Source organism: Aquarana catesbeiana, linkage group LG07 (assembly GCF_042186555.1).
Source record: "Aquarana catesbeiana isolate 2022-GZ linkage group LG07, ASM4218655v1, whole genome shotgun sequence".
NCBI classification, from domain to species: Eukaryota; Metazoa; Chordata; class Amphibia; order Anura; family Ranidae; genus Aquarana; species Aquarana catesbeiana.
Window position 1 is genome coordinate 260322944 of NC_133330.1, and position 137662 is coordinate 260460605.

Consider the following 137662-nt stretch of genomic DNA (forward strand, 5'->3'; position numbering starts at 1 on the left):
AAGTAACAGAATGCACTGAAGAACAGCAAGGCCTGTGAAGAGCGACCTGAAAAACAGTAACGAACGAACAAGAATACAATGACTATAAGTCACGCAGAACTTGCTTGCACGCACTGAAGAGCAGATACAAACCCACAAGCACAAACTGAACGGCAGAAAACGATCTGAAAACCACAAGTCTGAAAAAGCGCGAATCGTCTCTCACCAAACTTTTACTAACACGAGATTAGCAAAAGGAGCCCAAAGGGTGCCGCACTTGGTTCTGAACTGGCCTTTTCTAGTCTCGTCGTACGTGCTTGACGTCACCACGTTCTTGGCGATCGGAAATTCCGACAACTTTGTGCGACCGTGTGTACGCAAAACAAGTTTGAGCCAACATCTGTCGGAAAAAATCCTAGGATTTTGTTGTCGGAACAAAGTCCGACCGTGTGTACGGGGCATTATACCTAGAGCTTAAAAAAGTGGAATGAAAAACTGACCATTTAATTAAAATAGTTTCCCTTTGAAGCCCAACTCTATGTATAACAAAAGGTTCCAGACTGCTACCCTGCTAGCCAGTACCATATTGTTCGCTCCTTTTATATACGAATAAATAGTGTTCTCTGTTCTTATACTTCACCCACTCTACATCCATATACCCAGATCCAAACTGCTAGCACTGAGCAGAGTGACGGTTTTCCCCAATCATCAAGTCATTAGTTATAGTATACTGATGCAGAGAGGGAAAACTTCAGCCTTTATGATGCCTGTATGTTAGTGTCATAAACCTGGCCATAGACAAATCGAAATTCACCCAGTTCAGCAAAGACCAGACAAATTTTGATCAGTGTGTGTCCCTTCCTTCTTGACACAAGTCAATTAGTGGACTTCTGTTAAACAAACAAGTTGGAAAACTTTTCTTGATCAGTGGCTACAGTCAATAGGCTGCGAGAGCTGATCAATTTTTTTTTCTGACAGTAGCAGGAGCAGCTATCAAAAAATAATATCTTGGTGGGGGGGGATTTCTCCATCCATCTTGTTTGTGTGGATAGAGGAATCTGTCCTTTTAAGCTTTAAGCTGGCCTGTCAACTAAGTTTTAAAGGAGGGAGGCAGTTGGTCAAGGGGGACTACTGAAATCCAGCTCCAGGAATCACTCTGCAATTGAGCATATTTCTTCTTTTTATTAACAACAGAAAGCAAGTTTCAAAAAAAGAGATAAAAAAGCTTTAGGAGGTAATAATACAAAAAAATGTCTAACCTGTCCTGAATGGAGTTTATGTAAAGGTTGACAAACTAGTTGAGGGCATACATGGGGTCAATGTTAGCAAGGTCAGCAATACTGAAGAAAAGGACAGATGAGTACTTTGAGATGGGCATGTAGCCTTCTCGTGACTCTGCTATCTTCAATTCAGTTTTCTCTGCAATCTATAGAAATATGAAACAGAAAATAACAGAATATAAGCTAAAAAGAATTACATGGCTCTACAATACAGCAAATAGATATGTAGGGAAATACAGTCGTGAGAGATACACACATAGAATCCCACTTTTGGCCTGCTTCTGTAAAATACTAATTGCCTGGTTATCTATGGCTTCAAAACTTTCAGCTTCATTGACCTGAAACAAACATGTAAAGTCAACACGGCTCATCTACTCATGTCTTTCTGAAAACAGAAGGTTAGAATGACAACCAGTCAACTCTCATTTCCAGGGGGACAGCTCAATAATGGCAGCATCCATTTTCTTACCACTACAGGTTTCCATTAATTAATTCTAACCTGTTGCTTTTTGGCAATCTCATTGGACATGATCTTGGCAGAGTCTAAGATCCGGATGGCACTCTCATCTTCCAAGATGTTTCCCTCTGAGGACTGTAAGGTCTCCAGTATTTTGTCTTCAATTTCCTTTAGCTGCTTTTTATTAGCAGCCGATTGTAAGATCAGTCCATTCCTCTCTTCTTCAAGCTCTGGTCTATAATGAAGGAACAATATTTAAACCACTGTACTGCAATGTCAGGCTCGTAAAACCATTGTTAAGGTCTGAGTTATTGGGCTTTTGTTCATGTCAGCATTTCCTATCTCTTTGTACAAGTCAATGGGAACATGGCAGCTTAGAAGCAGGTCAACTGGTGGTCAGAAGGAGGTAAAATGCACCCAACATTGAAGTGTCTCAAACATATGTCAAATGCAAGTAAAATGCACAAGAAAACAAGATGCACTTTTCCCTGTCATTCTGGTGCTAGGTCAGCCCCCTTCTCCTATAAAGAGCTGAGTTATCCCAGTGGAGTACACTGGATTTATGCTTGGCATATCATGCTGGATATATTAAGCTGGGAGATATTTTTGGGGTTCATCCCAATACTGCTTCAGCTCTGTAAAACAGTGTTGAGATTTTTATTTCTTGCTACTTAATCAATGTTTTTGTAACTAGACAAAAATGCTCCCTTACTTCAACAAGGAACACGGTTAATCTATATCCATATATATATCCTTTTTACTAGTACCAACCTTTCTTTCACCACAACGATCCCAAGTAACTGGTCTTCCAGACCCTCAGGGGTGATCATGAAGTTTAACAGAGAGACTTTAGTTGCCAATTCAGGCAGATAATGTGGATTTCTGAGTTTAGTTGTCATGTAGAACCTAAAATCGCTTGAATATTCAATAGTTGTTTCCCCAAGTCGGATGCAGTCCATACTCCCTGAAAATGACACAATGTAGCTATAAATTATAATATACATCATTCAGCAAACTTAGAGATAGTAGAACAGATAGTGAACTAGACACCAAAAAAGCAGGACCATGTCTTTATTACACTCACTTATCTAAATCTGCTTCAGATCTAGACATGGCAGGACACACAGAAGTATACACCACAAAGAAGTAGTCAACTTTTCTTTAAAATCTGGCTTATACCATAATGCCATGTGCCCCACAGTAAATTATACATGGTTAGAATTTCTTTAAAAAAAATTGTTTGTTCAATTTTCTAATAGTTAATGGATTCAAATCAACCAACATTTTTGATGAAAATTTTTCTCAAACAAAAACTTCTAACAGTGAATGTGTTTTTCATTTGTGAATTCCATTCATTCTAAAGTCGACTGCTAAAAGAAAACTAAATTTTAAAGTACATTTGAATGACATTCATCAAGTCTCTGATGGCATTATTAAATGCACTGATGAGATTTTTCAAACTTATTTGTATGAAATGCTACCACTGTATGACCAGCTTAAAGTGGAGGTCCACTGAAAAAAAAATATTAAAAGCCAGCAGCTACAAATACTGCAGCTGCTGACTTTTATTATATGGACACTTACCTGTCCAGGGAGCCCGCGATGTCGGCAGCCGAAGCCGATCCGTCCTTCGGCTCTCGGCTGCTGCCGCTACCATCCTCGGTAAGGGAATAAGGAAGTGAAGCCGTGCGGCTTCACTTCCTGGTTTCCTACTGCACATGCACGAGTCACGCTGCGTGTCATCCTAGGTCCCTGCTGTGTTCTGTGTCTCACAGAATACAGCAGGGGAGGACGGGATAGGCGCCGGAAGTGGCATAGGTCACCGCAAGCGCCGCGGTGAGCTATGCCAGGAAGTGGGAGCAAATACCTGTATTAGACAGGTATCTGCTCTCTCCTCCCCCCTGAAAGGTGTCAAATGTGACACCGGAGGGGGGGAGGAATCCAAAAAGTGGAAGATCCATTTTTGGGTGGAACTCCACTTTAAAGTAACAGAAGATGCACTTGATCCCCCGAAACAAATTAAAATAGGCAACAATTTAAAAGGCTTTTACAAATGTGGAAAATGTTTACCGTGTAGGGAAACCAAAAAAACAAACAAAAAAATTATGAAGTTCAAATCCACAACAAATAGCAAAGAGTATACAATTAGGGACCTAATAACGTGTAACAATACACACGTTACGTATGTGCTAGAATGCCCGTGCCGTAAACAGTATGTGGGACGCACTACCAGAAAACTGCACATTAGAATTAGAGAACACGTCACAAACATAAAGAACGGTTTTAAAAAACATAGTGTATCCAGACATTTTAGAGATCATCACAATAGGGACCCCAGTGGTATGCTTTTTTATGGAATTGACAAAATTAAGGGACACTGGAGGGGTGACAACAAGAAAACAAAGGTGTCACAAAATGAAACCAGATGGATCTTCCAGCTGGATACACTTCAACCGTCTGGAATGAACATAGATGTGGATCTCAATTGCTTTCTTACCAATTACTGAGCGCCTTTTATAAAAAACCTCTCTTTTCTGATGGTAAACACTTCTTCTCTCTTTTTTAATGATAATGCTCCTCTCTCTGATGATAATGCTCCCCCTATTGGCTAACAAGCTATTCAAAATACTTTCAGTATTCTAATATACACCTACTATCTGCCTTATATAACTGGCACATGATTTTCTTGCCTCGCTTTTTTACATATTTTTAAACATATTTTTTATTTTTATTTTTACATATATCTTCATAATAAGATATTTTTAACATTTTTAGCATTTTTTTAGCATTTTAAATATAGCAATTTACCTGTTTTAAAATATAACAATTTACCTGTTTGTATATCGTATTGCTAGGATATATGTCATTTCATACATTTTTAAAGAACCACAATTTTAATATTTTTAATATGGTTTAGTATATTCTGTTGTCTATATCACTATTGTCTAGGTTTCCTAAGTAAGGGCCAACCATTTATTACATACCATATATTCTGTGCGGTAGAATTGTGCAAAATAACGTAATAGCTACTAATGTGACACACATGCAATGGACCCATATATTAGTAAGGTGTCACCAGGAAATCAGCGCTGTATCAGGCCGTTCCACGGGGATTTAATCACTTTATTGGGGCTGAAGGCTTCGGTCTGCATTGTACCAGGGAAAATGGCCGCCGACACACAAAAACATGGCCGCTGTCATGGGGTTGCGGGCTTCGGTCTGCATTGTCCCAGGGAAAATGGCTGCCGACACACAAAAACATGGCCGCAGGAACACAAACACACCAAACATGACCGCTGGAATGCAGATTAGAGTTGCCACCTCATCCCTTTAAATCCGAACACATATTAATTACACAGGTTCTGTGGCTGATTAAGGTAGTAATTAAACTCACTTGTTGCCTTATCTGCATTTAATTAGCCTCATAACCTGTGTAATTCATATGTGTTCGGGTTTAAAGGGATGAGGTGGCAACTCTAACGCAGATGCACTACGGACCACACAGCATATAAGGATAGGGGAGACGATACAGGGACCACGCTCCCGTAGAAGTCCGTGTGACGAAACGTACGTAGGGCGTGGCCTTTGACTGAACGCCTTGCTGACATCTCCCTGCAAAGCTGATGCTTAGGAACATCTTTGTAAGCATTGTACACCGCTCATTTTTTCCACTACAATGTGAGTACCCTTTTTATCTGACCTAATAAATAGTGTTTTTAAACGGTTTCACACTATGGAATCCTTTCTTCTTATGTCCTTATGATATCATCCTGGTCCTGGTCTTGCCAAGTACTGCTGCACAGTGGCACATACTGTGACTACTCGTTACCCCTGCAGGGGATATACAGCTGGTGAGTCTCTGCACAATCACAACGCAAGACACCAGCACTGGATTAACACCTGTTGTGTGCTTTGAGGAATCCTACAACGGACGCCTTTTTTTCACTTATAGTGCACCGGGCACATACCCTATGAACTGTTTATTATCATAGAATCATTTGCATGACACGTGTGTTTAGTATTTTTCAGAGTGACCTTTTTATAGGACACTTGTCACTTTGTTATTTGCAACGTTTGTAGAGCAATATTTTAATATTTATATATTTAGCACCAGACACTTTAGAATTTTTTTGCATGTCACGTGTGATGTATTTATTGCAACTTTGTGTTTTCTAGTGTTTAGACACAGACCACTTCATGCTCTTGGCAGTGGTTAATACTGTTTTTTTTTTTTTTTCTCTTGAGGGAATACAGCACTAGAAACCTTGGATGCGATTTATTGCACTCATTATGCTTTTTATGTTTAAATCACTAGTCACTTTAACCCACAGGAGTGGTAATAATTGCCATACATATTTCACTTAAAGGAATACACACATGACACTTTGGATATAATTGTATATATGCAGACATTTCTTTTACAACTCTGGGACAGCGCCACACTCACACACTTTCCTTTTTCCACTTTAAAGTGCTGTTTCTTCATGGGACCAAATCAAATTTTACAGGTTTAGTGAATTTAGACCAATGAAAGCTGATATATGGTTGGCCGCAAGAAGGTAGTGCACATGATAGCAATAACATATTTGGCTTCCAGTGGTTTACTCATGCATTAGTTCACCACAATTAGTAGGCTGCTTATACAGTGCCTCGAAAAAGTACTCATACCCCTTGAAATTTTCCACATTTTGTCATGTTACAACCAAAAACGTAAATGTATTTTATTGGGATTTTATGTGATAGACCAACGCAAAGTGACACTTAATTGTGAAGTGGAAGGAAAATGATAAATGGTTTTCACATCTGAAAGTTTATTTGGGTATGTCTCTACCAGCTTTGCACATCTAGAGACCGACATTTTTGCCCATTCTTCTTTGCAAAATAGCTCAAAATCTGTCAGATTGGATGGAGAGCGTCTGTGAACAGCAAATTTCAAGTCTTGCCACAGATTCTCAATTGGATTCAGTTCTGGACTTTGGCTGGGCCATTCTAACACATGAATATGCTTTGATCTAAACCATTCCATTGTAGCTCTGGCTGTATTTTTAGGGTCGTTGTCCTGCTGGAAGGTGAACTTCCTCCCCAGTCTCAAGTCTTTTGCAGACTAACAGGTTTCCTTCTAAGATTGCTCTGTATTTGGCTCCATCCATCTTCCCATCAACTCTGACCAGCTTTCTTGTCCCTGCTGAAGAAAAGCATCCCCACAACATGATGCTGCCACCACCATGTTGGTCTCATCTGACCAGAGCGCCTTCTTCCACATGTTTGCTGTGTCCTCCACATGGCTTCTCGCAAACTACAAACCATACTTCTTATGGATTTCTTTCAACAATGGCTTTCTTTTTTCCACACTTGCATAAAGGCCAGATTTGTGGAGTGCATGACTAAAAATTGTCCTGTGGACAGATTTCCCCAGATTCTGTGGATCTCTGCAGCTCCCTCAGAGTTACCATGGGCCTCTTGGCTGCTTCTCTGATTAATGCTCTCATTGTCCAGCCTGTCAGTTTAGGTGGACAGACATGTCTTGGTAGGTTTGCAGTTGTGCCATGCTCTTTCCATTTTTGGATGATGGATTGAACAGTAATCCGTGAGATGTTCAAAGCTTGGGATATTATTATATAACCTAACCCTGGTTTAAACTTCTCAACAACTTTATCCCTGACCTGTCTGGTGTGTTCCTTGGCCTTCTGTTTGTTCATTAAGGTTATCTAACAAACCTCTGAGGGTTTCACAGAACAGCTGTATTTATACTCAAATTAAATTAGACACAGGTGGGCTCTATTTACTAATTAGGTGACTTTTGAAGGCAATTGGTTCCACTTGATTTTAGTTAGGGGTATCAGAGTAATAGGGGCTGAATACAAATGTACGCCACACTTTTCACATATTTATTTGTAAAAAAATGTGAAAACCATTTATCATTTTCCTTCCACTTCACAATTATGTGCCACTTTGTGTTGGTCTATCACATAAAATCCCAATAAAATACATTTACATTTTTGGTTGTAACATGACAAAATGTGGAAAATATAAAGGGGTATGAATACTTTTTCAAGACACTGTATATCAACTTACCGAGTTGCCCGAATTTTTTTGGCATTTAGATTAGCAACAGATTTGGCCTACATGTGTCATGACCAAATCTGTGAAATATGAGCAGTCCACTAGGTGCTCGACTGCTCATATTGTGCTGGAGCCAAAAAGCAACATGCAAAAACCAATGAGGCCCTAATACAATAGCATCTCCTGTTTAACTAACAGTAGTTAGTCACATTTAACTAGACTTATTCTGTAATATTGAAGACATGTGAACACCGATCTGTAAAGATTTTTAGCTGACAGCCGCTTCTCTCTCTCTCCTTCCTGCGGCTGTCAGCTAAAAATCTATAAAGCCACTTTTGACGTAAAGGGACACTTTTTGGTTGCTATGGACACTCTCCAGTTTCCAGGCAGAATGAACAATATATATAATATAAAACGGCATGCAGGGCATAGGACAAAGCACTGGGGACAAAAGGGATGTGAAATGATTTCAAACAGTGCTGTAATCTGTAAGATTACAGTACTGTATGTGTTATGATTTTTACAATTTTTTGAATTTGCCGCCAGGCTCCACCCCCGTGCGTCACGAGGCTCGCAGGGAACGGAGCCTGGCACAGAGAGGCTTCGGAGGAGACAGAGCCCGCGGACACTGCGGGGGACATCGCAGGATCCTGGGGACAAGGTAAGTAAGGCCGCACCAGGATTCTGCAATGCGATCCCGAGTGTGGATCGGGTTTACCGCTAATGGGACTGAATTTTAACCCCGAGCCACACTCAGGAATACTGCCAGGGAGGCTACCACCTTTAGGTCCGTAATATGATGATGTTGCAAACCTGCTTGATTCCTGAAAATAATTCCTCTTTTGTTTGCCACCTGTGTTATGAAAAAAAGTTTACAAGCCAGATTAAATTTGTACACCATGTTATGCAGGACATCTTGAAGGCAGTCATCTATTCTGATATATTTTGTTATTTTGAAAGGTATTTATTAATTTACATGGAGTTTTGTGCAAGGACAGTGCAACGTGAACATGCCTGAAAACCTAAACTAAAAGAATTTGGCAGTTACTTGCTTGTCGAACAGAAAGGAACATTTACAAAAGAGTAATCAACATCACCTGTTAGAGAGCTAGGAACATTCTAATTCTAATGCCAGATATGATTAAACTGGAAGCACTGTGTTATTCCACTGGAATGCCATCAGTTATTGTATATAGTCTATGTTTAAAAAAACTTTAATGTTGAGAAGAATCCTAAACTGAGCCTCTTTTGGATTTTAAGACACGGTAAGTTGAAGGTTGGTGCACTCACTGGTCACTGGTCACTGGTTCAGGAGATTCACAGTCTTGTATTGTGAGAAGAAGCTGTAACACAGAACAATTGTGTAGCACTGCAAAGTAGAAATCAGAACCTACACATTTTAAAGGATATATGGCTTTCCAAATGAACATAGATAATTATGTTATTTAAAAGAAATGAGCACATACATATGATTGTTATCAAGATTTTACCTGTTGAAAGTTTATATAACCTAAACTATAGTTGATAACTATTGTGCAACTTCTTCCTTTGTTGCTACTGTATTACTGTATTCTTCTGCAGTGTGGACAGGGTTAAACTGAATATTCATTAATACAGAAGTGCAGTGGCCATCTTTAAGTAGACCACTTGGCAACGCTCGTTAATGGAGTGTCTCCAGTGTGGGGGACAGCCATCTTGGCTGGAGGAATGTGGTTGGCTGATGCAACAAAGCAAGGGGAAGTGTGTCTGCAAGCTACTTGGGGGAAAAGGGAGGACAGTCTTAAAACTAGCAGGGTGTGAGAAAAAAACTGGGCTGCTAGATGAACAGAACCCTTCAATAGGGCGAGACCTCAGACAAGTAAAAAGACTGTTTATTGCACAAGATCAGTGTTCTCCAAACTGCAGCCCTGAGGTCGAATGTGGCCTTTTGCTCACCTTTATCCAGCCCTTGAGGCATTATTCCTGCCCCTAACACCAACAATGGGGCATAATTCCTTCCACTGACAACAAAAATGGGGCACTATTCCTCCCACTGACTCCAACAATTTATTCCCTTAGTTCCAAAGATTGAGCATTGTTTACTCCCACTGGGCACAGTTCAGCCCCCTAAAAGCTGAAGGACAGTAAACTGGCCCTTTCTTTAGACAGTTTGGAGACCCCTGCACATGACCTTGCCCAGAGACCAGGAGCCTTCTCCCTGGGAAAAGGATATGTGTGAGTTGGATGCCTGGCGAGATCAGACTGTACTAGAGAGCACTCCTATCTCTTGTAAGAAAGAAAAAGAGGGACTGTCTCAGCAGGATTAAAAGAGAGACATCACAGCAACATCTATCCCTATCTGAGGGCTCAAACTGAATCAGAGACCCAGAAAACTCATTCATTTCACAGTTGTTATAGTTTTATATGTTCCATTACACTTTGCATGCGAGTAACAAACTCGTCTGTCTGTTGCCTCCGCTCACGCCATAGACAAAATGGGGTAGACACAGACAAAATGGCGATGGCAAACAATACATTGGTCTAGTAGAAAATGGCCGCCACCCTTTTCAATTACATTACGCTATATAAGGACAACAGCTACGTCTGTCGCTATTCCCTGAAGAAGTCACGTGTGCGTGACATTCCGCGTAGGGCATGAGTGGAGGCATACTGGTAGTGATGTCAACAGACGTACGAGTTCGCTACTGGTGGATAATATACACTGTACACTATTTTAAATGTGAGTAACACTGCTTTCAGCCTTTAATAAACCTTTTATCAAACGTTACCACCCTATGGGAAATCTCTTTTATAGAGCTATACAACCTGAGTTGAACCTGTAAGCGAAGACCAAGGATTACAATAGAGGAGGCCCCCTACACCAGCTGTGGACCTGGGTCAGCACTGACTGGTCTGCAGATACGCAAACCCATACACAACAAACTGAGATTCACCATTCAGACACATTTCTATCGGAACCAGCATTAAAGTGGTAGTAAACCGCTGCTTTTTTTTTTTTTTAAACCTGCATGGCAAAGCCATAATGGGCTAGTATGCATTGCACATTATTTGAAACTTACCTTAGACTGATGCCCTTCAGCGGCACGCTGTCCCCACTGAAGGTGCTTCCATCTTCACCCGGTCTTCCTTCCGGGTTTGCGGACTCCAGCTGTGTGAGTGGCTGGAGCCATGATGACGTCACTCCCGTGCCTGCGGGCGGGAGCCGCAGTTCATGGCACAGGACTCTGAAGGAACAGTACAGTATACTGTTCCACATAGAGCCAGTGATATCACCGACTGCATCAAAAGTAAATATCTCCTAAACAGTGCATGTAAGGTAAGCCTTTTTATAGGTTTACCGATAGGTAAAAGTCATGCATGGGAGTTTACTCCCACTTTAAGGCTCCATTCACATCTAGGCATCCCAGATCATGGGCCGAATCTCCATGATCCCGAAATACGTCAAATCGCAGGACGCCCTTGCGATCCCTGTCACTTACATTTGCACCCTGATTGCGATGCAATTTTGCCACGATTGTCGCCCGACGAATCACGGTAAAATTGTGCAAACAGAATCGCAGTAAGCCTGTTGCCCAAAAGAAGTTGTCGCCTGACCAATCGCAGCAAAATCGTGACGCGATCGGAGTGCCATTGGAAGGCAAGGGCGTCCTGCGATTTTCTGCTTTTTGGGATCGCGTGCAGAATCGTGGCAATTCCGCCCGTGATCAGGGACGTCTAGAAGAAGTGAAAAGGACCTTACTTTTTCAGCAATTTGAGCTACAGTAGCTCTTCTATGGGATCAGACTACATGGACCAGCCTTCGCTCTGCACGTGCATCAATAAGCCTTGGCCGCCCATAACCCTGTCACCAGTTTTCCTTCTGTAGACCACTTTTGCTAGGTCCTGACCATTGCAGACCAGGAACATCCCACAATTTTTTAGTAAAATATAAAAGATATAAATAGATACCAAAGATGTCATGCTTTAAAATTGCGCATGTTCGTCCAACAGTGACAAACTACGTAAATGTTACTATCTATAGACGACAATACAATGAAGTATACAATTATCACAAATATCAGTCAATTTACATTGCATTCTATTAAGCATATCTTTTCTCACTTGGTATCTACCTTTCAGCATCTTGTGTAAGGAAAACATAAGTAATTAGATACAATGAGAGAATACCACATATAGTAATCATTCCAGTTTGGGTAGGAGGGGGAAGAAGGGAGGGGTGGGGGGAGGGGGGGTGAGGGGGAGAAGGAAGCAGAAAGGAGATAGAGGGGAAGAATCAGTCCATCACCAGATTCTTCACACATGCATAATTGCTATAGCCTCTGCACTAAGTAGTCCAGGGCATCCAGACCTTATCAAACTTCCAGGGGCAACCCCGGCTAATGTACATCAATTTATACAGAGGCAGGGCAGCATTAATTTTATTTTCCCAAGATGAGAGAGTGGGGGGGTTAGGGGATGACCACTTACAGAGGATTTATTTTTTTGCATAAAAAAGAAGGAATGAGATTAGAAGTTTACTGTGTTGCGGTCTTTGCTCATCTTAATGTATTCCTAAGAGGGCCAGCTTCGGTGTCCTGGGGATGGACAACTCCAGTCGGACATTTAATTGTTCAAATTCCCCTGACCAAAAGGTTGATAGTGCGGGGCAGTTCCAGAACATGTGTAGATAGGTGCCCATCTGCGTCCGGCATCGGGGGCAGTGTGGGTCCCTATCAGGGTATATCCTGGACAGCCTCACCAGGGTAAAGTAAACTCTATGTAGGAACTTTATTTGTATCAATTTATCCCTCGCCAAGACTACTAGCTTGGGACCATGCTCCAAACAGTCCTCCCAATCTTCTTTTTCCAGGGTAAGGATATCTAACTTCCACACATCCCACAGCCTATCCATTTTGGGAGAGTCCTTGAGTAGTAGGGTACTATATAGAGCAGAGAGAGGCTTCTCCAAGTCACTACAGGAAAATAGGTCCTCCACCGGGTCCAACTGAAGGAGCGGGGACACAGGGAATTGTGCCCTGACCGTGTGGCGTAACTGGGCATAACGGAAATACATCCAGCCCGGAAGCTCATATGTCCTGGACAGATGAGCAAATGACATTAATGAACCAGTTGGCATAATGTCTCAGTGTTTTAATGCCAAATCTTGCCCACACCTGGGGGTCTGGAATTGTCTGGAAATGAGGCAGATTAGGGTTTCCCCAGAGAGGCTGGACAGGTGACCATCGCTCCGCTAGAGAAAACCTGCGTCGTGCTGTCCAAACTTGAATCGTTGCCCTTGTTGGTGCCGGTAGCTCCTCATAGGCCTTTATCCCTCTGTACGTTAAATTTTGTAATGCCTGCATAGACCCCAACAGAGCCGCCTCCACACACACCGTGGCATTAGAACGTCTCCCCTCAAACCACCAGTAGGCCGTCACTAGCATCGCAGCCCAGTAGTGGACCCACAAGTTTGGGAGGGCCAGCCCTCCCAACTGTGTAGGCAAATACAGTGTGGATTTTGCTAGTTGTGGAATACAGCCATTCCAGATAAAGGAAGTAATGCAGCTGTTCACCTCCCGGAAGAAGGTTGTCAGAATCCAAATCGGACTATTCCGGAATAGATAGTTGAACTTGGGCAGTATCATCATCTTTAAGATGTTAACACGACCCAACAAGTTTAGTGGAAGTCCAGACCAGGACTGACATCTCTCCCTGAGGACACGGAGCAGAGGAAGTATGTTGAGATATAGTACTGGACAGCATCCCTGGCCACCCTGTTTCCAAGGTACTTGAACTCCGAGACCCATGTCAGAGGTGTAGGGTTAGCCATATTAGGGGCCCAATCATCCAGGGGAAAGAGGACCGATTTTGACCAATTTAAGCGGATCCCGACAGGGTTCCAAATTTGTCAAAAAGCTCTAGGGCGGCCACCAGGGATGGCCCTGCATCGTTCAAGTAGAGCAGGGCATCGTCTGCATATAAGGATATTCTTTCTTCAAGTCTGCCTATCTGTAACCAACCTCTAAAGAATCCCTAACCAGTATCGCCAGAGGTTCTAACGCTAGGGCAAATAAACTAAGGGACAATGGACACCCCTTACGAGTGCCACTGTGGAGTGGTAAGGGATCAGAGATCCTATCATTTGTGCGTACCCTGGCCCTTAGCACCCGATAAAGCAGCTGGATCCAGCTGAGAAAGCCAGGGCCAAAACCAAAGTGTTGCAGCACCCCCAAAGATATTCCCACTCCACAGAGTCAAACGCCTTTTCAGCGTCAAGAGAGGCCCCTGGATCCGTTATTGTCATGGGTTATGGATAATTTAAGGAAAAGGCGTCTGATATTGATGCCCGTGCCCTTGCCCAGCATGAAACCAGTCTGGTCTACATGGATCTATGTGGATATAACCGATGATAGGCGTGTGGCAAGGATTTTGGCCAGAATTTTGACATCCACATTGAGCAATGAGATGGGCCTATACGATGCACATTCCTGGGGATCTTTACCAGGTTTGGGAATAAGAACAATGACGCCTCTTCCATAGACTAGGGCAGAGCATCCTCGTCCGCAAGTCCAGAGAAGAGGGATGTGAGACCCCCAATTGAGGCTTGGACCTCCTCAAGGGAGATGTCCTTATCAAGCAGTGTCCTATGGGCATCAGATAAAGTAGGGAAGGGAATATTACCCAGATAGTCCTGCAATGCAGAAGGAGTAAAGCTAGTCCTGGAGGTGTATACCTCCTGAAAGAAGTTACAGAATCTAGTGCTGATATCCTCCGGAGAGGACAATAAATCTCCATGGGCATCACAAATGCTTGCAATGTGTGTGGAGGCTGTCTGACCCCGTGCAGGCCATGCCAATAGCCTCCCGTTTTTATTACCGTATTCAAATATCCTCTGTGTGGAGTGCAGCATGGATTTTTTGGTTTGTTCAACATTATATAAGGAAAGTTCCCTTAGGGCCCTCTGCCAAATTAAATGATTAGAGATACTTGGAGACTCTATGTATGCCGCCTCATACCTCCCAGCCTCCCCCTCTAATGTTTCCAGGGACTGAGAAGCCTCTCTCTGCAGGGAGGATATGCGAGATATATTCCCCCCTAATCCAGGCTTTGAATGTATCCCATAAAATTGAGATATTAGCAGATTCCCCATTTCGTATCCAATAATTACAAATAGCTTCCGACATTGCTTCTTGTATCCTGTCATCTATTTCCCAAAACCTTGACAGACGCCACAACCTCGGGCCTGGGAATCTAACCAGGGAAATGGTAAGATTAAGAGGAGCATGGTCCGAGATTCCCCTGGGCAAATGCTTAACCTCCCTCATCCAACATAGTGTACCCGATGACACATACACCAGATCTATTCGGGAAAGGGCTCTATAGGAGGCAGAGTGAAATGTGTATTTCTGTTTATGAGGGTGAAAATGTCTCCACGCATCAGTCAGTGCAAACGTGGTCGCCCAGTTTTGCAAATCTGAGGAGGCGTGGGCCCCTGGGTGTAGTCTGTCCATGTCCTGTGAGGGCACCAAATTAAAATTCCCACATAGAAATACCTCCTGAGTATGGTATCCCATAACTATTTGAATGATATCATAGAGAAGTTGTACATTAGCCGAGGGTGGAAGATAAAGGCCCACCAACACCAACTGTTTAGCATAAACTGTCATGTGAATAATCAGGTATCTACCCCCAGGGTCCGTTCGTACATCAAGAACCTGAAATGGGAGGGACCTGCGGATGAATATACTCACACCCCTGGCATAGTTAGAGTAAGTGGAGTGGTAATGCGTGTAGAATAATTATATTAATTTGGCTTTAAAATCAAGATCTGTAAGTATGCAGTCTGAGTTCCCTTTTATACTTTGACATTGAAAAAGCTCACTCAGCTCAGCATAAGACGAATCTTGAAATAGCTAGGTTGTGTGCATGTCATTTTTGTACCAGTTGTTCTCCATGTACAGAGTTAATGACTAAAGGTCAGTAGGTCAGTGGTTTCACAGATACGAATATACTCAGAGTATCTGTCATAGACTTTATTGTAAAGATCTTTTTAAAAGTAAAAACATATATTATCTATAATATAGTTAGTTATTTGATATAGTTATTTAATTAGTTAGCTAGATTGAGTTTGTGTGAAGTAATATATATATTTATATGTATCCAATTATAGTTTAATATGCATTTGTAAGGTTTGGTACAGAATTGCATTTCTGTAATTTAAAGTATATCCATTACAAGAATTCGGCCAATTGGTAAGGTCATTCACCTTGAGTTTTTTATAAGAATTTGTTTTGTGTTACTGACAATCAAAGAAGATTAAGAGACGTGTCAGCTGTTGGCAAAGAGAATATTTAGAATAATCACGAATATGATCATTTCATATTTAGTTCTAGCCGTATATGGTTATGGCTATAGCTTGCTGACTAGTAGATTTGAGATAGTATAAAAACAGAGTGACTCTTCACTTCAACACACAACACATGTCCTTCACTCACACACAGAAGGACTTCACTACTTTTTCACACACACAAGGAAGGACACACGCATTCTTACTCTACAGAAGACATTTTGTTTACATTAGGCCTATACACAGCCTATCTCACAAACAGCTGCTAGAGCAGACATCTCTCTGACATAGAGAAGCACAAACGGAGCTGAAACATCTCTTGAACTTTCTTGCTACAAGTTTTTGTTCCTATTATCTTTTGTTTTACTACATCAAGCTGTAAGAAGAATTTAACTTTGTATATATTTTCAAGTTGTTGCCAAGTGTGACCAAATAAACTCACACTTTGTTTAAAGACAGCCTGGCTACTGAAGTTTTGAACAAAACGCCTAAGACACTGTTGACATAACACGTGTCTGTGAGAAGAGAAGGTTTTTTACACTTTCCCTGCATTTTTACATTGGCGAGCCAGCCAGGAGACTCACACATTTTCATGATTGATCAAGTCTCGGGAAAAAACGATCAAAGAACCTAGAAAGAGGCGTTTGTGTTCCATCAGACGAGGACGAAAGGTCCAAGGAACTGAGCCAGTTGAAGACGTGAAATTCTTCTAAATACGGTGAGTAAAAGTTATGGATTTTATTGATGAGTTAATTAGAGACAGTAAGCTAGAATTTAAAGATGTGTCTTGTTATCCAAATGACAGTCATCTTTGGGCATATATGTACAAGGAATGTCTACAGGCCAATGTCCAGATAGACTCAGCTAGATTTACTATAAATAAGCAGCGTAAAAAAATATCTAACATTTTAAAGCTGGTAAGTATATTTAACAAAATTATTCTTAATGTTGATTTACCTGCTAAAAATGTGTGTGCATTACAGAAGACAGAATGTAACACTGTACAGAACACAGGAAAACATGAAAATGTGTCTCAAGATTCTCCTGACTGTCCAAATTGTGAGATTTTTTGTAATTATATAGAGAATCTTGAGGAACAAATTGATTCTAAAACAAATCTTTTGGAAAAATTACAGAATGACAGTAGATTGACACAGATTGCTGTACTAACAAGAGAGGACAAAAAGAAGGCCTCTACATCAAAAAACAAAAGCTCCGTCTTCTTATATTCCCGATAATTCGGAAATAAATGAAGACACCGCTGAAGACCAAACAGAGGTTAGAAGAAAAAAATTACTTGACCGTGCAGCAAAATTAAAGTTACAAATACATGACCAATTAATGAAAGTTTTAAAAGACATGCCAGCATATGATTTAAAGGCGGATGCTTTTTATAACGCAGACATATTTGAGTCCTACACTGATCGGTACAACCTTAAAGACGAACAGCGTAATCATATATTTTATCTTTGGTTACCTGCACATTATGCTAGACGACTAACAAAGTCACCTATTATTGCTGACGATGGAGAGGAGATACATAGTGACGATTCAGACAGATTGCGACAATTGTTATTATGTACAACGGGTGAAGACGTTCCATCAATTGAAACACTTGACTCTTTACAGACTTCAGTTAATGAAGACCCATTTGCCTTCAAAATTAAATTCTCAAAAGCGTATAAAATGATTTTTGGGGGTAGATGATGAAAGCGATTCAGGGATTATTAAAGCATTTGTAAAGAAATTTAAATATCTTAATCCAGCTTCATTAGCTATCGCACAAGAGAAAGATTCTTTATCAGAAGCGTCAAGTTTCATTGATAAAGTTAGAAGACAAATGAAACATGGCAATCTTAAGTCTAGGATAGCTCTGGTTCAAAATGACACTTTTAAACGGAATAGTCAGCCAAAAGACAAGACAGGATGGACAGCTAGTGGTAACTATGACAGGTACAAGCAAGTGAAACAGAGAGAGCCCATCACTTGTTATTATTGCCAGAGACCAGGTCATTTACGTTATCAATGTAAAAAATTCTTAAGGGATGTGCAGATAAAAGATTCAAGAAATATAGGTAAAGAAAATGGACTTATACCTCTTGAACCATCTGCTCCTCCTCGTCCTAATGTAACTCAATCTTCTTCTCCTTATGCTCCTCTGATAAAACAAATCAGAGAATTGTCTATCAGCACTGGCATGAATGAAAAGCACTTGCAATCAGCCAATGGTGATTCAAATGCATTATTGCCTACCCCATGACTACAAAATGATACAAGGGAAATAAAGTCTCATTATCTAGAATATGTTACACCAATAAGTCTAGATAAATGTGGACGCCCTTATATTAAAGCAAAATTAAATGGACAAAAGCTAAGTTTCCTAATAGACACAGGTGCTGAAATATCAATTACAGGTAAAAAAATTACCTCTTTTGACAAATGCAGCAATTTGCACAGTTGTTGGATTTAACGGATCAGGTAATTCAAAAGCTTCAAAGTGTAAAAATGTTTCATTTGAAATTCCTGATTATTTGGATACTGAGATCGATATTTGGTATTCTCCCGGTGCAGAGAATATAACAGATATTATTCAAATAGAGGTTGGATAATTGATCTAGGTAATGGCGTTATCTGGAAAGGTTCCATTAATCGTAAGCCTGTGGTAATTGACCCAGCAGATTATTGTGAAGTCGGCAGCATCTGTTTAGCAGAAGTGGTTACTGAAGATCATAGATGGCCAGATATTGGTAACAATCAAGATCTGGAACAATTGGTCAAATCTTACAAAAATCTATGGAGCCAAGGGAAAAATGAGGCAGGTTTATTCAAAGACATTGAGGTAGGGCAGGATCCACCAGCTCAGAAGCAATACAACTTGCCACCAGAGTCTATTGAACCAGTATCTATTGTCATTAAAGAACTTTTGCAACAGGGTATTATTAGGAAAACAAATTCAGTGACAAACAATCCGTTATGGGTAGTACCTAAACGGGATGACCCCAATTCTTTCAGGCTTCTGGCTTCAGGCTTCTGGTAGATCTCAGAATGCTGAATAAATATACCCCAAATTGTGCCCCGATAGTTGCAGAAACACCTGACATAATGTCTCGAATTGATGCTAAAGCCAAAGTTTTCTCTGTGCTTGACGTGGCAAACGGATTTTTTTCGATTCCTTTGACGAGATCCTGCCAATATAAGTTCGCATTTTCATTTGTGAATGAACAATATACTTTTAATCGTCTTCCTCAAGGCCTGCATCTAAGTCCTAGCGTATTTCATCAAGCCTTAGCGAAAGTCTTATCAAAATTTTCTAGGCCAGACTGTATTTTGCAGTATGTGGATGATATCTTGTTGTTATCGGAAAGTGAGGAAGAGCATTTGATCCTTTTAGCAGAATTGTTTGATCTGCTGCAAGATGCAGGTCTTAAGCTAAATACTCGTAAAGTACAGCTCATGAAACGCGAGGTCAAGTTTCTCGGTATTCAAATCAGTCCGGGCAAACGTCAACCTCTGCAAGAAAGGATTAATGCTATTGCTGCACTTCCTGTACCAACTACATTTAAAGCACTGAGACAATTCCTAGGATTAGTGAATTTTTCCAGAGAGTACATTGAGTCATTTGCTGAGAAGGCAAAAAGTTTGTACGATCTTCTAAAGACCAATGAGGAAAATGGTTTTGGTCCTTGGACAGAAGTACATCAAAAGGCTTTTGAATCTTTGAAAAAAGATTTGCAAATAGCAGCAGCCCTAGCTACAGTAGAAAGGCAAGCACCATTTGCTTTGCAGTTGTATACATCTGAAAATGCTATTTCTTCTGTGTTGCTTCAATTGCAAGGAGGAAATTGGAGAATTTTGGGATACTTCTCTAGGATTTTGACCCCAGTTGAGAGAGGTTTTGACACATGTGTAAAACAATTGGTAGGAGTCCACTATGCAGTAAAGGCAACTGAGCACATAGTAGGATTTAACCAAATTACTTTACAAACACCGCATTCCACCCTGAAATTTCTCCTTGAGAAAAATATTCAAGGTGTTTCAAATCAAAGATTTTCACAATGGTTGTTGACTTTATCACCTAAACAGATCCAGGTTGACCATAATGCCAGATATGTACTCCCTCAATTGATGGAATATAATGGATTAGAACATGAGTGTTCATGTGAAGTCCAGGATGCCTATTCTCCTCTGTTTCGCAGAGAAGCAGAGAAGACTGATGAACCAGTGTTTGTGGATGGTTCACGTTACTGTATTTCAGGGGAGTATTTTTCAGGCTATGCAATCTGGTTTCCTAAAAGAGGATATGCCATACAACACAGACTTCCAGGACATTTTTCAGCGCAAAAAGCAGAACTTTTAGCTGTGGAAACAGTGTTGACAGTAGACAAGGAAGAGAACCAAGGTCCACTAGTAATTTATAGTGACAGTTCATATGTTGTGCGTTCTCTTTCTGACTATTTGCCAATTTGGAAAAGAAGAGGTTTTGTTGATGCTTCAAACAAAGTTTTGGCACATAGAGAAATTCTAGAATCAATTTTTACACTTGCAGAGAAAAGGCCTTGTGCCAATGCAATTGTGAAGGTACCAGCTCATAAGAAAGAGAATGATGAAGTAAGCATTGGTAACAGAGCAGCTGACACATTAGCAAAAGAAGCAGCTGTTAATGAGCAGTCAGAGATTCCATCCGAGCCAGTTTCAGTGAGTGTAGTCAGAAAGACAGATACACAGGTCCCTTCCTTTGCAGATGAGCAGAAAAAGGATCATTCCTTATCTGCTTCCCTGATTGATTCAAATTCTCCCTTTGTTTATGAAAACGGGATATTGTGTCATGATTCAAATGGCTTTCTACGTCCTGTAATACCAAAACATTTACAAGGAGAGTTCACAAAATATAATCATGAAAGCTTAGGCCATGTAGGTAAGCAAAGATTGCTAGAGATTCTCAGAGAAAAGTTTTACTGGGAAAAAATGGAAGAAACTGTGGACAATGTAATTCAATCTTGTCTTATTTGTGCTCAAGTGAATCCCAGGCCTAAGGGACAAAAACCTCCCTTACAAAGAATTCCTCCAGCTAATGGTCCATGGTCTACATTACAAATTGATTATATAGGACCATTGCCTACAGGAAAAAATGGATTCAGGTTTGCACTTATTTTAGTAGACGTCTTTTCAAAGTGGGTTGAAATCTTACCTACACGCACAGATGATGCACTAACAACTGCAAGAATGTTGGTTAATCATGTTTTTCCAACTTGGGGGATCCCAATGGACCTCAGTTCGGATCGAGGAACGCATTTTACAGGTAAAGTAATGCAAGCAATGTGCAAAATTCTGGGTATCCAACAAAGATTTCATGTTCCATACCATCCACAATCTGCAGGTATTGTGGAGAGAATGAACAGAACCATCAAATCTAGGATTGCAAAAATGTTACTAGACAGAGGAAGTACATGGGTAGATGCTGTACCGTTTGTTCTGATGAGCATACGAAGTACAACATCCTCATCTACTCTATATAGCCCATTTGAACTAATGACAGGTAGAAAAATGCCGCTTGTGTTTCCACATGAACCTTTTTTGTCTACTCCGCAAAAAGAAGCAATTGAGAAAACAAAATGGTTACAGATGTTGCAAGACAATTTGAAAATGATTTTGCCACATGCAGCTTCTCATATGCAGAAAATGATTCCTCCACACATCTCAAAATTTGAGAAAGGTGGACAGGTCATGATCAAAACTTTTCGAAAAACTGGACCATGGCAAAGTAATTGGGAAGGTCCTTATGAGATTTTGGATACACTAGGTGTAATGTTACAAGTCCAAAGGCCTCTCAATTCTGTGAAAAATGCACAGAGGCAACACAAAATATGGGTTCATACTGATCAATGCAAACTGTTTATGCCAAGATAATGATACTGCTTTTCTTTTGCAGATATGGTATCTTGTAATCAAACATGGAGGAACAACAAGCTCCAAGAAGAAATTAAGAAAACATCGGAAAATCGGAAAGAAAGAAAATACATAAAAGGGGGAAAATTCATCATCTCAGGACTCCTTTTTCTGTTAATGACATTTTTCTTAATAAAAACTTGTTTGTCTTTTTCCAGCCCAGCAGAAGAAAACAAGACTGAGATTCTGCATAAAAGAGACTTGCAGCTATCCAGAAATAAGAGACACTTTCCCAGATACAGTGACTTTGACACAAGTAATGACATATATGGATACGCTTGTATAGGATATGGGGTTACTTGTTGCATGAATTTTTATTTTTTCCATAGTAACAATTTTGAAATTTATGCTAGAATAGAATTCAAGACAAAATTTGTAAAAATGCAAGGATCATATGTAAATAATAATAAGACTGGTACATATGAGTGTAATTTAACAGATATGGGATTCTGGGTTATAGTTTTAAAAGGAAATGAATCTACAACTTGGACTGGTGATGTAACTAATGGTAAGATACATTCTTCTTCTGTAGGAGGATTCAAAACTGATATTTGGTTTCTAACACAATATTATTTACAGTTTGTGGATCCTGAACATTTACAAATTACAGGAGATGAAAAAGGAGATGTAACTAGAACATGGGATTTTCAAATAGTAAGGGGTTTAGCTCAAGTTAAAGTGATGGTGATGATTACTGTTGTGGATTTGATTATTCCAGACATAAAAGTATCACCGCGGTCTCTTACAGTTACAGAAGGAAAGGATAATTTTAATGTGTACTATGCAAATAGATTTACCTCAGAATTCACTATTAACTTGGAAGAGAAATGGTGAGTTGTTGGGTAGTCTTTTTCATAGGTCAGCTGATATTATTCATAAGGGTAATTTTGGTTATTTGGATTGGACAAATAATAGCTTGATTTATCATCATGCTAGTCCAAATCTAAATGACTTGGGTATATATGAGTGTTGCCTATCATTGGAAAATTATCCTATGAAATGTGATAATGCAAATGTTGTAGTTTTATCCCCTGCTAAAACTAAGTGTACTAACGGAAAATTTATTTCCGCCAGTCCTTTTCAAATTAATCATTTCCAATCCAGACATCTATTAAGAGAAGGATGTTTTGTGATCATACTTTGGAAATTTAACATTTCTGAATGGAAAATTTCACAAGGTATCCTCAATGTCAAGAGTATTTAGTTAATATGGAATTGGGTATCGATAAATGGTTTGGAACAGATAGTAAAAATAATAACAGGAATAAACGAGGTATTGTAGAAGGGATTCTTGGAGGAGTGGGAACAATTGGTAGCATTACCAACAGTATGGATATTAATATGTTAAAATCTGATCTAGAAACAACAGGCTTAATGGGTAGTAAAAGTATTAAAGTTGAGAGAAATTTAAACCAAATATTAGAAAATATGATAATAAAGACAGCAACGGTTATAGGCCCATCTGTAGTCCATTTACAAAATATTACTTTAGATTTAATGAACAGCGAACAACATTCCCATGTAGCCAGAACATGTTTAGAGATACAGACAGAGTATTCTACCAATTTTAAAATAACAGCTCAAGCATTCCAAAGTGGAATAACTCCTTTAGGTATTTTACAAAGTTTACCTAATGAATATGTATTTGCAAAAAATCATACAGATTTATGGGTAAATAAATGGGTAGGATGTAATCAGCAGGAATGTTTTAGTACCTCAATGATTCCTATTGCAGGAAGGGAACAAATATTGGTTCCAATTACAGTCTTAGGATCACCTGTAAGTGATATTCAATTGTTATATTATCAATTGCAGTTTACAGATTTTGCTCTGGATAATAATTATTCAGAACCAGAACAACTTGATCTATCTTCCTGTTTACATTTTCAATCTAAAATACTCTGTTTGCCTAAGCAGGATAAAGGAATTTTTCATTCTTGTTTGCATAATCATTCATTATGTACGGCAAGAATTGAAAAAGTAAAAACTTCCTTTGACTTAGAAACTTCAGTAGGAAAAAGGAAGGTTTGCTTTCAAGTTATGACTAGCACTGAAACAGTTAAAGCTTTTTTCCTATCCTGCACACAAACAGAAATCCTGAGTCGAGGTTTGTATTGTATAGAAGGAGACCTTACAGGAATCAGTATTAATGGAGTTAGAGTAAATTTAACCAACATGCTTATGTGAAATGTGGGTGTTCTTCCTATACAATATAATATATCTCAAGTAGATGAATTCCCATGGAAGGAATGGGCAGATATCATACAAAAGGATAAGGGTTTATTAATTGCTTTATCTGAAGAACTTCAAAAAGCAGAGATAATATTTAAACATGAACAGGGTAATCTGAAAGTGATAGAACATGAATGGTCTGAAATGTCAGCTAATTCATGGTGGTCAAATTTAAAAAAAACTGTATCAGTTTGGGGAAATACCTCAGTGACAACTGCTGCCGGAGATATATTATTGCATCCTATAGTTATTATATTTATTATCATGATATTATGTATTTTATTTCAAATCTGTATTATGGTTAGAATGAAATGATTTTATAAATTGATTAAGGAAGAAATGAAAAAAGGTGAAAAAATTATGACAGGTATTTTTAGTCGGAAAATTACTTCTGGCTTATCTGATCCTGTGATTGGCTGTGGTACATCTGGAGCAACTGATTCAAAATGTGTATGAAAGGGCCATAAATGGAGTGTGTGTGATTTAGTTAATATAATAAATTATATTCAGGGGGAATTGTAGAATAATTATATTAATTTGGCTTTATAATCAAGATCTGTAAGTATGCAGTCTGAGTTCCCTTTTATGCTTTGACATTGAAAAAGCTCACTCAGCTCAGCATAAGACGAATCTTGAAATAGCTAGGTTGTGTGCATGTCATTTTTGTACCAGTTGTTCTCCATGTACAGAGTTAATGACTAAAGGTCAGTAGGTCAGTGGTTTCACAGATAAGAATATACTCAGAGTATCTGTCATAGACTTTATTGTAAAGATCTTTTTAAAAGTAAAAACATATATTATCTATAATATAGTTAGTTATTTGATATAGTTATTTAATTAGTTAGCTAGATTGAGTTTGTGTGAAGTAATATATATATATTTATATGTATCCAATTATAGTTTAATATGTATTTGTAAGGTTTGGTACAGAATTGCATTTCTGTAATTTAAAGTATAACCATTACAAGAATTCGGCCATTTGGTAAGGTCATTCACCTTGAGTTTTTTTATAAGAATCTGTTTTGTGTTACTGACAATCAAAGAAGCTTAAGAGACATGTCAGCTGTTGGCAAAGAGAATATTTAGAATAATCACGAATATGATCATTTCATATTTAGTTCTAGCCGTATATGGTTATGGCTGTAGCTTGCTGACTAGTAGATTTGAGATAGTATAAAAACAGAGTGACTCTTCACTTCAACACACAACACATGTCCTTCACTCACACACAGAAGGACTTCACTACTTTTTCACACACACAAGGAAGGAAACACGCATTCTTACTCTACAGAAGACATTTTGTTTACATTAGGCCTATACACAGCCTATCTCACAAACAGCTGCTAGAGCAGACATCTCTCTGACATAGAGAAGCACAAACGGAGCTGAAACATCTCTTGAACTTTCTTGCTACAAGTTTTTGTTCCTATTATCTTTTGTTTTACTACATCAAGCTGTAAGAAGAATTTAACTTTGTATATATTTTCAAGTTGTTGCCAAGTGTGACCAAATAAACTCACACTTTGCTTAAAGACAGCCTGGCTACTGAAGTTTTGAACAAAACGCCTAAGACACTGTTGACATAACACGTGTCTGTGAGAAGAGAAGGTTTTTTACACTTTCCCTACATTTTTACAATGCGCTCCGACCCAAGCCCTCCTGAGACCAAGGATCTTAGAGCTGATCAGGTGTGTCTCTTGTATGAGGCATATATGTGGGATGGATTTCTGTAAGAATTTAAAAACAAGAGACCTTTTGGTAGCTGAATTTAACCCTTTAACATTCCATGATGTAATAGAAATATTAGCCATAGGGCAGTAACAAGAGATAAATCATCCTGAACCGCAAGTCCCCATCATCAGCAGTTGAGGTCCCAGTAGCAGGTGTCCAATCCGGTACATTCCCTCTACTCCATCCACCACCCGGACATTTCTTATGGGTATCACCAAGTGAAGAAATACAGCCCTAAGAGAAAATTGTATACGTAAGAGGCAACAGGCCCCCATCATTAGTAAAGCAACTCCAGAATCAAACAAAAAAGGTACATTTCCCCAATATCTGCAATGGCAGAAAACATTCCCCCCCATCCCACATCCCCGACAGAACTGGTGATGCATGTGATCCCTAACCCCAACTGTTACAACTTGGTAGGGGGCACGAACTTACAGGAAGAGGTGTTGTCTACCAGGACAACAGAGGTGCTGGTTTAGTGGCATAGTTGAAAAAATTCTCCTGAGCGATCCCAGGGGCACATAACTTGGTTACTAATAAACAATCAACCTTTCTCCCCGAGAGACTTGTAGCTCGAGTGCATGAGCCTGTTAGAGAGTACAGTACTGGTCAATGATCGAGAAGCAAATTCAGTCCCGCTCTGGGCCCTTAGTAATTGTATTCAATTGTCAGAATTACCGTATGTGGCGGGATTCCAGCAGCTTGCTGAAACAGCAGTTATATGGAGGAGGACAGTTTAAGGGTAATATTACGTCCAGCCTCACAATGCCCAAATTTCCTGAGGCGCATGGCACCCTCTCTAAGTAAGGCTGTTTAGAAGTATATACATGGCACTGTCTGTTATAGATGTATTACCTGGAGCAGTATCACCCAGCCATGCAAGTAAAAGTGGGCACCGAGTATACAGCAACAAACCGCGTACCCAGGAACTCTATGTAACTGTAAACATTCACAATTTGAACCACGCCATAAGTAGTCTGCTGCATCTCTCAGAGCGAGGTGTCAGCGAGTACCTGCGCCATGACCATTACCCTGCAGATTACATCCACATGGCGTGTAGTGCTGAGGACAGGGTTTGCAGGGACCTCATGGCAAACGGTAGTAGTCAGCAGATGTGGTAAACAGTAGAAGAAATAAGCCAGGTGCAAAGTGCCACACATATGAACAAACTCAGAGACAGCCATATCTTCAGTCTAAGTGCAATTAATACCTGTCAAGACTGTCCTCTGGGACATTACAGTGCAGAGACCGGTAGGCTGTAGTCAATAAGGAGTACCTCAGTGAACAGGGATATATCACCCAGGCAGCCAGGGGAAACAGACTCAGGCGATTTCGCATATCAATGGTGTGGCCAGCTAGCGGTGAGGTAGTAAGGCTTCCAGCCAGGCGGCAGCATCCCGAGGGGAGGTGAAGAACCTCACTGTCTCGCCGTCCTGGACCCTCAGCCTGGCAGGGAATAGAATGCTATATTTGATATTCCGTGCCCAAAGTGACACCTTAACTTGGTCAAAAGACCTGCGGAGCTTTTGAGTCTCAATGGAATAGTCAGGGAAAAACAGTAGGCTTGCATTCTGGAACTTCAACTAACCAGACCTGTGCACAGCCCGGAGGGCCTCATCCCGATCCCTGAAATTGAGCATCCAGAAGATCAGGGTGGGGGGGGTTGGAGACGGTGGCCCGGGAACAGGAGGGATTCGGTGGGCACGCTCCACAGTGAAAAACGGGTAGAACTGGGCAGCCGGTAGCAGTGATCTCAGCAATTCCTCCACAAAGACTGTTGGATTCTTTTCCTCGGCCCCCTCTGGCATGACCGCGATCCGGAGGTTGTTCCTTTGGTTTCTGTTTTCCGCGTCGTCCACCTTGTGCTCCAAGGCCCGGAGCTTTGTTTGCAACGTGCGGATTCAGGCGGTGTGGTCCATGAAGGTATCCTCTGTGTGCCCCATGCACTGCTCCACCTCCGACACCCGCGAACTGAGCTTGTCCCTGTATTGTTGGATCAAGCCCACGTCTAGCCGCACTGCCTCAATCTTGTTTTTCAGTGCTGCCTGACAGGAGGCAATTGCAGCCATCACCTCCGGGAACCCAAGCTGTGGCAACTCCACCGAGTCCTCAGCCTCTGTCTGCGACGCCATGTTTAAGAGTGGCCGGGGGGGACTCCACCACGTGCATTTCCGCGAGCAGGGCTGTATCCTCCAGGAGATCCAGGAAATGCTCCAGGAGATGCGGAAAACAATGTTTTTTCGCTTTCCGCTGTGTCTTGTATGGCATCCGGATCAGTTTGGTTGTTGGCCAAGTGAGAAAGCAGCCAGGATTCAGGATAAATACACCCTAACGACACTTTAAAAGCCTTTACAGGTTACCACTTTAGATTTACAGAGAAGGTCTAGTGCTAGATTTACTGCCCATGATCTGGCGTTCGCGGCAATGACTCACATGTGTGGGATGATCGCTGTTTGCGTGTGTATAGGACTGACGCACATGTTCTCCTTTGAGGAGGGGACACTTTAAATGTTTTTTTTGATTAATCATTTTGATTATTTTTTTAACGCTGTTACTTTTTTTTTCTTTTAATCACTTGTATTGCTGTCATAAGGAATGAAAACATCCTTGTAACAACAATAAGCATGTGAGAGGTACCCTTTATGGATATATCTGGGGTCTATAAGACCCCAAATCCCTCCTCTGCCCATTAAAAGCACTCAAAATACCAAGATCTGTGTTTTAAAATGCCTTTAATTTTTTTTAAATTGCGCTGTTGACATCCGGGTAAACCAGAAGTGATATCAGGTCATCACTTCCTGGTTACCATAGTCGAGAGCCGATGAAAGCCAACCTGGGCTTTGTTTGGCTCTCCAACCAGCCAGCAGATGCTCCGGCTGGTCGCCCGGGTCTCCCAGTGGGACGGGAGAATCTGGGAAAGCCATGGAAGGCGTCGGGAGGGGGAAAAGTTCCCTCCAACTGCTTTTAAAAGCAATCCAGCGACTAGTTAGCTGCTAGGATTGCTTTTACAGGAGAGCCGACCGCCGACTCTATAAAACGATACCGGGATTATGCCTGAAGCTGCAGGCATCACCCTGGTATAACCACCGAAAATCCAGCGTCATTGGCTCCCTGCATATGAATGAATGAGCTTACTACAGCAAAAAATACATCATTAAAAATTACATAAACGGGTGACCCCGCCCCCTTCTGACACCACGGGGAAAGCCATAGGGAATTCCCCGTGCGTCAGAGGGGGCAGGGGCACCGGGTGGCCCCGCCCTCAGTTATATAAGAACTGTCACCAGAACAGAAGCGTCACACAGCGGGAAACTCCCATTGAGGCAGATCGTCCTCATGACAAAGCGGGGAAGAAGAAGCCACGGAGGAAGATGCCGGACAAGAACACTGGAGGAAAAAGCAGAGAACCGCAGGAAGAAGCAGAGGATAAAACAGAGGAAGAAGTGAGGGAAGAACAAGATGGAGGAAGAAGAAGAAAACCGAAGGAAGACCAGAAGAAGGTGGAAGAAGAAGCGGGGAAAGAAGAAGACATTAATAAAGGAATTGTCAAAAACTGTTGTCTTTTTTAACTTTTTTGACACTTTTTTTGTGAAATGGTAGGGGCGCATTTGTACCCCATTACCAATTCACATGGGGGGACGGGATCTGGTGGTCCCCTTGTTAAAGGGGGCTTCCAGATTCCGATAAGCCCCCCGCCCGCAGACCCCCACAATCACCAGGCAAGGGTTGTGGGGATGAGGCCCTTGTCCCCATCAACATGGGGACATCCTCCCCATGTTGAGGGCATGTGGCCTCACGGTTCAGGAGGGGGGGCCCGGTATGGAAGGGCCTGGTATGGAATTTGGGGGGACCCCCAAGCATTTTTTTTTTTAATTTTGGTTCGGGGTTTCCCTTAATATTCATACCAGACCCAAAGTGCCTGGTAATGCACTGTGGGGGAATCCCAGGCCGTTTTTTTCAATGACTTTTATGTGTATTGCAGAGACCCGACAATTCATTAATAGCCGCGAGTACTTTTAAATGATTTTTTTTCCTGTAGAAATGTCATTTTGCTCTCGGACTGTTGTAAACACGGGAAACATGCGCCACTTTACAGGCATACTATAGACACCCCCCAGGTACGAAATTTAAAGGAATATTTCACTTTTATTGTTTCACTTTAAGCATTATTAAAATCACTGCTCCCGAAAAAACGTCAGTTTTTAAAACTTTTTTTTGCATTGATACATGTCCCCTGGGGCAGGACCCGGGTTCCCAAACACTTTTTATGACAATAGCTTGCATATTAGCCTTTAAAATTAGCACTTTTGATTTCTCCCATAGACTTTTAAAGGGTGTTCCGCGGCTTTCAAATTTGCTGCGAACACCCCAAATTGTTCACTATTCGGTGAACAGCCAATGTTCGAGTCAAACTCATGTTCGACCCCAACAGACAGCCCATCCCTACACAGAACATGGAAATGCCATTATTTTAGTAAATATAAACGGCTAAATACCTTTTCTCATCAGCAGTATATAGCAGTCTTGTGACTTCTATCAGTGTCTGGCCGAGCACTGATTAAAGCTTGTAGGAGGAATTTTCATTCTCCTCTGATTGTCCTATGAGGCTGTATGACCCCTGACCCTCTATCTGCCCTTTGCTGATCACATGCACCCTCCCAAAAAAAAAAAACTCTTTAGCAATACACACCAAACTGAGCATGTGCAGAGTTCCTCCAAGGCTGTGTACTGTCAGTAGATGGATTGGGCATAGTTAAGGAAGGGAAGGATCAGAGAAGACAGGATCACACAGCCTTTTTACACAATGAATTAACCCCTTAGGTATAACAAGCACGCTTTACTGCATATACAGACTAATTTTAGACCCCTTTCACACTGAGGCGCTTTACAGGTGCTATAGCGCAAAAAATAGTGCCTATAAACCGCCCCGCTAGCAGCCGAAAACCCCCGCAAAAACAACAGTAAAGCGCTGCTAAAAATAGTGGCGCTTTACCGCCGACAGCCCCGAAGCCCCAGTGTGAAAGGGGTCTTACTGTTTAGTAACATTTTAACAGGTGAATGTATGTAAAAACTATACCAAAAACATTTTTTTTAAATAATTTTCTTTATGATATTCTCATAGGTATATCATCAAAACATAATATATATAAAACTACAAAAATGTATACAGTTTGATGTAGTGAAAGTTAGAAAAAATTACATTTTCAGTCACAAAAATTTTTGTGCAAATTATTAAAATACTGCTGATCAGCTACTGATAACCTTACATTTAGTAAACAGGCTGAATTAAAATTTTGATATAATTACAAAATATGAATACAAAACAGTCAAGAGTTAATGTATGGTACGTAGGCTGTCAATGAACAAAATCTATGATGACAGTATTGAACATTAAAACGCTGATTTACTATAGCCCAAAACAGGCATTTTTTTTTTACTGTTCCAATGAATTCTAAAGTAAAGTTCTGTTATTGGATTCCAATGCAGTAGAACGATGAGTGATCACAGCCTTAACATTTGTTCAGTGTGTAAAGCAACGACAGTCATAATAACAATATCTGTCCCTTGCCACCATGTTGTAGATCAGGACTGCAGCAGCCTCAGTAGAACACAAGGGAGGTAGGAGAAATAGGCCGCCAAAGAGGAGAGTATATTCTTTCTTCTACTGCAGGGAATGGACAGTTTAAAATCATTGGAGACCTAACTCTCTTTAAAGTGGTTGTAAACCCTATAATAAGGCTTACCTGTAGCTACCCCGGATATCTCCTAAACCTGCATGGTTTAGGAGATATCCCCTGTATCTGCATGTGCCGATGTCATGGGCACATGCGCACGGAAGCAAGCGGCGCGTAAGTGCTCCGGTGAGTGCGCCATTACCGGTGGCTCCCACGAGCATGCGCGGGAGTGATGTCATCGCGGCTACGGCCAATCACAGCGCCAGAGTCGGGATACCCGGAAGTAACTCCGAGGAGAAATGTGGCCGGCTGTGTACGGGCACCGCAGCGGGGGCTTCGATCTCAGATGAGTATTACATAAAAGTATTACATAATGAGCTAGTATGCTATGCTATGCTATGCTATGCCTTTGTCTTGCAGGTCTTTTTTTTTCTTTTTCATGTGGGTTTACAACCACTTTAAGTGCCGTTCAATGTACTACTGCTATTTATAAAAATACAGACAGGTGCAGCATAAAGATACCTTGTACATTTGTAAACTTGCTCCTGTGAAGGCAGAGATATTGAAACTGCTATTTATGTACACTTTACTGCATTGCAATACATTTTCATGTATTTGCATGCATTCCTGGGCATTTGCAGTGCAGAGAAATGCAGTTTTCAGTTTTTTTTACTGCACTGAAATAGTGTGAACTGTGCCAATAGGATAACTGAGATTTTGGACTGTCTATGCAGTTGAAGTGCAGTTAAAAATGCATCCCACTGCACCTGGTGTGAATGGGCCCTAAAAAAGAATAGGGGACAGAAGTCCACTTGCTGCATGCTTGTTTCAGGTATTTGACTTAAAGTGGAGGGCCACCCTAAAATAAAAAATAGCATGAAAAATAAAAAAAAAAATAAAAAAAAAAAACATTTGAAAAAAAGAGTGAAAGTAAACAGAAAACCCCAATTTTTGGGTTGTCCCCAGAAAGGTAATAGATGGGAAATCTTCCAATGGGGACACTAGTTCTGGTGAACTGGGGTTCCCCAAAAAATTCCTTTAATTTTCAGAGATATCCTATCACTTCATGTTTGGCTATGGGACAGTAAGTGAAGGGAAATCTCCCCCAATGGGTCAGAGATGGCGAAAAAAATCTGACAGGGGTTATAACCCTCCCTTAAGCTATCCAAAATGAAAAAAAAAGTTTTGCCCATAGTTCTACTTTAAGTCTAGAACTCATGCCTTTTAAAAATTAAGTCAGAAATGGCAGCTAAAAAATTAAAGTGGTTTTAGCAATAGGGTAAAAAAACCTTCTTGGTGCATCTCTCCCATCAGGGAGACACACATGTGCCGTCAACTTCTTTGTTCGACCATGGTGAGGCCTATTCTGAGTGGAACCTGTCCGGGTTAAACCTCTGTATGGTCTCAGCCACCGTGCTGCAGCTCAGTTTCAGGGTATTGGCAATCTTCTTATAGCCTAGGCCATTTTTATGTAGAGCAACAATTCTTTTTTTCAGATCCTCAGAGAGTTTTTTGCCATGAGGTGCCATGTTGAACTTCCAGTGACCAGTATGAGAGGGTGCGAGCGATAACACCAAATTTAACACACCTGCTCCTCATTCACACCTCAGACCTTGTTACACTAACGAGTCAAAAGGCCACCGGGAGGAAAAATAGCTAATTGAGCCCAATTTGGACGTTTTCACTAATGGGTGTACTCACTTTTGTTGCCAGCGGTTTAGACATTAACCTGTTGCCGACCGGGCCATACCCGAAAAATGGCTGCAGCGCATTCTGATAACTCTGGGGGGGGGGCATACTATGATTTCCTCCCAGAATCTTTCTCCCGCGCGTTTCTTGGGACATGCACCCGGGAATATCTGTGATCACCAGGTCCCCCATCACACGGTAAAGGGCCGGTGACAGCAAATGATGAAGCGATCAGTAGTAAATAAGCCAGCGCAGGACAGGTACAGCTCTTCCCTTTCTGTACCGATTGGTACAGTGAGAGGGGAGAGGGGGAGAGATCAGGTGCAGCAGCGCTCTGGGCTGGATCTGCAGTGCCCACATCGCTGCTCTGTGCCCATTCCTGCAGTCATCCATCCATCCATACTCAGCCATGCCATCCATACTCAGAAATGCCATCCATATTCAGCCATCCCATCCATGCTCAGCCATCCCATCCATGCTCAGCCATGCCATCCATACTCAGCCATGCCATCCATCCATACTCAGCCATGCCATCCATACTCAGCCATCCTTATTCATACTCAGCCATCCCCATCCATACTCAGCCATCCCCATCCATACTCAGCCATGCCATCCATACTCAGCCATGCCATCCATACTCAGTCATCCCCATCCATACTCAGCCATCCCCATCCATGCTCAGTCATCCCCAACCACGGTTCATCAATCCCCATCCACCGCTCAGCCATCCACATTCGTGGCTCAGCCATCCCCATCCACGGCTTAGCCATCCCCATCCACGGCTCATGTATCCCCATCCATGGCTCATTTATGCCTCATTCATTCTTCATCCATGCCACATCAGTTCTCATCCGGGCCACATCCATGCCACTACAGTGCCCTACAGTGCCCATCAGTGCCACTACAGTGCCTCACAAAAGTGTAATACGTAGTCAAATTAGATTTGACATTCATGCCCCTAGAACACCTGATGGTGCTCCCTGCGAGTTGGGCCTCTGTATATGGCCTGGCTGTGTAAAAGTATCACACATGTGGTATTGTTATACTCGGGAGGAGTAACAGAATATATTTTGGGGTGTAATTTTTGCTATTTACATGCTATGTGTTAGAAATATTGTATAAATATGTAAAAAAAAATGTGTTTTCATTTTCTTTCCACATTTTCAAAAACTTGTGGAAAAAATTGACATGTTCAAAAGACTTATTGTGCCTCCTAGAATATACGTTGGGGTGTTTGCTTTCCAAAATTGGGTAATGTTTTGGGCATTTCCATTGTTCTGGTGCTCTAGGTCCTTTAAAAGTGCAAGAGGTAGTCAAGAAATGAAATGTGTAATTTATGCTCCTACAACGCCTGATGGTGCACCCTGCATGTTGGGCCTCTCTATGTGGCCAGGCTGTGTAAAATTCTCACACATGTGGTATTGCCATACTCAGGAGGAGTAGTAGAATGTGTTTTGGGGTGTAATTTGGAGTATGCATATGCTGTGTGTGAGAAATTGTAATTTTGCAAAGAATTGTGGGAAAAAATTACGACTTTAACCAATTCAGCCCCGGAAGAATTTACCCCCTTCCTGACCAGAGCACTTTTTGCGATTCGGCACTGCGTCGCTTCAACTGACAATTGCGTGATCGTGCGAAGTGGCTCCCAAACAAAATTGACGTCCTTTTTTTCCCACAAATAGAGCTTTCTTTTGGTGGTATTTGATCACCCCTGTGCTTTTTATTTTTTGCGCTATAAACAAAAAAAGAGCGACAATTTTGAAAAAAACGCATTATTTTTTACTTTTTGCTATAATAAATATCCCCCAAAAATATATATAAAAAAAAAATTTTTTTCCTCAGTTTAGGCCGATACGTATTCTTCTACATATTTTTGGTAAAAAAAAGTTATAGCGTTTACAAAATAGGGGATAGTTTTATGGCATTTTTATTAATATATATATTTTTTTTAAATGGCGGCGATCAGAGATTTTTATTGTGACTGCGACATTATGGCGGACACATCGGACATTTTTGACACATTTTTGGGACCACTGTCATTTATACAGTGACACTGTCACTAGACAGAACGGGGAGATGCTTGTTTACATTAGCATCTCCCCGTTCTTCCTCCCCGTAAGGCGATCGCGGGTATCCCGCAGCAACCCGACTCACAGAGCTTGCCGCGGGCACCTCTTAAAGGGGAACGTACAGGTACGTGATTCTGCCTGTACGTGCCCTTCTGCCGCAGTATATCTGCGTGAGGCGGTCGGCAAGCGGTTAAAAATGACATTCCTCAGTGCTTTGTCATACATAGAATGGACCGTTATGCTCTGCATTGTACTCTGTCCAGCTCTGATGATGTATACAGTACCCTAGAACGCCAGTGGTTGCTTTTTAAATCCATTTCCGTATTGCAGCATATATATATAGCAACTCTTGTATACATTGCCACGCCCCTGGTGACGTCTGGTTATGACAAAACTCAGTGTGAGGAGTTGGGTTACGTGATGTTGCCAAGCTCGACAGCCGCTCATCACACTGGATGGAAACATTGATCGTTTTTATTGGATTGAAATGCGCTTTTTACTGCGTTGTTTGTGAGTATTCTGGCCTTTGCTGTACTCTTAATAAATGTACTTGTCAATAACATTTTTTTTACCTATTTACATGATGTCCTGATGTGATGAGAGTCTGTCTAAGGAAGATCCTATTGGTGTTCATGCAATCTATCTCCCCATGTGTATGGCGAAATCTAAGTGGAGGATTTTCAAGCGTGTTTGACTGCATTTTGATTAAGTAGTCCACTCATTGGAGTAAGTCAGGGTGAACCTTTCCTTCTTGGTGACGGATTCTTCACAGCACTTTCCTTTGCGTGGACCTACACCTATTGGACTGTTTTTATTGAGATGTAATATTTTCTCAACATTGGGACTTTTAAATTCTTAGAGCTGCACTTTGTGGTTTATGTTATTTTGTCTTTTTGCCAGGAGATTTGTGTCAGCAGCCGTGTTGCTATTATTAATGTTATCATTCATTAGCGTGGATATTTTTGGTTTTTATTACAGTATACTAATATGAGTTGATAGACTGATTTAAAAAAAAAAAAATGACTCCTGAGGTAGGAAAGCACCAATCAACTATCCAATGGCATTTAGCAATATTATGAAACAAAGTATTCTAGGACAGGTAGAGCTGAGGGTCCATTGTGTTCATTGCTTATATTGTATCTAACCTTGGATTCATTTCAACTAAAGTCATTACTTTCATTTCCTTAGGTTGACAAACTCAACTTAATTATGTTTGATTTTCATAGTTCATATGCAAATCTTTCAAAAGTTTACACAGTATCTCTTACTCTTTACTGTTGGACAATTGCCCCACTAAAATGTAATTATTTGAGGGTCTGGAATGTAATAAGTAATATTTTTTTAAGAGTAAAAAAATATAGCAGCAAAAACCACCAATATTCCCAGAAGAAACACTTGTATAGGAGAAATGCCTGAGCTTGGCTCTACATAGCGAGTTCTTGTTGGCTTCAGTGTTCGATCCCATTGACTTAGGATGGTTTTTCTGGCTTTGTCCCACTTTCCAGGTCCAGTTATTCGATACTGATAAGGTGTACAGGGTCCAAAATAGACTTGCCAGGCAAGTTTGGGGTCAGTTTGAAAGAGTTTCCACAAATCGGGCTTCACACCCAGTAATTCTGCTAATTCATCCATGTACTCTATGTAGTCCACCTGTATGGTATGACGCTGACTGAACACATAGCTGAAAATGGAAGAAATGGAATAAAAATTAGGAATATTTATTAATAATATATTTCTTTATTGTGTCTGCTTTGCTTGACAGTTTGAAATGTAAGAAATCTGAATACCATATATAGGAATATAACAGGATTCAGATAATGAATGTAAAACCCTTTAAACTCACCCTACCTAAGCTTTACACCTGATGGTATTATACACTGACCAAATGACACAAGTTCTACCTTTCGGTTCCAGAAACCTGTTTTAGAGGAGCTGTAAGGCAATCACACCTTTATGACTGTGGGTGTTTACTAGAGTCGCTCAAAGGTTTGCAACTGACTCTGACATTCCAGATGTGCCTATTTTCTGCCGAGTTGCCAGAGGTGACCCCTCCTTGCCAAAGATTGGCCAGGGGACCAGGTACTGAGGTGTATGGAGGCAATACAACTTATAGAATGTATTCATCATTCCATTATGGACACTATGCCTATCTTTAACAGAAAATGGGAATCTTGGTTCGCCTATGGATATGTTGGCATGCCATTTCTTGGATAGCACCATACACATTAGACTAAGTTATTGCATTATTTTATTTACCCTTTCCCCAATTTTTTTTTTGTCTTTTACACCATTTATTTTTCTTTTATGAAGCACTGTATTGTATATGCCCGTCTATATGGCCTAATAGTTAGGAATATGACTATGATTGCTATTCTTCCTTAGGGTTAGTGGCCATTATTATTGTATTCCTTCTTTTGTTTTTAGTTCTGATTGTACCTGACTGATATCTGTTTTCTAAAGATGGCTAATTGTGCAATCTTTGTATATGTTCAACTTTTTCTTTTACCACAATAAGGCCTCATGCACACTGGACGTTAAAATAACACTATAAAAATGCTAGTAGCTTTGCAGTGAGTTTTTCAACGTTTCTGGAACAGCGTTTTTTAGCGTTTATTAGCATTTTTCCATTTTAGCGGCATTTTTTAGAATTTCTTTTTCTTTTTTCAATGGATCCAAAACATTAATAAACGATGGTGAGCCATGTTTTTGAAGGTTTATTTGCGTTTATCAGCGTTTTTTGACGTTAGAGCGTTTTTACAGCTGAAAACAGCTGAAAAACTCCTCTCAGAACCCACTAGTTTTGGGGGTTTTTTTACAGCCAAAAACAGTTGATAACAGCCTATGTGTGCAGGGACACATAGGATAACATGATGGGGAGTTTATTTTCTGTGGAAAAAACGTCTGAAGCCAAAAACAGCAGCTGTAAAAACATCCAAAAACCTGCAGTGTGCATGAGGCCTAAAAATCATTGGTAAACAAAATAAACTCACCCTACATTTTATTTAAATTGAACTTCAGACAACACTTGGGGATTTTGGATAGAATGAGGAGGATTAGCTCTTAGTGATATTCTAAAGCAGCTTCTTCTTGATCCGAAAAAACAATTGCTTAGGAGATTAGCACAGACTTCTAACATGTTTCGTGCACACAGGGTTAAATCATAGAATCTAAGTTCATGTGTACATGAAACATGTTAAAAGTCCCTGCTCATCAACTGTGCAATTGATATTATGGATCAAGAAAAAAAGCGACTTTGGAATAAGTCAGTGTGCCGCTTTCCATTTTTCCTGTAACAGTGACTGCCGGTGATGAGCTGTGTGAGCATCTGACTGTGGCGGGCAAGCGTGGACTGATTTGGAGTGACATCATAATTTATTGATATATTTTTATGTTATTTGCATAATACTCTTTATTTTTTCTGTGTCAGTTTTAAGATGTCTTAATTTTTAGGTCCAGTCACCAGTCTGGGAGGTCTGTTTCCAAAAAGTTTTTGCTACTCACTTGGGAGATATTTCCAGACTTTGACTGTAAATCTGTCTTTCACAAACAAACAATAAATTATCATACTTTTCTGTATACTGGCAAAGTTATACTGTATCTCTATTTTAAAAAAAGATACTACTAAGAGGTAATAATCTAAAATTATCCCAAATGTATTTTTATAAATAATGGTAATCTTATTCTAGTAGAATTTTCAAACTTACCGTTTTGCCATTTCTTCTTTCTTTGTCCTGATATCCTCCTTCATGGCACTAGCTGAGGGCAGACGTTTTTCTCCTTCAGATTAAAAGGGCAAAAAAAATAAATTAAGTTTTTTTTTCCCCCCAAAATGTACAATAGAACAATACTTTTAATGTTCCTGTTTTTTTTTTTTTTTTGTTTTTTTTTGTAGTTTTGGATATAGTGGGAAACAGTTAGCAACATTGTCAAGGCATTATTGCTGTGTTTGGTCCCACTGGGAAGAGTCAGCCTTTCTATATGTCCTAGTAATTATTATCACAGGTACTTAAAATGGTGGTAAATTCAAATTGTTATGCTGTCAAATGAACAGTGAAAGAGACAGTTGTCTAAAAGGGGATTTCTCTGGCACCAAATAGAAAACTGGTTACAGGGGTATGTCCAAAGAGTGGTGATAAGTAGCATGTACTAAGAATGGTCTGAAGTGGTAAGTGGGGTACCCCAAGGCTCCCTCCTGGGACCAATTATACTTAGATTTTTTATAAATGATATAGAGATTGGTATAAATAGCTCAGTGTTTTCTTGAGGATACAAAGTTAAGGAGGGCAAAAACTTTACAGCAGGATACATAAACTTTACAGGAAGACCTCAATAAAATAAAGGCAACTACATGGCAAATGAGGTTTAATGTTGAAAAATGTAAAAATAATGGAGGCTAAAAATATGAACAGAAGTTACTCGCTGGTGGGGGGGGACCTTTGGGGAAATCCAGGATGCAAAAAGATCTGGGGGTCCTAGTAGATCACAGTCGTGGCAAATTGCATGCAATGCCAAGCTGCAGCAAGCAAAGCTAGCAGAATATTAGCATGCATTAAAAAGGGTATCTAATAAAAAGATAGGACTGTAGTTCTACCACTTTAAAAAAAATCTGGTCTGGTCACATCTTGAATATGCCATCCAGTTCTGGTCACCAGTCCTCAGGAAAGATATGCTGGAACTGAAGAGCATCCACAGAAGGGCAACAAAGTTAATAAGGGGGCTGGAGGACCTCAGTTACGAGGAACAACTACAAGCATTAAACCTATTCTCCCTTAAGATGAGATATGATCACTATATACAAATATCTCAATGGTGATTCTAGCTTAGGGAGAAAACTATTCAGTCTCAGGGAGCTTAATAAGACATGCGGCCAGTCAATGAAGTTGGAGGAGAAGCGTTTAACTTTAACCACTTGCCGACCGCCTAACTGTAATTATACGTCATTACTTTGACGTTTAATACTGGAGTTATGGCAGCAGCTAGCTGCCATAACCCCGGTATCTTTTTTCAGTTAGGCGGCTGGCTTTCAGATAACAGTGGCCCCAGCAGCAGATCATTTTTATAGGCTGCGGGAAAGGTGCATATGTAAGTTCAAACCACACATGTGAGTTATCGCCACGATCGTTGGGCAAGAGCAATAATTCTAGTACTAGTCCTCCTCTGTAACTCTAAACAGATAACCTGTAAAAATGTATAAAGCGTTGCCTATGGAGATTTTTAAGTACCATAGTTTGTCACCATTCCACAAGTGTGCTCAATTTTAAAGCATGACATGTTAGGTATCTATTTACTTGGCATAACATCATCCTTCACATTATGCAAAAAAGATTGTTTGAAAGATCACTGCGCAAATACAGTGTGATATAAAATATTGTAATGACCGCCATTTTATTCTCTAGGGTCTCCGTTTAAAAAAAAAAAAAAATATATATATATATATATATATATATATATATATATATAATGTTTGGGGGTTCTAAGTGATTTTCTATAAAAAAAAAATACAGATTTTTACTTGTAAACAACAAATGTCAGAAAAAGCCAGGGTCAGCAAGTGGTTAAGCTGCATAATGGGTTCTTTACTGTCAGAGCGGTAAGAATGTTGAATTCCCTTCCATAATTGGTGATGTTAGCGGGAAGTGTTGATAATTTAAAAAAAAAAAACTCTTAGATGAGAATCTTAATGAAAGCAGGGATATGGAGAATAATTTTGACAAACACACCCACACCCAAGTTGAACTGGTGTCTTTATTCAACCTTACCAACTACGAAACTATGTAACTATGCAAAAATTGCTCTCACTTCCTGTTGTGTCTACACTAGAGGAAGTGAAGGTAAATCGCTGCAATGGAACATAGACAGTGGCACTCAGATGGCAAAATAAAAGCTCACACCACTGTTAAGAGGTCCAGATACAACTTTATTCCAATAAAAGTCAGGGGGACAATCCAAAGAGTAGACAAAACGTTTTGGGGGTCCAAAAATTCCCCCTTCATTGGGGCTTGATTGAACACAATGTGAATGAATAAAGTGAGCTGGACCTTTAATGTTATTTCTTCCAGTGTGATTACAAGCACAGGTCTTATGAGCAGCTAGTTTAGCTTCTAATATTGGTAAGCTCCATTATATTACATTTTTGTTTTTGTATTTAATACCAATTTAACCTGCCTCCAAAGGATAGATAGGGGTAGAATCCAACCACTGTAAAGAGCTTTCCGATGGTTCAATACACATCATCTGAATGTGTATTTCTATGCCTATGAAAGGGGAGAGGAAACACTATAATCGCCCCCCCCCCACCCCCCATATTTTCCATGGGATCATATTTCATAGGGAAAAACAATAACTAATGACCAGGAAAATCTAAACCAACCTCTTGATATTTCTTGCAAGTAGGCTTAAGGCTTATATACACGGGCCGAATATCAGCTGTATCGGTGAGTTCAGAAGAAACCGGGGAGTACAGCAGCCTGTCTGACAGAAGCTGGTCTAAAGATCGGCTCTTATCGTATAGGCATACTGGAAACCCAGGATCCGATCAGCGCTTACAGCCAATTGCTGCAAGCGCTGATCACTGTGTTCTGGCGCCCTGTCAGAACACATTAGCTCAGCGGAGGACATCGCTGTTCTATTATCGCTTGTGTTAGTACAGCGATCTGTCATTTTTTTTTGTTTGTTCTGTCCACTGGGTTGAACGAAAAGAAACTCTCAGTGTGTACTTGGCATTACTTGGCATTATACATGGGATGCTTAGTAAGATTATACAGTGCTTGTTGACATACATTCATTAAAGAATTAAAGAATCCCCCTCAAAAATTAAAAGTCAGCTTCTACAAATACTGTAGCTTCTGACTTTTAATATAAGGACACTTACCTGTCCAGGGATCCAGCCATGTCTTCACCTGAGCCGATTCTTCAATCGGCATGCTCTGGCATCTCAATTAAGGGGAACAGGAAGTAAAAACTTGCGACTTCACAGCTGGTTTCCTACTGTGCATGCGTCAGCCACGCTATGCCTTGTAAATGGCCCCATAGTCTTCTGTGACCTGTGATATGTCCCAGAAGACTGGAGGTAAGGAGGGGGGGCGAACTTCTGGCTCAGATTGCTGCAGCAATCTGAGCCAGAAGTGGGAGCGAGTACCTGTCAAAACCAGGTACCCGTTACTCCCAAAAAGTGCCAAATGGCAGTGAAGGGGATGGGGAGGGCAAACAAGCAGAACTTCCACTTTTGGGTAAAGTTCTGCTTTATGCTTATGCCTACAGGAACTTTTAGTTAACTAGTTGCCGCCTGCCCACCGTCAAATGACAGCAGGGGGGTGCGGCTCTCGTTCTGGGATGCCGTCATATGATGGCGTCCCAGAACGGCCGCTCTTATGCGCCCGTGGGGGCATGCAGCGTGGCGATCGTGGCCGCGCCATGTTGCTAAGACACGGCGCGGCCCTGATCTCTCTGAACAGCCGTGTCTGCGGCTCTTTAACCATGTGATCGGCTGTGTCCAATCACAGCCGCTCACATGTAAACACGGAGATGCTGGTAATCGGCGCTCCTCGCCTCACACTGACAAAGTGTGTGGCGAGGATCAACCCATCAATGCTCATCAGTACCGCCTATTTGTGCAGCCTATCAGTGCCCACCAGTGCCGCCTATCAGTGCCCACCAGTGCCGCCTATTAGTGCCCATCGGTGCCACCTAATAGTGCCCATCAGTGCCGCTATCAGTGCCACATATCAGTGCCACCTATCAGTGCGGCATATTAGTGCCTCCTCATCAGTGCCACCTAATCAGTGCCCATAAGTGCCACCTCATCAATGCCCACCAGTTCAGCCTATCAGTGCCCATCAGTGTCACCTCATCAGCGCACATCAGTGAAGAAGAAAAATTTTGGGTCTTTTTTTTTTTTTTAGTAAAAAATAAAAAACCCAACAGTGATTTAATACCACCAAAAGAAAGCTCTATTTGTGTGAAGAAAATGATAAAAAAGCATGTAGCATGACCGCGCAATTGTCATTCAAAGTGCGACAGCGCTGAAAGCTGAAAAATTGCTTGGGCAGGAAAGGAGTGTAAGTGCCCTGTAGGCAATTGGTTAAGGACATGATACTTTCATTCTTATATGAATAAAACAATACATGTACTGAGTCTAGAACTGTTAAATATCTGTCACAGCATACTCCAAATTGACTGCATGTGGATGCAGCTATTAAGTGCTGGCATAAAGAGTTGTAATATCTGCTCTGCATCAACCAGTTTGCTGACATCAGAATCTTGCATATCCATGGGTCTAAGTATGCACAGCTGAGATAGTTGCCGATGTGTTAAACTAGCCATAGATGGATCAAAGTTTGGCTGATTCTGCAGGGACCGGCCAAATTTTGATCCATCTCTGACTGTTCCTGTTCACAAGGAGTTGATCTAATGATCAACTCCTCTCGAATGGGACTGCTGGGGAATTTTCGCTCGATCAGCACATGCAGCCAATCGGAGGATTCCTGCTGTCAGAATACAATAGCGCAGTGGGCAAACTGTTTAATTTTTTTTTTTTTTTGATCAGCCTGCTGGCTGATTAAAAAAAACAATTCATGTATGGCCAACTTTTGAAAAAAAAAAACATCTTTAATCAAGCACAGGGAAAAACAAAAAAAATACTAGAGTTGGCGGTGGGACTAATGCCCCGTACACACGGTCGGATTTTCCGATGGAAAATGTATGATAGGACCTTGTTGTCGGAAATTCCGACCGTGTGTACGCTCCATCACACATTTTTCATCGGATTTTCTGACACACAAAGTTTGAGAGCAGGCGGAATTTCCGATCGTGTGTACACAAATCTGACGCACAAAGTGCCACGCATGCTCAGAATAAATAAAGAGATGAAAGCTATTGGCTACTGCCCCGTTTAGAGTCCCGACATACGTGTTTTACGTCACCGTGTTCAGAACGATCGGATTTTCCGACAACTTTGTGTGACCGTGTGTATGCAAGACAAGTTTGAGCCAACATCCATCGAAAAAAATCCATGTTTGTTGTCGGAATGTCCGATCAATGTCCGACCGTGTGTACGGGGCATAACAGTACTGTTATGGATTGAGAAAATTCATAAGGCCTTTAAAGGGAAAACATTTACAGACATATTGTAATTACAGGTCCCTCCTAGCAGAAGCCCAGTATATTGCAATAAATCTAACAGTGAATATTACTCTTTTATATTTTCCCACTAAGTTGTTAATATATGGGTACCTAATAGTGAAGACTGAGAAATCTGATGCAGCCTTTCACAGCAACACATTTTAAAAAGATATATTTTAATGGCAGCTCTCTGCTAGTAGAAGCTCAGTATATGGCAAGAAATCTAACACTGAATATATTTGTTTTTCATTCTCCCACTGAAATCTTTAAATATATGGGTACTTACCAGTGAAGATTCTTGCAGCCAATCGACACTGAAGTTCCGAGATGGGCATGATGGCTCCAAGTGGTTGTATCAAACCAATGACAGCCAGAGTCTGTTTCTCCAGATCTGGCAGAAAAGTGTATTTATATAATGACACTTTGTTTTTTTCCACTTTAATTTCTTTGCAAAAAGGGAAGCTGAAGCTATAGCCTGTTGCGAATATGACAGCATCAATGTTCTTTTCTACAGTCTCATCATCAAAAATGGCATCTGTTTCTGTAAACCTTGACACATTGCACTTCACCAGTACAGTGCCTGCAATAATTCGATTTGGAAGATCGTCATTCACCATTGGATGCTGGCTAAAAATCCTAGCAACAATAGGGAAAAAAAGACAATTTAAAATTATGTCTAAAGGATGATTTCCTAAAATGTGTTCTTCTGTACTGGATGGATTCAAGAAGGTTTAGCAAATCTCTACATTGTCCTGGACCTAAGAACACACTCTGATGTCTAATGGCCCCAGTTTATGCCTAGCAGTAATTTCAACCCATAAATAAGCAATTTGTGGCTAATGCTTTAAGTAGTAACTTATTTAACTCCTTGATGCCAGCATAACACTTACATACTGAAGTAGGCCTTCTTCCACGGTGCTGCATCTATGCTCAGCGGCATTTATGCTGGGGAAATTCAGCCCTCTACTTGTATTGGTAACCAGGTGTTCTGGATACAACAGTCTAAAAAAGGAGTTCCCCTACACTCAGTGCTCATTTATATTGGACTGACTGAATGGCATTTGTATTTACAGTCCCTTGGTGTCAGGCCTAACGAATCAACAATTTTCTATTCTGGCAATTGATTCTACAGAATCATATAGCTTTGTGATTCAGGCTTCTTTACTTCCATATGTCTTGATTACCTGTCCTTGTGAGCCTAGGGCAAATGCTTTTCCCCCTTGTTTAAACAGCCTTGGTACCCATTAGATGTCTACAGTGATTCTAAATCAGTTTTTTTTTAAATTGGTTGCAATATCTCTTGCAGTTATCTCCTCAATACGGTTATTTCTACATGTAAATCTGCAAAGTCTACAAAGTCACTAATCTCTCTGTTTATAATATATATATGATTAAAACCAAAAAAAGTGTAGCGCTAATATATGATATCATAGAAGGGAAATGCAATAAACAAAATGAAAAATAAAACACGTGCAGTTATGTGTATATTGTAAATACCATAAACTCAGTGACTACTGGTACACCTTCAAAACAAAGACTAATGATAAAAAATATGTGATATGAGTCCCATATGTATAGAAAGCTTCATGTGAAGATCATGACGGTGAACAAATATAAACTTGAAGTGACGAAAACCACCACCAACAATAGGGAGGCTTACCGGAACGTTTGAACCCAAAGGAACATATGTTTGATGGGTCAAACAAGCTTGTGTTATGAAACAACCAATGAGAGCATGGAATCGACCATCCATGGACTGATGTGTCTCTTGGAAATGGTGACCCGATATGCATGCGTAGCAAATGGGTTAAAATGGGGAGAACAAAAAAGGCCACATAGTGTAATTCCCTATATAAGCAATGAAAAATGTATTAAAAATGAAAGAACTCACATTTCAGTAGATAAAACAGCACTGTGTAATATAAAATGGCGGCAGTGGGGTACTTACCCGACGCATTTCGTCTCCTTGGACACACACACACACTATATTGCCAAAAATATTGGGATGCCAGCCTTTACACGCACATGAACTTTAATGGCATCTCGGTCTTAGTCCGTAGGATTCAATATTGTGTTGGCCCACCGTTTGCAGATATAACAGCTTCAACTCTTCTGGGAAGGCTGTCCACAAGGTTTAGGAGTGTGTCTATGGGAATGTTTGACCATTCTTCGAGAAGTGCATTTGTGAGGTCAGGCACTGTTGTTGGACGAGAAGGCCTGGCTCGCAGTCTCGGCTCTAATTCATACCAAAGGTGTTCTATCTATAGGGATGAGGTGCAGGCCAGTCAAGCTCCTCCACCCTAAGCTCGCTCATCCATGTCTTTAAGGACCTTGCTTTGTGCACTGGTGCGCAGTCATGCTGGAACAGGAAGGGGCTATCCCCAAACTGTTCCCACAAAGTTGGGAGCATGAAATTGTCCAAAATGTATTGGTATGCTGATGCCTTAAGAGTTCCCTTCACTGGAACTAAGGGGCCAAGCTCAACCCCTGAAAAACAACCCCACACCATAATCCCCCCTCCACCAAATGATTTGGACCAGTGCGCAAAGCAAGGTCCATAAAGACATGGATGAGTGAGTTTGGGGTGGAGGAACTTGACTAGCCTGACCTCAACTTTTGGGATGAATTAGAGCGGAGACTGCAAGTCAGGTCTTCTCGTCCACATCAGTGCCTGACCTCACAAATGCGCTTCTGGAAGAATGATCAAACATTCCCATAGACACACTCCTAAACCTTGTGGACAGCCTTCCCAGAAGAGGGACTAAGACTGGGATGCCATTAGAGTTCATGTGTGTTAAAGTCAGGTGTCCCAATACTTTTGGTAATATAGTGTATGTCTCAATGCTGGAACTCCTAGATTAGAACAGGATCAACATGCTATTGGCACCTTTATAGTGGTCTGGCATTTACATGTATATCTGCAAAATCACTAAGCTCTCTATTTATAACATATAAATATATAAATATATATAATATATAAATATAATATATTATACATCTAGATGCAGATTGCCCTTCTAAATGCACGTATTGTTACTTATTATTGAAGCTTGCCAAGCAGTGCATTATTTGTGTTTTTGACTATATGAATGAATGTAAGGTCACACCACAGTTATTAATCAGGATAAGTCTATACATCAAGTCTGGCACATTTATTGTTCCCAGGTGCAAAACAATGAAACGAAAAAGGTACTCTCTATAAGAATGTTTTAGTTTTGAAAAACTCTACTGTACTGTTGCATTGGTTATATAAGGTGTTGTAAAAACAGAGGACCTTGGAAAAGTATTAAGCAATACTTGGCAGATTAGATATAATCAGAAATTGCATGCCTACTATTAGTGTTGGCAATAATCCCAATCAGCATATCAGGTATCTCTATACTTGACAGATAAAATCATGTTTTATTACAGTTGCCAAACAAATAAAATAAGTTACGTTCAGAAACTCGGTATTATAACAGAGGTTAACATGTTGCATATTTTTATTTTATTTTGCAGTACACAAGTAATATAATTCACTGTGGAGTTCAATGACTATGTACCTTTTAGTCCATGGAATTTGTTTTAGAGTGGGAATTCATATAATAAATAAGATAAGTATAAAATCATAAGCTTTTCGGTTGGAGGATATGCGTACTTTCATAGAAAACTTTTGCCTAACCCTCCTCCTGACCTAAATATTCCTTTGCTTTGACTTTGCTCGAGCCTACTGTTTCTGTAGAACATTGCCCGAGCCTACTGTTTCTGTAGACATCTCATAGGTCTAACTCCTGGGCTGTTTAATAATAATTTAGGTTTTGTGCTTTCAGAAAACAGTGGGGAGTCCTTGGAAGTCCTTTGGCATATGGCTGTCATGTGTTGCCTTTGTTTGGGGGACTTTAATTTATTGGAGGTTTTAGCCATGATGGTGTTTTGTGAACCCTGCTGAGTTATTTCCTCTTCAGAGATGCGTGTCAGAAAACATGAATCAGACTGAGACAGAAGTACAGTTAAATCTCACATATTTAATATGTGAAGGCAGAGATCACCTGGGCTGGATGGCTTAAGTAGGCAGGACTGACGAGCAGGATATCATCAACAAATGAGTCACTGTGGAGAGATAGAAGCTGGCAATTAGCTGACAGCTGAGCGGCCAGCTCAGAGAAGGAAGGGCTGAGACCAGCCCTGACAGTACCTCCTCCTTAATGACCCCTCCCCCTCGGAGGACCACCAGGTTTGAGGGGAAAATGTCTATGAAAATCATGGAGGAGGACAGGGGCATGTACGTCTGAGGATGAGACCCAAGATCGTTCCTCTGGACCGTACCCTTTCCAATGCACCAGCTACTGTATGCGCCCACGGAACCTACGGGAGTCAACAATGGACTGTACTCACACTCCTCATGGATGAGCCCATTGAATATTAATTTTTTTTGTCCCAAGTGATTGAATAATGACAAAAAAAAAATTTTACAAAAAGTTGTCACTAAATGATATATTGCTCACACAGGCCATGGGCATATGTGGAATTGCACCCCAAAATACATTTAGCTGCTTCTCCTGAGTATGGGGATACCACATGTGTGGGACTTTTTGGGAGCCTAGCCGCGTACGGGGCCCCGAAAACCAAGCACCGCCTTCAGGATTCCTAAGGGCGTAAATTTTTGATTTCACTCCTCACTACCTATCACAGTTTTGAAGGCCATAAAATGCCAAGATGGCACAACCCCCCCCCCCCCAAAAGACCCCATTTTGGAAAGTAGACACCCCAAGCTATTTGCTGAGAGACATGGTGAGTATTTTTCAGCTCTCATTTGTTTTTGAAAATGAAGAAAGACAAGAAAAAAATATTTTTTTTTTCTTTTTTGAATTTTCAAAACTTTGTGACAAAAAGTGAGGTCTGCAAAATACTCACTATACCTCTCAGCAAATAGCTTGGGGTGTCTACTTTCCAAAATAGGGTCATTTGGGGGGGGGGGGTTGTGCCACCTGGGCATTCCATGGCCTCCAAAACTGTGATAGGCAGTGAAGAGTGAAATCAAAAATTTACACCCTTAGAAAGCCTGAAGGCAGTGCTTGGTTTTCGGGGTCCGGTATGCAGCTAGGCTCCCAAAAAGTCCCACATATCCCACATATGTGGTATCCCCGTACTCAGGAGAAGCAACAGAATGTATTTTGGGGTGTAATTTCATATATACCCATGGCATGTTTGAGCAATATATCATTTAGTGACAACTTTGTGCAAAAAAAAAATAAATATGTCTTTTTCCCGCAACTTGTGTCACAATATAAAATATTCCATGGACTCGACATGCCTCTCAGCAAATAGCTTGGGGTGTCTACTTTCGAAAATGGGGTCATTTGGGGGGGTTTGAACTGTCCTGGCATTTTATGCACAACATTTAGAAGCTTATGTCACACATCACCCACTCTTCTAACCACTTGAAGACAAAGCCCTTTCTGACACTTTTTGTTTACATGAAAAAATTATTTTTTTTTGCAAGAAAATTACTTTGAACCCCCAAACATTATATATATATTTTTTAAAGCAAATGCCCTACAGATTTAAATGGTGGGTGTTTTATTTATTTTTTCACACACTATTTGCGCAGCGATTTTTCAAATGCATTTTTTTTGGCAAAAACACACTCTTTTAAATTTTAATGCACTAAAACACACTATATTGCCCAAATGTTTGATGAAATAAAAAAGATGATCTTAGGCCCAGTACATGGATACCAAACATGACATGCTTTAAAATTGCGCACAAACGTGCAGTGGCGACAAACTAAATACATTTTTAAAAGCCTTTAAAAGCCTTTACAGGTTACCACTTTAGATTTACAGAGGAGGTCTACTGCTAAAATTACTGTCCTCAATCTGACCTTCACGGTGATACCTCACATGCATGGTGCAATTGCTGTTTACATTTGACGCCAGACTGACGCTTGCGTTCGCCTTTTTTTTTTTTTTAATCATTTTTATTGTTATCTCAGGGAATGTAAATATCCCCTATGATAGCAATAGGTAGTGACAGGTACTCTTTTTTGAAAAAACTGGGGTCTATCAGACCCTAGATCTTTCCTCTGCCCTCAAAGCATCTGACCACACCAAGATCGGTGTGATAAAATGCTTTCCCAATTTCCCAATGGAGCTGTTTACATCCGGCGAAATCTAAGTCATGAAATACTCGTAGCTTCCGGTTTCTTAGGCCATAGAGATGTTTGGAGCCATTTTGGTCTCTGATCAGCTCTATGGTCAGCTGGCTGAATCACCGGCTGCATTCTCAGGTTCCCTGTTGGAACAGGAGAGCCAGAGAAAAACATGGAAGACGGTGGGGGGGATTCCCTCCCACTGCTTGTAAAAGCAGTCTAGAGGCTAATTAGCCACTAGGATTGCTTTTACATGAAAGCCGACCGCTGGCTGAAAAGAATGATACCAAGATGATACCTAAACCTGCAGGCATCATTCTGGTATAACCACTCAAAGTCCAGCAACATACCAGTACATTGCTGGTTCTTGTTGGGCATATATTGTAAATTTTTTTTTCATGAAGCCTGTGGGCTTAACGAAAAAAAGATATTGATCGGTGGGTATGCCCACCATTAGAATACCTCCCTTCATCCACCCACTTCTAATGATGGACATACATGCACCATTTATATGTGCTGAAGCATGGAGGCATCCTCCCGCAAAAGGTAGGAGCAAATCGCTCCTCCACCCATTGCTGCCCCCACGCTTCGGCATATATGTTGAAGTATGTAACTGTGGTGGTGAAATCACCTCCGACAGCGCTGGAGTCACGGCCTTATGTATCGTGGGAGCAAGCGCTGTTCCTGTCAAGATAAATAAATCCGCGCTGCAACTGAATGGCGTACCTGCTAAGCAAATGATGGTTAACAATAAAACAAAGTAACATTACAGTATAACAGTAAGACTTACCATACCTGCAAAGCAAATACAAAAAAACATAGTAAAAAATAAAACATTTAACGCATTTAACGCAACCTGTGCCTAAAATATATATATGCCGAAGCATGGGGGCATCCTCCCGCAAAAGGTAGGAGCAAATCGCTCCTCCACCCACTGCTGCCCCCATGCTTCGGCATATATGCTGAAGTATGTAACTGTGGTGGTGAAATCACCTCCGACAGCGCTGGAGTCACGGCTTTATGTATCGTGTATGTATGTATTTTTTTAAATGTAACTGCCTACTCCCAAAATGTCATTTGAAGTAAAACACATAGCCAAGCATTATTCTACACAATTTTTTTATTGTGCATTAAAAAAAAATAAATAAAATTAGACATGCTATCTGCCAATAGAACTTAACCAAAAAGTGCATTCTATGCATCCAAAAATATAGAAAATATACCAAATCAAATCATTATTCCACCAAAAAAATAATGTCAAAGCAAAAACTCCAAGGCCAATAATAAATAACACGTTATCTCCTCTGATTCCGCAACATGTCTGGTTGACAAACGGCTGTTCAGAAACGAACTGAAAAGCACAAAATGAGAAGCGCAAAAAGAAAAGCACGAATCAACACTCACCAAACTTCTACTAACACGAAATTAACAGAGGGAGCCCAAAGGGTGGCGCTAAAGAACTGAAAAACAACGTAGTATGTCACTATGTTCATATTTGTTGGCCAACAATTGTGTGGCCGTGTGTATGCAAGACAAGTTTGGGCCAACGCCCTTCGGACAAAATTCCACGGTTTTGTTGGCCAACAATCCGAGATTTAAGTCTGCCTTAGTATAAGAGATATACACATTTCTGTATATGGCAGCATTTAGAATAGATACCATACAGAGAAGGAAAAGGAACACAAAATATAATATTTAAAAAATACATACTGTGGAAGCTAGGTGTACCTGTCCTCACTGCTCCACCACAAGTTAAACACCATTGACTGCATTATCATTCACTTAGTGTCCCATAACCAAAGAAAGTTAGGGAAATCCTTGTAATGTGAGGAAATCCCTGGGTCACCAGCAGCAGTGTCTCCACTAATTTCCCTTTTATTCCTGTTTTGGGGACAACCCAAAATTTGGGATTTTCATTCATTTTCTTTATCAGTGCTATCAGTAAACAGGATAAATAGACAGTGAATCTCCCCAAAGAGAGGCACTGACGGCAACAAAAACTTAACAGGTGTTCTATTCCCTCTCTACTCTATCCAAATCTAAAAAAAGGTTTTATCTGTGGACAGGTATAAAGTGCAGGGGGACTGAAAGCTACTGCAAAAACATGTGCAAGGTCCTCTCAATGTCTGCACTTTATATCTGTCAGCAGCTTTTTTTTCGCTTTAACTAATTTTACTCCCTCAGATATGGTCTATTTTCTCAATAGCAAACTTCCTGTGGTTGGGATCCTTATCTTATGAACGTGATCAAATATATACTATAAATGCAAACTAAAACAGGTAAAATTACTGTGCCATCCCCATGGAACATGTATACGGGAGTATACAGTGTATAGACCATCAAATACACAAAGCCACAACTAAAAATGTGAGACACACACACTAGATAATTCAAAAAACAAAAAAGTAGCTGCGCTATAAAGATTGAACGATAGATGTAAATAAAACAATTCTGTCACATCTAAACAAAATGATTAAGCACCCACTAAAACGTGACAAACAGTGACAAGTGTATAAAATACGTCAAAAAAATAGAAATAGAAAACATGGATAATTGAATATGCTCAGTCCATTCCAGAAATATAAAGGTAGAAAGTTCACTGGCAGAACCGTCCTTCAAGTATTGGTTTAACAAGCATCCATGCGGTGTAAATCATGCAACCATAACACCCAGAAGAACGTGGTGACAGAAGGGTTCCTCCACCGATAAAAATGCTGCCCCTTACCAGCTCCTAAGATCTCTTTTTATAGGAGATCGTGCAGCCATGTGGCTTTCTACCCCAGCCTAGGGTGCTTGATATGGATGGCTCCAAATGGTTCTCCCCACCGGGAATCTTCTAAGTACTGGATGGGCACTCATCCCCCATAAAAGGATATATAAAAGAGGCTGTCAAGCACAAAGGAGAATCCGTAGAAATCAAAATATACAGGATATTACACAACTTTTCTCACAATCTGAGGGTAATCAGGGTGAGTCCTTCTATTCATCATTACCAATTTTTTTAGAAAAACTTGTGTTGGAGCTGACAATTTATAGCTCAGTTCAAGGGATCAAATGCAGGTGGTAAATTGTATTTGTAAATGGTAAATTGCTTGGTTTCAGGCGACTGCTTTCAATTTGTATTTTTGATTCCCCTGTATTGAATATGGTTAAAGTTGCCAGTGATGCTGCACTAGAGGGTTAGGAGTTCCTAAGAACATGCAGTACAGGCTTAGCTGGCTCCATTGCATTCTGTCCTCCTCATGGTGAAGATGAAAGAGCCTTTCCCGGTGGGGAGAACCATTAGGAGCCATCCATATCAAGGACCCTAGGCTGGGGTAGAAAGCCACATGCCTGCACGATCTCCTATAAAAAGAGATCTTAGGAGCTGGTAAGGGGCAGCATTTTTATCAGTGGAGGAACCCTTCTGTCACCACGTTCTTCTGGGTGTTATGGTTGCATGATTTACACCGCATGGATGCTTGTTAAACCAACACTTGAAGGACGGTTCTGCCAGTGAACTTTCTTCCTTTATATTTCTGGAATGGACTGAGCATATTCAATTATCCATGTTTTCTATTTCTATTTTTTTGACGTATTTTATACACTTGTCACTGTTTGTCACGTTTTAGTGGGTGCTTAATCATTTTGTTTAGATGTGACAGAATTGTTTTATTTACATCTATCGTTCAATCTTTATAGCGCAGCTACTTTTTTGTTTTTTGAATATACTATAAAGGTGCTTGGACCTAAACCTGAAGAAATTCAGCCTGTCCTACACAAGATGCAGTATGAAAGGGAGGATGCACAGTGCAGTATTACATTTAAAAAAAAAAAGGCCGTTTCCCCCAGAAGCAGTGTAAGAAGCCGCCTAAATCTGGCGTTGGTACAGTTATAAAACTAATTACAGTCCAACAAAATCCACATTTACAATACAGTTTACTAGCTTTTTTTCTTTATTTTCACCTAGTAATTTTTTAACCTTTTCTCTGTGTTTTTTATTACACATGCACATTTTTTGTACACATGCTTAAATAATAATTTTAGGCCTAAGGATTAGTTAAAACGCTTTAAAAGCTCCTGCAGATCAAAATGTAACGTTAACCATGAATAATAGGCCTGGAATTATTGCTCTCACTATGACATGAGCAGCATAATGTAAAATGTGTAGGTAGTGTAAGCAATGTTTTCAGATGTAGTATGTGTTTACATGCAAATAGTTACATAGTTATATAGTCAGGTTGAAAAAAGACAAAAGTCCATCTAGTTCAACCATTAAAAAAAAATAAAATAAATAAATAAATAAAAAATATCATACAATCCCATTTACCCAATCCTATACCCACAGTTAATTCAGAGGAAGGCGGAAAAAAAACAGAAAAGCAGGATCCAATTTGCTACAGCAGGGGAAAAAAAAATCCTTCCTGATCCCAGAGAGACAATCGGATTTTCCCTGGATCAACTTTACCTATAAATGTTCGTTTATAGTTATATTATGTACATTAAGGAAATAATCCAGGCCTATCTTAAAGCAATCTACTGAGCTGGCCAGAACCAACTCTGGAGGGAGTCTATTCCACATTTTCACAGCTATTACTGTGAAGAAACCTATGTGCATGTACTCTGGATCTGGGCGGGCTCAACATTTTTTTTTTTTTGGTGGGGGGGTCTTTTGTGCCCCTGGTGTCTCCTCTGCAGATTGCAAACATCAGTGGCAGTAAAAGGGTTAAATAAAATGCATTCTGTTTTATAGCTCAATCTGCTAAATTCACGGTCACCACCAAGGCAGCTCCTCTAATTTAGACTGCAAGCACATTTTCCTCTCTACATCTCCATTACATTTTCCTCTCTACATCTCCATTACATGGGGCAGAAGGATTTGTAGTTTACAGATCATAGCTTGAAAGGAAGATATCATCTTCTGTGCTTCGAGTTCCATTCACTAGAACTTACAAAGACACCACAATGACTTTGTCCAAATGTCACCAGCATTCTCACCTCTTAGTTACAGTGGCGAAAATAATTATTTGATCCCCTGCAGATTTTGTAAGTTTGCCCACTTACAAAGAAATGCAGGGTCTAAAATTGTTATCATAGTCTGTCTCTAACATTTAACTGGTTCCCGACCGGCTCCTGCACATTTACGTCGGCAGAATGGCACGGTTGCGCAAAGTAACGTACCTGTACGTTACTTTGAATTTGCCGCCATGTGCCGTTGTAAACAGCATCTCCCTGTTCTGCCTAGTTACAAGTGTCACTCGATCTCTGCTCCCTGTCATTGGAGCAGAGATCAGTGAGGTCACAAACACAGTCCATCCCCCTGACAGTTAGTAATCACTCCCCTAGGACACACTTAACACCTCCCCGCCCCCTAGTGGTTAACCCCTTCACTGCCAGTATCATTTATACAGTAATCAATGCATTTTTATAGCACTGATTGCTGTATAAATGACAATGGTCCCAAAAATGTGTAAAAAATGTCCGACATGTCCACCATAACGTCGCAGTCACAATAAAAATCTCTGATCGCCGCCATTAGTAGTAAAAAAAAAAATTATTAATAAAAATGCCATAAAACTATCCCCTATTTTGTAAATGCAAACAAATCAATAAACGCTTATTGCGATTTTTTTTACCAAAAATATGTAGAAGAATACGGATCGGCCTAAACTGAGGAAAAAAATGTTTTTTTATATATTTTTTGGGGATAATTATTATAGCAAAATGTAAAAAATAATGCGTTTTTTTCAAAATTGTTACTCTTATTTTGTTTATGGCGCAAAAAATAAAAATCGCAGAGATGATCAAATACCACCAAAAGAAAGCTCTATTTGTGGGAAAAAAAGGACGTCAATTTTGTTTCGGAGCCACGTCGCACGACCGCGCAATTGTCAATTAAAGCGACACAGTGCCGAATTGCAAAAAACGCTCTGGTCAGGAAGGGGGTAAATCCTTCCGGGGCTGAAGTGGTTAAAATACACCTATCAACCAAAAATCCAGAAAAAACACATGATACAAATGTTATGTTGAGTTGCAGTTCAGTGAGTAAAATAAGTATTTGATCCCCTACCAACCAACAATAATTCTGGCTCCCACAGAGGGGCTACAGTATGTGCTCATGTGGTATGCAGATTAGTCCTGTCAATTTAAAGTAGTTGTATACCCCGCTTGCACATTTTTACCTGCAGGTAAGCCTATAAAAAGGCTTACCTGTAGGTAAAATGAATATCTCCTAAACCTGTATGGTTTAGGAGATATTTACCTTGTATGCAGTCACTGACGTCAGCGGTGCATGCGTTTTGAAGGTCTGGCGGATGCTGCCGGACCTTGCCAATAAGAGGACTCCCACGGGCATGTGCGGGAGTGACATCATCTCAGCTTCGGCCACTCACAGCGCTGGGGCCGCGAACCCAGAAGAAACGCGGGGGGAACATGTGAGCTCCCTCAGCGGTGACCGGGAGGTGGTGCGGGCGCTTCGTTCTAAGGTAAGTAATGCAAAATGATATAGTATGTGGTGTATACTAGCTCATTATGCCTTTGCCTTACATGTTTTGTTTTTTTTTCTCCCAGGGCTAGGGATGAGCTTCGAGTTCGAGTCGAACTCATGTTCGCAAGTTCGTCGAACAGCGAACAATTTGGGGTGTTCGCGGCAAATTCGAATGCCGCGGAACACCCTTTAAAAGTCAAAAGTGCTAATTTTAAAGGCTTATATGCAAGTTATTGTCATAAAAAGTGTTTGGGGACCTGGGTCCTGCCCCAGGGGACATAGATCAATGCAAAAAAAAAAGTTTTAAAAACAGCCGTTTTTTCAGGAGCAGTGATTTTAATAATGCTTAAAGTCAAACAATAAAAGTGTAATATCCCTTTAAATTTCGTAGCTGGGGGGTGTCTATAGTATGCCTGTAAAGGGGCGCATTTTTCCCGTGTTTAGAACAGTCTGACAGCAAAATGACATTTCAAAGGAAAAAAGCCATTTAAAACTACTCGCGGCTATTGCACTGCCGGTCCGACAATACACATAGAAGTTCATTGATAAAAACGGCATGGGTGGCCCCGCCCCCCCTTTATTTAAGAACCGTCAGATGAGGAGACGCCGTCACACAGCGGGAGCCTCCCTCCATGCCAGCATGGATGCGGAGCGGCCCGGAGAAGAAGATGAAGAAGTGAAGAAGAGAAGAAGAGAAGAAAAGAAGAAGATGTAGAAGAAGATGAAGAAGAGAAGAAGATAAAGAGAAGAGCGGGAGCCTCCCCCCATGCCATGGGTGCGGAGCGGCCCGAGGAGAAGAAGATAGAAGACGCCGCGGAGGAGATGCTGGACGAGAACGCCGGAGGAAGAACCAGAAGAGCCAGAAGAACTAGAAGAAGAAGAAGAAGATGAAGGAAGATAGAAGAAAGAAGAAGCATTTAAATAAAGGAATTGTCAAAAACTGTCTCTTGTCATTTTAACATTTTTGACATTTTTTTGTGAAATGGTAGGGGTAATTTTGTACCCCCTTACCATTTCACACGGGGGGGCCGGGATCTGGGGGTCCCCTTGTTAAAGGGGGCTTCCAGATTCCGATAAGCCCCCCGCCCGCAGACCCCCACAACCACCGGCCAGGGTTGTGGGGATGAGGCCCTTGTCCTCATCAACATGGGGACAAGGTGTTTTGGGGGGCTACCCCAAAGCACCCTCCCAATGTTGAGGGCATGTGGCCTGGTACGGTTCAGGAGGGGGGCGCTCTCTCGTCCTCCCTCTTTTCCTGCGGCCTGCCAGGTTGCGTGCTCGGATAAGGGTCTGGTATGGATTTTTAGGGGGACCTCATGCCTTTTTTTTTTTTTTTGGCGCGGGGTTCCCCTTAAAATCCATACCAGACCTGAAGGGTCTGGTATGGAATGTAGGGGGACTCCCACATTTTTTTTTTTAAATTTTGGCCGGGGTTCCCCTTAATATCCATACCAGACCTGAAGGGCCTGGTATGGAATTTAGGGGGACCCCCACGTCATTTTTTTTTTTAAATTTTGGTTCGGGGTTCCCCTGTGGGGAATTCCCATGCCGTTTTTATCAATGAACTTCTATGTGTATTGTCAGACCGGCAATGCAATAGCCGCGAGTAGTTTTAAATGGCTTATTTCCTTTGAAATGTAATTTTGCTGTCAGACTGTTCTAAACACGGGAAACATGCACCCCTTTACAGGCATACTATAGACACCCCCCAGCTACGAAATTTAAAGGGATATTACACTTTTATTGTTTGACTTTAAGCATTATTAAAATCACTGCTCCTGAAAAAACGGCCGTTTTTAAAACTTTTTTTTGCATTGATCCATGTCCCCTGGGGCAGGACCCAGGTCCCCAAACACTTTTTATGACAATAACTTGCATATAAGCCTTTAAAATTAGCACTTTTGATTATTCATATTCGTGTCCCATAGACTTTAACGGTGTTCGAACGAACTTTTTTCCTGTTCGCATGTTCTGGTGCGAACCGAACAGGGGGGTGTTCGGCTCATCCCTACCCAGGGCATACAACCGCTTTAAGAAGGTGCTCCTAACGACAGCTCGTTATGTGTATAAAAGACACCTGTCCACAGAATCTCTTTCTTCCATTCAAACCTCACCATCATGGGCAAGACCAAAAACCTGTCAAAGGACGTCAGGGGCAAGATTGTAGACCTGCACAAGGCTGGAATAGGGCTACAAGACCACCAGCAAGAAGCTTGGTGAGAAAGAGACAACTGTTGGAGCGATTATTTTCAAAATGGAAGAAATACAAAATAACCATCAATTGTCCTTGGTTATGGGGTAAGGATGATCATGAGAAAAGTGAGGGATCAGACCAGAACTAAACAAGAGGAGCTTGTGATTGATCTCTAGGCAGTTGGGACCACAGTCACCAAACCATTGGTAACCCAATACGCAGTCGTGGATTGAAATCCTGCAGCGCCCACAAGGTCCCCTTCAAGAAAGCACATGTACAGGCCTGTCTGAAGTTTTCCAATGAACATCTAAATGATTCAGAGAAGGATTGGGAGAAAGTGTTCTTGGTCAGATGAGACCAAACTTGAGCTCTTTGGCATCAACTTGACTCACCGTGTTTGGAGGAAGAAAAATGCTGACTGTGACCCTAAGAACACCATCCCTACAGTCAAACACGGAGGTGGAAACATTATGCTTTGTGGCTGTTTCTCTGCTAAAGGTACAGGCTAACTTTGTCACATGGACGGGCCAATGGACGGGGCCACATATTGTAAATTCTTGGATGAGAACCTTCTTCCCTCAGCCAGAACACTGAACATGGGTCGTGGATGGGTCCTCCAGCATGACAATGTTCCAAAAAATACAGCCAAGGCAACAAAGGAGTGGCACAAGCACATTAAGGTTATGGAGTGGCCTAGCCAGTCTCCAGACCTTAATCCTCTAGAAAATTTATGGAGGGAGCTGAAACTTCTGGAAGATCTGTAAAGAGTGGACCAAAATCCCTCCTGAGATGTATGCAAACCTGGTAACCAACTACAAGAAACGTCTTACCTCTGTGCTTGCCAGCAAGGGTTTCTCCACCAAGTACTAAGTCATTTTTTGCTTGGGGATCAAAAATTATACTACTCATTGAACTGCAACTCAATTTATAACATTTATATCATGTGGATTTGTGGTTTATATTCTGTCTCTATCATTTAAATTACACCTATTATAACAATTATAGACATTTCATTTCTTTGTAAGTGGGCAAACTTACAAAATTTCCAGGAGATCAAAAAATGATTTTCCCCAATGTATATGCTGCTTCTAGGAGGGGAATTCCCAGGCTGTGACTGATTGGGCTGGGAGCCAGCTATTATTTGATAGGTTCCCACAGGTTCAGGCCCATATGGCCCAAACTTTAGCTCATCCCCGAACCACAGTTTTATATATCAGAAGCTGCCCCTAGAGAAAAACAGCTTACTGACTACAGTGGGGTAAGGCAAACAATTATTGTTTTGTAAAAGCCAGAACAGGTTGCATGGGGGCCACCCAATGCAGTTAGCCAAAGAACTTACCTGTGTTTAGGTTTCAAGCCAAAATTTGCATGGTCAAATCGCTTATTGACTGTAGATTCTCCAACATAGTTCAGCAAGGAAGTTGGTAAGACATGTTTCAGTGTATTTAGAAAGCGAGAAAGATTTAACATGTCCAGGGGATAGCCATAATCAGAGACACGATTTAAAATCCAAGAACCTCTCCTGGTACTGAGAAACACCTAAAAAAAAGTAGCTGGAAATGTAACAAAATGTTTTGACGTGTACAACAGAAACCATATAAAATCATCTAACCTAAAAATATAAAACATATAAAAATGTAACCTAAAAATCTGTATAATTAACCATTGGTATTCAGATGAAATATTGCACTAGACAGCTGTGCTCTCTGGAGCTGTTGCTACCTCAAAATACTCTATATCAAGGGTCTTAAACTGGCGGCCCTCCAGCTGCTGCGGAACTACAAGTCCCATCACGCCTCTGCCTATGGGAGTCATGCTTGTAACTGTCAGCCTTCTAATGCCTCATGGGAATTGTAGTTCTGCAACAGCTGGGGGGCCACCAGTTTGAGACCCCTGCTCTATATTGAAGTTTGTAACAACTACAGGGTTAAAACAAAAAATTAACAAAACAAACAGATACAAAATTAAAAAATGCTGACTAGTGCCCAATTTATCCACCCAACAGAAAAATGTTTTACCCCTAAATGCTCAAGATCTTAAAAAAAAGGGCTTAAATATCTGCCTGGGTTCTATTTGCATATAATAATAATCTAGTATATATAGTAAATAATCTCTTTCTTAGAGGAGATAAACCAGTCTCATGTCATGTGTGTGAAAAGATGCTAAATGCCTACAGTTATGGGGTCTACAGGTTTTAAAACTGGTCTCTGAAAAATAAAGTTTGGATGCAACATTGCTGAGCATGGAAACAAAATGGCTATTTACTTTGGATTTAAAAAGTCCAAAAAATGTAAATGATCTGCTTGAACTTACCTTGTAAAAAACATACATATACTGTTGTTAATTAGTATGTTTGCAAACTCTTCAAATATTTATGAGGATCTTTCCCAAAATATAAAGATGTCATCAATAAACCCCCCAATAATATGCAGGCTGTATATTGAACCCTATCTTCCCTAAACACAATATTTTCTTCTCACCACCAAAGAAACACATTTGCAAAGGTGGGCCACAGCACGTCCCCTTCAGGGCTGGATTAAGAACATCATGGGCCTGGTGCTGAGGATTATGGTGGGGCTTTTTATAAAGAAATAAAAATAAAAAAAATAATTAAAATTGCAAACAATTTTTTGATTAACAAATTAAATTAAATTAAATAGAGAAAGGAAGGATGAGAGAGAGAGAAGGGGGATGAGAGAGGGGTGAGGGGTAAGAGAGGGAGGATGAGAGAGAGAGGGGGAATGAGAGAGAGAGTGAGGATGCGAATGAGCATGCATGGAAGTGACAGCAACGCAGCCCGGCCAAGGCAAGTGATCGAAGGCACAGAACCTGGAAGGAAGACGGGGTGAAGTTGGAACAAAAGTGTGCCAATTCTAGAGCTGGTAACATTGAAGATATTCAATATAATTTTAAAGAACTGTTTTTGTGTGTAAGAGGCATAGGGGAGGAGTATGGGTGGTATAAAAGTGGGAAGTATGTGCAGGTGAGGGAGAGGAATGTGGAGGGTATAACAGTGGGCACTATGTACAGGAGAGAAGTGTGGAAGTGTGGAGGGTATGCCAGTGGGCAGTATGTACAGGAGAGGAGTGCGGAGGGTATGATGGGTGCAGTATGTACAGGAGAGGAGTGTGGAGGGTATGATGGGGCTGTATGTACAGGAGAGGAGTGTATGATAGGGGTAGTATGTACAGGAGAGGAGTGTGGAAGGTATTATGAAGGCAGTATGTACAGGAGAGGAGTGTGGAAAAAAAGATAGTTGGCAGTATGTACAGGAGAGGAGTGTGGAGGGTATGACAGTTGGCAGTATGTACAGGAGAGGAGTGTGGAGGGTATCACAGTGGGCAGTATGTAAAGGAGAGGAATGTGGAGGGTATGACAGTGAGCAGTATGCACAGGAGAGGAGTGTGGAGGGTTTAACAGGGGGCGGTATGTACAGGAGAGGAGTGCGGGGGGGTATCACAGTGGGCAGTATGTACAGGAGAGGAGTGTGGAGGGTATGACTATGGGCAGTATGTAAAGGAGAGGAGTGTGGAGGGTATGACAGTGAGCAGTATGTACAGGAGAGGAGTGTGGAGGGTATGACAGTAAGCAGTAAGTACAGAAGAGGAATGTGGAGGGTATGACAGTGAGCAGTATGTACAGGAGAGGAGTGTGGAGGGTATGACAGTGAGCAGTATGTAAAGGAGAGGAGTGTGGAGGGTATGACAGTGAGCAGTATGTACAGGAGAGGAGTGTGGAGGGTATGACAGTGGGCACTATGTATAGGAGAGAAGTGTGGAGGGTATGACACTGGGCACTATGTATAGGAGAGGAGTGTGGAGGGTATGACATTGGGCACTATGTACAGGTTAGGAGGATGAAGGAATCTGGGAAGAAAAAATGTAAAGGTTTGTGGAAGGATGTTTAGGGACTGCCTAGTGGTTAAGCGGGCCATGAATTGAAATTAAGCCAATTAAGCAGAGACCAGCCATAGTCGATCTATGTATGGGCTAGCTGGTTGTACACAAGTCAATCTATTAATCGACTTGAGTACAACCAGCCTGTCAGGTTTTTCCCAAAACAATCAGTGCTGCCAGCTATAGTTAGCAACACTGATCATTGTATTGTGTGGTTAGGGGAGACTCCCCGCTGGCAGAACACAATAACACTGCGGGATTGATTCCCCCATCCACAGGTCAGCAGGTGAGAAGGTGTGAGGGGACAGGTTGGGGAGAAAAGTCTGTCTTCAGGAGGGTGTGAGGTGGTCATGAAGGGATATCAATCAGCGGGTGGGGGAAGTAACTGGAAGTGAATCTTTTGGAGTAGGGTCTGTCATCTGCAGGTTGGGAAATGGTCACCTGTGATATAAATTGAAGGGAGGTGGCTAACATGGAAAGTGGCTGGGGAGTGAACTGGTTGGTGGTGAGTGTGAAATGGATGATGTGTTTCAAGTTTCTTTCACAATTGCAGTAATGCTTACTGCCATCTAAAAAGTGATCTGTGATGTATTGCTTTTCAACGAGTGGTATAGCAGCAGCTGACAGGCGTTCATGAGGTGCTACTGCCGCCTCTTTTTTTTTTTACATTGCTGAATGGCAGTTTTACATTGTTGGACTATGCTGCTACTGCAAGCGAGTTTGACAGGCAGTGCTGCCTGTCAAACTCTGCAGGCTCCAAGCTATCCATTGAGCTCAGTGCCTCTGACAAGAAGTGAGGAAAGGCACTGTGAGCTCATCCTCTCAGTCTGCTGCAAACAGAGTGTGCCAGCTTGTATTTAAACTGGCCGCTCTGTATGTAGCTTCTGACAGGCTGTGCATGGAGCCCTGTATCTCCAGGACCATGGGTGATAGGAGCCCCAAATTGACCAGTAGTGGGGTAGACCTTCAGCCACCTACCCCCTAAAGTCCCTGAGTCCCTTCTCCAAAACTTTTAATTGTTGTTTATTAAAAATCATTGATATAGAAACCCTGTTGTTTATTAAGAATCATTGATGATAGATTGGGGATTTTCATTTTTTTATCTTTGACACTTATATCTAGCACTTGTGTTTACTAAATTTCATGAGACAGAATTTTTGTTGTTTTTAGGGTGTCTTTTCCCCCTCGGTCCTGTTTATGCCCATTGATCTCTGTTTCTTAAGTCCTTTTTGCAGAGTTTCCCTACTGCCTTCCTTTGAGCTCTTGCCCTTTAATCTTTCTCTGCTTTCCTTCTTCTGCTTTGCGGTTTTAAAAAATATCAGATCTATCAACTTTCTCAACATTGCTGGAATTGTCTCATTTCACTTGATATTGATATTTCAGATTTGGCAAAATATTGAGTTATTGTACCCCAGCTCCTTCTACCTGGACATGTGTCTGCTTCATCTTTCTGAAAATCATTTAAATCCCTTAGGATATTCTTAGGTTTCCTTTCTTCAATCATATTCCTGTGATTCTCTACGATATTTCATGCTTTCTTTCATCCTAAAAAAATCTGCATGTGCTTTAAATTTCAAAATGTTTTTACTATTCCCCCTTCAGCTGTTCATTATTATCTCAAAATATATCTTTTTTGTTTGCAATGGATATGGAAACAGTTGCCAACAGAAAATACTTTGATGCAATATCTATTGGACAATGAAAAGAAATATATTGAGAAAATTAATGAACAACTGAAAAACTGCAAACAAAACGTAAATTTTAAAAACACAAACAAATTTTGGCAAGCTTTAATAAATACCATAAAAACAATAAACAAAGGAAACATAAGAAATTTCTTGAAGATTTAAATTATTTTCAGAGAGATGAAGTATACACATAGCGGTGCAATAACTCAAAATTGTGACAAAATATGTACTATCAGTATCTAACTCTAAACTCCTTGGCATATATTATTAGGAAAAGCCAGATACTTTACAGCCACATATTAACTGACATATATTTCAATAGTCTGAATACATTTTGCATTAAATCAACAGGTCTCATAGGTGTCCTTTTATGAAACTGAGATCAGCGGCGATCCCGAGTCTCACCGCTGATCTCAGCTCATTACCAGTTTATGAAACTGAGATAATCAGCGGAGAACATGTTCTCCGCTGATTATCTCAGCACAGTGAGAATTTGTAACTGACTTCACAGAAACGGACAGTTTATGAAGGTGCGATCTCAGCACCTCACTGGCGATCTGTGACAGAATTCTCACTTTCTGATTCACCATTTCAGAAGTGGAGAATCAGAGTGAGAAGCCTGAAACTGGCTGAGTATTCTGGAGAAAGCAAGAAGTCTTTTGACTTCTTTCTTTCACCAAACAGTCAGAGCACACCTTCCCCACCATTACACACCCCAAAACCAGCAGGATAGGAATTTATAGTGTATATATATATATATATACGTATATATATATGTATATATATACATATATATATATGTGTATATTGATAGGGTTGAAATAATGACTTAGAGTTCCACTTTAAGTGTTTCTGTTTTTTCTTACCTGTGTACGTATCAATTGTTCTATTTAAATTGTTTGTGCTCCTTTCTTACCTGTGTACGTATCAATTGTTCTATTTAAATTGTTTGTGCTCCTTTCTTACCTGTGTACGTATCAATTGTTCTATCAATCTGTATCTAGATGGAATTTGGAACTGCTGAATAATCATTACATTACAAGTGTGTCAGGAAAAAGTTATCTTTTTGGGACATTGTATATCACAGGGTACGAGACATCTCACTGAGGAGAGGGTTCAAGTGATAAAGGGAATGTTACCCCCACGGAATTTCAAACAATTGCGTATGTTTTTAGGTATCGTGTCATATTGTAGACAGTGGATACCACATGCTAGCGCTTTGATGCAGCCATTATACGATTGTTTGAAAATTGTACCGTATGTGCTTACAGAAGTAGCTTATGAGTCGTTTATCACTTTGAAAAAGTTGTTGATTTCTGCCCCGGCTATTGGTATACCAGATTACACCAAGATATTTAATCTGTACATTGCTGAGATCACTGGACACGCCACAGGTGTTCTGACACAGGCACATGTAAAACAAAGACCAGTCGCTTACTTTTCAGCAGCATTAGATCCAGTATCTAGAGGTTCACCGTCTTGTGTACGGGCGGTAGCTGCAGTGTCAATTATCATAGATAAGTCATCAGAGATTGTTCTAGACAATCCAGTCGTAGTGCATACCACACATGACATACATGCAATCTTGTCTCAGGTACAGCCCAAACACATTTCAATGGCTAGGCAATTAAGGTTACAGTGTACTTTACTCTTACCTCCAAATGTTACTTTTCAGCGCTGTACAACCTTAAATTTGGCCACCTTTTTGCCTCTTCAGTCACCAGATTTGGCAAGGGGGAATGATAGTACTAATAGTACTAGTGAGAAAAGAAATGAGGACACTGACACTCTTTTGTTTAAAGAAGTAGATCAGCACGATTGTTTTCAGCTCATGGAACAGGAGACAATGGGATTTCCACATGTTACAGATACACCAATTTTAAATGCTGAGCACACCTTGTATATAGATGGTAGTAGGTTTGCTGATGACAAGGGTAAATATCACACAGGGTATGCTGTAGTGACTGATACGCAGGTAATTGAAGCACAGGCCTTACCAGCCCACATGTCAGCACAGGAAGCAGAATTAAAAGCTTTAGAACAAGCCCTAGAATACTTAAAAGAACGAGAAGGGAATATTTACACTGACTCTGCCTATGCTTATGGCGTAGCGCACGATTATGGCCACATATGGAGGGCTAGAGGTTATCTGACAGCAGCAGGTACACCTGTAAAACATGGAGAAGGGATTAAGAGAGTCCTGAACAATCTTCAAAAGGTTAAACGAGTAGCCATTAGGAAGATAGCGGCACACACGAGCGCAAAAACAATTGAGGCAAAAGGAAATGCATTTGCAGATTTGACTGCAAAACAGGCAGCTCTAGGGGAAGGAAGCCCTGAGACCTTAGCAGCGGTAGAGGTGAGTATCCCAGAACCAACATGGCAGCAGCTGAGTAAATTACAGGAGCAAGCAGGGGAGAGCGAGAAAGATAAGTGGGTCAGAATGGGAGCAGCACCAGACCTTGACAATGTATGGAGGGAAGGAGGCAAAATATGCCTGCCTGCCTCTCTGTACCCAGAAATGGCAGCGGCAGTTCACCTACCCACACACGTCAGTTCCAATTCCATGTATAGGATTGTGAACCAAGGATGGCTCGCCCCTGGATTCAGTAGCACTGCAAGAAACTACTGTGCAGCCTGCCAAATCTGTCTCCTGAATAACCCAGGACAGAGAGTAAAAACCCCACGAAAACACCAGGTCCGGGCCCAATACCCCTTCCAGAGACTGCAGATTGATTACATACAAATGCCTAAGAGCGGCCCTTTTGAATTTGTCCTCGTGTGTATCGATTTATTCTCAGGTTGGCCCGAAAGTTATCCAGTAAAATCGGCTACAGCTGAAGCCACAGCTAAGAAACTGATCACTGAGTTAATACCTAGGTTTGGTCTTCCTGAAACCATAGAATCAGATAGGGGGACACACTTTACAGGAGAAATCATGCAGAATGTGATGACCATGTTAGGGGTTCAACAAAGTTTTCACACCCCTTACCACCCACAGAGTTCAGGATCAGTGGAGAGAGTAAATGGGACAATAAAGTTAAAAATACAAAAAGCCATGCAAGAGTTAAACAAGCCTTGGCCAGAATGCCTGCCTTTGGCTTTGTTCTCTATAAGGTACACTCCAACAGGAAAGACAGGATTATCCCCATATGAGATACTTTTTGGGAATGCACCTAGATTGGGTTTATACTTTCCACAGAGTATGCAATTGCAATGTGATAGTTTGACTGCATATGTGATACAATTACAACAACGTCTAACTAAGATCCACAAAAGTGTGTATTCTTCTCTTCCAGACCCTAATTCAATAACAGGTACACATACTCTGCTACCAGGGGATTATGTATATGTGAAGAAACACACCAGAAAGACATTGGAACCCAGGTTTGAAGGTCCTTACCAAGTACTCTTGACCACAGCCACCTCAGTAAAGCTGGAAGGAAAACCTACCTGGATACACGCATCACATTGCAAGAAACAACCCGAGAAAACAACATGATGAAATATCTACTTACATATTTTTTGTTGAAGATTGTTGTTTTACAAATATATGCATGGACTCCTGGTATTAATGTACTTGAAGTAGAGGAAACAACAACTTTCGAATGGGCTATAGATGATCCTAAAGTAGCAAATTATTATTGACAAAGGTAGACTAGTACATCTTTCCTCACAGATACAACAGGATACTGCACCACATTGGTGGGATATATTTAGTGGAATGTCTTCTACAGCAACCAATATCTTTCACTGGTTGTTAAGTCCAATGGTAATTATTATTCTAATATTAATATCACTTACAATCACGAATATATGTGTATACAGGAAAATAAATAGGAAAATTAGGAGAATAGACAGGGTATACTGATAAGTGTGTATTGACATCACCCTACTCCTATAAAACTCCTCTTCTTGAATTTTAAGATGTTGGTAATACCTAGGGGGATGGGTTCTACCCCTCTGACAACTCGCGGTCAGGGAAAGGACTCTGGGGAAAAACTGACTAGAACTTATTCATGAGGACCCAGGGGGAAGGAGAGGATGATGTCAAAGGGGGAAATTGATAGGGTTGAAATAATGACTTAGAGTTCCACTTTAAGTGTTTCTGTTTTTTCTTACCTGTGTACGTATCAATTGTTTTATTTAAATTGTTTGTGCTCCTTTCTTACCTGTGTACGTATCAATTGTTCTATTTAAATTGTTTGTGCTCCTTTCTTACCTGTGTACGTATCAATTGTTCTATCAATCTGTATCTAGATGGAATTTGGAACTGCTGAATAATCATTACATGTTCGCTGATGAGAAACTCTTTGTACCTTAACCTCATTTGGTAATGCCGATAAGATTACTGCTTTTGGAACTGCCTATAAAAGAAGTAAAGGGAGCAGTCCTTTTTTTGGGATGCTCAGAACTGTGATACAGACATACCTGACTCCGTGTCATCTTTCTTATAGAAGCAATAATTTGGCAAAGCAATATAAACTATAAGCAACTTATTTAAAAGTTGAACCTAACAATATATATATATATATATATATATATATATATATATATATATATATATATATATATATATATATATATATATATATATATATATATATATATATATAGCTATATATATATATATATATATATATATATATATATATATATATATATATATATATATATATATATATATATATATATATATCTCTATATATATATATATATATATATATATGTAGCTATATAGATATATATATATATATAGCTATATAGCTATATATATATATATCTATATATATAGATATATATATATATAGCTATATAGCTATATATATATATATCTATATATATATATATCTATATAGCTATATAGATATAGATATCTATATCTATATAGCTATATAGATAGATAGATAGATAGATAGATAGATAGATAGATAGATAGATATCTATATATCTATATATAGATATAGATATATATATCTATAGCTATATAGATATATATATCTATATCTATATATAGATATATATATATATATTTTTTTAGATGTTCATGTCTCTGACTGGGTTCACACTTGTGTGATGCGTGAACCAGCGTGATTCCTGTGCGGGCTTTCACATCGCACCTACATTGACATCTGCGCACCACTGCGGGTGTCAATGTAAAGTTAATGACACCCCCAGATCATTTCACAGATCGCAGTGCGAACTATGTAATGGTGCAGGAATCGGATCGCATGGGTGTTCACACCCATGCGATCCGATTCCAGTGCGGACCAAATGAAGGGTCCTGTACCATTTTGGTGCAAATGCAATATGATTTAGGGCCAGTTCCCACTGCTGCGGTGTCAGAGATTGGATGTGATTCGCACCGCATTGCAGTGCAAAATCACATTCGATCTCTGTGCGATGCGATTTCAGCCATACAGATAGTATTGCTAAATTTGCATTGCCCTCGGACCAAACTCTTATAGGACCCTTTTTTTGGTCCACAGCAGAATCGGATCGCATGGGTGTTCACACCCATGCGATTCGATTACTGTCCGAGTTTGCAGAACTGCGATATGCGAACTGATTTAGGGGTGTTAACTTTTAGGCCCAGTTCACACTTGTGCGATGCCGGTCATCGCACAGGCATCGCATGTTATTCGCAGCACACTGCCATTCACATTACATGCGATGTCTGTGCGGTGCGATATCAGCTGTACAGATAGTATGGCTGATATCGCACCGCATTCGGTGCAAACACGCACAGGACCCTTTTTTCTGTTCGGACCAGAATCGGATCGCATGTGTGTTCACACATATGCGATCCGATTCATGTCCGAACTGTCAGTTTGCAGTGCGATATGCAAGCTGATCTGGGGGTGTCGTTAACTATGTATTGACACTCCCCAGCGATTCGCATATGGCAGTGTGAACTGACTTGCGAGTCGGTGCGATGCGGGAACCCGCAGTGGATTCGCAGTGTTCTCGCATCGCACCAGTTTATCAATTTTTATGTTTATCTATAATGAAATATATTTTATTTTAATTTATTAATAAATATTTATACTTGTATACTTTATTAAAATTATTTTTTTAATGATTATAAATGTATTTTGCATTTATATGAATGGTGTATAGCTGCATTACATATGTGCATTACATTCATTTACTATACACCATTCACATTTAAATAGGGACATGTATGATCTTTAAATATTGATAAAAACAATGTTTTTTTTATAATTAGGTTAATGTATATTGTGTAGGGGGAATTTATCTTTATTATTTTATTAATATGTTGGGGAATAATGTGTGCTGATTTGTGTTAAACTTTTGTATTTTATGGTTCCTCATACTGTAATCCCGCTACATCACACGAGATTATAGTGAGAGGAGCCATTCTCAGGAGTTCCCGGCGTTTGTAGATCGCTCCTCAACTCAACATGAGAAGCGATCTACACACTTTCATAAACAGGCACTCAGAGGAGAGCGATCTCCTCTGAGAATGCCTGAGAACTGAAAAGCGGTATTTTACCGCACTTTCATAAAAGGACACCATAGTGCTATTAATGAAAAGCAGGCCAATCAAGACACAACCCAGGGCCATAGATTTTCCTTACATTCAGTAGCATTCACCTGGCGTTTTTTCTAATGTTTCCTATTATTTCTCTATTACAGGCACTTATACTGTATAGCGCTGTCAATTTACACAGTGCTTTACATATTATACATTCACATAAGTCCCTGCCCTGAAGGAGCTTACAATCTATGATTCCTAACTCACATTCATACATACACATACTAGGGCCAGTTTAGGCAGGATCCAACTAGTCTACCAGCATGTCTTTGGAGTGTGGGAGGAAACCGGAGTAACCAGAGGAAACCCACACAGGCAAAGGGAGAACAAGTAGTGTCGTGATTAGAATTCGAACCAATGACCCCAGTGCTGCTAAGCAGAAGTGCTAACCAGTTGAACACTGTGCTGCCTATATATAGCATGCATCGACATTGGGAGCAAGGGACAAATTTCAGTAGTTTAAATGTGGACCATGCATCCTTACTTGAAGCAAATGGTGTACCTACTCCAAGCATTGAATTTTAACAAAATGATCAGGCCTGGCGAATGTTACAATTACTGAAACTTTCGCTTTTCATTGAGGAATAAGAAATCCAGACGTGCAGTAAAAAGCAACAGATGTGGTCCAATCCAGTAAATATGTAGGAGAATCTAACATCTCTGTGCTTTATATCTTCACTGAATAATGGCAAATAACGAATGTGTAGTTACTGTTTGTAGAATGTGCTTAATAAATATGACCCATGGTCAAAAACTAGCACCATTTACATATACTATGTAATCATTCAACTTCAATCATTGAGTTGTAGCCTTAAGGTGATTGTAAAGGCTTGTTTTTTTTCTTGTAAAAATAACAAACATGTTATACTTATCTGCTCTGTTGCAGTGGATCCTCCTCTTCTCGGGTCCCTCTTCTGTGCTCATGGCCCCCTCCCTCCTGTTCAGTGTCCCCACAGTAAGCAGCTTGCTATGGGGGCACCCGAGCTGAGACACAGCTTTCTGTGTCCATTTAGACACTGAGCCCCACCCCCTCTCTTTCCCCTGATTGGCTAGCTGACTTTGATTGACAGCAGCAGGTGCCAATGGTGCCGCTGCTGTGTCTTAGCCAATCAGGAAAGAGAATGTGAACACCTGAGACACTCGTGGACATCCCTGGACAGAGAGGAACCTCAGGTAAGTGTTGGGGGGGGGGGGGGCTGCTGCACACAGAAGGTTTTTTTATCTTAATGCATAGAATGCATTGAGATAAAAAAAAACCTTGTGACTTTACAACCCCTTTCATAAAAATATTCCCCTTTCTGCTGTTCCTTAAAAATTCTAGATTTCTCCTTTGCCATAATCGTGATGTGTATGTCTTTTGGGACAATCATATTGTCACCCTCCCTCTTTCTATAGTAGTTCTTTGGCTACATGCAGCTGTGGCCTGGTGACAACAATGTAGTAATCAGTTTTGGGTTGACTTGAAGCGGCATTCAAGTCAACCCAAAACCAAACATTTATTATATTGCAGCTTACCAATTCTTACTGTACATGTGATGGTTGCATTTGTTTTCTTTTTAGGCTTCCTTTCTTCTCTTTTCATCTGGTGATCTTGCCAGTTAGGCCTCTTTCACACGGACGATTCGTTCAGGTTCGCCTGTCAGTTTTTTCGGCGGACCTGAATGGACGCTCCATAGACCTCTATGGAGCATCGGATGTCAGCGGTGACATGTCCGCTGACATCCGACCCGCTCCGATCCGAAAAAGTGTGACGGGGGAAAAAACCTACTTTTCCATCCGTCTGCGGATCGGATCGTGTGACGACGGACTCTACGGTCCGTCTTCACCTGATCCACCATAGGGGAGAGCGGCGCTCTGACAGGTCCGTCCCTGCACAGTGTGCAGAGACGGACCTGTCATCTGCCTGCTCAGCGGGGATCGACGGAGCGATCCCCCCGCGGAGCAGAGCGGGCTCCGTACACAGACACGTCCGTGTGAAGGAGCCCTAAGAGCCCTTTCACACTGAGGCGGGGGCGGCGTCGGCGCCGGCTGTAAAACGCCACTATTATTAGCGGCGTTTTACCGTCGGTATTCGGCCGCTAACGGGGCGGTTTTACCCCCCGCCGGCGGTATAGCTGCGCCGTCCCATTGCTTTCAATGGGCAGGAGCGGTGAAGCTCCTTCACCGCTCCGAAGATGCTGCTGGCAGGACTTTTTTTACCGTCCTGCCAGCGCATTGCTCCAGTGTGAAAGCCCTCGGGACTTTCACACTGGAATTAAGGCAGCGGCACTTTCGGGTCGGTTTGCAGGCGCTATTATTAGCGCAATAGCGCCTGCAAACAGCCCCAGTGTGAAAGGGCTCTAAGTCTGTTTTACAAAAGAAAAAGCTCTCTTCCAGATGTATCAGTTAAAGGCAAGACAGATCATTCAACACTGGCAGGAGTGCCTACAATGATCAGTTTTATTTATTTATGAAAAACCTTTATCCCAAAAAGGAAAAAAAAACAGTTTGCTGTAACTGCTTATAAAGTGTGAACTGTTGCTTCAATTTGATAGTGTATCTAAATCTGCTAGTACATCTAATACAGGAAATGCGTACTGGCCAGATCACAGGTGAAAACAAAGGGAAAAGAGCCTGAAAAAGAAAATGAATGCAGCCATCACATCTAATGACTGGTAAGCTGCAATAGATTATATTTTTGGTTTTGAATTCAATACTGCTTTAAAGCTAAACTCCAGTCAACTAAAAAATACCATTCTTGTAGCTTCCCTTCCCCCGTCCCCAGATAGTAATCCTCTACTGCACATGTGTCAAACCCAAGGCCGAATCCGACCTGCCAGGCCATTTCATGCGGCCCTTGCACTTAGGGTTTTTTTTCAGCCGGAACATGGCGGGGAGAGAGGTGGAGCCACCTACACTTCCCGGGAGGTACTAGAGCCAGGCTGGATAGGTGAGATGGGAGGAAACCTTTGGAGGGGTGGATGAGCAGGGAGATGTGTAGAGAGGTGGGGGATGGGGGAGAATGCAAAGGTCAAAATCAAGGAGCAGGGGTGGAAGTATGATGTGGACAGCCTGTGAAAGAGAGCTGAACCCTGAACACTGTGCATAGCACACCTCTAAACCCTGCACTCTGTATGTCGCATACTCCTGAACTTTGCACTCTGTACATTATGCACTCCTGAACTCTGAAAAAAAAGGAAGGGCTGGATAACCGCATTCCAAATATTCACCTTTATTGAAAAGTAAAATCAAGGCATCAAAGGCAAAGGTAAGTACAGACTAACTGCACTGCTTCTTACATGTTTCACACCAGGCATGGTGCTTAGTCATAGCTCACTCCTGAACTCTGCATGTAGCGCACCCCTAAACATTGCATTCCATACATAGCGCACCCCTAAAATCTGCACAGCCCTTTGAGGGCAATCATAATCCTGATGCCGCCATAATGAAATTGAGTTTGACACCCCTGCTCTACTGCATGTTTAGTCTAGGGGGCAGGGAAAACTTATAATTACTTACCTTATTCCTTGCTCCTGCAGGCTTCCCCACTTCTGGACAACCAGTCCCACAATGCTGTTCCTCATCGTCAGGGAAGCCGCTGCCCCCTCGCTAATTTCGTCATGGACAGTGCAGGACCAGCAGTCCTAATATGCATATTAGGAGGTTGAGCACCAACCCTCATTGCAGGAGTGGGGGAGAGCAAAGCACCAGCTGCTGGGGGAGCGAAATAAGTAATCCTCTTTGTTGTATCCGCTTAGGCTAACGAACATTAGAGGCTTATTATCTGAGGGTAGGGCACAAAAAGGGATTTTTAAAAGCTGGAAGGAGAACATTTTTATAGTAAACCTTTGCAGATAGGAACAGGGAGCCTGTCATTGCTGACCTCCTTCTGAAGATGCCTGTTGCCTGGCTATTAGAAAGATCCATTTGCTTCAATACTTTAAGACACAGACCCACAACACATATGCACATAAAGAAAGTCACGGTAAAGTTAGAAGTCTTTGTTTGCATACTCAATCCACATCAGTGGCACAAAGTAAGTAAGCCAAAGTGTGGAAATTACAGTTAAACAAATAGGATTTGCAGAGTGCAAAGTAGCAATGGCAACCTCAAAGCTTGCTTAACCTCCCTGGCAGTATGATTATTTCCGATTTTTGCGTCTCAAAGCGGTACAATTATTTTGCATAGAAATTTGGCGTTTTATATTGTAGGTCTGTAATTCTTAGCAATAACACACTTATATCTGTCCACCAAGAGTCTAGTAGATATGCCGGGTATGATGAAGTTTGAAACACAAAATCATAAATTATAATATAATAAATAAATATAAATAATTAACCACTTCAATACCGGGCACTTAGACACCTTCCCGCCCAGGCCAATTTTCAGCTTTCAGCGCTATCGCACTTTGAATGACAATTGCGCGGTCATGCTACACTGTCTGTACCCAAACAAATTTTTTATCATTTTGTTCCCACAAATAAAGATTTATTTTGGTGGTATTTGATCACCTCTGCGTTTTTTATTTTTTGCGCAACAAATAAGAAAAGACCGAAAATTTTGAAAAAAAACAAGTTTTTCTTTGTTTCTGTTAAAATTTTTTGTAAATAAGTACGTTTTCTTCTTCAATGACGGGCACTGATATGGCTGCACTGACAGGCACTGATACGGCGGCACTGATGGGCACTGATGAGTTGACACCAATGAGGTGGCACTGATGATGAGCACTGATAGGCGGCACTGATGGGCACTGATGGGCACTGATAGGTGGCACTGGTATGCGGCACTGATGGGCACTCATAGGTGGCACCGATGGGCACTCATAGGCGCACTGATGGGCACTCGTAGGTGGCATTGATTGGTACTTATGGGTGGTACTGATGGGTACTTATGGGTGGCTGATTGGTGGTATTGCTGGGCAGAACTGAAACATAATGGTGCCAATCAGTGCCCATTTGTGGGCACTGATTGGCACAGATTGGGCACATGTCGATGGCCATGGGGTACATAGCCTGGCCATCCACATGTTGCCCCTTCCCTGGTGGTCCTAGTGGCGATCCCTGGTGGTCCAGTGTGGTGATCTGAGGGGGGGCTGCGCTGATAAATAATCAGCGACGGCCCCCCTTGTCAGGAGAGCCGCCGACCGGCTCTCCTCTACTTCCGTCTGTCAGACGCGAGTGAGGAAAAGCAGATCAACGGCTCTTCCTATTGACATCGTGATCAGCCGTGAGGCTCTTTACCAAGATCGGTGGAGCGGTGTGTCAGACTGACACACCGCTCCAACGATCGACGCGATGCGCGCCCCCGCAGGCGTGCGGTGGCATGTTATGGTGCTGGACGTCATATGACGCCCAGTCAGGATAACGGAACCACCGCCCGGCCTTCATCTGCTATGGGCCGGGCGGGAAGTGGTTAAAAAAAATAATAATATGATAATAATAAAATGAATTTCCCCACGATTCACTATTGCTCAATTCTGCAAGTGTTCTAATTTACTATCGCTGTTTTCTAGCTGGTTTAAAGCCACTTTTGACGTAAAGGGACACTTTTTGGTTGCTATGGACAATCTCAAGTTTCCAGGCAGAAAGAACAGTATGTATAATATAAAACTGCATGCAGGGCATGGGCCAAAGCACTGGGGACAAAAGGGAAGTGAAATGATTTCATAAAGTACTGTAATCTGTAAGATTACAGTACTGTATGTGTTATGATTTTGACTTTTTTTGAATTTGCCGCCACGCTCCTCCCCCGTGCGTCGCGACGCTCGCAGGGAACGGAGCCTGGCACAGAGAGGCTTCGGGCAGAGGACAGAGCCCGCAGACAGCGCGGGGGGACATTGCAGGATCCTGGGGACAAGGTAAGTACACCGCACCAGGATCCTGAGATGTAATCCCAAGTGTGGCTCTGGGTTACCGCTAATGGTGCTGAAATTTAACCCCGAGCCACACTTGGGAATACCGTCAGGGAGGCTACAAAAAAGTTTCCTTTATAAGGGCCCTTTCACACTGATGTGCTTTTAATGCATTGCTATTGACTAACAATGGAAGGTGCCTTTTTAAAAACTGAATCTAAGTACAGCATCATCTTGTTAAAGTCCAGCGCACCTACCGTGTGAACAGTTACATAGGAACAGTTTTCATGTGCTTTTGTCGCCCTGGAAAAGTGCACCAGTGTAAAGGGGTCTCACTGTTGTCTTGCATTAGGTGTTCAATACACAAACATATGATATTGGCATTCCATGCCTTTTGCTCAGTATGGTTTCGATTTTTTGTCAGTGGATTTAATCATACCTGAGATGCTGTCCTGCTGAGCTCCACAGCAATGTCACCACCAGAGTTTCCAATACCAATTACAATCACTCTTTTACCGGAAAATTCTTCAGGGTTCTTGTAATCCCGACTGTGAATGTAGCGCCCTTTAAAGTTTTGGATACCTGTCACATATAGATATTATAATTATTGGTTTACAGCTCTTTAAAAATCCCCAAAAATTGTAAAACAGTCATGCAGCTTTTTTAATTTTCTTTTTATTGAAAATCAGTGACTAATGTTCACTGTATGTACAGTATGGCACCCTTTTTTTTCTAAAAGCGTTGATCAATGAGTCAAATGTCATTGGCAATGGTATTTACTGTGTATCATGATCAGTATATCAGTGATGCAACCACAAGATCATCTTGTATCTTTATGATGTGGAGTAATGAAAATATCATGCATGGTGATCCAGCTATATGTCTCACACCTAAACTTTGATAGTAGCATCCAATACATTTGTTAAAAAATTAGATAGTTGCTCTTGTCACTACCTGGAGGAGGAGCATACACACAGCTGTTTTAGAGTCCATTCACACAGGGACGACTTGTCAGGCGACCTAGTCGCCTGACAAGTCGCCTCCCGTTCTGTGCTATGAAACCGTTCTAAGGGGAGCGACACAAGTCGCTCCGACTTAGAAAAAGGTTCCTGTACGACTTCGGGGGCGACTTGGGGCGACTTGCATAGACTTCTATACAGAAGTCGTTTTGCAAGTCGCCCGGGCAGTCGTTTGCAGGTCGCCTCGCTGAGGCAACCTGCAAGTTGTGTTGCCCCTGTGTGAATGGGGTCTTAGGGTACTGTGGACTAGAATAGTGTAATTTCAGTATCCCCCACTGGGTGACTCCAAGCAGTCAACTGAGAGTAGTGATTAGTCACCACCTGAAGCTGGAAGATTATTTAACCCCACTTTGCTATTCATTTACTTAGTGCCTCAGCATTTTGTTTGTGTACCCATTTCTGCTTCTATTCCTGAACCTGCCTGATTCTACATCACCAGTGAGCTTCCTGACCCACATTCCCTCTGCCATCCAGCTGTCCCCCCCCCCCCCCGGCCTTGCTTTCCTCTATGCCCTTTTACCATTGTATTTCAGTTCTTGTAGTTCCACTCTGCATGTGTGTTTCAGTGTTTGGTTTATGCAATTTTTGCTGTATCAACTTCTGTCGAAGGGACATGCTGGAAATTTTTGTTTTGATAAGAGTATTCTGACAGCAGCGAGTCCCACTATCAGAATACAATGTCCCCAAGGGGTCGGGGGTGGGATTCCTCCATCCACCATGTTTGTATTGATGGAGGATTAGGTTTTTATTCTTTTAGTGTGGTGCCCCCCTGGGTCTACTGGGTGCAAAGAGGTACCTCCAGATACAGGGAGCGAGCTTACATTTACCCCAGGGCTGAGTCCATGGCTATAATGGGATGTTTGAACAGAATATAGGCGCCAGTCACTTTAGCTATTTTTCAATGCTTTAACCACATGCCGACCAGCCGCTGCAGTTGTACTGCGGCAGAATGGCACGGCTGGGCAAAACGAAGTTATGTAACATCGCTTCACCCTGTGGCCACTAGGGGGCGTGTGCAACCCCCCCCCCCCCCCCCGAGCCGATGCGAGTGCCCGGCGGTCTCGATCACCGACGGGCCCGATCACTCGGGGCACACGGAGAACCGGGATCTGTGTGTGTAAACACACAGTATCCGGTTCTCTGAGGGGAGAACTGACAGATCCTCTGTTCATACAGAGTATGAACAGAGGACCTGTTAGTTTCCCTGCACAGTCCACATCCCCCTTCAGTTAGAACACTTCCTAGGACACACATTAACCCCTTCACTGCCGCCAGTCTTAACCCCTTCACTGCCAGTGACATTTTTATAGTAATCAATGCATTTTTAATCGCTGTGATCACTGTATTAATGCCAATGGTCCCAAAAATGTGTCAAAATTGTCCGACGTGTCCGCCATAATGTCACAGTCATGATAAAAATAGCTGATCGCCATTACTAGTAAAAAAAAAATATTAATAAAAATGCCATAAAACTATCTCCTATTTTGTAGACGCTATAACTTCTGCGCAAAGAAATCAATATACGCTTATTGCGATTTTTTTTACCAAAAATATGTAGAAGAATACGTATTGGCCTAAACTGAGGAAAAAAATGTGTTTTTTTTATATATTATTTGGGGATATTTATTATAGTAAAAAATAATGCATTTTTTTCAAAATTGTCCCATTTTTTGTTTATAGCACAAAAAATAAAAACCGCAGAGGTGATCAAATACCACCAAAAGAAAGCTCTATTTGTGGGGAAAAAAGGACGTCATTTTTTGTTTGGGAGTCATGTCGCACGATTGCGCAATTGTCAGCTAAAACAACGCTGTGACAAATAAAAAGTTCTCTGGTCTTTGGCCAGCCAAATGGTCTGGGGATGAAGCGGTTAATTAGAACTTGAGAAAGGTTGTAGGAAAGAGGTTGAGGAGAGGTTTTAGATACCCCTTTTAGCAGATCACTTATGCCGCGTACACACGAGCGGACTTCTCGTCGGACTGATCGCTGAGGGACTTTTTCGACGGAGTTTCGACGAAACGGACTTGCCTACACACGATCCCACCAAAGTCCGATCATTTTGAACGTGATGACGTACAACTGGACTAGAAAAGGAAGTTCAATAGCCAGTAGCCAATAGCTGCCCTTGCGCCGTTTTCGGTCCGTCGGACTAGCATACAGACAAACGTTTTTTTTCTATAGGGATCGAGTCCATCGGAAAGATTTGAAACATGTTCTATTTCTAAGGTCTGTCAGATTTTTCAACAGAAAAGGTCAGATGAAGACCACACACGATCAGAATGTACGACGGATTTGTTCCGTCGGACCTTTTCTGCCGGAAAGTCCGGTCGTGTGTACGCGGCATGACAGACTCCTCGAATCAAAGGGCAAAACAGCTTTCTTTTAGCAGATCTTGAATAATTGGGTAGGTCTCTCACACAGACCTAGAAACCAGTAAGATGTCTGGATAAGCCTCTCTCACAGACTTAGCAGCCAGTAGATGCCTGGATAAGTCTCTCTCACAAACCTAGCAGCCAGGAGCGGGTTACCTTGATTAGATTGTAGAACAGCTTGACAGTACCACAAGGTTCCCTAAAACTCTGAGATTGACATCCTCTCATAGTAAAAGAAGCCATTTGCTTGGAGTATAATGTTCACAAGAGGCCTATAAATTTAGAGCCAGCCCCATACATCTCCAGAGTATAAAAAAAGATAGTGCCAAGAAATGGAATCAAAGGCCTTCTGCAGGTCTAAAGAAAGAAGCATGCAACGTCTAATCCCACCCCCATCCCAACTGGAGTGCATAGCTGAAATGATGTTGACTCTTCTCGTTTGATTGGGCGCTTGCCGACTGGGGACAAATCCCACCTGAGCTGGGTGGATATACTGCAATAAAAATGAATTTATTCTCATAGAAAGGACTTTGGTCAACATTTTTAAATCTACATTGATTAAAGATGTTGGTCTTTACCCAGTTTTGGAATGACTTGATTGTACACCATGTTTTCATATGGAGGCAGGTAATTCCTAGGATTATTAACAAATGTGCAAAGATGTGAGACTAGGATGTCCATATATTTTTTGTAGTAATGTCCAGAAAATCCCTCAGGGCGAGGTGCCCTGGAGAGATTCAGCTGTTTAATGGACATCTTTACCTCTTCCTCTGAAAAGTCATTCTCCATTAATTCTCTATCTTCTTCCTTTAATGTGGGCAAAAATGGGTTATCTTAGAATCAGGTAGCTCTGTCTTTAGGAAAAGGATCTGTCGGGGCATAAAGTTTGGAATAGAACTTGAAGGTTCTGGGTAGGTGTATTATTGTTTATGCACAGTTTGAGGAGGAATGGAGAGAAGGGCCTAGGTTTCCTTGCTAATACAAATTAATGTGTGATTAGTGGACTATTCCTTCAGTTTACTATTCACTACGGGTCATTGTCAGAGAGAAGACAAAAGGACTTTTTCTTTAGTGGTAGAGAGGTTTGGGAGGTGAAAGATCTGTATGAGTGCGTGTTTGTGGTCAGCAACTGCCAAGAAGTCATCTAGCACTGCAGTGAGAGTGATGGACAGTATACACATTTAAGCCTAGTACACACTACTGTTTTTTTGCGTTCAACCCAGCGGGCTGAATGAAAATAAACCTGGAAGCTCGGGAGGAGCTGCTCTACTAGTTATCTGATATTAGTACAGCAATCTCCCCTGCTGTTCTATTGTGCTGTGACAGGGTGATGCCCCCCCCCGCCAGGACACTCTGGTCAGTGCGGCCCCCCCGCCAGGACACTCCAGTCAGTGCTCTGCTCTCAGCCACTGGCTGAAAGTGCTGATCAGGAACCGATCGGCAGACCTTTTTTGGTCATGCCCCTTCGACAAAAGCAGGCTGAACGTCAAGCTCCCGTGGGACCGCCATGCCATACACAATGGCCAATGCCGCCCAACATTCGGCCTGTGTGTACTAGGCTTTAGAATTATTTCTGTTTTATATACATGAGAAAAAGCTACTTATGTTCCAAATGTGTATCTCTTTAGCCCAAAAATGTTACCAGGTACAGTTACATACATAGCATTCTATTAACCTTCTATGAGGAGGTGAGTTGCCATCTAGATAAAGGAAGGCCCGTAGACGTGGCGTATCTGGATTTTGCAAAAGCATTTGACACAGTTCCCCATAAATGTTTACTGTACAAAATAAGGTGCGTTGGCATGGACCATAGGGTGAGTACCTGGATTGAAAACTGGCTACAAGGGCGTGTTCAGAGGGTGGTGATAAATGGGGAGTACTCAGAATGGTCAGGGGTGGGTAGTGGGGTTCCCCAGGGTTCTGTGCTGGGACCAATCCTATTTAATTTGTTCATAAATGATCTGGAGGATGGGATAAACAGTTCAATCTCTGTATTTGCAGACGATACTAAGCTAAGCAGGGCAATAACTTCTCCGCAGGATGTGGAAATCTTGCAAAAAGACCTGAACAAATTAATGGGGTGGGCGACTACATGGCAAATGAGGTTCAATGTAGAAAAATGTAAAATAATGCATTTGGGTGGCAAAAATATGAATGCAATCTATACACTGGGGGGAGAACCTCTGGGGGAATCTAGGATGGAAAAGGACCTGGGGGTCCTAGTAGATGATAGGCTCAGCAATGGCATGCAATGCCAAGCTGCTGCTAATAAAGCAAACAGAATATTGGCATGCATTAAAAGGGGGATCAACTCCAGAGATAAAACGATAATTCTCCCGCTCTACAAGACTCTGGTCCGGCCGCACCTGGAGTATGCTGTCCAGTTCTGGGCACCAGTCCTCAGGAGGGATGTACTGGAAATGGAGCCAGTACAAAGAAGGGCAACAAAGCTAATAAAGGGTCTGGAGGATCTTAGTTATGAGGAAAGGTTGCGAGCTCTGAACTTATTCTCTCTGGAGAAGAGACGCTTGAGAGGGGATATGATTTCAATTTACAAATACTGTACTGGTGACCCCACAATAGGGATAAAACTTTTTCGCAGAAGAGAGTTTAATAAGACTCGTGGCCACTCATTACAATTAGAAGAAAAGAGGTTTAACCTTAAACTACGTAGAGGGTTCTTTACTGTAAGAGCGGCAAGGATGTGGAATTCCCTTCCACAGGTGGTGGTCTCAGCGGGGAGCATTGATAGCTTCAAGAAACTATTAGATAATCACCTGAATGACGGCAACATACAGGGATATGTAATGAAATACTGACACATAATCACACACATAGGTTGGACTTGATGGACTTGTGTCTTTTTTCAACCTCACCTACTATGTAACTATGTAACTATTAGGCATGAACCTTTATAGCCAGCTGGCCTTTCTAACACCCTAGCTACAAAAACAGCACCAAAATATGTTATGCAGAGCAATGGAAATTGTAAAAATATTTAGCTGCCGGTCACATTTTAGACTACTAATGTTATGTAAAATAATATCTGACTGAATTATATTAGTTACTGCATTTTGCACATTACGACGTATGTTTTGCTGTAATAATAAATAAGCCAAATAAAAAATGTATGCCATCATCATATTTATTAGGCAGTTTTGACTATAATTGTGTTTTTTATGAATGCCTAAAAGGTGGTCATTTTCAACAGCACATTTAATAAATTGTAGCATAGCTTGCCCTTTGCAATGATGAATGATGTTGCATTAGAAGCTTCAGCTGCACTAAAAATGAGCAATGAAATAATGAACTGACCTGGGAATGAGTCCAGAGGGAGATGGGCATCTGTGTGATGGCCACTACAAACAAGTACAGCATCAAAGATGGCTGTTTCCTGCTTGCCATCTTTTTCAGTTGTGACATCCCACTGTCCAGTGGTGGCAAAGTCTGGCCGTTTTGTAACACTTAGCACGTTGGTCTAAAATTGTAATGTGATAGTGTTAATTAAAATGACTAAAATTACTACTTTACTTAAAAAGTAGCATTTTAAAACATCATACAGGAAAGAGCACAGAACAACAGAGGGCACCCATCTAAGTGTAGTACTAAACCAATTTTTTGAACCACTTCCAGACCAGCCTCTGCAGTTTTACTGCGGCATGTTAGCTCGACTGGGCAAATCAACATTACCTTACAAAGCTTCGCCTTTTGGCCACTAGGGGTGCCCGTCGCCGGAGGCGTGCAAGCGTGCCTGCAGCATGTGTGCCCGGAGCCGATGCAAGTGTCTGGCGGGAGCGATGACTTCCGGGCACCCGCAATCGCGCGTGAAAGAGCGAGAACCGGGTTCTGTGCGTGTAAACACACAAATCCCGGTTCTTTCAGGGGAGTGGAGACAGGTCGTGTGTTCATACTAAGTATGAAACCGATCTCTCTCTCTCCTCCTAGACAGTCCCATCCCCCCACAGTTAGAACACACACTAGGGAACACAGTTAACCCCTTGATTGCCCCCTAGTATTAACCCCTTCCCTGCCAGTGACATTTATACAGTAATCAGTGCATTTTTTATAGCACTGATCACTGTATAACTGTCATTGGTCCCAAAAATTTGTCAAAAGTGTCCAATTTGTCTGCCGTAATATCGCAGTCCTGATTAAAAATCACAGATCGCCGCCATTACTAGTAAAAAAAAATAATACTAATAAAAATGCCATAAATCTATCCCCTATTTTGTAGACGCTATAACTTCAATATTATGGAATGTCTAGCCATGGCTGCCACATTGAATACAATTTTTTAACCACATTTCTATAGTGATAGGTGAGTTTCTCATGTATTAACCTGTTGTTGACTGTTTCCACCTATCAAGCGATCAACTTACGGGCTATATATAATAGCCGCAGTATTGCTGTGTGACTATTTGGCATAAGTACGTCTACTCCAAGGCACCCAGTAAACAAATAATAGGATTGTTCACTAAAGGAAACTGAAAGATTTGTGAAATATTACAGATAACATATTGCCAATATCTAAATAACTTTGGACATCTCCATACCATATGCAACAGGTCACCATTATCTCTGATACATTTTGGGCACAATGGTGAATTTCTTTTCCCCCATTTATGAAGCTGTACCGGTTTTCTATAAGCTCTGTGTAACAGAAACTGGTGGGAGTGTGGAAGCATCATTTGTGGAGTGAAGCAACACAGAATATACCCTAGAGATCATCCCTTTCTTATTCCTTTCAAGCAAAACATCTGACATTAGGGGTGGTCGGTCAATGAGGGTGAATAGGGAGATTCTAGCCTCCAACTGTATAGCATGTCTGAGTTGTAAGAATTTTAAAAAATGGATCTGAGGGAGGGCTGTCTGTAACGCTACAAATGATTTAAGTATTGTACCGTTATATAATTGGGAAATATACAAAATGCCTGCTCTTTCCCAGCCCTGGAAGTCTTGTCATTTTGGGAGTTCTTTGTAGTGAAAATTACACCATAAAGGGGTATAGGGGCAAAAACCTTTATATGCAAAGTAGTTCTAATACAGTGGGGACGGAAAGTATTCAGACCCCCTTAAATTTTTCACTCTTTGTTATATTGCAGCCATTTGCTTAAATCATTTAAGTTCATTTTTTTCCTCATTAATGTACACAGAGCACCTCATATTGACAGAAAAACACAGAATTGTTGACATTTTTGCAGATTTATTAAAAAAGAAAAACTGAAATATCACATGGTCCTAAGTATTCAGACCCTTTGCTCAGTATTTAGTAGAAGCACCCTTTTGATCTAATACAGCCATGAGTCTTTTTGGGAAAGATGCAACGAGTTTTTCACACCTATATTTGGGGATCCTCTGTCATTCCTCCTTGCACATCCTCTCCAGTTCTGTCAGGTTGGATGATAAACGTTGGTGGACAGCCATTTTTAGGTCTCTCCAGAGATGCTCAATTGGGTTTAAGTCAGGGCTCTGGCTGGGCCATTCAAGAACAGTCACAGAGTTGTTGAGAAGCCACTCCTTCATTATTTTAGCTGTGTGCTTAGGGTCATTGTCTTGTTGGAAGGTAAACCTTCGGCCCAGTCTGAGGTCCTGAGCACTCTGGAGAATGTTTTCGTCCAGGATATCCCTGTACTTGGCCGCATTCATCTTTCCCTCGATTGCAACCAGTCGTCCTGTCCCTGCAGCTAAAAAACACCCCCACAGCATGATGCTGCCACCACCATGCTTCACTGTTGAGACTTTATTGGACAGGTGATGAGCAGTGCCTGGTTTTCTCCACACATACCACTTCATGTGGGCTTTCATGCATCTTGCACTGAGGAGAGGCTTCCATCAGGCCACTCTGCCATAAAGCCCCGACTGATGGAGGGCTGCAGTGATGGTTGACTTTCTACAACTTTCTCCCATCTCCCGACTGCATCTCTGGATCTCAGCCACAGTGATCTTTGGGTTCTTCTTTACCTCTCTCACCAAGGCTCTTCTCCCCCAATAGCTCAGTTTGGCCGGACAGCCAGCCCTAGCAAGGGTTCTGGTCATCCCAAATGTCTTCCATTTAAGGATTATGGAGGCCACTGTGCTCTTAGGAACCTTAAGTGCAGCAGACATTTTTTTTGTAACCTTGGCCAGATCTGTGCCTTGCCACAATTCTGTCTCTGAGCTCTTCAGGCAGTTCCTTTGACCTCATGATTCTCATTTGCTCTGACATGCACTATGAGCTATAAGGTCTTATATAGACAGGTGTGTGGCTTTCCTAATCAAGTCCAATCAGTATAATCAAACACAGCTGGACTCAAATGAAGGTGTAGAACCATCTCAAGGATGATCAGAAGAAATGGACAGCACCTGAGTTAAATATATGTCACAGCAAAGCGTCTGAATACTTAGGACCATGTGATATTTCAGTTTTTCTTTTTTTTAATAAATCTGCAAAAATGTCAACAATTCTGTGTTTTTCTGTCAATATGGGGTGCTGTGTGTAGATTAATGAGGAAAAAAATGAACTTAAATGATTTTAGCAAATGGCTGCAATACAACAAAGAGTGAAAAATTTAAGTTAACTGTTGGAAATCCCACCTTCAAATGGGACAAGGCAGACCTCCCTGTTCCTTTTTCAAATTGCAGTGTGGACAGACTAATGCGGGCCGTTTTATTGCGCCACATCAGGGCTCTAAATTGGGAGTCTATCTGAGAGAACCATTTATGTGGTATCCATATAGGAGCATTATGGAATATGTATAAAGGCTGAGGGGCGCAGACCATTTTTATTAAATCGGCTCTCCTAATAACTGATAGTGGCAGTTTAGACCATACCGCACTTTTAGTCTGGAACTTACGTAATAATGGCGCTAAATTTGGTGTTATAAATTGAGTAGGGTCCTGGGACACTTGTATACCTAAGTAACAAAAATAAGAGACCACTTGTACTGAGCCTGAACAATCAGGCATAAGTACCGATTTATTCTATTTAATGGAAACCCCCAATAGAGCCCCAAAACCAGTGATCAACTGCATGACATTTTCCAGGGAGTCGTGAATGTCTCCCAGATAAATCAGTGTGTCATCCGCATACAATGAGATAACATCTTCCCGGGAACCTCTCAAGAAACCAATGATGCGTGGTGGGGCGCGGACATCTACAGCCAACGGTTCCAGAGCTAGGGCAAACAGCAGGGGTGAAAGAGGGCATTCCTGCTGGGTGTCTCTAAACAACAAGAAGGGTTCCGATAGTTCCCCGTTCACTCGAACTCTCGCTGATGGTGACTCATATAGTAATTGGACCATGTAATGAAAGTGGCACTCACCCCAAATCTTGACAGTACTTCCCATAGATATGGCCATTTGATGCTGTTGAATGTTTTAGCAGCGTCTAATGAGATTATGGCTCTGTTTCCTTGGTTATCAGGGGGCAATTGTAAATTAAAAAATAGCCTACGCAGGTTCTGTGCTGTGGATCTTGTTGGTATAAATCTGGATTGATCCCTATGGACCAATTTATGTATAACTTTTGCTAACCTATTCACTAATACCTTGGCTAAAAGTTTAATGTCCGAAGTAAGGAGGGAAATAGGGCGATAAGAATCTGGTGATAGGGCATCTTTCCCTGGTTTCAATAATACAATAATAACTGCCTCATTTATGGAGGAGGGGAGTTTTAATGAATCCAGAGCATTACTGAACACTCGGAAAAGTGTCAGTATCATCTGAGGAGCATAACGCTTATAGACTTTGGATGGTAAGCCATCTGTGCCAGGTGCATGCCCATTATGCATTTTTGCCAGTGCAGTGATGATCTCTTCCTCTGTCAATGGGTCATTAAGCTTTTTAGCATACAAAGTTGATCATCATGGTAATGGGTATTTATCTACAAAATTCTGAATGTCAGAGGTAGATGGATGCACCTTAGAGGTATATACATTAGCAAAGAATTCACGGAACACCTTTATGATGTCTGTGGTAGAGTAGTGAGCTATGCCCTGTAAATCTGTCACAGCTGCAATGTGGGATAAGGGTTGTTGGACACATGTTAGCCATGCTTTTAAAGGCACAGTATTTTCTCCCTCTCCCTTCAAAGTGGCGCTGTTGTATGAGAAGATGTTTATTTTCAGCTTGCTGCAAAGACAGCTGGCGTAGCATAGATTGTGATGCCAACCACGCTCTCCTGGAGACAACTGATGGCTTAGCCACATAATGCCACCTCTGTTCTCCGAGGGTTTAGTGTCTGTTTTTATATGTGCTATTAGCCTGATAAATTGACCTTGCAGATATGCTTTGGCTGCATCCCTGAAAACACCTATATCTGTTGTGTCTATATTATATCTGAAAAATGAACTCAGTAGTTCTTCTACTGGGTCCGGGTCTGGAAACAGAGACATCCAGAATGGATTCAATTTCCTTCCCCCATGCCTCCTTTGAACCCCAACCCGAAAATCCACTAGAATTGGGGAGTGATCGGAGATGTGCCTAACAGCTTTTTGAGAAGGATTTATTAGTCGCAGTATGGCCTCATTACCCAAACCCATATCTATCCGGGAAAGTCCGCCAAACGAGGTGGAATGGCATGAATATTCCCAGGCATTTGGGTTGCTCATTCTCCACTCTGTAAGGCCCAGCTCTGTAAGAAAACATGCAAAAGGTGTGGGGTCTGTGCATTTTACATGACCCAGATTTACAGTGGCGAGTAGTTTATCCTTTTCCGGATCTAAACAATTATTAAAATCTCCCACCGCCAGAAAAGGTAAGTCAGAATGTCAAACCATAAAATTTGTACTCTAAAGAGCTGGGCTGAAAATGGTGGGGGATTGTACATCTCTGCAATTACACATTTCGTCCCAAAAAGGGAACACAAGATAAATACATAGCGACCCTCAAGGTCAATAACTACATTTGTACAAGAGAGCATTTGTTATTTAAAAAAAAAAAACTGCCTATAATGTCACTTTAAGTTTGGTCTCAAAATGGATTTGTAGTTATTATTTCCCTTTAACTCCTTTCTTCATACATTAATTTTTTATATATTGATTTTTTATATTTATTTTATATATTCTGTTCACACTGTACCTGACATGCGTTTACCATTACATATGCACACACATATATAAGGTACACTGTGTTTCAGTGTTCTAGTAATTCAATATCACAAAGCCACAGTCATCAACCTTCTATACTGTATTCAAAACATATACATACTTATACATGCGTACGTAAGTACATATATAACATTTTTGGTTCAAGTCTAGTTTAAGTCTTTGGGTTCATTTCTTCCTTTTTTTTTCTTTTGTTTTATCCTTCCCTGTTGAATATCCTTCTTTTCAGATAGTTTTCCTTTTCTTTGTTTATATTCCTGAATCAGAATAATCTTTTTATAAACTGTATACTTTGCTGTCTAGAAGTGTGATTAGTGGAATAGTAGGAGTGATCTGGCTCCATCTTGTTGTCTTTTTTGGGTACTGTGTGCATACACTAAGCTCTTTAGGTAATGTCCTTTATGATAATGGATTGTCCTTTTTTATGTATTTTTGATTCATTTTTTAACGTGTATATATATTTCATTCAGTTTATGTAAATACCACGCTGGCTGAAAATGGTAGTTATTAGTTCTTTATTTTGGACTGCAATCCCAAGGAGCATTCATTTCTATATTTTTTTTATATCAATTCATTATCATTAGTACATTTGTAAATGTACTGTGTTTAATCGCCAATCACAAGTATGTTCTTAGTTCAACAAATATTTATATCTGTAAAACCATTCCCAGTAGTTCAAAAAGTGATCTGTAGAAGGACTTCTGCGCTACTATATCAAAACATAGGAAATAAATAATCTGTGTAATGGTAATGCTGCAAAATGAAAAAGTGAACACCACTCACTAAATGTAGACTAGAAATAGTGCATAAATATATAATATATATATATATAAATATACAAGTGATCCTGCGCAACACCTAGCATCTAGCATAAATATAGCTTTGAATTAATAAATAAACAATAAATACAATAAAGTGAAATCTCCAGTATCCAGTGGTGTCTATATAAGTGAATAAAGAGAAAAAGTCCAGTGATAATAATATGGAATAGTGAAAATAGTGTTGATAGTCCTGATAACAATATATCACAATTGCGTAAGAATGAAACAAATTCAAGATACGGTGTATCAAAAATAAATAGACGTTATTAAAAGTCCAATGGTGGTACTGTGTGGTGGGTAAGATGTTAATAAATAAACTTCAACAGGAAAGAAAACAAAGAGTTGATAGATAATCTCATGACTATGTGATAGACACACCACCACTAAGTGCTCACAGAACTCTCACCTCAGCGGCATATCAAATATGCCTAAATGTATCCTCTGGGATGCGATCCGCACTTCAGGAACAATGATGTTATTCGTTCATGCCATGGGGTTACATCCCCTCCCAGTAGTTGGTGAGATCCACATGTAAAATAATTAAGCCTCCAATAGGGTGATATCGCAAATAAAATAAATTTATTGAAATAAAATAGCCGCTTACACTGTGGTAAACATAAGCACGCCAAACATAAACAAGGAAACAGCGTGACACGACACCCGATGCGTCACTTCCGGTCCACAGTATGTAATTCCGGTTACGTCCTACGCATTACGTCATATCACATGACTTCCTCAGGGAACCGGATTGGTTACAGCTTAAGTTTATATATATCAATAGGACAGGAAATGGTAAAATTGCCATTTTGTTGAAGACCAAGCGTTATCAAAGTGGCAGCAATTATCCATGGGATAAAAGCATCATATACATGTAAAAAAAATGTATTGAAAAAAAAAGGGAAATACTAGCGTGTGGGAAAATCTAGTGCTGTTTAATTAGAGGAGGGGGTAAAATCATAGCGGACTTTTAATAACTTCTATTTATTTTTGATACACCGTATCTTGAATTTGTTTCATTCATACACAATTGTGATATGTTGTTATCAGGACTATCACCACTATTTTCACTATTCCATATTGTTATCACTGGACTTTTTCTCTTTATTCACTTATATAAACACCACTGGATGCTGGAGATTTCACTTTATTGTATTTATTGTTTATTTATTAATTCAAAGCTATATTTATGCTAGAGGGGTTGCGCAGGGTCACTTGTATATTTATATATTATATATGTATGCACTATTTCCATTCCCAGTAGTTCTTCTGTTCCCCTTTGCTGGGAAATGTAGATCACCTGATTAAAAAATAGCCCCATTAACAAAAGGTCCTTTAGGCTTAGGGTAGGAGCCTAGGTGGCCCCAAAATGCGTAGTCCTGTCCGCTTTGTGTTCTAGCAACTTCTGACATCACTGTTCTAGCAACTTCTGACACCACACCGGTATATGTCTATGACAAATAATTTAGGGGAATGGTATGCTCATTCCACCAGTGTAAGACAAATTAATAATGTGACAATAGATATGTTATATATAACATAAATAATGCATGTGCGAACAAACAAAAAAGTGATCAGTGATAAGTAATGAATAATTAGATGTATGGTGATAAGTACTTGTGCGCACACCAAAAAATAATAAATAATCCAATAAAAATATAAAAAATATAAAAAATTACCTTAAAAAACGTCAAATAAGAAAAGAATAGCGGCCACAAATAATAGTGTTCACACACCTAAAAAACAATTACTAAGAAGGGATAAATCTGCGGCGCTAATCTAAATACATAAATTCCTGAGACGCCAAGAATATAAAAACTAATATGAAAGATGCCAATAAAAGACTCAAAAAATGACAGTGGTTCTAAAGTGCGTGGATAACTGATAATAGTATAGAAATAATGCTAAGTGCCAAAGCCAAATAAGGATATATAAAGCAACAATGATATATAACAAGCTCATCAAAGGAGCAAAGGATAACTAACCCCAGATGATAATGTTCACACACCTATAAACAAATGATAAGGGGGGTAAAACTACGGCGCTTAAATCAATGGGTATATTCCTGGGATGCCAAAGGAAAAAAAACCATGGACACCAAAGGAATAAAAGCCTGTAAGAAGATGCAGGTAGCAATTCAAAGAAATTCCTATGATGCGTGAATAACTAATAATAACTTAAAAGGGATGAGCTATGTAACAAAGGAACTAATAACCCCACCAGGAAAAAGAAGTTCCAAGTAAGGATCCAGTTCATGTAGATTAATATTCCACCATTTTTGTGCAACCAAAAATCATAGCAAATCAATGTTGCATCAAAAGAGTGCAGCTAATTAAGGGAACTAAATAATTGACATCCAGATAATTGGTGACCTTTTTTCAGACCTAGATTATAACAAGCAATAAATAAAGCTCGTGACTCCAAAAACACAGTGTTCCTAAAAAATGTGTGCAAACAATAATTCGGTGCAGCATCCAAGGTGAAGACAAGTGAATGGATAAATAATTAAATAAATCGACTACGGTCCTAATAATTGAAACACAAATTTACATAAATTAATACTGTTTAAATAATCCATAAATCTTAAATAAATAAATCCATAAGTAAAAATAATTGAAAGCAATAATAATCTCTGAATTACACTCTATAAAAATACACTCTATAAATATAAATGTGCAAATGTTTGTGCAGCATCCAAAATTGATAAAAATAAATATAGGAATAGGTTTCCAGTTTGCAAAAAAGTGTATCAAATCGGACAAATGTTTCTAACTAAGTAAACAATGTATCTTCCACAAAAAATTATATAAGTTAATAACACACCAGCAAATAAAAAGACCAGTGTTCAGCATAAATGTCACACTGAATGTGATACCAAAAAAAGTGTCCCAAAGTGAATAAAAGTAATTTCTAAACTAAAAAAATATATTAGCAAAGCATCCCTTTGAGAAAGTGACGTGACAGTCACGCAACGCGTCAGGGAGAAGAGAGGCGTTATTGCTTGGCTGCTTGTCTTTCCGATCACGGCCGGGATCGAGCGAACACTGCTTGAGAAACTTGGAGATCGGGAGACGCTTTATCACATACACCAAGGCTGATATCATCCTGTTGGGAGCTGACAGCGTTCAAAACCTCCTGCAGGCACAGACTGCGTGAGGCTATTTTTGGGCTGTTATCGCTCAGCCGGGAGGTGAGAGGCTGGGGGAACCGGTATATTTTTTATACACCTGTTTTTCTTCACTGGGGATATGTGAAAGTTTTTTCTTTGATTCATCACGAAGGAGATATGAATGGGATGCTTTGCTAATATATTTTTTTAGTTTAGAAATTACTTTTATTCACTTTGGGACACTTTTTTTGGTATCACATTCAGTGTGACATTTATGCTGAACACTGGTCTTTTTATTTGCTGGTGTGTTAATAACTTATATAATTTTTTGTGGAAGATACATTGTTTACTTAGTTAGAAACATTTGTCCGATTTGATACACTTTTTTGCAAACTGGAAACCTATTCCTATATTTATTTTTATCAATTTTGGATGCTGCACAAACATTTGCACATTTATATTTATAGAGTGTATTTTTATAGAGTGTAATTCAGAGATTATTATTGCTTTCAATTATTTTTACTTATGGATTTATTTATTTAAGATTTATGGATTATTTAAACAGTATTAATTTATGTAAATTTGTGTTTCAATTATTAGGACCGTAGTCAATTTATTTAATTATTTATCCATTCACTTGTCTTCACCTTGGATGCTGCACCGAATTATTGTTTGCACACATTTTTTAGGAACACTGTGTTTTTGGAGTCACGAGCTTTATTTATTGCTTGTTATAATCTAGGTCTGAAAAAAGGTCACCAATTATCTGGATGTCAATTATTTAGTTCCCTTAATTAGCTGCACTCTTTTGATGCAACATTGATTTGCTATGATTTTTGGTTGCACAAAAATGGTGGAATATTAATCTACATGAACTGGATCCTTACTTGGAATTTCTTTTTCCTGGTGGGGTTATTAGTTCCTTTGTTACATAGCTCATCCCTTTTAAGTTATTATTAGTTATTCACGCATCATAGGAATTTCTTTGAATTGCTACCTGCATCTTCTTACAGGCTTTTATTCCTTTGGTGTCCATGTTTTTTTTTCCTTTGGCATCCCAGGAATATACCCATTGATTTAAGCGCCGTAGTTTTACCCCCTTATCATTTGTTTATAGGTGTGTGAACATTATCATCTGGGGTTAGTTATCCTTTGCTCCTTTGATGAGCTTGTTATATATCATTGTTGCTTTATATATCCTTATTTGGCTTTGGCACTTAGCATTATTTCTATACTATTATCAGTTATCCACGCACTTTAGAACCACTGTCATTTTTTGAGTCTTTTATTGGCATCTTTCATATTAGTTTTTATATTCTTGGCGTCTCAGGAATTTATGTATTTAGATTAGCGCCGCAGATTTATCCCTTCTTAGTAATAATTAGATGTAATTGTTCCACATAATATAATATAATATTACATTGGAATCCTCCTTTAAACTTTGTACAGTACATTGTTAGGTGCCTCCTCACGGTAAACTTCAGTGATAAATACCACCACCTCCACCACAAGGTGAATTGCCCGCTCACCTTAGAAAGTGACCCCACTGGGTGTAATCACGCCTTTTAGCTGGTATAACTTTAATGTTCCTGATGGAATATTATGTTCCTCACGGTGGTGTCACCCTCTCTGGTCTGTGTATCAGTTTAAGGCCTTAAGCTGATACACAGACCAGAGAGGGTGACAACACAGAAGCATAATTTGGATACAGGGATAGAACACTTGTTACCCAGTAACAGGAGGAACCTGAATAAGGACCTTTGTGGCAGTAACACCAACCGCTCCAGAGAAATAGTCTGTCCATTTCATTGGAGGACACTTAGAGATACCAAGACGCAGTGGCATAATTATATAGCAGCTAAAAGGTGTGATTAGACCCAGTGGGGTTGCTTCCTAAGCTGAGAGGGCAATTCCCCTGGTGGTGGAGGTGGTGGTATTTATCAATGAAGTTTACCCTGAGGAGGTACTTAACAAAGCACAAGGTTTAAAGGAGGATTCCAATGTATTATATTATTACGTGGGACAATAACATCGAATTATTCATTACTTATCACTGATCACTTTTTTGTTTGTCCACGCATGCATTATTTATGTTATATATGACATATCTATTGTCATATTATTAATTCGTTTTACACTGGTGGAATGAGCGCACCATTCCCCTAAATTGTTATTCATGTTAGTGTAAGATCACTGTTTAAAGGAGTTGTAAACCCTCAATCATTTTCACCTTCATGCATTCATTGGATAGGCTGATAGCAGCAGGAACCATTGGCTCCCACTGCTGTCAATCAAATCCAATTACGCTGGGCCGAGTCCTGCTGTCTGTGTCAACGGATGCAGCAGCAGGACACGGGAGCGCTCCAACGGGGCACTCGAGAAGTGGAGGAGCCAGGAGCGCTGCTGAGGGACCCCCAGAAGAGGAGGATCGGGGATGCTCTGTGCAAAACCAACTGCACAGAGGAGGTAAAAATGACATGTGTGTTTAAAAAAAAAAAAAGAACCTTTACATATCCTTTAAATGGTGCAGCTGTTCTGAGTGTTTTAATGGCTATTAACATTACATAGCAGCGCTTTAGTAATTGGTACATATATGTTTATGACAGGTGTCATATTCAGTTACCTTTGTGAGTTGCTTATTGTTTTTTTACCATTAAAGTCACCTTAATGCTACACTTAGATGAGTGCCATCTAGAGTTCTTTTCTGCTCATTACGGAGAATTCTTCAGTCTGTTCTGAGGCCCTGCTATAAGTGTATCAAGATTTATGTTCATCTAAACCAGTGGTTCTCAACTCCTGTCCTCAGGACCCACTAACAGGCTGCTCAGTGATTGCAGTATTCTACTCTGCATCTCCCCAAGGTAATACTTACAATCTGGCCTATTAGTGGGTCCTGAGGACAGGTGTTGAGAATCGCTGATCCAAATGGACTACTTCACCTAACATGAACTATCCAAACGTCATATGCTCCCATATTTTTAATACCTGGGCCATTACCTAGCCACACTACATAAATTCTTGCAACATTTTCTCCTTTCTTTTACAAGAAAGAGCAACCATCCTACAAGGTCAAATGTAATACAATACAAGTGTAATACAAGTGTAAAGAACCAGTTGCACATCAGTCTAGTTCACTGCAAACTATTAGACATTAATGGCATTGTAAATGTAGATGGTACAGCAATGTACAGAGTATATTCAAAATATATTTCCAACACTTTGTTCTCAAAGGTTTCATTTTCTAGGGTACCTTTACAAAGTGCTACAAAGCTAGTTACCATTTATTTGTTTAGTAGATCATCTTTGACACTTTGGCGTTGGTTTACTAGAACTGGAGAGTGCAAAATCTGGCGTGGCTGTGCATGGGAGCCAATCATCTTCTAATTTCAGCTTGTTCAATTAAAATAGAAGTATGGGTCTGTTTGTTTTTTAAGATTCACTTACCTAGGTGGATGCAGCATCGGGCATGCAAGCCTGGCAGGTCAGGAAAAGGGGATGGGGGGGAACGAGCGAGCGCGCGCCCCCCCCCACCCCCCGTGAGTGCTTTGGAGTGGGGGAAGCAGATTCCCCCCCCGCCCCAAAGCACCTTGTCCTAATGTTGATGGGGACAAGGGCCTCTTCCCGATAACTCTGGGCTGTGGGCGGGGGACTTATCGGAATCTGGAAAAAAAAAAAAAATTTAAAAAGAGGGCCCCCAGATCCCAGCCCCCACGTACAGGTACCTGATTTTGCATGAAGTGGTTAAAAATCATGTTGGTCGGTAAATGACCACCCCCTTCTGACGTCTCGGACTAGTGCATGCTCGGCATGTGATGTCAGAAGGGGGCAGTGCCACTGGGTGACATAGCCAGGTGGCTCCGTCCCTTGTATATATAGGAATTGTCAAAGCACAGAGGAGACATTCGTGCCTTTTGTGTTTTTTGGCAAATGGGTAGGGGTACTATGTACCCGATACCCATTCACATAGAGGGGGGTCGGGATCTGGGGGCCCCCTTTTTAAAGGGGGCTTCCAGATTCCAATAATCCCCCCCGCCCGCATACCATCCATACCAGACCTGAAGGGCCTGGTATGGACTGGGGGGGAACCTCACGCCATATCTTTTTTTTACCGTCACTTTTTTTTTTTTAATTGTTCAGCTGTCAGTGCAGAAACCCATTGGCAGCTGATGACTCATCGGTTGTTGGGTACGCCGCAGCCGGCGCTCAGTGCATTGCAGGGTGTTCGTCAGGGCAAACACCCTGCAAATTTGAGTGTTTGGTCAAAGGCTGAACAGGAAAATGTTCGGCCCAAACTCATGCCCAGGCCAAACCGTTCACCAATCCCTACTCCTGTGATCCACAGGAGAAGTACAGCCAAACAAGCTTTGGCTGTACTTCTTTAAGCTTTAACAATAAAGTCTAGAAGCGGATTGCTTTCTCTGCAAAACCGCACCACATTTTGCACTCTCTGGTTTTAGTAAATCAACCCTGTTACAGTAGGTAACTATACTGACATATACTATATAACAATAATCCCTAGCAAGCTTACCTTGAACTGGATATACTGTGTCAGCTGAAAGTGTTCTGCATACATTTTGAAATATTTAAATATCTTAGAGTTATGCATGAAATTTGGAAAATCATCTGGAATTGGAAAATCACTATAAGACATCATTTCCTTGGAAGTGTTGATAATGACAGTTTTATAAATACTTGCTCTGCCATCCTCTGGGTTTTCCTGTAATGGATTATAGTTTAAAAAAATGCAGTTATTTCCTTGATGTGAAGCCAGTGTATAAACACAACTCAGTGAAATCATAGCTTTATAAATACCAATTAAAAAAAAAAGAACAATTAAGTCAATAAGTTATCTAAATAAAAAAAAGAAAATGTAATATATTGCAGCTTAGCAGTCCTTTGATTTGTTGTCGGCATTCGTTTTATTTTTTAGACAGTCATCAAACCACCTATTCTGTTGGAATTCTCGTCTCTGTAGTCTAACATTACCTATTTAGAGATCATGAAACATTCTTATGAAAAATTCTTATTCCATGATAGAAAAGCCACAGTATATACACAGGTACACAAAATGAGTTGCCCATTACTCATAGTCGACATATGGGTCTCTTCTATGCATTCAATTTGTCAAAAATGCATTTTTTTTTGCTTTGGAATATTTACCAAAGAATGACAGAGGGGGTGACAATGACAAGCTACTTCTACAGCGGGAAGTCCGGTGGATTCATAATTTATCAGCTCTCAAACCGCTGTGACTGAATGATGCATTCAGTTTTAAGCCATTCCTGTGAATTAGGCTGTCTTTATGGTTCAAACTCCCCATTCTCTCATTCTCTGGTTTAAACAAATTTAATAAACTTAATGAATTCATTATTAAAATAAATACTGTTGTATCCTTTCCTTTTTTCCCCACTTTCTACCTTGCTACATAGAGTAATTTCTCCAAATGAATTAGTTAATAAATATTTATTAATTGTTTGTGTTTTGTTTATTTTTATCTAGGAAATGCTGTGCTGTTTGCTCATATAGCTATGTACATGATGTTCTGGTAAGGTATGCCATATCTTCAGATGCAGATAAAATAATTTGAGAGCATTAATTATCGTAATTATGTTTTCATTTATGACTGGATCTTCTAGGTTGGGGGACAAGTAACCATACGGATGCCCCGGGCACTGACTGCATCAGCGTCAAACCAATCACTTATGTTTTGCTTGGGCCCATCAGCGCTGTTAGCAGGAGCATGTCTGATTCCTCTATAACAGCCTCATGACTAGGAGTTAGTTATCTGATCTCCGTGTTATATGTGGAGAGTCAATTTGCCTGTGACACTGAGTGGCGGACTGGATACCCGTCCGTCCGTCCCCTCTGCCTATCTGGCAATATGGACTTTCCAAAATGGCGAATTGTGAGGTCACATCCACCGCTAGAGTTACGGACATGTGCAATAGCGCTGCTAATACGTCTGTGCCCTGCTGGTGACGTCAGACGCTGGCGGGACGAGGAGAGTTTAAAACGTGGCGGTTCGCCACCATGCACTGACGGGGGATCTTTGTGAGAGAGTGTTTGTCTCTCTTCTCTTTCCCCCTTCACAGCAAGCTTTCTTGAACTTTTGGCACATGTAAGCACCTTTTGCTACAATATGTCCATTGGTTTTATCCAGTTGGGGCAGGGGGCTCGAGGTTCACTGGTCAATTTGCCTGCATTTGCACGAAAGGAAGCTACATCTTTTTCAGCCACAGATGATCTGTCTCCAGCTGTTCCCCTGAAGTGCTGACGCCCCCGTCAAAATTGACCATTGGGCTCCAGCCCCATCCAGGGCAGGAATAATTTAGATGAACATATGTAGGAAGTCTGTGATATATAAATTTCCACTAAAAGGAAACAATGTATTTTTCTTTTAGGATTATGCTGGTTGATTTCCCAGGAAAACAGAGTTGGCAGCAGGAGTGCTGTTGGTCTATCTCTGGGTCTTGGTAGGGTCCAGCAAATATTCTCTGCTGTTTCTCTACTAGATATCCCAGTAATAAACCATATCCCCTTGTCTTTTGGGACAAAAAAGATTGCATTGGTTCTATACTGTTGCAACTCTGAACAAGGTAACTCTGCCTCATTTTAAAACTACAGTGGAACCTCGGATTACGAGCATAATCTGTTCCAGGAGTATGCTCGTAATCCAAAGTACTCGCATATCAAAGCGAGTTTTCCCATTGAAGTCAATGGAAACGAAAATAATTAGTTCCACATTGACTTCAATAGGATGCAATACTGCATTCGGCCAGAGGTGGGGGGCGCCGGAGAGCCTCGGAAACGGCCGAAAAGGCCCGAGCACAGTTCGGCTGACCTCGGCAAACCTCGGAAAGACTACGTTTACGAACTTTTCTGAGGTTTGCCGAGGTCAGCCAAACTGTCCTCGGGCCTCTCCATGTATTTCTGAACGCTGACGATCGGTGCCTTTCGGCTCCGGCACACCCCACCTCAGGCCAAAAGCGGTATTGCACACCGCTTTTGGCCTGAATCCTGCTCGTTTTGCGAGACACTTGCAAACCGTGTTAGGATTTTTAGAAATACAGTGCTCGCTTTGCGAAATGCTCGTTAACCGCGTTACTCACAAACCGAGGTTCCACTGTACTATTAACCCTCTCTATGATCCTGGGTTAATCAATTAGGGTCATAAAGTTAACAAACTTGCATGTGGATTTTTATACATTTCAGAATCTTATCCTCTCCCTATAGTTGCACATATGCCCCCTATAGCTCAGGCTCCATTCTAGGAATCAGAATTGTCCGATTAATTCAAGTATCATTGCAAACAAAAGCATCTGGTAGGCTTGCATTCTCAGCTTGCTATTTTTTGAAAAATGTATATAATCATGATTTATGATGTGTTATGTAATCTTTTTGACACTGTTGTCACAATAATCTTTAAGTACAATTATTTATAATTGTTTGTTTCTTTTGTAGTATTTAACTTCATGCAGTGATTTCAAAAGCTCCCGAGGAAGCTCGTATGAGCGAAACATGTAGAGTAAGAAGTGATTGCACGTGTTATATGAATTCTATGCTTTCTGAACATTTATTGTCATTTTAGAGAAACTGATGTTTAATACAATTTATATATTTTCGTAAATCTATTTGCATATTATTTTGGTACCGTTAAAGTCCTGCTTGTTCTTTACCAGTTGTTTCACAGTACCAATTCAGTTAAGTGGTTTTGCAGAAAATAACTGTCACAGGTGTAGCGATGGCCCACGTGTTACAGCATCCAAACATTTCACCCTGCTGCCAGACTTCCATTAGCACACTTCTCAGTCAATGAACAGTCTCTTGCTTGTTTTTGTTGTTTTTATTAGGGGACTGAACTTGGTTGGGGAAAAGGGACATGGGATGCCCAAAGGATGAATTGTACTTTGTAGAATAAAAGTAACTGCGTCACACTTCTCAGCAGAACAAGATGGCTGACCCTAAACTTGGCAGATTTTTACCACTTTTTCCAGTACACTTCCTCGAGCACACTACTTCTCTTTTCAATTTTAGTAATCCTGTCACACCATCAGAACATGACTAGGCCTCACTCCAAATAAGTCCCAGTGTCTTTACTTGATGGGCCTTTGTAGGCCAGGGCTTGCAGTAACCCTTTGTGGTAGCAACCGATTTACTTGAGAAGAATAAATGTAGATGGACTACTGACCCCAGGAAGTCTGACTTGCAAATCCTGCCCTTCTCCTGGCTGCAGCGACTTAACACAAAACTCCCATAGTCTCTCCCTCTGGCTCTACATCCAGCTCCCCTGGCTGACCGTGTGTATATGTAGGAGGCCTGCCCCCTGACATTCCTAGTTGGGGATTGGTCAGAGCTCCTCACATGCACCCCATGTCACTCCAGCTCTCTGCCCTGCCCCTTTTCCAGAGCATTCTCCCCGGAAACAGGGGAGGCACCTAAGAGCTGTCCGTACTCCGGACATGCGGACCAACTGTCGAACCTCCAACCTCCAGCTCCTGTTCCAGGACACCTCTCCATGACCGTGTAAGAAGAGGATCCCTCCCAGCTCCCAAGCTCCCCATCTGAGGTACAACCCCCCCCCCAGAAAGGGGGTTCCCTCAGACCACGATAGTCTACACTCCATCAGCCAGTTAACCCAGCCGACAACTCTTCCCCCAGCAGGCTGACCATGGGTATATGTAGGAGGCCTTCCCCCTGCCAATCCTAGTTGGAGATTGGTCAGAGATCCTCACATGCACCCCATGTCACTCCAGCTCTCTGCCCTGCCCCTTTTCCAGAACATTCTCCCCAGAAACAGGGGAGGCACCTAAGAGCTGAAGTACATGTCAGTCACCTACTGCTATACTAAACCACTCCCCTGCCCCCAGATCAAAACAAACAGGCCTAGCTCACAGCATAAGCCTGCTTAAATTTACCTGCACTGGCAGCTTACACAAAAACCTACACTAGCACCTACCTACCTAAGGTAAAGGGTGCTACACCTAAAATTATAAAACTTACTTGTAGGTAAAAATCTGTTGTTTTTTTTTTAAATTTGGGGTATTTATTATAGCAAAAACTACAAAATACTGTGGTTTTTTTTAAAAATTGTCACTTTTTTTTGTTTATAGCGCAAAAAATAAAAGCCGCAGAGGTGATCAAATACCACCCAAAAAAAGCTCTATTTGTGGGGAAAAAAAGGACATACATTTTGTTTCGGTACAACATCGCACGACCACGCAAATGTCGTATCGCAAAAAATGACCTGCTCAGGAAGGGGACAAATTCTTCCGGGGCTGAAGTGGTTAAACTTCATGCTTGTCAACTACATTGTCTGTTCCCCCTGTTTTTATCAACACACTCAGATGCCAGATCTCATGATTTTCAGTTTTGAAAGTAGGAGCAGGATACAACTTTCAGATGAGGATAAGCAAGCTTCCCTTCAGGTAAATTATATTTTCCTGTCTAGGATCTGCATATGAGTGTTTGAAGTAGATTGTATAACAGAGCACCGAGTGAGATGTTAGCTAAATAAAAGAAAAGCACACTATGTTCAGCTATTCAATGCAATTCAATTCTTCTGATTTAGAATGTTGTACTTTTTTTCTTTTTTTAACATGAGACACAAGCAAAGAGCTAGTGACTGTCATTCTCTGCTCTGCGCCTCCAGCCTTCACTGCAACTTGGGCTGTGCAGGGGGGTGGGAGTAGCTGGTTCAGGCTCTCAGCGGCATACAAATCACTTAACCATGATTTGATGATACCCAATAAGGAGATAAATTGGAAAGTGAATGACATAGGTTTTAAAGCAAATATGCAAGATAGCAATATTCATTTGGAAAAGGTCCAGGGACCAAATATGTGCACATAAGTGCAAGGGCATTGGTCCTTATCAGGCATGAATATGCTCTTTTGAATATGCTTTATTATGCTACTATGGAGGTAGTAGCTTTGGGTCTCCTGTGAAAAATTCTCGATTAGGTCCCACCCCCTCCATTGATAAAATGTATTTCATTGCTTTCACTGTCTGTGAATGGGGTAGAGTTTCATGAGTCAAATTTACCTGCGCTAACAGTACAAAACAAACCCACTACTCTAGCACCTACCTACCTAAGGTAGAGGGTGCTACACTCACTCCTCGCCAGAATACAGCTGGTCTCCAGCTGTGAAAAATAAATTGAAAAATGGCTCCTGGGCCCAGGAGCAAGGGCATCCTATGTTATAGGTTGGATGGGGGAAAGGAAATAACTTGGACAAGGCTATAGTACAAATACATTACATACAAAAATACAAAAATAAATATTTACATTTTTGTCACGTATATACATTGTACACTTCAACATACAACCCTAACCACAGGTCCCTGCAGCTAGACACATACACTTTGGAGCCTGAGCATTGCTCCCGCAGGAGGAATACTCTGACTCACCACATTTCTTGTCCTCCGGAGCAGTGGAGATGGACAGCTGTCCCATCTCAGGAGTTCTCCTAAGAGAAGACAAAAAAGTACAACAGCCTATTTTTACACACTATCTGTACACTGTACATCTCTACTGGAAGGGGGTTATGATCCTTCCAGCAGAGAAAAATCAGATTCACATTATCACATATATTTACCCGTTTGTCATTATTCTGTCAGAAGGGAACTATTTAACCTCAAACAGAACAAAAAAAACAAACATATATGTGAAACCTGTAACAGTCCTTCTTTTCTTCCTGAATGAAGGGCCCCCTTCTCGGATAGCATGCAGCAAAGAGGTGGGCAGGGACAGTACACCCTAGTGTCCATGATCAACAGTCCTTCCATCAGGCACCCTGGGTGGCAGGCCAAGGCTGTCCATGCAAAAGAAAATGTCAGTGAAGAAAACCACACAGACCCTTCTTGCAGTCCTTGTTGCTCCTATGGTGGCTGCACAGCCCAGCAGACCCCCTCACACATAAAAGCAGGGATCCGGCAACCTCCTCCTGCTATCTCCTTCTCCTTTGACTGAGACAGAATGACTCCTGGTAGGCCGACCCGCCTTTACAACCAGGACTCGGTCTCTGTAGATGGCAGGTCCCAGCTTCCATTCCTCCCAAATGTCCTTGAACCGGGCCCAAGCATCACTCTCTGGCACCCTTAAAGGCTTTGGGACGTGCATAAACTCCCAGATTAGATCATCCTCCCACCCTCCATGGGAGTTCTCCACAATGTCCATAATCTGAGAGGGGACATACGGAAAGTCTAGACCCCACTCCAGAGTAAACCCTCTCTGTATTTCCCTCTGGAACCAAGAGAACCTTGGCAACTCCTTGGGCTTCCCTTTCCCGGGCAAGACACAAGCATCCTGGGCCTTTACCACCCACTGCCTGTAGGTGGGCGCTCTGGTCTGGGTAGTGGAAGGTCTGCTTATGAAAAGTCTACTGCAAGGAACTGGGGTCCATACTGAGGGCTGAGGTTCTTCTCTTGCCTCTGGATGGGTCTCTGTAGAATGGGAGTCTCCTGTCTCCCACTCCTCCTCACTAGAACTCTCCTCAGGAGACGACCAGGCAAACAAGTTTTCCAAAGACTCATATCTTTCCAGTATTCTGGGGGAACCCCCAATCAATGACCCGGCCCTCACTTAGCTCATCCAGCTCACCTGGAGGCACTACTCCCTCTAACGAGTATAGCAAGGGACTTAGAGCAGGCTGGCTCTTCAGAGATGTCAACTGGTTTCTGCACACTGGCACCTGCAGTCACCAGGCCCCTGGCCAGGCCACGGGTCGTGGTAGCATCTTCTTCCTCACGTATGTCCAGGATCTTTGCGGAGGAGTCGCCAGGCTGCAACACCACTCTGCCTCTCACTGGTGATACCTGGCCCTCTCCGGCACTCCGAGTCTTCTGCGGCTGCGTTATACTGAGTCCTGAAAGCAGGTTGACTGTATAGTACTTGGATTCCTACTGAACAGGTCCCAGCCGGGTTAGTGGCTCCCCACAATGGCTGCACCGGGCCCAAGTGGTTACTCCCGGATGTGGCACTTGGGACAGAGTAGACACTGCCGCTCCACTCCTTTAATCACCCCAAGGAGAGTCCTCCACGAATCTCCAACCGAAGGCCAGTGTTTATTAGCGTTCGCTCCTGCATGTCAGGCATCCACTGTAAAGTGGGTATCATCCGACTACCCTCCGCCATCTTCAGCTGTCTCGTGGTGTTTCCTGCAGGCTGGAACTTGTCAGCTTCCTCCAGGGCATGACTCCACCCTCCAGCTCTCCATCTGCTCGGCGCCTGAGGAACTGATAAGCAGGCTCTCTGCTGCGTGCGCTGTGCTAACTCCTTGTGGTAGTAACTGGGATTAATGGGCGCGCTGGTGCTGGCTGGTTCTGTCCAGACACGTGTCTCCACACAAACTACGCCACAGTAGCTGAACACTGATAGCATGCAAAATCTGCAGTGGTTGCCCTTGGCAACAATAAAGTCAATCTCCAATGTCTCTCTGTATAGGACCAGCATAGAAAAGTCCCGCCTGCAGGCACCCCAGGTTGCATTCTGTCACCAGGGGTAACAGTCAACATTCTCACTCTCCCTTTACTGTTGTCAAGCAGGAGTTAATAGAAAAGTTCAGAAAGTCTGCAATGCAGTGGGTAATGTCCGCACCATGCAGAGCGTGTGACATATTTGTAATCCATGGGCGCGATCGCCTACGGGTAACGGCACATGTTTTACAGTCACTGAGTTGCAGGTTGCACTGTGCTTTCCACTCACCGACACCTGCCCTAGATCCTTCCTGAATGACTTTACTCCGGACATGCGGACCAACTGTCGAAACTTCAACCTCCAGCTCCTGTTCCAGGACACCTCTCCATGACCGTGTAAGGAGAGGCTCCCTCCCAGCTCCCAAGCTCCCCGTCTGAGGTACAACCCCCCCCCCCCCAGAAAGGGGGTTCCCTCAGACCACGATAGTCTACACTCCATCATCCAGTTAACCCAGCCAACAACTCTTCCCCCAGCAGGCTGACCATGGGTATATGTAGGAGGCCTGCCCCCTTCCAATCCTAGTTGGAGATTGGTCAGAGCTTCTCACATGCACCCCATGTCACTCCGGCTCTCTGCCCTACCCCTTTCCAGAAAATTCTCCCCAGAAACAGTGGGGGCACCTAAGAGCTGAAGTACATGTCAGTCACCTACTGCTATACTAAACCACTTCCCTGCCCCCAGATCAAAACAAACAGACCTAGCTCATAGCATAGGCCTGCTTAAATTTACCTGCGCTGGCAGCTTACACAAAGACCTACACTAGCACCTACATATCTAAGGTAGAGGGTGCTACACAGGTATAGAGGGGGGGGGGAACACCATGCTGTTGCAACATAGAGTGGTCCAGAGTAGGAAATGGAAAGCCAGTGAATGCACTAACCAGCCATGTCTATATATAGAAAATAAAGAAAAGCTTGTAGGGGCTCAAGTTTGGCCCTTATTTCTCTTTGGGATTAATAAATAATTCTTATACAGATTTTTAAGACTAAGACTTATGCAAGTAACGTATTATATGTGCTAACAACATGAAACATTTATTAAAAATATCTGATTAAAAAAAAAAAGATTACAGGTTACAGATTCATGTACCTGCTGTAGACAGTTAAATAAATCTAGAGCACACACCGAGTGTGGCAGTGGACCGAGACCAGAGCATCTAATACGAACATTATACCATCAGTGCAACTGTGCTTCCTCCCCACCGCTGCACCTGTCAGATGCTGTGCAGCGATGGAAGTTTTGTAGTGGGAATGGGGAGCCTGAAGAGGATTCACAGACACTAGTTCCCCATCATGTCCATCCCCCTTGTGAATGACAGCAGACAGTGGGCAGATCCTTAACCAACAGACAGCTCGCTATTGGCTATAGACACCGCCCTCTACTGCTGTCAATTACAAGGTGAAAGAAGATCTGGTGGGGAACTAGTATCTCAGCTCACCCCAGCAGACTCTCCCAACTGAAGCATCCCAGAAGCTAGGAGGCCGTCAGCTGTGAAGCCGTCAGCACCCTTAACTACCAGTGAAAGGAAGAGAGTAGTGGCAGCAAATATGCTGCTCTGCCACACCGCATACAGGGACAGGAACTCTGTCTATCTCTGTACGCCAAGTAAGGAGAGGTCTTACCTCCAATTACCCATCTAGGAACTGCAGGAAATTATTTTTGAATTTTTTGCATTAATAGTGCCACTTTGTAAAAATTGTGCTTTTAAGAACTACCTGAATCGGTTGCACATGCAGTACAGTTACTGAAACAGCAGAGGGATATTTTAACCACTTCAAGACCGGATTGCTTCCCCGTCAAGTCTAGGCCATATTTTAGTTTTCTGCACTGACACTCTGAATGACATTTACTTATCCATACAACACTGTACCCAAATAAAATTTATATTGTTTTTTGGGTCAGGTAAGCTTTTCTTTGGAGGTATTTAACCGCAACTGGGCTTTTTATTTTTTTATAAATAAAGGAAAAAGGACTGAGCGATGCACACTCTGGGAGCCACGCATGAGCCACTGATGCAGAGGACATACAGGTTTGTATTACAAGCATGTTTCCGGGAACAAATTATGCTCGCAATCCAGGGTTTTACTGTATTTATATTTTTTTTTTTTTGGTAAAGGTTAGATACACTTCTTAGACAGTCATCAAAACACTTATTCTGTTGGAATTCTCATCTTTGCAGTCCAACTTTACCTATTTAGATATCATGAAACATTCTAAGCATGATAGACAAGCCAATTCAGTTAAGTGTCATGGTATTGCCGAAAATAACTGAAACATGTATAGAAGGGGAAGAATATTATGCTGTTGCAACATAGAGTGGTCCAGAGTAGTGAATGGAAACCCAATGAATGCACTAATCAGCCATGGCTACATATAAAAAATAAAGAAAAGCTTGTAGGGGCTCAAGCTTGGCAGGTAGGCCCTAAGCTTAAGTTTGTCAAGAGATACAGATAAAATAGCAGCTCCCAAACTAATTCTAGGTTGAGATTTTTATATACTTTTGCAAATGCAAGAACTTTTGTTAAGATATTAGGTAACTAACTTTAAACCTCCATAGTCCGCCAATGTCTTCAGTTCTCTCAAAGCAGGTGGGTTCCAAACCTTCTTCTAAACAGCTTTTAATAGCAACCAGGCCACTTGCTCCAGCTCCTATCACCGCAACTTTTTTCCCCATGGTGGCCTAGAAAACAAAATGGGAAACGCATGTTAAAGAAGAAAATTATAAAACAACATAAAAACTTTCATATACACTGACATTTTTTAGATATTTGAAGCATTAGTTCTCTCTAAACTTATTTTAAAGAGAGATTTAAGGAGGTTGAATCAACTTTTGATAGTCCATATGAGAACTTCAGCGATGAGATCTTCTGGTGGAGATTTAGGTTCTACCTCCTTCCAGATATACATTTTCACTTTTTTTATATGTCAGTGTTATATTTCACACATTTTCTTCTCGGTGTCTTAGGAGAACACAGCCATTGCAGCTGAGGCCTGGATCAGTTACTGGATCTCCTTTAGCCATGGTTCACAGCAGTGTTGCTTTGAAATTGCGCTACTTCAGCACAATTTCAAAGCCACAAATCAGATTTGGACCTAAGATTTCATTGTGGCTTGCGACTTCATTTTACAGAAGGCAATGCAAGTCGCAATGAAGACGCAAAAAAGTAGTGCAGGAACCTTTTTCAAAGTTGCTGCGACTTGAGTTGCAACAATTTGAACAATTCCATTTCTGGCAATGGGGTGAGACTTGTAATGCAATTTTGAACTGGCAAATCGCATGTAAAATCGCACTGGTGTGAACCAGGGCTTAATGGCCTTACAAAAACCAGCTACTGTCAAGATAAAGTACACAGTAGGTAGAAGCTGTCATTTGACCAATCATTTGGTTGCTGCTAAACCAGCTGCTGACAAGATCTGTACTTGTAATCACTCTGACAGAAATAACAAAAGTTCCAGTTCACTTCTACTCTATTCATAAAAACCGACAAAGGTTTAAGCTAAAATATGCTTAGGGAATGCAAACCGATTCTTAAAGTACTGTAGGTAAAAACCAATCACTAAAACTCATGTAAGCCCCTACATGTTAAAGTGGTTGTAAAGGCAATTTTTTTTCCCTAAAATTAAAAAGAAATTATACATACCTGCTCTGCGCAATGGTATTGAACAGGGCGGTCCCTTATCTCCTTCTCTGGGGTCCCCTACTGGTGCTCTGTGCTCTTCCTCTTCTGCGAGTGCCCCCATAGCAAGCTGGCTGCTATGAAAGCATTCATATGGGCACACTCCCTAGCTGGGCTGTATGCGTCCATAGAGGCTCACTCTGCGCGGCCTCTGTGTCCTGTGATAGCGCTGCTGCAGATGGAATCAGCACTGAATCGAGAAAGGAGTCAGGTAAGTATTTAGGGAGGTGGGGGAGAAACTACTGGGATATTTTTTGCCTTAATGCAGAGCATGCACTAAGGTATAACATGTCTTGACTTTAGATCCTCTTTAATGCATTTTCAAGCCACTTTCATTATTTTTATATCTGCAGATTTTATTAAAATACTGTATGTTCTGGTGATCCTGCTATGAAGGTCCTTGTTCAGGCACCTTCTTTTAAACAGTGCCACCTCTGCAGCGGGCCCGGCCGCTGCAGAGGACACATCAACGCCACCTGCTGAAACTCTCAGGGCTCCTGCGGGCCCACGGCGACTTTTTTATTGGGCCCTCCTGGGCCACAGCGCTACCTTGCAGGGTAAGGGGGAGGGCGAGCGCCGTTGGATCACACACAGCGGGGATGACCCGCTTACCCAGTGACCGCTCTGTCATCTGATGTCTCGCCTCCTGACTTCTATGACAGATGTCACACTGGTCCAATGCCGGGGGACGTGTGACATCTAACAGGTGGGACGTTGGATGACAGTGGTCGACAGGTATACCAGCAGGAGATCTGTGTGATCTGGCAGCTCTGCTCTCTAACCCCCATGCACTAATCAGGCTGCATTGTGGGCACTGGTTTCTAAGGCTGCATAATTGGCACTGGTGGTAAGGCTGCATTATGGGCACAGGTGGCAAGGCTGCAATATGGGCACCGGTGGTGAGGCTGCATTATGGGCACAGCTGGTAAGAATGCATTAGGTGCACTGGTGGTAAGGCTGAATTATAGGCACTGTTGGTGAGGCTGAATTCATGGGCACTGGTAGTGAGGCTGCATTATGGGCACAGGTGGTGAGGCTGCATTATGGGCACAATTGGTGATACTGCATTCATGGGCACAGGTGGTGAGGCTGCATTGAAGGGCACTGCTGAGACTGCATTGATGGGCACTGGTGAGGCTGCATGGATGGGCACTGGTGAGGCTGCATGGATGGACACTGGTGAGGCTGCACTGATGGGCACTGGTGAGGCTGCATTGATGAACACTGATCAGGCGCTGCATTGATGGGCAGTGGTGAGGCTGCATTGATGGGCGGTGTTGAGGCTGCATCGATGGGCACTGATGAGGCTGCACTGATGGGCATTGATGGGGGCTCTTTCCAACATAGACTCTCAAATGGACACAGAGGGGACCTGCACACGACATCATTATGTGTTGCTCCGCTTGCCTCTACACACTGGGCATGCTGCAAACCTTCTAGTTCTACGTCCCAGACAGGGCAAAGGCCTCCGCCTGCCTCCAAGTTCTTCCCTCACCTCTGGAAACAGTGTGGAAGAGGAGAGGACACACCAGCCAGCCACAGCAGGGCAAGGGTGCAAGCCAGACAGCCACTCACGCTGGTGACTCAACCACAGCAGGGCCAGGGTGCCAGCCAGCCACCCACAGTGACCCACCCACAGCAGGGCCAGCCAGCCAACCACAGTGACCCACCCACAGCAGGGCCAGGGTGCCATCCAGCCAGCCACCCACAGTCACCCACCAACAGCAGGGCCAGCCAGCCACCCACAATGACCCACCTACACCAGGGAACCAGCCAGGCACCCACAGGAGCCAGCCAGCAACAGATGATGCAGGAACCAGCCACAGCTACAGTACTCATAGTTAAGGTAAAAGGAGCACTACACAGTGCCAATTTTATTTCTACTTTGTGAGAGGTTGGGGCAGGGGTGAGAGTCATGGCACAAGGAGGGGGTCCCGTGAGGACCAGAGAGAATGAAGGTGTTTACTGTACACTCTGTTAGAAAGAGCCCCCCCCTCCAGGTCCCATTATTTTCCTTTGCAATCTCTAATGGGACCTGGGGGGGACTCTTTCTAACAGACTCTATAATGCACACTAAAAGGGCCTCTGTTAGAGAGACCCCCCTCCAGGTCCCATTAGACGCCTTTGTAGTCTCTAATGGGTCCTGGAGGGGGGTCTCTCTCTAACAGAGAATCTGTAATGGACACTGTTAGAGAGAGACACCCCCCCCCCCCAGGTCCCATTAGACTCTGTTTTAAACTCTAATGGGGCCTAGAGGGGATGCTTTCTAACTGACTGTTTAATGGACACTGTTAGAGAGAGACCCTCTCCAGTTACCATTAAAAAATGTCAGAAGTTGTACTTTGTGCAAAATGTAGGGGCGGGGTCAGGGACCGACCATGGGTTGGGTCAAGGGGTAGGTCATGCTTGCTTTATTTGGTCCGGGGGCCCTGAGTGTTGTCAGTCCGCCCATGGTTGGCATCCTTCCAGCAGACACTACAAATGACCATTATGTAGGCATGGTCCACTGTTCTCACTGCCTAGAAATCTATTCTGAGAAGTTCTGTGCAGCCTTTACTGGAGTGTACTGTATATAGACAGAAAGTGGCTGCAAAGGCAATGCAGGAGATCAACAGCACTGAGATGTAACTAAGGGTGAAAAACAGGTTAAGATACAAAGCTTTCATTTTAGATTAGCTAAACACATTTTAAATGCATTAAAATGAAAGGTGTATAATACAGGCAGTCCCCAACTTACGAACCCCGACTTACGAACGACTCCTACTTACGAATGACCTCAATGCCGGCTGCTTGTGCTCCACGCTGGTCCTGGATACCTCCAAGCAGCTATCTTGCCACATTCCACACTGCAGTACTTTATGTACTGCATGGCCAAAAGAGCCCAGAAGCACCCGGAACAGCCCACATCCCTGCACAGGCGGACACCGGAACATCCCACATCCCTGCACAGGCGGACACCGGAACATCCCACATCCCTGCACAGGCGGACACCGGAACATCCCACATCCCTGCACAGGCGGACACCGGAACATCCCACATCCCTGCACAGGCGGACACCGGAACATCCCACATCCCTGCACAGGCGGACACCGGAACATCCCACATCCCTGCACAGTCGGACACCGGAACATCCCACATCCCTGCACAGGCGGACACCGGAACATCCCACATCCCTGCACAGGCGGACACCGGAACATCCCACATCCCTGCACAGGCGGACACCGGAACATCCCACATCCCTGCACAGGCGGACACCGGAACATCCCACATCCCTGCACAGGCGGACACCGGAACATCCCACATCCCTGCACAGGCGGACACCGGAACATCCCACATTCCTGCACAGGCGGACACTGGAACATCCCACATCCCTGCACAGGCGGAAGTTACACTTACAAGCAGTGTTCTGACTTACTTCCACTTATGAACAAACCTACAGTCCTTATTGTGTTCGTAACTCAGGGACTGCCTGTATCTTTCAGTTTGTTTTCATTATAAAGTAGCCATAGCCTGCAGAGATTCCTATGTAGAGATATCACTTTCCCCCTACTAAAGCAGACCTATTGGTTTCAAATCAGCAAAGCTCATGCACCTTGTTGATTGCAGAGTTTTAGTTCTAGTTCAAGGGGCATGTTGGACCTCTATAGAGAGATCACTACTTCCACCCAGAGAGCAAAGGTCCTTCTTTGCAGCATGTTAGCAGTGGACAGGCTTTTCTACTCAGGCTGTGGATGCTTTATTAAAAAAATGAACTAGGCTGATGTAAAGCTCATCGCCTGGCAAATATTAACCCCCTCCTACCCCCATCTATTCAATTCTTGTGATATATTCACCTACTGTAAGTCCCCTGTCAGTGTCCCTCACTGATGCAGGGGATGACTAATTTAACGCTGCAGATGTGCCTTTGTTGGACGGTCCCTGACAGGCTACTCATGCTGAGGTCACCACTGCAGACTCCTCTTCTGGAGTCTGAGAGGACCCCGCCACTGGACAGTCAATCAGAAGTATCCTCTTTACTGCCTGTAAATTTGGACAACACAAAGAAGAACAATTTCTGAAGAAGAGAGAAGGCTTAGGAATGAAGTGTCACATGACCACAGCTTTAGGTGAGCAAAAGTGCTTTTATGTTTTTTCAGCGTCCAGTTGGAGTATGGTGGGAGAAAAGGGTAGAGTAGGGAAGCCTCAGAGATCACTTTCAAACTTCGTTTTAAAGGAGAAGTATGGGTTTGGCTTTTTTCCCATATTTATACTTATCTAGGTAGATTCAGCATCAGACCGATGCTGCGTCTGTCCCCCAGCATCTCTGCACTGAGAACCGAGCCACCGAACATCGCCGATGGCTCGGTTCTCTCAACTCCCCGAGAGGAGAGCTCCCGACTGTCAATCAGCAGCTCTCCTGTTCTGCTCTTCCACGCTCACTGGAGCGCTGAGCTGTGGAGGGGCGGGTATTGACCATCTTGACCCCTCAGTCCAGGCCCCTGGCGGATCCAGACTTCCGAAGTGCCTGGACTGATCTTGGTGACGTCAGCAGAGAGCGGACTTTAGACTGCTCTCTGCTAAAAACAGGTCACAGGAGTGTAAAACGAATTACAATCCTGTGACTTTTAGGAGAAGCCCAGCCAAACAAGCCCAGGCTGGACTTCTACTTTAAGATAGGCTTAAAGCAGTATTAAGCCACTCATGAATGTTGGGGACCCCAGGAGCCTCTGCCATAATGTGCAAGTATTCTGTTTGCACATTACGACATGCTTACCTAGTAGATGCCCTTCTCCAGCAATGCAACGGCTGTTGCTCCCTTCCTCAATTTGGCTTTTAGCTTTACCTGATCTTCCAAATTCAGAGTCTTTTGGCCACCTTGACTGGCCAGGGCAGGATGACTTGCGCACATGTGCACAGGAGTTACTTTATGCTGGCACAGATGCACATGCCTAGCTCAGTGTACACTCCAAAGGAAAAATGCTGATGAGCAAGGAGAAGCATTTATAACAAAAGAGACCTACAGAGTCTCTACTATACTAAAAAGCCTAAATGTTCACACTTAAAAAAAAAAAAAACTTCTGGTTTAAAAAAAAATAGCAGTTGCTAATAATAAATGATGCCTCGCAAAACTAAATGTTATTGGTTCACATCTACTTTTTGCAATCGGTTCAATAATGGGGACACAGACAGCAATAAAAACCTGCCAGGTGTTCCAATCCCTCTAACCAAAATAATTAAAAAACCTCTTTTGCCTTCAGTTGACTTGGCCAGTCAAGTTTCTCCACCCCAAACTCACTCATCCATGTCTTTATGGACCTTGCTTTGTGCACTGGTCTAAATCATTTGGTGGAGGGTGGATTATGGTGTGGGGTTTTTTTTTTTCAAGGGTTGGGCTTTGCCCCTTAGTTCCAGTGAAGGGAATACTTAAGGCGTCAGCATACCAAGACATTTTGAACTATTTCATGCTCTCAACATTGTTGGAACAGTTTGGGATGGCCCCTTTCTGTACCAACATAACTTCGCACCAGCGCACAAAACAAGGTCCATAAAGACATAGATGAGTGAGTTTGGGGTGGAGAAACTTGTCTGGCCTGCACAGAGTCCTGACCTGAACCCAATAGAACACCTTTGGGATGAATTTGAGCGGAGACTGCGAGCCAAGCCTTCTAGTCCACATCAGTGCCTGACCTCACCGCGCTTCTGGAAGAATTGTCAAACATTCCCATACCTTGTGGACAGCCTTCCCAGAAGAGTTGAAGCTGTTATAGCTGCAAAGGGTGGGCCAACTCAATATTGAACCCTATGGACTAGGACTGGGATGTCATAAAAGTTCATGTGCGTGTAAAGGCAGGTGTCCCAATACTCTTTGTAAAATAGTGTATATAAAAATATTATAAAGACTTTTTATTTCTTAATTTTTATAAGTGATCACACTTCCTCTGTTCTCAGCTGCATAAGAGCTGGGGGGGGGGGGGGGGGAGAGAAACAGTAGCACACTGAATCTCCTGGTGAATGGCTGTGCAGGGGGGCAGTGTGTCAGTGTCAAGTCTGATCATTGGAGGAGAGCACACTGAGTTCCCAGCACAGCTAGAGAACCAATACTTTTGGTAATATAGTGTAGCTCTCAGCTGTCCCTCTTCTGGGACCAAATCTTTTTGTCCCTTTGTCCCACATGTATCCATCTTTTTGTTCTGATATATAAACTATTATAATAAAATGTAACATTTAACTACTAAAAGTGTTATGGCACACTAAACCTTTAATACAGCTTTTTAATTATTGCATTCCTTATTTTGAAAAGCCATATTTTTTTGAAAAGCAGTGATAAAAAAAAGTACTTGTGGGTTTAGCCAATCAGTTTTTGTACATCAAATTTTTATGATCTGTGGTCCCGGTAAAAAAGCCAGCGTGTGTTTTTGCTTTCATACTTTGTGCTAAAAGGTGTCCCTATTTGTCATCTCAGAAAGTTGGAAGATAAGTTTGAAGTCTAATCTCATCTACAGTAAGGCTGGCCATACATTGTACAATTTTCATGTCCAATTTTCCTTTCGATTTACCAAAACCATATAATATGAGTTTTGGTAAATCGAAATTTAAACGCCCCACTAATTCGGGGTACTTTGTCGCAGTAAGTGGGCTTAGCACTATATGACCATATAGTGTGACCAAACCCCGGTATTTTTTGAATATGTTCAGGTGTTTTTAACTAGCCCTGCAGGAAATGTCATTCTTGTATGTGTGCGCTGTAAAATATTTTGTACTGTTTGTAGGTCTTATAGCAGCACCATCTTGAATTTAAACGCATTGTATGGTGTGCCCCCCAAATATGTTCTTGCATATAATATGAGGTCAAACCGAAATTTTCAATTTGTATGCAATCAGGGAGGCACTTCAACTACATCAATGAAGGTAAATCTAAAGGAAATTTTATAAGAAAATTGTGTTATGTATGGTCAGCCTAAGAAGGACCTCGGTTTTTTAGCCTTACCTTATCTGGTGACATTCTGCCCACTGTTGATACTCATCCACCCAACGAATCCAGCTGAGAGCTTCTTCTTTTCTGGCAGCACTCAGTCCCGTACCACCATGTTTCTCCGTGAAGTCATTGCTAGGCTGCCGGCTGTTCCGGGTTCAACCGACACGCCTCCCGATGATGCACGGACAGGCCAGGCACCTCCTTTTTTCCTCAATGAAAGCCTATGCCTCCTGGGATATGTGACATACATAACCTGGGAGGCACAACGCCAGGGTGAGTGTCATTCGCCTCAGACGTGCAGACATTAAATATATAAAAAAAAGTATGAAGACAAAAGAAAAAAAAGCCCTAATCCTGAAGAGGATGAGAGGATAGGAGGAGGGGTGGGATCAACCTCGGTCGGCTAAAGGTCCGATTTAAGGCTGCGTTCACACCTTGCAGGTCAATGGACTGCACTACGCGCAAGAACCCCATAGGACAGCCCTAACTTTTAAACTGCGCCGCACCAAAATGCATGGAACTGCGTTGCCATGCTTTTTGGTGCACATGAATGCGCGCGTGTTAACAAGATGCTTTGGGTTGCTATTAAGAATTAAAGGGTAAATTTTGTATTTGAGGTTGGAGAGTTCACTATATACACCACCTCCTTTAAATAAGTTCAAAAATTACCAAGACAGGATTGGAGTTTAAAAACAAACAATCAATGGAAATTGATATTACAAAAATTTATACATTTTATTAAACAGACAAATTTAAAAACCGAGAAATCATTTTATATTTAAAAAAAGAGCATAATAAAGCTCAGTGGTCACATTACAAAAAAATGGTGGCCTCTACATGTTTCACCACAATTGTGGCTTCTTCTAGAGCTTTTGTAGAAGCTTAATACATTACCACTAGAACAAAAAACAATAAAATACATTTTCGCTTTAAAAAAAATAAAGCATAAAAAAAAATAATACATATAAAGATCTCAAAGAGGTCTTTATCAGGTTCAACAAATCACATATTTACATAATTAGCATGACATATAGATCGTCTGATGGAAGCACTCTCACCCCTATAAATGATCACAGTTCCAAAGAATCCTCAGGGCCCACCAAGAGGTCCAATGAGGTGTCTGTGTGCCAAAAATGAGGGGGGGGGGGGGACAATAACCCTGTAATCTCACACCTGCAAAATCATATGGTTGAAGTCCATCAATCTTGGTATCACCTAAGTCAATCGTTTGCAACTTGGACCGATTCAACTGAAACCTACCCTGTTATAGTGAGAAGTTAACAAATTGATGTACCTTTAAACTCCAATCCTGTCTTGCCATTAAGAATTAAAGTATTACTAAATCCACAGCAATAAAATCAGTCTGTAGATGCAGTAAAGAATGCTTGTTATACTCAATGTGGAACTTAAGGAGTTAATCCTCTGCATTGTGTAATAAGGCTGTTTGATACTGTCTTCTCTGATCCTCCCCTTTTTGCATTGCCCCCAAAACATGTCCAGATAGGACAGAGTAATGGAGTCGGGCTGCACATGCTCAGTTTGGTGTGTATTGCTAGAGAGTGTTTTTTTTCTTGGGAAAGTGCATGTGATCAGCACAGGGCCAATCAGCACTGTTCTGACAGAGGGTCAGGGGTCCTGCAGCCTGATAGGACACCCAGTGCAGTATGAGAACGCCTCCTACAAGCTTTAACCAGACACTGATAGAAGTCATAAGACTGCTATATACTGCTGATGAGAAGCAGTTTATAGTTTCTAAAATGATTGCATTTCCATGTACTGTGGGAGACCAGATATAGTGAATGCAGGTTCCTGGGTTTAGTAACACTTTAATGGCAAAAGAGAGCAGTGTGTTTTTATGCATCATGAGAAAGTGTGCAATTTTACGCATATTTCCACAATGCATGCAAATGTGAATAAAGCCTTATAGAGACTCATTACTGTGTACATTATTCAACCCCATGTTAACATCACATTATAGGTTACTGCCAATAACTAATACATACAGTATAATGTACAAGATGTTTGATTTTAAAGAAGATTAATACATGCACGAAGACAAAGATAAATACATGCAAGAAGAAGAAGTCCATTAATGCAACTGGAAGAAATATGTCTCAAGGGCTCTGAAATACGCAAAACCACCTCTTTGGCGTACTCATGGCTTCAGGGAGAACACAATGAGTCCCCAGATAACTTTAAGACTCTCTGGGAAACAGAGGGCTTACTTGTAGGTAAAATGAATATCTCCTAAACCTGTACGGTTTAGGAGATATTCACTTTGCATGCAGCCACTGACGTTAGCGGCGCATGCGCTCTGAAGGTCCGGCGAATACTGCCGGACCTTGCCACAAAGAAGACTCCTGCACGTATGCCTCTCACATCGCTGGGGCCGCGAACCCGGAAGACACACCGAGGGGAAAATGTCAACTCCCTCGGTGGTGACCGGGATCCGATGCTGACGCCTCAATCAAAGGTACCGGTAAGTATTTCATAATGAGCTAGTATGCGGTGCATACTAGCTCATTATTCCTTTGCCATGTTTTGTTTTTTTTTTTTTGGGGGGGGGGGGGTTTGTGTGGGTATACAACTGGTTTAAACACTAAATTCACAGACATACAAAGGACACAAGCTTGTTCTTCAGCACACAAATGCTCCATTAGCACGGAAATGCAAGAAACTTCCTATAAAATTCTCACTCATTGGTACGCCACTCCTGACAAGCTAAAGAGATGATTCCCAAATAAGAATGATTTGTGCTGGAGATGTGGACAGGACAAGGGCACAATGCTTACTATTTAGTGGAAACGTCCACAAATAAACGATTTTTGGTCTCAAGTATGTAATTTCATTTACTTGATCACTGAGACCAAACTGAGGGCTCTCACCTGCCTGTTGTCTACTCAACATTTCCTCATACACTGCCAAACAATATAAATAGAACTTGATGAGACATCTCTTAAATGCGGGTAAAATACTAATTCCAAGGCAATGGAGAGCTACCTCATCCCCCTCCATAAAAGATTGGTTAGGGGAAGTTGAAAGAGTTTATGAGATGGAACAAACGCTTACTATGACAGATGACAGACTGTCCAGATTTCATAAAACCTGGCAACCCTGGTACATCTTCTCCCTTTCCGATCAGATTAAACAGATGAAGACCACCTAACTATCTGTGATCGACAATTTAGCCTTTGAATGTGAATACTAATACCAACACCTATATTAAGGCTATGATAGCCTAACACTAGGGTAACTGCGATAATTGCAGTTCTCTACCGTCTTTATTAAGTTCTTTAAAACTAGTTTGTTTTATATGTTCAAATCTAATTTTGAATATCATTACATCACTTGTTACTATTGATGTTTTTTTTTTTTTCTATTGTACTTATTTCTTTTTTTGTTTCTGTAATGTACTGTCTAATACGTCATCTTAATAAACCTAATTGTTTAAAAAAAAAAAAAAAGAAGAAGAAGCTAAATAAATGCAAGTCTGCACAACAAATTAACTGCCAGATCTTATAACATTTACAAACAACAAGAACGCTCAGAGGCTTTGTAGAGAACAATACAAACCTGCAAGAGAAGGAATATCTGAATTTCTTGCCTGGGTACTGTATGAATCTGACACTACTGCTTCCTGGTTTGTACAGTGGGTTGTATCTTCCTCCTTTAACTCTAAGCAGGCCAAGCAGTTATTGGATGCCTGCTGTTTTCTGCTTTTCCATGCAGGAAGCTGTGTAAAGAATTACAAGTGTAAAGGGAGTGTTTGCAGTCCGAGTTGCACCAATCACAAGGATAGATCGCAGAGCTGGTTCTTCCTGCTATGTGTGCAACACATTCAGCACCAGTAACCTTTCACCCAGAGTCATGTTAATGATTTTCCATTGCATTATTACCAAGGTTTACAGCAATGTAGCTGCACTTTGGACTGACATTCAAAGCTATTTGGACTTTATTATGCATTTAATTAGTGATCCATTAATATTATCATTTTCAATTGCACCACAAAGTGGGCAATACAAACAAGGGACATACAGATAATGCATATACTGTACCAATGTATAATAAAAGCAGTAACAGAATACACAAGAGAAATCCCTGTCTGCAAGCACTTACAAATAGGGATGATCTGAGTGATTTTGGTGAAAATAATTGCTAGCTGGGAGATTATTGGTTTTGCTGTCGATGAAAGCGGAAACTAATCATTTTGATCACAGAGCAGCTTAAGTGAAATTTGCTCGGAAAAAAAAATGTTACTTCTTTTTTCTTTGTTTAAAGTGGAACTTCACTCTCCCAATTAACAATGATTTTTGTTAATCCTCATGCCGCTAGCATTAGTAAATAGATAGGAAAGTACAGCTGTGGCCAAATGTTTTGAGAATGACACAAATATTAATTTATACAAAGTCTGCTGCTTCAGCGTTTTTAGATCTTTTTGTCAGATATTACTATGGTATACTGAAGTATAATTACAAGCATTTCATAAGTGTCAAAGGCTTTTACATTAAGTTTCTGCAGAGAGTCACAATTTGCAGTGTTGGCTCTTCTTTTTCAAGACCTCTGCAATTCGCCCTGGCATGCTGTCAATCAACTTTTGGGCCACATCCTGACTGATGGCAGCCCATTCTTGCATAATCAATGCTTGGAGTTTGTCAGAATTTGTGTTTTTTTTTTTTGTTTTTGTTCATCTGCCTCTTTGACCACAAGTTCTCAATGGGATTAAGGTCTGGGGACTTTCCTGGCCATGGACCCAAAATTTTGATATTTTGTTCCCCAAGCCACTTAGTTATTACTTTTGCCTTATGCCAAGGTGCTCCATCATGCTGGAAAAGGTATTGTTCATCACCAAACTGTTCTTGGATGGTTGGGAGAAGTTACTCTCGGAGGATGTTTTTGTACCATTTTTTATTCATAGGCAGAATTGTGAGTGATCCCACTCCCTTGGCTGAGAAGAAACCTCAAACATGAATGGTCTCAGGATGCTTTATTGTTGGCATGACACAGGACTGATGGTAGCGCTCACCTTTTCTTTTCTGGACAAGGTTTTTTTTTCCGGATGCCCCAAACAATCGGAAAGGGGATTTATCAGAGAAAATGACTTTACCCTAGTCCTCAGCAGTCCAATCCCTGTACCTTGTGCAGAATATCAGTCTGTTCCTGATGTTTTTTCCTGGAGAGAATTGGTTTCTTTGATGCCCTTATTGACACCAAGCCATCCTCCAAAAGTCTTCACCTCACTATGCATGCAGATGCACTCACACCTGCCTGCTGTCATTCCTGAGCACCTGAATCAATTGTAGGAGATGGTCCTGACACTTGCTGGACTTTCTTGGGTGCCCTGAAGCCTTCTTCACAAAGGCTGGAGGTAGCCCTGGCCACCATGGATGAGTGCCCGGCCTGCAGCTTGGTCATGGTTGTAGTGATCGGGTATAATATTGTGGGTGATATGATGTAGAGTGGGTATGATAATTAATATTTAGGTATTATTATAATGATGATGTAAGTACTCTTCCGCAGCAACCCAATTCTTCCAGGGAGAGATGCACTTTATTGACTTCCAACACAGAACAAAGTCCAAAGTCCACAGATGACAAAGAAATCCGACAGAGGAAATATAATTCAGAAACCCATCTCCTAGGCCTGTGCGTTCCCAGCCATGCACAGACAAGCCCCACTCATACACATACAAGCCTCACTTACAAACCTATAGACTGAATGCCGTGTTATATTCACCAGGCATTGAATGGCTGAGCAATTTGATTGGCCTTTCAATTCAGGACTTTAGTCTTTCAAACAGACAACAACCCCCAGCCGTGAACAGCTGTAGTCATAAACCACCCCAATTTGCACTCCCGCATATCAACATCAACAAGTCCTCTTTAGATATGTGTATACCACCTGAACACCCTTTGAAATGTTCAAATAGACTTGCATATGATTAACACATCAAAGAGTCTTCAGCTTGTTCCCTTGCTATGTTAAAATTCAGTTGGACAATGCAACTGAATTTCTGGTCAGCATGGCACTCCAATACAATATTATACATAAATTGGCCAACATATTACAACAATGGTGAGTGAGATGACCCAATCCCCCACACACCATCACATACCCCCCTCCATCTCCCCTGGGGACAGGGACACCTTCTCACGTGGGGGCAGAGACCCCATCTCCCCTAAGGCCAAGGGCCCCATCTCCCCTAAGGACAGGGATCCCATCTCCTCTAAGGACAGGAACCCCATCTCCCTTAAGGACAGGGACCCCATCTCCCCTAAGGACAGGGAACCCCATCTCCCCTGGGGACACGGAACCCATCTCCCCTAAGGGCAGGGACACAATCTCCCCTGGGGACAGAGACCCCTTCTCACTCACCTGAGGACAGGGACCCCTTCTCACCTGGGGTCAGGGACCCCTTCTCACCTGGGTACAGGGATCTCTTCTCACCTGGGAACAGGGACCCCTTCTCACTTGAGGACAGGGACCTCTTCTCACTTAGGGACAGGGACCCCTTCTCACCTGGGGACAGGGACCCGTTCTCACCTGAGGACAAGGACCTCTTCTCACCTGGGGACAGGGACCCCTTCTCACCCGGGGACAGGGACCTCTTCTCACCTGGGGACAGGGACCTCTTCTCACGTGAGGACAGGGACCCGTTCTCACCTGGGGACAGGGACCTCTTCTCACTTGGGGACAGGGACCTCTTCTCACCTGGGGACAGGGACCCCATCTCTCACAGGGACAGGGACCCCATCTCCCCTGGGGAAAGGGCCCACTTCTCCCCAGAAGACAGGGACCCCATTTCCCTTGGGGACAGGGACCCCTTCTCACCTGGGGACAGGGACCCCATCTCCCCTGGCAATGGGGACTCCATCTTATCTAGGGACCCCATCTTCCCTTGGGACCAGCACCCCACCTCCCCTAAGAACAGGAACCCCATTTACAGACCATTCTGGCTGGCAGGGCTGGTGTCAGCCACCCTAGGGTGCCAGGATGGAGGAGGGGGCAGAACACACAGAGGAAACCTGTATCCCCAGCCATTTGGGGGGTATACCAGCAGGGGTCACTGGACACTGGGGGGGGGGGTACAGCAGTACCAGGGTGGGGAGGATGGAGGACAGAAAGGGGTCTAGCAGTACCAGTGTGTGGTGGCTGGAGGATGGGGGGGTACAGCAGTACCAGCGTGGGGTCACTGGAGATGGGGGTGGGTGCAGCAGTACCAGCAAGGTGTGCTCCCCAGCCCCTGTGTGCTCTTTCCCGGACCCCCTTGTCGGCTCTGCCAGGTTCCCCCATCTCTTCTCCTACTGGTTGCTACTGGGGATCTGTCAGGACGGAGACTGGGAAATGGGCTGGTAAATGTGTGATCTGTACCGATCATTGACTCTGTCCATTCATAACTGTGGCATATACTAAACTGCGTTTACTATGCTTCAGTTTATGAATGGACAGGAAGCTCTTTACAGAGCTATTCATCTACATTCGGCCTATGTAGCTGAAGCTGCAGAGAAGGAGATTGGGGGCTGTGTCCTCAGCCTTCCTCTTTGTCTCAAAGGTGGAACATCATAGGTCTGTTTAGACCTCTGATATCTCACCAAAGTCCCCCAACGGGCTCCTAAAAAAAATTGTAAAAAATAATAAAAAAACTACTGATACCAGTGGCAGAACTACAAGGCTCACAAAGGTCGTACATGTGACAAGGCCCTGTAGTTCCACTAGCGGACTCAGAGGGAAGGTCCCCGATTGGGGTTCATGGTTTCTTGCACCGGGGCCCTGAAAGTTCTAGTTACGCCACTGCCTTTAAGCCCTTTTTGCATATTTTTGCACAAGTTTTAAAAAATTTAGGCCTGAAGCTTACTTAAAATCTCCAAATATTATATATTTTTGGAAAGCAGAAACCCCGGAGAAGAAAATGATGGTATTTCCATTTTCTTATCTCATGCGATATTGTGCATCAAGTGCACAATTTCAGTAAAAAATACGCTAAAGTTTATTTTGGGACACACCAATGCAACATATTGGCTATTTTAGTTAAATGTAAAAGATGAGGTTGTACTGAGTAAAGAGATATCCAACATGTCAAATCTTAAAATTGTGTGCGACCGTGAAATGGCCACAAACATTGGTCCCCTACATTTTTCATATGTGATGCTTTAAAAGCCCCCCTACAGGTCATTAGTTTAGAGTTATCTATGAATAATGGCCCTAGAACTATTGCTCTCACTCCATCATGTGCATTGATATGTAATGTGTAGCACAATCTAGGGTTTTGTACGTAGGCACTCATTTTTTTGTGTTTAGGTTTAAGGCTGGGTTCACACTTTTGCGAATTAGATGCAGTTTTCCCTGCAAAAAAAATCTATTATTCTCTATGGAGATGGTTCACATCTCCACTCCAGATCGCCGGAAGCCAAACGCTCGAAGCTCAAACAAGTTCTGGAGTTTGCTTTGTATGTTTCTGCGTGCGTTTTTGTGCGATTTTCTGCACAAATTAAAAAATATAAAAAATAAAACAGTAATAATATATGAATAAATAAATGTAAAATAAATACACCAATAACTAAAAATCATTATAAATAAGTAAAATAAATGAATAATATGTAATAATACATTAATAAATAAAAATTAACCTCTAACCTTAAAAAACTATTACATACATAATAATTATTATTATTGTTATTATTATTATTATTATTATTATTATTATTATTATTAATAATAATAATAATAATAATAATAATAATAATAATAAAATAACAATAAACACTCGGACTCGAACAAAAAAATACAATAATAATAATAATAATAATAATAATAATAATAATAATAATAATACATTTTATGTTAGGGTTAGGGTGTTTAGTTATTTTTTTTTAAGGGGTAAGGGTTAAAGTTAAGGGTTAATTATTTATTCATTGTTACTTAGTATTAATATATTGAATTAACTTTTTTATTTATAATTTCTATTCATTTGTGTATTTATTTTACATTTATTTATTTATTTATTTATTATTATTCGTATAATAACAAATAAAATAAGATAAAAAATAAATAAAGTAATAATAAATAACCCTAACCCCAACTCCTAATCCTATCCCTAACCTAAACTGAACTCGAACCCCTTACCCTAATCAAAAAAACATTATAATAACTGAATAATAATAAAAGAAGAAATAAAAGCTAATGGAAAAGCTAAACAAGCTGAAATACCTAGCAACAAATAATGCAACAGATATCAGTTTTCTCTATTGGCTAATAAAAAAACGTCAAAGCCCAAAAAACGCTGCATACAAACACGCAAAGTCGCGCAAAAACGACATCAAAATCACGCTTAAAACGCGTTTAAAGACGTTGGAAAAGCGCTCAAAGATGCAAGGCTCAGGCGTGAATGCACCTGCAGGATGTTAGGCTACCAGCTTTATATTTGCACAGCTGCAAGGCAGCGGATGATACAACTTGCCATTTTGAATGAATGCCTGGTGTAGATATTTGGATGCTGTTTGGAGATCATGGCATGGCTTAAAGCGTTACTAATCCCACAACAGTAAAATCAGTCTGTATATGAAGTAAATAATGCTTGTTATACTCACTTTGGAACCGAAAGGGTTAATCCTGCATATTGAGTAAAAAGGCTGTTTGATCCTGTCTTTTCTGATCCTCTTCTTCCGCAGTTTCCAATCCATCTCCTGATAGTACAGAGCATTGGGGGCACTCTGCACATGCTCAGTTTGGTGTGTATTGCTAGAGAGATTTTTTTCTTTTTTCTTTTTGGGAGGGTGCATGTGATTGGTACAGGGCCAATCAGCCTATAGGACAATCAGAGGAGAATGAAAACTCCTCCTACAAGCTTTACCCAGTGCTTGGCTGGACACTGTTAGAAGTCACAAGACTGCTATATACAGTCCTGCTGATGAGAAAAGGTATTTAGCAATTGATATTTACTAAAATAATTGCATTTCCATATTCTGTATACTACAGGAGACCAGATATAGTGAATGCAGGGTCCTGGGTTTAGTAACATTTTTAAAATATGGGCAAAATGCAGTGAAAAAGGTGGTGTCTGCAGTATCTATGAGCAAAGGGTTCATGCAAAGGATGCTATATTGTTATGCTCTTCTACTTCAGCCCTGGAGGATTTGGCTGGTCAATGACCAGGCCATTTTTTGCGATACGGCACTGCGTGGTCGTGCGACGCTGTACCCAAACAAAATTGCCTTTTTTTTTTTTCCCCACAAATAGAGCTTTCTTTTGGTGGTATTTGATCGCCTCTGTGTTTTTTATTTTTTGTGCTATAAACAAAAGAAGAGAGACAATTTACAAAAAAACACAATATCTTTTACTTTTTGCTATAATAAATATTCCACATTTTTTATAAAAAAAAAAACACTTTTTTTTCCTCAATTTAGGTATTTATTCTTCTACATATTTTTGGTAAAAAAAAATCACAATAAGCATATATTGATTGGTTTGCGCAAAAGTTATAGCGTCTACAAAATAGGGGATAAATTTATGGCATTTTTATTATTTTTTTACTAGTAATGGCGGTGAGCTGCGAATTTATCGGGACTGCGATATTGCGGCGGACAAATTGGACACTTTTGAGACATTTTTGGGACCATTGACTATTATACAGCTATAAAAATGCACTGATTACTGTATAAATGTCACTGGCAGGGAAGGGGTTAGCACTAGGGGGCGATCAAGGGGTTAACTGTGTTCCCTAGGTGTGTTCTAACTGTAGGTGGGATGAGACTGACTAGAAGGAGAGAGAGATTGTTGTTCATACATAGTATGAACACACAAACTCTCTCTACTCCCTTGAAAGAACCGGGATCTGTGTGTTTACTAGGGATGAGCTTCGCGTTTCGAGTCGAACCCATGTTCGATTCGAACATCGTGTGTTCGGTCACTCGCCGAATTACGAACGATATGGGCCATTCGCGCCAAATTCGAGTGGCGCGTCATGGCCCATAATTCACTGCGGCAGTGCATTGCTGGCTGATGATTGGCCAAGCATGCACTATGACCCGCATGCTTGGCCAATCACAGCGCTGTGTGTACAGAGAGCCGTAATTGGCCAAAGCGAAGGAGGCTTTGGCCAAATATGGCTCAGGGGGTTTAGTACACGCCCCGCACTACATAAGGCCGCCTGCACGTTGGCCCTGTGTAGTGTGTTCCGGCTTGAGAGAGAGATAGACAGAGAGAGAGACAGTGTCATTTGATTTAAGTTAGATAGAGTAGGCAGGTCGAGTCAGTTAGCTGCACTTACAGTATATTGTGTATATATATGCATCCCAGGTGTTTTGTGTGTATATATATATATATATATATATATATATATATATATATATACTGTATTCAGTTTAGCTAGATCCTGTTCTTCTCTTCCTAATATACTGACAGGCAGGCAGGTGTTTTTACAGTAATTCCAGTTACTGTGCTGGCAGCCAGGTGCTTGTGTAGGCTCTTGAAATATTTCCAGTTACTGTACTGTGTACCCCGCACAGTTGCACCTACAGTATAGCTACCTGCAGCCAGGTGCTTGTGGAGGCTCTTTGAAGTATTTCCAGTTACTGTACTGTGTACCCCGCACAGTTGCACCTACAGTATAGCTACCTGCAGCCAGGTGCTTGTGTAGGCTCTTTGAAGTATTTCCAGTTACTGTACTGTGTACCCCGCACAGTTGCACCTACAGTATAGCTACCTGCAGCCAGGTGCTTGTGTAGGCTCTTTGAAGTATTTCCAGTTACTGTACTGTGTACCCCGCACAGTTGCACCAACAGAATAGCTACCTGCAGCCAGGTGTTTGTGTATGCACTTTGAAGTATTTCCAGTTACTGTAATGTGTACCCTGCACAGTTGCACCTACAGTATAGCTACCTGCAGCCAGGTGTTTGTGTAGGCACTTTGAAGTATTTCCAGTTACTGTACTGTGTACTCTGCACAGTTGCACCTACAGTATAGCTACCTGCAGCCAGGTGTTTGTGTATGCACTTTGAAGTATTTCCAGTTACTGTACTGTGTACCCTGCACAGTTGCACCTACAGTATAGCTACCTGCAGTCAGGTACTTGTGTAGGCTCTTGAAGTATTTCCAGTTACTGTACTGTGTACCCCGCACAGTTGCATCTATAAAATGCCACTACTGGTGATTCTGACACACCTCTCTCCTCTACCCCCTCCTCTTCTTCTTCCTCCATGGCCTCTTCCTGTGCTTTGTCCTCGGAACCAGCGGTGCTCCGTAGGCGTTCAAGGGGCTACGCAAGTATGCAGGCCAAAAGATGCCATGCGGTGCTTGAGCTGGTGTGCTAGGGGGACAGGAGCCACACCGGGGCAGAGATTCTGTCAGCTCTGCAGGGGCAGATTCAGAGGTGGTTGACGCCACGCCAACTTAAGGCAGGAATGGTGGTTTGCAACAATGGCACCAACCTCCTCTCCGCCCTCCGACAGGGACAACTGACCCATGTGCGCTGTTTGGCTCATGTCCTTAACTTGGTGGCACAGCAGTTCTTGGGCAGGTACCCGGGCTTACAGGATGTCCTGAGGCAGGCCAGGAAAGTCTGTGTGCATTTCCTATAATTTAATTTAATTTATAATTAACTTTATATAATGCCAGTGCTCGGCTGGCAGACCTCCAAAAGGAATTTAACCTGCCCAAGAACTGCCTAATCTGTGACATGCCCACTAGGTGGAACTCAGCGTTGGCCATGCTGCAGTGGCTGCACACGCAGCAGAGGGCCATCAATGAGTACCTGTGCGACTATGGCACCAGGACAGGGTCAGGGGAGCTTGTTTTTTTTCCCCACATCAGTGGGCCATGATCAGGGATGTATGCACTGTCCTGTCACCATTTGAGGAGGCCACGAGGATGGTGAGTAGTGACAGTGCATGCATCAGTGACACTGTCCCCCTTGTTCACCTGTTGGAGTACACGCTGCATGGAATAATGGACAGGGCACTCAAGGCAGAACAGAGGCAGGAAGAGGAGGACTTCCTTAGCTCTCAAGGCCCCCTTTATCCAGACAGTGTTCCTGCGTGCCCGCCGATCACACAGGAAGAGGATGAGGAGGAGGAGGAGGAGGATTGTGTCAGCATGGAGGTGGAGCCTGGCACTCAGCATCAGCAGCAGCCTTTAATGGATCATTTACAGTCCCAAGAAACCCATGGACTTGTACGTGGCTGGGAGGAGGTGGCTGCGGATCATGTCGTCCTTAGTGACCCAGAGGACTCCGGACCGAATGCCTCAGCAAACCTACGCTGCATGGCCTCCCTGATCCTGCAAAGCCTGCGGAAGGATCCTCGTATTCCTGGTATCAAGGAGAGGGATCAATACTGGCTGGCAACCCTCCTTGATCCACGTTACAAGGGTATCTTGTCGTCGCAGAGGGAGCAGAGGATGAAACATCTTCGGGAGGCCTTGCAGAAAGGTCTGTGCAACGTGTTCCCAGAGACTGGGAGGTTACAAACTCCTGTTCCTGGACAACGTGTTGCTGAGGCTTCAGTCAGTCAAAGAAGGAGCGGTGGAGAAAGTGGCCGTCTGACCGATGCGTTCAGACAATTTTTTAGTCCACAGCCCCAAGGTATGATCGGTTCCAGCAACCATCACCAGCGTCTGTTTTACATGGTGCAGGAATACCTAGGGGCAAGATCTGACTTGGACACCTTTCCCACCGAAAATCCTCTGGGTTACTGGGTCTTGAGGATGGATCACTGGCCAGAGCTTGCACAGTATGCAATTGAGCTACTGGCCTGTCCTGCATCCAGCGTTCTTTCGGAACGCACATTCAGTGCTGCTGGAGGCTTTGTAACTAATCACAGGGTGCGTCTGTCCACCGACTCGGTCGATCAACTGACCTTCATAAAAATGAATCAGTCTTGGATCACCACCAGCTACCAAGCAACTGATGCTGATGTAACCGAATAATTTTTTTGAAAGGTCAGCTCCCTTCAAGACTGCCTATGCTGATGCTGAGTGACTATCCTGTTATGCTGAGTGATTATCCTCTTCCTCCTCAATAATCATGCTGATAGCTTGTAAGAACATTTTTGGTTCTGGGAGCCGCCATCAGTGGCTAAGGCCCAATTTTTGAGCCCTGTTTAACAGGGGCGTGTAATTACAATTTTTGCTGCAATACTTTGCACCAGGGGTCATTCCTGCGCTCCAACTAGAGTATCTGTGAGGGGTTGCAGTGTTGTGGCACCAGCACCAGTGCCTAAAGCCCAATTTTGCAGCCCCTGTTTAACAGGGGCGTGTAATTACAATTTTTGATGCAATACTTTGCAGTAGGGCTCGTTCCTGCACTCCAACTAGAGTATCTGTGAGGGGTTGCAGTGTTGTGGCACCAGCACCAGTGCCTAAGGCCCAATTTTTCTGTCCCTGTTCAACAGGGACATGTAATTACAATTCTTGATCTAATATTTCACAGCAGGGCCCGTTCCAACGCCCACCAAGAGTAACTGTGAGGACTTACATTGGTGTGGCACCAGCACCACCACCACCAAAGGCCCAATTTTTCTGCCCCTGTTCAACAGGTGCATGTAATTACAATTCTTGATCTAATATTTCACAGCAGGGCCCGTTCCAGCGCCCACCAAGAGTAACTGTGAGGACTTATGGGGCGTACACACGGTCGGACTTTTCAGCTACAAAAGTCCGACAGCCTGTCCGACAGACTTTCGACGGACTTTCGACGGACTTGCGGCGGACTTTCTAACGAACAGACTTGCCTACACACGATCACACAAAAGTCCGTCGAATTCTTACGTGATGACGTACACCGGACTAAAATAAGGAAGTTGATAGCCAGTAGCCAATAGCTGCCCTAGCGTGGGTTTTTGTCCGTCGGACTAGCATACAGACGAGCGGATTTTTCGACCGGACTCGAGTCCGTCGGAAAGATTTGAAGCATGTTTCAAATCTAAAGTCCGTCGGATTTGAGGCTGAAAAAGTCCGTTGAAAGTCCGGAGAAGCCCACACACGATCGGATTACCAGCCAGCTTTAGTCCGTCAGCGTCCGTTGGACTTTTGTAGACGAAAAGTCCGACCGTGTGTACGCAGCATTACAGTGTTGTGGCACCAGCACCACCACCATCACCAAAGGCCCAATTTTTCTGCCCCTGTTCAACAGGGGCATGTATTTACAATTCTTGAGCTAATATTTCACAGCAGGGCCCTGTGAAGGCTTACAGTGTTATGGCAACACCAACACCTAAGGTGCAATTTTCTGCAGAGTATATAGTGCAGGCCACTACTTTCAAACATCCAACTTACAAACGACTCCTACTTGCAAACGGAAGGAGACAACAGGAAGTGAGATGAAATCTACCCCTAGGAAGGGAAAAATTCTCTCCTGTAAGAGTTAATATTGGAAAAACGTGCGAACAGAACCGGGGGGTGTTCGGCTCATCCCTAGCGTTTACACACACAGATCCCGATTCTTGCTCTGTCACAAAGCAATCGCTGGAGCCCGGCGGTCATCGCGCCTGCCGGGCACTCGCATCGGCTCCGGGCACACGCTGCGGGCGTGCGCGCCCCTAGTGGCAAAAAGGCGAAGCGACGTAAGGTAACATTGTTTCACCCAGCCGTGCCATTCTGCCGCAGTAAAGCTGCGGAGGCTGGTTGGCAAGTGGTTAACAAGCTGTCATGTCAGGCTTATTACCAAGCCCTCTAGAGCTAACTCCAAGATAACGGTTATAGTGGTGATGCAGTGTAACTAGGGCCAGTCATAGACGGATTGAAATTCAGCCGGTTCAGCAGGAACCCTCCGAATTATGATCCATATATGGACAGGGTGGTTGTACTGAAGTCTATTAACTGACTTCAGTACAACCAGCCTGTTGTTTTTTTCCTGCAATCACTGCCAGCAGCCATAGCCGGCAAATGCTAATCATTGTGTTCTACTGGCAGGGAAGGCTCCCTGCGCTCCCCCACCGGCAGAACACAATAGCACTGTGGGAGGAATTTCCCCATCAACACTGACTATGTGGATGAGAGAACCAAGCTAAATTCTTTCCTTCCACCTCTGATGGAAGGAAAGAAAATTGCATAATCTATGGCCTGCCTAGAGCTAGGTATACACTATCAGTTTCTTTTTTTTTTTTTTTTTTTCGTTCAACCCAGCGAAAAAATTGAGGAGCTTGAGAGGAGCTTGAGAGGAGCTTGCTGTACTCACTATCCAATGTTAGAAAAGCAATCTCCCAGCTGAGCTATTGTGTTCTGAGTCTGACAAGGGGACCGCCCACCTTCCAGAACACACTGGTCAGTGCTCACAGCCATTGGCTTACAGTGCTGATCGGATGTCAATCGGCATGATGTTTTTTTCTCATGCCCGTTCGTCAGAACATTCATCCGGCTTCTGTTGGATAGGCTGCCGTACACATAGGCCAAATGTTGGCCAGTTTTTGTTGAACTGACTGATATTAGACCTGTGTGTATGGGGCTTTACATAACTGCCTATCTCTCTGCTGCCTGCAATTACAATAACTTCCAGTGAAAAGAGTGTTTGGCTTGGCAGCAAACTAGTAAAATCTCTGATTTCCTTTTAAGGCGCTGAGTTTTGTTTATTCTTAACCCAATGCTGACTGCTACTGTGATGTTCAATGCATACTCTTTCTATACAGTTAGAGAAAAAATTGATTCCCTGTTGGTTTTGTATGTTTGCCCACTAACAAAGAAATGATCAGTCTATAATTTAATGGAAGGTTTATTTTAACAGTGAGAGACAGAATAACAACCAAAAATATCCAGAAAAACGCATTAATAAAGTTATAAATTGATTAGCATTTTAATGAGTGAAATAAGTATTTGACCCCCTATCAGGCTGGGTTCACACTGGTGCGACACGACAGCCGTCCTACTTTGGATCCGACTTTGCCCTGCGACATGAAGCCGGCATGTGTCCGACTTTCAATGAACGGGGATCCGACTTGGATCCCCGCCAATGCCGGCACTGTGTTTGGTATGAATCTTTAGGGGGAACTCCGCGCCAAATTTTAAATAAAAAACCGGCATGGGTTCCCCCTCCAAGAGCATACCAGGCCCTTGGGTCTGGTATGGACCTTGAGGGGAACCCCCTACGCCGAAAAAACGGCGTGGGGGGTCGCCCCCAATCCATACCAGACCCTTATCCGAGCACGCAGCCCGGCCGGACAGGAATGGGGGTGGGGACGAGCGAGCGCCCCCCCCCCTCCTGAGCCGTACCAGGCCGCATGCCCTCAACATGGGGGGTTGGTGCTTTGGGGGAGGGGGCGCGCTGCGGCCCCCCACCCCAAAGCACCTTGTCCCCATGTTGATGAGGACAAGGGCCTCTTCCCGACAACCCTGGCCGTTGGTTGTCGGGGTCTGCGGGCGGGGGGCTTATCGGAATCCGGGAGCCCCCTTTAATAAGGGAGCCCCCAGATCCCGGCCCCCCACCCTATGTGAATGAGTATGGGGTACAGCGTACCCCTACCCATTCACCTAGGAAAAAAGTGTCAATTTAAAAAAAAAAACACTACACAGATTTTTAAAGCATTTTATTAGACAGCTCCGGGGGTCTTCTTCCGACTTCGGGGGTCTCTCCGGTTCTTCTCCACGCTCTCCGGATCTTCTGCCGGGCTCCTCCGCTCTCTTCTGCTCTTTTGCCGCTCTTTTGCTAAAGCGGAGGAGCCCGGTCTTCAATCTTCTGCCTTCTGCCTTCTGCCTTCTGCCCTCTTCTCCTGATGTTGACACGACGCTCTCTGGGGCTAGAATGCTCTCTGTGCGCTCTGCTCTGACTTATATAGGCGGTGACCCCGCCCCCTTATGCCGTCACAGTCCCTGGGCATGCTGGGACTGTGACGTTTTAGGGGGCGTGGTCATCGGGTGATGACCACGCCCCCTAAAACGTCACAGTCCCAGCATGCCCAGGGACTGTGACGGCATAAGGGGGCGGGGTCACCGCCTATATAAGTCAGAGCAGAGCGCACAGAGAGCATTCTAGCCCCAGAGAGCGTCGTGTCAACATCAGGAGAAGAGGGCAGAAGGCAGAAGGCAGAAGGCAGAAGATTGAAGACCGGGCTCCTCCGCTTTAGCAAAAGAGCGGCAAAAGAGCAGAAGAGAGCGGAGGAGCCCGGCAGAAGATCCGGAGAGCGTGGAGAAGAACCGGAGAGACCCCCGAAGTCGGAAGAAGACCCCCGGAGCTGTCTAATAAAATGCTTTAAAAATCTGTGTAGTGTTTTTTTTTAAATTGACACTTTTTTCCTAGGTGAATGGGTAGGGGTACGCTGTACCCCATACTCATTCACATAGGGTGGGGGGCCGGGATCTGGGGGCTCCCTTATTAAAGGGGGCTCCCGGATTCCGATAAGCCCCCCGCCCGCAGACCCCGACAACCAACGGCCAGGGTTGTCGGGAAGAGGCCCTTGTCCTCATCAACATGGGGACAAGGTGCTTTGGGGTGGGGGGCCGCAGCGCGCCCCCTCCCCCAAAGCACCAACCCCCCATGTTGAGGGCATGCGGCCTGGTACGGTTCAGGAGGGGGGGGGGCGCTCGCTCGTCCCCACCCCCATTCCTGTCCGGCCGGGCTGCGTGCTCGGATAAGGGTCTGGTATGGATTGGGGGGGACCCCCACGCCGTTTTTATCGGCGTAGGGGGTTCCCCTCAAGGTCCATACCAGACCCAAGGGCCTGGTATGCTCTTGGAGGGGGAACCCATGCCGGTTTTTTATTTAAAATTTGGCGCGGAGTTCCCCCTCAAGAACATCTGAGCACAAGTCGCGTGCCAAAGTCGGATCATGCAAGACGGCAATCCGACTTTGATCCGACTTCAATGATAGTCAATAGACTGAAGTCGGATCAAAGTCGGACCAAAGTAGTACAGGGAGCATTTCTAAAGTCGGAACGACTTGTGTCGGACCAGTTAGGACGGCTCCCATAGGGAAACATTAAATTTCACACGTCATGCGACATGAGCTCCCAATGTCGGAGCGTTTGTCGGACCAGTGTGAACCCAGCCTGAATCAGTAAGATTTCTGGCTCCCGGGTGTCTTCTATACAGGTAACGAGGTGAGATTAGGAGCATTATAGGGAGTGTTCCTAATCTCAGCTTGTTACCTGTATAAAAAACACCTGTCCATAGAAGCAATCAATCAGATTCCAATCTCTCCACATTGATCAAGACCAAAAAGCTGTCCAAGGATGTCAGGGACAAGATTGTAGACCTACACAAGGCTGGAATGGGCTACAAAACCATTGCCAAGCAGCTTGGTGAGAGGGTGACAACAGTTGGTGCAATTATTCACAAAGGGAAGAATCACAAAATAACTCAATCTCCCTCGGTCTGGGGCTCCATGCAAGACCTCACCTCATGGAGTTTCAATGATCATGAGAATGGTGAGGAATCTGCCAGAACTACACGGGAGAAGCTTGTCAATGATCTCAAGGCAGCTGGGACCATAGTCACCAAGAAAACCATTGGTAACACACTATGCCGTGCAGGACTGAAATCCTGCAGCACCCGCAAGATCCCCCTGCTCAAGAAAACACACGTACAAGCCCATCTGAAGTTTTCTAATGTACATCTGAATGGTTCAGAGGAGAACTGGGTGAAAGCGTTCTGGTCGGATGAGACCAATATTGAGCTCTTTGGCATCAACTTAACTCGCCTTGTTTGGAGGAGGAGGAATGCTGCCTATGACCCCAAGAACACCATCCCCACTGTCAAACATGGAGGTGGAAACATTATGCTTTGGGGGTGTTTTTCTGCTAAGGGGACAGGACAAGTTGACCGCATCAAAGGGATGATGGATGGGGCCATGTACCGTCAAATCCTGGGTAAGAAGCTCCTTCCCTTAGCTAGGGCATTAAAAATGGGTCGTGGATAGGTATTCCAGCATGACAATGACCCAAAGCACACGGCCAAGGCAACAAAGGAGTGGCTCAAGAAGAAGCACATTAAGGTCCTGGAGTGGCATAGCCAGTCTCCAGACCGTAATCCCATAGAAAATATGTGGAGGGAGCTGAAAGTTCGAGTTATCAAATGTCAGTGTCAGGGCTGGGCTCTCAGTCCTTCCTTCTCTGTGCTCAGGTTGCTCAGCTGTCGTTTAATTGCCAGAACTCTTCGTTCCACAGTGGCTCACCTGTTGATCATCTCCTGCTCATCAGTCAAGCCCACAGCCAGGCCCTCCTGGCTATTTAAACTGCCTGGTTCATTTCATCAATTGCATTTGACTTGGTCAAACATATCTAGAGACTCTCTGCTGTGTTCCTGTTGAAGACTTGTCTGGCTGATGTCCCTTCTGGTTTCTGATAGTGTCTGCTGCCTCTGACTACACTAATCTCTGGCTCCCTGGTTTCCTGGCTTGTTCTGAGTACCCAATTTGGCTACCCAATCCTGGCTATGTTTTGACTACGTTTACCAGTTGTACCATTTTTACCATTTTATTAAAAGGTGTGATTTTTTACTGCATTTTCTGTCTCCATCTGTTTCATGGTTCTTGACAGTAGGCGAAGGCCATAAATTCAGAAGATGCAGGCAATCCACCTAGTGGTAATATTTTTTCCAAGTTGAATGAGCAGGATTACCGCATGGATCAGTTTGCCATAGCGTTACAAACGCTCCTGATTTGCACTGCTCATCTGGATCCTCCCACTGTGGCTGTTCCGGTACAAACTGTGTTGCAGGCCATCCCTGCTGCTGCCTCGGTCTATGTGCTTCAAATATTACCTCTGTAAGAGCGATGTCTGGTTCTGCTCCACTCCGTTCTGCTTCCCCAGCGATGCAGAGGGTTTCTGAACCAGTGTGGGATATACTTTGAGATGCTGCTCCGCCCCCCGGACAGAAGCAAAGTAGGCTTCCTCATTTTTTTGCTTTC

The 137662-nt window shown here is 42.2% G+C and overlaps 1 protein-coding gene across 2 annotated transcripts; it reads right to left on the bottom strand.

Annotated features, from left to right (window-relative positions):
• Positions 1-36394: 36394 nt before the first annotated feature.
• On the bottom strand, positions 36395-120645 carry LOC141103551 (flavin-containing monooxygenase 5-like). 2 transcript variants are annotated; one of them, XM_073593254.1, is made up of 10 exons: positions 120412-120645; positions 116851-117091; positions 108749-108886; positions 98260-98448; positions 84037-84199; positions 77770-77912; positions 60697-60896; positions 44854-45203; positions 39152-39224; positions 36395-37128 (listed from the first exon to the last, which is right to left on the bottom strand). In XM_073593254.1, exons 2-10 carry the CDS (start codon positions 116863-116865, stop codon positions 36789-36791), a joined length of 1611 nt encoding a protein of 536 aa, XP_073449355.1. In that variant the 5' UTR covers positions 116866-117091; positions 120412-120645; the 3' UTR covers positions 36395-36788. The 2 variants fall into 2 exon arrangements, with proteins under 2 accessions (XP_073449355.1, XP_073449356.1); XM_073593255.1 differs by lacking the exon at positions 116851-117091 and having other exon boundaries at positions 120412-120641.
• Between the last annotated feature and the right edge of the window lie 17017 nt (positions 120646-137662).

Excerpts from the sequence above, each read along its gene's own strand:
- LOC141103551 (XM_073593254.1), bottom strand. Across the intron at positions 98,449-108,748 it reads GCGGACTATGGAGGTTTAAA|GAAAACCCAGAGGATGGCAG; the intron begins GTTAGTTACCTA and ends AATCCATTACAG. Across the intron at positions 37,129-39,151 it reads AAAGAAGAAATGGCAAAACG|CTATGTGTTCAGTCAGCGTC; the intron begins GTAAGTTTGAAA and ends TTCCATTTTCAG.